At 35.8% G+C, this 144,179-nt stretch overlaps 2 protein-coding genes and 1 non-coding gene across 3 annotated transcripts; 1 reads left to right on the top strand and 2 right to left on the bottom strand.

Annotated features, from left to right (window-relative positions):
- Positions 1-25,693: 25,693 nt before the first annotated feature.
- LOC117086430 lies at positions 25,694-25,800 on the top strand. The gene has a single exon (XR_004438343.1). It is a non-coding gene; the product is annotated as a U6 spliceosomal RNA (small nuclear RNA).
- Positions 25,801-64,309: 38,509 nt separating this feature from the next.
- Positions 64,310-142,033, bottom strand: TMPRSS11F (transmembrane serine protease 11F). The gene is made up of 10 exons (XM_033214544.1): positions 141,833-142,033; positions 109,457-109,608; positions 101,933-102,051; positions 86,675-86,742; positions 84,757-84,920; positions 82,451-82,489; positions 81,116-81,317; positions 77,511-77,770; positions 72,621-72,763; positions 64,310-67,022 (listed from the first exon to the last, which is right to left on the bottom strand). Exons 1-10 carry the CDS (start codon positions 141,841-141,843, stop codon positions 66,864-66,866), a joined length of 1,317 nt encoding a protein of 438 aa, XP_033070435.1. The 5' UTR covers positions 141,844-142,033; the 3' UTR covers positions 64,310-66,863.
- On the bottom strand, positions 75,363-75,994 carry LOC117085547 (putative synaptotagmin-14-like protein). The gene has a single exon (XM_033214542.1). It carries the CDS (start codon positions 75,991-75,993, stop codon positions 75,424-75,426), a length of 570 nt encoding a protein of 189 aa, XP_033070433.1. The 5' UTR covers position 75,994; the 3' UTR covers positions 75,363-75,423.
- Positions 142,034-144,179: the final 2,146 nt, after the last annotated feature.

The raw sequence follows: 144,179 nt of genomic DNA, 5'->3' as shown, positions 1-144,179 counted from the left end.
AAATCACAAACATCCTTATACACCAATATCAGACAAACAGAGAGCAAAATCATGAGTGAACTCCCATTCACAATTGCTTCAAAGAGAATAAAATACCTAGGAATCCAACTTAAAAGGGATGTGAAGGACCGCTTCAAGGAGAACTGCAAACCACTGCTCAGTGAAATAAAAGAGGACACAAAGAAATGGAAGAACATTCCATACTCATGGATAGGAAGAATCAATATCATGAAAACGACCATACTGTCCAAAGTAATTTATAGATTCAATGTCATCAAGCTACCAATTACTTTCTTCACAGAATTGGAAAAAACTAATTTAAAGTTCATATGGAACCAAAAAAGAGCCCGCATTGCCAAGACAATCCCAAGCCAAAAGAACAAAGCTGGAGGCATCACGCTACCTGACTTCAAACTATACTACAAGGCTACAGTAACCAAAACAGCATGGTACTGGTACCAAAACAGAGACATAGACCAATGGAGCAGAACAGAGCCCTCAGAAATAATACCACACATCTACAACCATCTGATCTTTGACAAACCTGATGAAAACAAGAAATGGTGAAAGGATTCCCTCTTTAATAAATGGTGCTGGGAAAATTGGCTAGCCATATGTAGAAAGCTGAAACTGAATCCCTTCCCTACACCTTATACAAAAATTAATTCAAGATGGATTGAAGACGTAAATGTTAGACCTAAAACTATAAACACCCTAGAAGAAAACCTAGGCAATATCATTCAGGACATAGGCATGGGCAAGGACTTCATGTCTAAAACACCAAAAGTAATGGCAACAGAAGCCAAAATGGACAAATGAGATCTAATTAAACCAAAAAGCTTCTGCACAGCAAAAGAAACAACCATCAGAGTGAACAGGCAACCTACAGAATGGGAAAAATTGTTTTGCAATCTACTCATCTGACAAAGGGCTAATATCCGGAATCTACAAATAACTCAAACAAATTTACAAGAAAAAAACAAACAACCCCATCAAAATGTGGGCAAAGGATATGAACAGACACTTCTCAAAAGAAGACATTTATGCAGCCAACAGACATATGAAAAAGTGCTCATCATCACTGGCCATCGTAGAAATGCAAATCAAAATCAGAATGAGATACCATCTCACACCAGTTAGAATGGTGATCATTAAGTCAGGAAACACAGGTGCTGGAGAGGATGTGGAGAAATAGGAACACTTTTACACTGTTGGTGGGACTGTAAACTAGTTCAACCATCATGGAAGACAGTGTGGCGATTCCTCAAGTATCTGGAACTAGAAACAACATTTGACCCAGCCATTCCATTAGTGGATATATACCCAAAGGATTATCATGCTGCTATAAAGACACATGCACATGTATATTTATTGAGGCACTATTCACAATAATAAAGACTTGGAACCAACCCAAATGTCCATCAATGATAGATTGGATTAAGAAAATGTGGCACATATAAACCAGGGAATACTATGCAGCCATAAAAAAGGATGAGTTCATGACCTTTGTAGGGACATGGATGAAGCTGGAAACCATCATTTTCAGCAAACTACTGCAGGGACAAAAAAACAAACACCGCATTTTCTCACTCATAGGTGGGAATTGAACAATGAGAACATTTGGACACAGGAAGGGGAACATCACACACTGGGGCCTGTTGTGGAGTGCAGGGAGGGGAGAGGGATAGCATTAGGAGATATACCTAATGTAAATGACGAGTTAATGGGTGCAGCACACCAACATGGCACATGTATACATATGCAACAAACCTGTATGTTGTGCATATGTACCCTAGAACTTAAAGTATAATAATAAAAAAAAGACTGTATGTGTTTGTCAAAACTCATAGAACTATTCACTAAAAAGGTAAATTTTATTTAATGTAAATTATACCTCAATAAAATTTACATTCAAAATAGAAAAACAAATGATATCATAATTATTGCAAATAAACAGCACTCATCAAAGGCCGGTCATTGTCATCACTACTTTACATGCATTATCTTATTTAATACTTCACAACAGCCCTTTGGGGAAGAATTAACCTCATTTTACAGAAATAAAAACTGAGGCTCATAGATGCGAAATAATTTGACTAGTCTCACATGTCTGTAAATGATAGAGCCAGCATTTCCCTCCAGGTCTTTCTGACACCAAAGGCTCTCACTTTTATCATTTAGAATTACTATATGAATGGTGCTTGATACAAATCTAGCTCTAAAAAATAATAGTTTATTTTTTTCCCCATCACCAGCTGATTATGGAAGTTGGGGGTGGGGAATAGCAGCCCTTGTCTACTATTTAAATCTATCTTTTATGACGTACCCCCTCAACAACTACAACGTCCCAATATAACTTCCCTGATGTGATGGGAACAAAGATTTAAAGTAGTATGATTGTCAACAATCACATTTTTAGTGTGGAGGTAATTATTTTTTGTTTCTCTTTAGGCATCTACTTGAGTACCTCTCAATAATTCATAATATGTATATATCACCTGGACTAGTTTATGCCTAAACCTTACTTGTATAGTTGAAATGTATTGCAGAAAATCCTTCTTAAGGTTTTAAAAAATTGTTAATAATTTAAATAGGCATGGTATTGCTTTGCTATTATCTCATATTAATGTGCCATTATAATGAAAAAATACTACAATGCATAGGAATTATATCATGAGACAATAACAACATACTTTCCTTAAGGAAGATGTAAGATATTTCTCTGGCTGAGATTTTTCTTCAATGGATGTTATTCTCCTCCCTGCAAAGGAGAAATTACAAAACTGATACCAGGTAACAGGTAAGTATTGTCATGTTGTAAATGAAGCAGTGCGAAATAGAACATAGCTTATGAGTCATTGTACATGGTAGCTCAGAACCTATTGTGTTATGGTATTTCGGAGAAGCCTAATATGGTAAATGTCATGGCATTCCACAGGTAATTTGTTCAGTTCCTATGATATTCCTATGATGTACTTTAAGATTAGGACAGTAAAACAAACATCATTAAGATCTGCTCCTTACATGTATATCATCAACTCTTTTTTTCTTTGACTTTTATTTTATGTTCTAGGGTACATATGTGGGATGTGCAGATTTGTTATACAGGTAAATGTGTGCCATGGTGGTTTGATGAACAATCAGCCCGTCACCTAGATATTAAGTCCAGCATCCCTTAGCCATTCTTCCTGATGCTCTCCTTCCACCCACCACCCCTGACAGGCCCCAGTGTGTGTTGTTCCCCACTATATGTCCATGTGTTCTCATAGTTCCATTCCCACTTACAAGTGATAATATGCAGTGTTTGATTTTCTGTTCCTGCATTAGTTTGCTAAAGATAATGGCTTCCAGTTTCATTCATGTCCCTGCAAAGGAAATTATCTCATTCTTTTTTATGGCTGCATAGTATTCCACATTACATATGTACCACATTTTTTTAAAACAATCTACCATTAATGGGTATTTGAGTTGACTCTATGTCTTAGGGGTATTGTGGATAGTGCTGCAATGAACATACACATGCATGTATCTTTATAATTTAATTAAATCCTATTTGTCAATTTTTGCTTTTGGAGTTTTTATAATGAAATATTTGCCTGTGCCTATGACCTGAATGGTATTGTCTAGATTTTCTTCTAGGGTTTTTATGGTTTGGAGGTTAATATTTAAATCTTTAATCCATCTTGAGTTAATTTTTGTATAAAGTGCAAGGAAGGGGCTAGTTTCAATTTTCTGCATATGGTTAGCCAGTTCTCCCAGCACCACTTATTAAATAGGGAATCCTTTCCCCATTGCTTGTTTTTGTCAGGTTTGTCGAAAATCAGATCTTTGTAAGTATGCAGTCTTATTTCTGAGTTCTCTATTATGTTCCATTGGTGTATGTGTCTGTTTTTGTACCAATACCATGCTGTTTTGGTTACTGTAGCCACGTAGTATAGTTTGAAGTCACGTAGCATAATGCCTCCAGCTTTGCTCCTTTTGTTTGGGATTGTTTTGGCTATTTGGGCTCTTTTGTGGTTGCATGTGAATTTTTTTTTTTTTTTTGAGACAGGGTCTCATTCCATCCCCCAGGCTGGAGTACCGTGACATGATATCATCTCACCGCAGCCTCCACCTCCCAGGTTCAAGTGATTATTCTGCCTCAGCCTCTGAAGTATCTGGGATTATGGACAATCTAGTGGGTGTGATTGATGTCAAATTTTGTTGAACACTTTTCTGTGTCAATTGACATGATTATATATTTTTCCTTCTTTAGCCTATTAGTATGGTATATTACATTAATTGATTTTCAAATATTGAAACATACTTGCACACCTGGAATAAATTTCATTTCATCATGGTATATTCTTCTTTTTATATATTATTAGATTCAATTGGCTAAAGTTTTGTTTAGAATTTTGTGCCTAAATTAATGAGAGAGATTCGTCTGCTGCTTCCCATTTTTGTTTCTCTGGTTTTAGTATCAGAATAATACTGTCTTCATCAAATGAATTAGAATTAGAAAATGTTTCCCTTTCTTCTGTTTTGTGTGTGTGTGTGTGTGTGTGTGTGTGTGTGTGTGTGGAAGGGATCATGTAAAATTGGTGTTAATTGAATGTTTTTTGAAAAATTCTCCAGTGAAACCATTCATGCCTGAAGATTGTTTAACAGAATTTTAATTAAAAATTCAATTTATTTAGTAGTAGGAATATTTAAGTTATCTATATTATCTTTGCTGAGTTTTGGTAGTTTGTGGTTTTCAAGGAATTTGTCCATCTCTTCTAAGTTGTGAAATTTATTAATGTAAACTCATTTCTGGTATTCCTTAATTAACATTTGAGGGCTACTAGCTCTTTTGTAATATTCCATCATTTCATTCCTGATACTGGTGATTTTAATCTTCTCTATTTTAATCTTTGTCAATCTTTCCAGAGGGTTATCAATGTTATTAATTTTCTCTTAAACAGTTTTTTTTGTCACTAATTTTTCTCTGCTGTTTCTTTGTTCGCAAATTTATTGACTGAGATTTTTATCTTGATAAATTTTGCTCTTTATTATTTCCTGCCTACTCCTGCTTTACATTTATTTTGCTCTCATTTGCTTGTCTCTTGTAGTAGAAACTTAGAGTATTGATTTTACCCTTTATCTTTCTATAATGGGTTCCTGGTTTTACTCCGTTACAAACAGAGCACCTACTTTGTATGATTTTAATTCTTTTAAATATGTTGAGGATAATTATCCAGAATATGTCTATCTTGAAAACTGTTACATAGGTGCTTGAAAAAAAAAGTGTATCTTGCTGTTGAGTGAAGTGTTTTTATAAATGTCCATTGGACCCTATTGATTGATAGTGTTGTTTAAATCTGTATCCTTGCTGATTTTCTGCCTGGTAATTCATCAGTTGTTAAAATCAGAGGATGTTGAACTTGCCAACTACATTGTACATTTTTCTTTATCTCCTTTAACTTCTCTCAGTTTTTGCTTCATATATTTTGAAGCTCTGTTGTTTGGTGTATGAACATTTAGAACTGCTAAATATTATTGGTGGATTGATCCTTTTAGAAGTACATATGTGCCTCTTTGGCCCTAGTAAGTTTCTTTGCTTTGAAATTTACATGTTCTGATACCAATATAGCTATTACTTTTTAAATAGTTTTTAAGATTTATCTTTTTCCATCCTTTTATTTTCAACTTATCGATGTACCTATATTTGAAATGAATTTCCTTTTTGTCGATTAAAAAATAAAACAAAACATTTTTTTTTCTTCAATTTTTAAGTTCAGGGGTAGATGTGGGAGATATGCAGTTTTGTTACATAGGTAAACATGTGCGATAGTGGTTTGCTGCACAGAACAACCCATCACCTAGGTATTAAGCCCAGCATCCATTAGCTATTCTTTCCTCCTCCCATGCCCCACTCTCCAACAGACCCAAGTGTGTCGTTTCCCCTTGTGTGTGTCCATGTGTTCTCATCATTCAGCTCCCACTTATAAGTGGGAACATGCAGTGCTTGGTTTTGTGTTCCTGCATTAGTTTGCTGCGAATATGGCTTCCAACTCCATCATTGTTCCTGAAAAGGACATGATATTATTCCTTTTTGTGGCTGCATAGTATTTCATGGTGTATATGTACCACATTTTCATTTTCTGCTCTGTATTTAATAGGCATTTGGGTTGATTCTGTGTCTTCGCTATTGTGAATAGTGCTGCAATGAACATATATGTATGTGCATCTTTGTAACAGAATGATTTATGTTCCTTTGGGTATGTAACCAGTAATGGGATTGCTGGGTCAAATTGCATTTCTGCCTCTAGATCCTTGAGGAATTGCCACACTGTCTTTCACAATGGTTGAACCAATTCACACTCCAACCAACAGTGTAAAAACATTCCTTTTTCTCTGCAACCTTACCAGCATCTATTATTTCTTGACTTTTTAGTAATAGACATTCTGACTGACATGAGATAGTATCTCATTGTGGTTTTGATTTGCTTTTCTCTAATGATCAGTGATGTTGAGCTTTTTTTCATACGTTTGTTGGCTGTATGTATGTCTTCTTTTGAGAAGTGTCTGTTCATGTCCTTTACTCACTTTTTAAGGAGCTGTTTTTTTTTTTTTTTCTTTTAAATTTGTTTAAGTTCCCTGTAGACTCTGGATATTAGACCTTTGTTAACTGGATAGATTGCAAAAATTTTCTCCCATTCTGTAGGTTGTCTGTTAGCTCTGATAATAGTTTCTTTTGCTGTATAGAAGCTCTTTAGTTTAAGCAGATGCTATTTGTCAATTTTTGCTTTTGTTGCAATCACTTTTGGCATTTTCATCATGAAATCTTTGCCTGTGATTATGTCTTCAATGGTATTGCCTGGATTTTTCTTCTAGGATTTTTACAGTATTGGATCTTCCATTTAAGTCTTTAGACCATCTTGAGTTAATTTTTGTATATGGTGTAAGGAAGGGGTCTAGTTTCAATTTTTGTAGGTGGCTAGCCAGTTCTCCCAGCAAAATTTATTAAATAGAAAATCCTTTCCCCCTTGCTTGTTTTTGTCAGGTTTGTTGAAGATCAGATTGTTGTAGATGTGCAGTCTTATTTCTGAAATCTCTATTCTGTTCCATCAGTCTATGTGTCTGTTTTTGTACCAATACCATGCTGTTTTGGTTACTGTAGCCATGTGGTATAGTTTGAAGTCACGTAGCATAATACCTCCAACTTTGTTCCTTTCGCTTAGAGTAGTCTTGGCTATTTGGGCTTTTTTTGTTCCACATGAATTTTAAAATAGTTTTTTCTATTTCTGTGAGGAATATCAATGGTAGTTTAATGGGAATAGCATTGAATGTATAAATTACTTTGGGCAGTATGGCCATTTTCACGATATTGATTCTTCCTGTCCACAAGCATGGATTCTTTCTTTCCACAAGTTTTTCCATTTATTTGTGTCCTCTCTGATTTCTTCGAGTAGCAGTGTGTAGTTTTCCTTGAAGAGGTCCTTCAAGGAGAATTTCCCTTGTTAGCTGTATTCCTAGGTATTTTATTCTTTTTGAGCAATTGTGAATGAGAGTACATTCATGATTTGGCTCTCTGCTTGCCTGTTGTTGATGTATAGAGATTTTTGCACATTGATTTTGTATCCTGAGACTTTGCTGAAGTTGCTTATCAGCTGAAGAAGCTTTTGGGCTGAGACAATGGAGTTTTCTAAATATAGGGTCATGTCATCTGCACACAAAGATAATTTGACTTCCTCTCTTCCTATTTGAATATTCTTTATTTCTTTCTCTTGCCTGATTGCCCTGGCTGGAACTTCCATTACTATGTTGTTATTTGTGAATTTTATCCTGTCATGATGATGCTAGCTGTTTATTTTGCAGACTTGTGTATGTGGTTCCTTCCTAGTGTCACTGGTCTGTGTAATTCAGTGTGTTGTTGTAGTGGCTGGTAATGGTTTTTCCTTTCCATATTTAGGGCTGTCTTCTGGAGCTTTTGCCAGGAAGGCCTAATGGTGACGAATTCCCTCAGCATTTGCTTGTCTGAAAAGAATCCTATTTCTCCTTCGCTTATGAAGCTCAGTTTAGCAGTACTTGAAATTCTGGGTTGGAATTCTTTTTCTTTAATACTGTTGAATATTGGTCCCCAATCTCTCTCAGCTTACAGGGTTTCTGCTCAGAGGTCCACTGTTAGTCTGGTGGACTTCCCTTTTTAGGTGACCTGGCCTTTCTCTCTGGCTGCCCTTAACATTTTTTCTTTCATTTTGATCTTGGTGAATCTGAAGACTGTGTCTTGGGTTGATCTCCTCATAGAATATCTTACTGGGGTTCTCTGGCTTTCCTAAATTTGAATATTGGCCTGTCTTTCTAGGTTGGGGAGGTTCTCCTAGATGATATCCTGAAGTATGCTTTCCCACGTGGTTCTGTTCTCCCTGTCTCTTTCAGGTACCCCAATTAGTTGTAGGTTCAGTCCCTTGTTTTACATAATCCCATATTTTTGTAGCTTTTCTTTGTTTCTTTTCATTCTTTTTTCTCCATTCTTGTCTGCATGTCTTATCTCAGAAAGCTAGTCTTCAAGCTCTGAGATTCTTTCCTCAACTTGATCATTCTGCTACTGAAACTTGTGATTGCATAGTGTAGTTCATGTATTGCGTCCATCAGATTCATTATGTCCTCTTTAAACTGGTTATTTTTGTTATCACCTCCTGTATTGTTTTATCATTATTCTTAACTTCTTTGCATTGGGTTAGAACTTGCTCCTTTAGCTAAGTGAAGTTTGTTATTACCCGCCTTCTGAAAACTACTTCTGTCAATTTGGCCATCTTAGCCTCAGTCCAGTTCTGTGCCCTTGCTGTAGAAGTGTTGTGGTCATCTGGAGGAGAAGGAGCACGCTGGCTTTTTTAGTTTTCAGCATTTTTGTGTCATTTTTTTCTCATCTTTGTGGGCTTATCTACCTTTGATCTTTGAGTTTGCTGACCTTTGAGTAGAATTTTTGTGAGATCTTTTCTGTTGATATTTTTGCTGTTGCTTTCTGTTTGTTTGGTTTTGGGGTTTGGGTTTTCTTTCTTTCTTTCTTTCTTTCTTTTTTCTTTTTTGAAGGTGGAGTCTTACTCTCTTGCCAATCTGCAGTGCAGTGGCATAATCTCGACTCACTGCAACCTCTGCCTCCTTGGTTCAAGCTATTCTCCTACCTCAGCCTCCTGAGAAGCTGGGACTATAGGCACGCGCCACCATGCCCAGCTAATTATTGTATTTTTAGTACACTCCAGACCCTAGTTGCCTTGGTCCCTTCCACACCTGAAGGTATCACCAGTAAAGGCTGCAAAACAGCAAAGATGGAAGCCTATTCCTTCCTCTGGCAGCTCCATCCCAGGGGAACACCAACCTGATGCCGGCTGAATGCTCCTGTTGGAGGTGTCTGGAGACCCGTGTTGGGAGGTCTCACCCAGTCAGGAGGAAATAGATCAGAGACCTGCTTAAAGAAACAGTCTGACTGCTCCTTGGCAGAGCTGGTGTGCCACACTAACTGCCCAGTCTCTACAGAGCCAGCAGCCTAGAAAGGTGAAGTCAGCTGAACCACAGAGATGGCAACTGCCCTTCCCCTGGAGCTCCGTTTCAGCGAGACATCAGAGTTCTGTACATATAAACATGGCTGGAGTTGCTGAAATTCCCACAGGGAGGCCCCACACAGTGAGGAGGGATGGTTCCCGGTCCCACTTAAAGAATCAGTCTAGCCACAATCTGCAGGGTAACTTGGTCCATCTCAGGCAGTCTCCAGCCGGCTGCTGCTGGCCAGCTCGAATTCCAAGCCAGTGGGTCTTAACTTGTGAGATACCATGGCAGAACCATGCCACTTGGCTCCCTGTATCCACCCACTCCTAGGGGAATGCATGGATCTCTCACCTTGCCATAATTCCTGGATTTAGACTATGCAAAACTCCTGGATCTCTGTGAGTGATAGTTAGTGCAGTTAGTATTTATTATAAATATGGGATTTATTTACATTAAAAGTTTAATGTCCAAAACCTGTCTCTTTATATTGCCTGCAAATCTGAGAAATGAAATTATGTTGGATATTTTGGAAAGAATGCTAAGGTAATTCTTTACTCCCTACTCCAACAACCTTGAGATATTTATTCAGGGTGAGGAAACCTCTCTTCTTCCTTCAACAATTAAATACAAAGATAGATCATTGATCCTAATCTAATCTGAAGAAAATGTACTGGAATACAATCTAAAAGTGACTTAATACGTGATATTGGGTGTTGTGGAATTCCTGGGTCATAGAGCATATGTTTATGTAATTCGACTAAAATGTACTGCTACTACTAGCATTCTGTGAAGGTTTCACATCCTTGCCTACACTGGACTTACTCCATTGGTTTATTAGGTGTAAAGTGATGCCTTAGTTTTGTTTTAATTGTATTTATCTGAATACTAGTTATTTCAGCAATTTTATAGGCTTGCTAGCTTTTTGTTTTTGTAAATTTCCTTTTCATGTGCTTTACTCGTGTTTCTACTGAGATTACTGTTTTCCTAGTTGATTTGCAGGATTGTTTTGTATATTGTAGATATCAGTATATTGTCAGTTTTAGATATTTTGAGTATCTTCCTCAATTCTATCCATAATGTTAGTTTGTTAGTTGCATAGCAGAAATAGTCAAATGTATCTTATTTTTGCCTTACATTTAATACTTTCTATGCTTTGCTGTAACAATCTATTCCTTATCCTATGTTGCAAAGATATTCTTCCTTTTTTAGTATTAACATGATCAGTTTTTCCCTTCTTACTTAGGTCTCTAATCCATTTTTGTTGTCTACTTCTGTGCATAGTTTTAGGTAAGGTTCTATTGTCGTGGTGATCTTGAAAAATCTGTCTCTTAGAATATTATTGACAGATGACTCAAATTCTGTGCTTTGAGCCCAAAGCTGCACTCACACTGAGACCACATTTCCCATGAGCTCCTTCCAGCCTGTGACTAAGCACAGGAGGATTTTTAAGGTAAGCCCATTTCTAGGAGGTGTGGAATTCCCTTGATGAGTAACTGACTTGAGTACTCCCCAAAGGCTTGGCCAAATCTTCTTAAAACTGCAATGCAATGTGGAACTCTTCCTATTCAACTCTTTTTGCTTCCTTCCGTACTACACAAGAATCAGAACTGCATGGCATTCTGAAGTGTCTCTGTGACTCTTCCAACAAGCATACTATTTTCTTCACATATGTTGTCCTTAATAATTATCTTGCACCTCAGATTCCACCTTGAGGTCTGATAGAGTAGTCTTAGAAAATGTGGAACTGATTAGCTCACCTAAGTATGTGTTGGGCAGAGGATGCCATGCTGAATGGCTGCAGGGCACAGATAATCCCAGGCATAAGGTGGCAGGTGCATTGTTAAAGATTTCACCAGCAGTAGCCTGGGAAAATTTTCTGGTGCTTCCTGATAGAGGGGACACCGTTGCAGCTGATAGTTCAGGCAGCTGAAAGATAGGCAGGAAGAATGCCTCTTACAAAGATATTAGAGTTGGCTGGTTATGTTAAATTGCATCGTTGTCCTGCATAGAGGTAAGGAGAAACTGAAGGCCATTTAAAATATGTTAAAGGCTAAGCGTGAGAACCAGTTACTAAAACCTTTTATTTCATGCAGAGGAAGAGTAGACACAGCCAAGCAGCAGGCTAAAGATCTAATAGTTAGATTCCCAGAATGTGAATGCTTAGTCAAAGTTGATCTGCTGTGCTTTGGTCAGAGTCCTAATTGGAAGAACCCAGGAACTTGAAATATAAGATGGGACACCTGGATTGATGTCTTTCAGGACGTTGGTTCTGCAGACCCCCTGCAACCTCAGAGTTTACAGGAGTCATCACTGTCTCCTTAGTAAGAACCAGCCCTTATCCCCTGCTGAAAGATGCTAGAGAGCTGTTTCTACCACAAGACAACAGGTGCCTCCTCAAGAGGTATTCTTACCTCCTCAACTGACAACCAGGCCAGTGGCTCAGCTAGTAACATACTGTGGTTGATCAGATAGAAAAAGAGACTATGTACTAAAAGAATTGTAAGAACTGGTGTGTATCTATTGGCTCCTGACATTAAGTTTTGAGGGTGGTAGGTCATGGAGGGGTAAATGAAAAACTGGATAAGTAAGAATTCATAGACTTAGGAGCACTTTCTCAAGACATGGAATTTGACAACCTAGCAAAAACCCAAGGCGTAAACCTGCTAGGGTGGCTCTTAGCAACCTGGAAGAAGCCATATCCAGGATTAAATACAGATGAAATGTCTCAGTTGCTCTAGAAGATAGTGAAGAAAGAAATAAAGAGGCTGAGGGAAGTGGGTATATTGAAATGGATATATTATGTGAGGCCAGAAGATCTACTAAGGCATATGTTTCATGGGGAAGTCCAGAAAACATATCATTTATGAAAGTCACTACAAACGGGCTGGTGAGAGGAGCTTGAGAATAACTAAGAAGTTCAGTGATGGCTCTCTGTTGCAGAGGCTGCAATAAGGGAAGCACCTACAGTCCTGAGATTGTCCATAGGGATGATGGAGTCCTGAAGTAACAGAGGCCAAGTGTCAGTGCTTAACTGCCAAAGCCAGGAACTCACAGTGAGCTTTAACAAATGGCAAGGTTAGAGGGACAGCTGTGGAAGTTTTACCCACAAAGAATTGTGGCGACAGTTCAAAGAGTATGGTGTTTTTAGGGGAAAATAAACAGGCAGCTAACCAGGGTGCCGATTAACATCTACAACCAAAGAAGAAAAAAATGCAAAAATGGAAGATCAAGAGGCTCTGGGTGATCACCCCAATAGAAAGCCATGATTCCTTTCTTAGTTCTTAGACTTGAGGCAATTTTCAGATCCAGAATCCATTGGCTGAAGAGGTGGCTAAGTCCCTAGGAGAAAGAACCCTGTTACCCATCATAATTATATACAGTGATGATTCCCTAAGTGCTTCCCCAAAGGGACCTGAAACACTTTACTTACTGGTAACTATACAAAAGGCAAAGAGATTACCCAGATATTTCAAAAACGATTAGAAACAGGATCTGAGTTGATACCGGTACTGGAGACATAGAGCATCATTATAGCTCCTGTAAGTGTGGAGATTTATGGGACAATTATGTCCTGGAGATGAGATTCTAGGTATATAATTCCTTTCTTTTAATACTTTAAAAATATTACTTCGTTGACATCTCATTTCCAGTATTGCTGCTGAGAAAACTGATGTCATAGGCTTCTTGTTTCTTTATAGGTGAACTTCTCTTTCTCTCTGGTAGCTTCTATAATGTTTTTAATTTAAAATCCACTTTAACATATCAAGGCATGGGTTTTTCCTTATTTCTTCTATTTGGAACTCTATAAGCCTTTTTTATATACAGTTTTTAAGTTTTCTTTTATTACTAAAATCTTACCTTCATAAGTTTTTAAAATATTTCCTCATCTCAATTTTTACTTTTTTTCTGCATTTGAGAATCTTGTAATTGAGATATTGGCATCTCTACTTCTCTATCCTTCATGTCTCTAATTTTTTAAAATTTATTTTTATATTTTTGTCCTTCCCTTCTTCCTTTCTGAGAGTTCTTCAATTTGAACTTGCAATTCATCAATTTATTTTTCCATTGTAACTATCCTATTATTTATCTAATCAACTGTGCTTTTGTATTTCAACTCGTACATTTTCCATGTCTAATATTTTCATTCTCTTTTTATGCGTGCTTCTTCTTGTTTCAGATGATTAATGTGAGCAATGACAAATAGCTCATATCTTCCCTTATATCTTTAAGTATTGATATAATATGTGTTTTGCATCCTTTTTTTATACTAATGCTTCTGTTTCAGAGGTTATATGTTATCTTGTCTATTGTCTTTCTTCTGAAGCAGTTGTACAATTTGGAGTTTACTTATTTTAAACTATGATTTCATGTTTCTACAGGAGCATCAGCTGCTTTATCAGGCAGCATGGGCTGTGGAAGGGTCAAAGGGCAGGTGTTTACTTGTGTCAGTCAAAGTGAATTTAAGGAAAGATTGGGGATGAATCCTAGGGCAGAGAATCCCAGAGGCCACAATACCTATTATTGATCATTCTCACTCATTGACCTTCTGTCAGTTGACTTTTTCAGTGGGAATGTCACTGATAAATTCTCAAGAGTGAAGCAGCACTAGGAGGAAACAGGTTCAGGTTCTTTCAATTTTAATGCAACAGCCCTGGAGATCTGGAGGGGTAAAGGTGAGAAGACGGTACCTGAAAGCAGCTGATTGGTGCTACCTTTTCCAGAAACTTCTCAGCAGGCTTTTTCTCCCGTCCTTTCAAAATTGGTGGTCTGAATTGCTAAGACTAGTTTCTGGTATGATAAGAAGGTAAAGATTGTCTCAAGGCAATGTAGGGCATCACATGGTGTTAGGAGATGTAAGAGAAAAACTTAAAAAGCCTTTCTCTTAACTATCCTCTCATTCTACTCTAGGCTTCAGCCACCTAACTCCCTACACACTCTATCTAGTTCAAGATATCTCTAGTCTCCTAGTTCTGGCCTAGAATCCAGGTTCACTTCTTTCATCTGTAGTGTGTCTAGGGTTGATTTGGAGGAGGGAACAAGTGTCCTATGCTAGTACACCATTTTTATAGAAGCGAAAGCCTATGTGTGTGTATACATATACATACATATGCACACACATGTGTGTACTTACCAAATGATCTTATTTTTGAAATGAAAAGTGTATAAACCCTTTGTTAGTGAAGATATATATGTATTTATTTAATAGGCCTTTCGTTAGTGAATATATTTATTTATGTTTGTATAAACATAAATAATGTAAACAGATATACAAAACTTTGAACTTTGATTTGCTTAGCAGAAAATCAGGGAGAGATTGTTAGATTTGCCTTTGTATTACTCTATGTTGGGAAACAGCTCACATTACTTTGTAGCTTGAAATGAAATTACAGTTGACCCTTGAATAACATGGGTGTTAGGGTTGATTATCCCACATAGTCAAAAATTCATGTATAACTCTTGACTCTCTCAAAACTTAACTATGCATAGCCTACTGTTGACTGGAAGTCTTCTTGATAAGATAAAGAGTTGATTGACATATCTATTTTATGTTGTGTGTACTGTATACCAGTAAGAGAAAAGAAAATGTTATTAAAATCATAAGGAAGAAACAATATATTTACCATTCATTAGATGGACGTGGCTCATCATAAAGGTTTCATCCTCATTGTCTTCCCATTGAGCAGGATGAGGAGGAGGAAGAAGAGAAGGGATTGGTCTCACTGTCTCAGGAGTGCCAGAGGTGGAAACAAATCCACCTATAAGTAGATCGGATATGGTTTGGCTGTGTCGCCACCCAAATCTCACCTTAATTGTAGCTTCCATAATCCCCATGTGTCGTGGAGGGACCCAGTGGGAGGTAATTGAATCATGGGGGTGGTAGTGAATAAGTCTCATGAGACCTGATGGTTTTATAAAGGGCAGTTCCCTGCACAAGCTCTCTTGCTGGCCACCATGTAACACGTGCCTTTGTTCCTCCTTGCCTTCCACCATGATTGTGAGGCCTCCTCAACCATATGGAACTGTGAGTCCATTAAACTTCTTTCCTTTATAAATTACCCAGTCTAGGGTATGTCTTTATAGGAGCATGAGAACAGACTAATACAGGTCCTGTGCAGTTCAAATCCAGGTTGTTCAAGAGTAAAGTGTAAAATAAACTATATTTTTTAAATAACATAGACCAGCAGATGGCAACATACGATAACACATTTGGTCAAACTTTATTGCTTTTCCTGAACAATGTGGGTCCCAGTGACCTGCTATTTCCACATTTGCTGTATTTAACTACAATAAAATGACATTAATGGATTATGCAATCCAATTCTCATTGTATTTGGGTTGGCTGCTTGTTTAAATAGTCATGTGTGGTTTTTAATCTGTGTGACTAAGTCATTCTGATGCTCTTCCATTAGTTGTTACTCTTGCTTGGTTGCCATTAGCATATCTTCCTGGCTTAAAAGAAATATTCTCTTGATTTAAAAAAAACGACAAAAACTTTTTTGATTCTTTAATATCCTATTAATTAAAGAAGTTCTTTCATCTTTTTCTAAGGTCAGTTGAAAATCCAGTTTCTGACCATTTCGGCCTCAACCGTGAGTCTCTGGTGGCCCCTTTTCCACTAGTGGACTGGTGCCAATAGAAGAAAAAGGGTCTAAAAATAATGCTGTGCCTGGCCAAACACAGCCCCAAAAGAGTATGTTACTGTAGACAGTAGCTATCAAAAACACTTCACGTGATTTTGAGAATGGAGACTTCGTTTTATATACAAATGTATATTCAATGGCTAGAGTACTCAATACCTGACGCATAGAGGTTTAAGAAATGCTCGTTAGATGAATAAGTAATTATGTAAGTGGGTACTTAGAATATTTTAGGTCAGTGATGTCCAATAGAACTTTTTGTAAATGATGGAAATGTTCTGTATCTGTGCTGCCCAAAATAGTAACCATGACTATTTTGTGCTTAAAATGTGATTAGTATGACAGTAATGACTAAATGTGATTCGCAAGAGGAAATATATTTTTATTTTATTTCATTTGTCTAAATAGCTTCATCTGGTTAGTGACTTGCATATTGGATAGTGTAGCTTTTAGTGCTTAGTGACGTTATGCAATTTTGTATTCTCCACTGCTAAGTGTTAATGGATGATGAAGGGCTGAGCCCTTCTGTCTCAGCTGAATACACAAGCCTCCTTTTTGAATACTGCCTGTCTACACGTTCTGAAAATATTAAATAAAGTATACTTGGTGCAATTATTCAAGATTTAGACATTTAACAACTCACTATATATTCATGTATATTTGCCTGTAGGAGCCAGCCTTCAAACGGTCTTCTTTCTCTCACTTTCTCCAATCAGGAAGATCAGTTTCCAGATGATCCTAATTTAGCTAAGATGGTATAAATATGAATGTAGTCATACTAGGCTTTTTTCCCTAGCATTTTCAATGCATCAGCATTATAAAAGAGAGAGAAGAAAAACATTTCCAAACTCATGTAAGGAAATTGTGAGTGCATGATTTTTATTTTTTATTTATTTTTTATTCTACTTTATATTCTAGGGCACATGTGCACAACATGCAGGTTTGTTACATATGTATACATGTGCCATGTTGGTGTGCTGCACCCATTAACTCGGCATTTACATTAGGTATATCTCCTAATGCTATCCCTCCCCCTCCCCCAACCCCACAACAGGCCTCAGTGTGTGCAATGTTCGCCTTCCTGTGTCCAAGTGATCTCATTCTTCAATTTCCACCTAAGAGTGAGAACAGAATGCATGATTTTTAATAGTGATTTTTTTTTCCTATTACTATTGATCCCATAGCAGTATTTCTTAACTGGGGGTCATTTTGCTCCCCAAGGGACATTTGGCAATGTCTGCAGTAACTTTTGGTTGTTGGAACTTTGCAGGGGAGTACTACTGGAACCTAGTATGTAAAGTTTAGGAATGTTGATAATATCACAATGCATAGGACAGTCTCTCCCCCTCCCTCAATAAAGATTTAACTGTGACAAAATGTCAATAGCACTGAGATTGAGAAACCCTGCATTGTAGCGATGACTCAAACAGAATGAATTTGAGTTTGTTGCCACATATATATTTTAACATATACAATATCCTACTATGTGAGGCAAGAGAGACTCAATATAAAACTCCCCAAAAGATATTAGCACAGCAATTATCTCATTAACTAAATTAATTTTAAAAGGGATGTGGGAATAAAGGTTTAGACACACAGAATAAGCATGTTTTGTTAAATACTAGTCCACAGTCTTGTACAGTACTATAAAATATGCAATTAAATATATAAAAAAATGATGACTTCAACATAATAAGTAATTCCAAATATATTTTCTTGATTATCTATAAATACTAACATGCAAAAAAATGCTGGCCACTTTTAGTAATAAATGTAAATATTACACAATAAAGTCTTAACCAAAATCTTGTATCAAATTGTTTGTGAATGTCTAATTTTATAATGACTTATCATGTGAGGTGTTTATGAATATCTAATTTATATTGATTTCTCATTCTGCAGATCCCTTAATTGTTCTGGTTTGTTGAAAATTGTTTAAAGAAAATACATTGAGATAATTTTAAAAAGTGAAAAGTAAGTTTACACAAAGATTGAAACTTCTCTCATTTTAAAGATGAAACTGAAACTAGCTCTTTCTCACCGAATCATTGCCTCTTTTCCTTTCAACTTAAAAATGCCAAGAAAGGCTGCCTTTAATTTATGAGTACATAAAAGCATTTTTACATAGTTCAGAGCAGAATCCTGTACAAAGCAATATTGACAGTTCTCTTGCTGTCTGATCCAGGGATTTATTGATTGCTCCAAAATAAACATCAGTGTAATTGTTTAAAGAGACTAAAATCTACATCATTGAGTGTAAATATAAATATCAATCTTTTTCAAGTTTCTAAGGAAATTAAATGCACTTCTGAGGGCAAAGGGGAATGGATTCACAGTAGTGCCATCTCTTAAGCCCTAGTTTCATGCCTAGTGTCCCTTCTATCATTTGTGTTAACATTGGTGAAAATCAATAACCTTGACTTACCTAGTTCAGTGAACCCACACATTCTTAATGAGGAATATTTGATAAGAGAGACTAAAGCTGTGGAGCCATCAGGTATGGGAGGCATGCCGTTTCAGTGAAAAAGTAGAGCATGCTTAGCCAATTGGTACTTATCTGATTCAACTGCCGGCTCACTCTGAAAGGAATATTGTATGTCTTAGAAAAAGAAAAATGAACAAATCAGAGACACTTAGCAGCAATGGTAGATCTTTGTGTAGCTGAAATATCTTCTGTGCCCATAGGAGAAAAACACTTCAGACAATGTGAAGGAAAGCCTGTCTTCTTCGTGTTTAAGGGGAAAGTCATTAGATCACACTTTTTTGGATTTTGAACTCAAAGATAATACACATGGTGACGCACACTAAACACAATTTTCTAGAGACCACACATGACATTTATAGTTTGGATTTGAGATGATTGTTGCATTAGATGTTAGTTTTAGATTTAATCCAGTCTCGATAATGAGTCACTTTGGTATAAAGTCCCGGCTTGTTTTCTTTTCCACCGTCTATCCCCCAGCTTACTATTCCAACAAGGTACCAGGCGTTTCTATCACGTGCAATAACCAGAGGACCTCCAGAATCACCCTGGAAAAGAAGAAGAAAACAATATAATCAATTTGATAAATAAAGGGATGTCAGAAATGGGTTAATTGACATCTGAGTGTCTAATAAACTAACACCTTGGATCAAAATATGTAAAATCATTGCATTTTACTTACCATTAGTATTAATATGATAATTGAGCTTATTACTTACTCCCTGTTAATGCCTTCAGGTACAAGGTGATGTGAATAAAGCTAAGATTTCAGTTTTACCCTTGTAAAATTTTTAGTTTTGCTGTCTAAAATTTTTAGTTTTAGTTTAGACAGATCAAAACGAAATTCTATGACACTAGGCATGAGACTAGGAAGGCTTAACTAAGACACAGGACTATGTTCTTCTATGTCTTACATAAGTGATAACCTCAAGACTCAATAAACAAGACACCTTGTCCGTAAGCCTTTCCCAGGTTCATGCCTAGTGTCTCTTCCATCATTGTTTCTGTTAACTAGAAGGAGTCTCTGGCTGTGAATTTGAATCTCATCTTATTCCACTCACATTAATTGACAGGAAAATGTCCTGGATATCATATCATTATGTCTCAGTAGGTTTGAGAGGAGCAACATATGCAAAGGGCACTCCATGCAAATGTGAGCTACTTATTGCTGAAAGTATTCTGCTCCCAAAGTAAGAATACTTACTTGGAATCCCTAGCCCTAGTGGACTGGTCTAAAGTTATGAGGACTTCCCTCTTATCTTTAAACCTTGGTTTAGACAAATGATTTTAAATTAATCTTTTAACAATGTATCTATTCATTCAAAAGAACACTATGTGGAAGCCCATTATACAGTTTTTAAACAAGAGAAAAAATCCTGTTAGAAGAAGACATGGTCTTCTAGAGTCTTGTGCCTTTAGCTCCCTTCCCTTCCATTTTGTTCACATACTTCTTGACCTCCTTCAGAGTCAGTGGACAGAGTGTGAAAACCTTGGTCTACCAAAAGAACTCCTCCTTAGCTCCTTTTCCTTAGGCCCACATCTTAATTTAGGTCCTTGGTATTTCACTATGCTAGCAGTGAAAGGAAGCAAGGGTATATGAACCAGTGAAAAGAGAGATCTGCTTTTACATAGATTTATTTGGGTTTCTCTTTTAAGCCATGTGATCTAGTTATATCTCGGACCACCCACATTGCTTCTCCTTCCCCTCATGATGGAAAGTGAGTGGAGGGAGGCGCTGTATTCTAGAATATGTAGCCAAACCCTCGCCTTTCATTTACTTGTTTCAATTATTTGTGTGCTATATTATTAGATTGTAAATTCATTGTGGCTTCATTGTGATTTTAACAAATGCTTATGTTTCCTTCAGTAACTGCTACAGTATCTCGCAGTTGACAAAAAATGGAATGAATAAGTGAATATGTTTATTACCATCACATGACAGACAGCCAATGGCAGATCAACAGCGGCACCTTTGCATATAAGAAAAGTGCACATATGTATCAAATTCTCAAAGCCATTCTTAATTCTTCAAAAAAATCACTAAACTGTTCCCAGTTTCAAATGCTACAAATTAAAACTTTTATTATTTTATTTGCTTATTTTTATTCCTTTACATAGCCAGAATTTAAAACTTATATTCTCCTAAAATGTTTAATGATTATATTATTTATTTAATTAGTTTCTAAATGTGATCTGTGAGGTAACACTTTACCCTGAACAAATGTAGATAAATATGTATGAGAACAAATGTAGATAAATATGTACTTTTTTGTTTTGTTTCTAATAGTATAATTATGCCTGGAAGTATGTTGTTTAAAGTCATGGCTTAGGTACCTGTGGGACCTGTGCCACTTTACTGATCATAGATGTAGATGCAGGTCCCATCTTTTTTTTTTTGAGATGGAGGCTTGCTCTGTTGCCCAGGCTGGAGTGTACCCTAATAACATTTTTTGAGTGCCAAGTGTACACTATTTATTGCAGAAAATAACATATGTAATTTTTTTACAAATGTATGTCTAATATTACAACCAAAATATTACTATAGCATAAACATCAAAGTTTCTATATTAAAGGTTTTGGGTGTCATTTAACCACTAAGCAAAATTTACTACTTTAACAAAGGAGGTCAAATAAAAATAAATACAATGAAATAAAAGAAAACTGTTAAAGAAGACATTAGTGAAACTTTCTGTGAGGAAGAGCAAACATTTTCAAGGAATACATATAGATATTTTCAATTATGACTAGTAATTTTTCCCTTGAGGAGAATAAAATCACATGTCCATCTAGAGATATTATACACTTTTGAGAAAGAGTAAACATGGAAAAAGAGAAATGCTAAATGTTTTGAGTTTTGTTCTTTGATTTATAAACACCTCAGTGATATTCTTGAACTTACAGCTGTTAAGAATGTGTTCCGCTTGTGCTGCATTCATATCTGAAAAAAAACCAGAAGATGCTCAGTGATTAAATTATTATAATTTAAAATACTATTCCTACATGATATGACTTTTTCTGGTTGAGAGGAACTGCATCAGTCAGGAAATTTTTAATTCAAACACAATAGAATAAAATCCTACGTAAAGGAGAAGGCTAGATGTAAATTGAACTCTTTTGACTGTATGTAGACTCCAGGAAAATCCTGGTTTATGGTTACAAGATCATTGGCATAAATAAAGATACAGTTTGCCATAAAGGAAGGAGTCTTCTAGTTAATCAATGCCACACCATTTTTTCAAAATATAAGTTAAAACAGAAGAATCCAGGAATAGTCTTACATGCGCACTACTATATGTCAAGAAACCATTTCCTTCTGTCGCCATTAATGCATCTTAGAAGTCTGTAATCTATGCTTGGTCCAGGGATGCTCCCTGTGGAATCAAAATTCACCAATGTGCTAAGAAAACCTCAAAACATGCTATCTTGTTAGTCATTTTTTTCAAAACGTGAAACAAAGAAAACCATAATCAGTGACTGTCCTCCCAAATTATTTGAACTGTTCTGTATCCTAGTTAGTATAATGAGCAATCTAGACCCACATTTTGTTAAGATGAAAGCCAATGTGGAGTTTCGGTGAGCCTGAAAACTGATGAGTCTTTAATTTAGGTCAGACGCTAAAGTGGTACATTGAGTTCATCTGCAGGAAAGTGTGCTTAAGTTTATTAGAGTAAATCCCTTAGAATTAATTTTTACCAATAATGGCTTCCATGGCTTCTAGAATAAACCAAACTTCCTACCTGGACCTACATGATATGGTCCTTATTTATGTCTCTGATGGCAAGTGGCTCTGCTGTTGCTTTTAGTCATGATTCAATGGCCACCTTGGCCTTCCTGTTTCTTAACTGTGCAAAAGTATTTCTGCCTGCAATCTTTGTTCTAGTTGTACCTTTTGCCAGGAATGCTTATTTCCCTTGGCCTTTTTATGGTTGGTTTCCCTTTGCCACTCAGATCTCAGCTTTAAAATCCTCTCCTCAGAGAGAACTTCCATTACAACCAAATCTAAAGTAGCTTTTTACTCTCTCTGTTCTCTGCATGGAGTTTCAAATTATCTGATATTACTTTGCTTATTTTTTATCTAGTTATTATGTTCCTTGCCACAATTAGATTATTAGTTCCATGAAGCAGAGGCTTTAATTTTTGGCACAAATAGGTTCTCAATAAATACTTGCTGAGTGAATAAATAAACAGCAATCATAACTAATAGTTTACTAAGCCTTGTATATTAGGTTCTGTGACAAAATTTATTTGCTTATTATATCCTCATAATAATATTATGAGGCAAGTTTATTAAGAACATGATTTATTTTTATTTTTTTAGGGACAGAGTTTCACTCTGTTGCCCAAGGTGGAGTGCAGTGATACAATCATAGCTCACTGCAGCCTCAAACTCCTGGCCTCAAGCAATTCTCTCGCCTTGGCCTTCCAAAGTTCTGGGAATATAGGAGTGAGCTGCCATTCCCAGCTGGAACATGATTTAATAATTCGTGAGGCAAAAGCTCGCGCTGCATACATTTCACTGTAATATCAATTATAGTTTAGTGCCATTCTCTGTAGGTTATGGAGCGGTGGGAGAGGGGTAGAATTACAGTTAGTTCACAGTTAAGTTTAGCTCAATCCTAAACTCATCTCCATTTATGTAAAAACTATTGTTGAACTTCCATGATGGTGCTGTATATCAAATGTGAGCATTATGTAATACATGTGTTCCACCTGCAGGATAAAAGAGGTTGAATACCTCCAGTTCTAGAACAAGATTGTGTAGACTCACTTTTCCCTGCTTGTCTCTTGTAAAAACAACTAGGTAATCTAAAAATTATTCACCAAATAACAATAAAAGAACTCTGAAAGCTGGAAGGAAGAAGACAGAATGGCTAGAGACTTCAGAATTTAAGAAGGACAAGTGGTGCATGTTCCTGGATTTTCTTTTTATTTCACATATACGCTGGACTGGGGACCTAAGGCCTGCGATTTGTAATCATCAACAGGAATAGACAAAATGATCTCAATACAAGTCTGTTCTCTCTCTCCAAAGTACTGGGAAAGGGAAAGCACAACAGACAGCTAATGGGAAATTCAAACCTTCTGCTTCGCAGCCAAGTCCTGGCAGTCCATTCTGCCAGCAGCAGTGACAGCAGAAAGCCCTTGACCATCCCAATCCACACTTCAAAACCAGGAACTACCTGGCAGACTGATATACCCACAAAGACAGTGGCAGCAGAGACCTGCATCTACTCAGAAACATAAGGAGACTCAGGCCCAGCACCCCTCCACAAAGGGTGGCCCACTGATTCAAGGCAGCCCAGGGAAGCATGTTCTACTCCCACAAAAGGCACGGGAAACAGTAATCAAGAGGAAGTGCAGAATAGTATTGCAAGGATATGAAAACTGAATTGTCACTGAAACAACAAAAGTAAGTAAGAATCTGTACTCTAAACCTAAGCAGGTTGCCTATCTGTTAAAGTAGAAGAATTAAATAGAATCAGAAGTCTCCTAATGTAACTAAAATGTTCAGAATACAAAGAAAAATTGCTCATCATACCCCAAAACAGAAAACTATAATCTAAATAAGAAAAGACAACCAATGCCAATCCTGAGATGAATAAGATGTTGGATGAATAAGATGTTGATGTGTATTTTAAAGACCTGCCATAAAAGTGATTTAGAAATAAAGTACAAATTATCTTGAAACAAAAAAAAAAAAACCCTGGAAAATCTCAGCAAATAAATAGAAATTATAAAAAAGGACCAAACGAAAGATTATAGGACTGAATAATATAATAAGCAAAATAACAACAATAATAATAATGAACCAATCTGATGGATGGTGCTAATAGTGGAGTAGAAAAGATGAAGAATGAAGTTAGTAAACTTGAGTGTAAGTCAATAGAATTCACTCAGTCTGAAGACAGAGTATAAATGGATTGAAGAAAATGAACAAAGTCTCTGGGATCTGTGGGACAGTAGCAAAAGATCTAACATTGGTATCATTAGATTTTCAGAAGGAAAGGAAAACAAGTGTGAGGCTGAAAAATATTCAAATAATTAATTATTGAAAACTCCCCAAATTTGGCCAAAGATAGAGACCAACAGACTCAAGAAGATGGGTAAATCTCAAAGAGTATGAATTGCAAGAATCCATACCAAGACCCATTATAACTGAACTACTAAAATTGAAAGAAAAATATCTTAAAAGCATACAGAGAAAAACGATGCATTACCTGAAGCAGAACACCAATTCAGTAACAGTGGTTCTCATCTGAAACCATGAAGGCCAAATGAAAGTGGCACAGCATTTTTCAAGTTCTGAAAAAAAAAGAACTATCAACCCTGAATCCCATAACCTGTGAATTTCTTTGAGACATATAGAAGAAATAAGTATATTCTCAGATGAAGAGAAACAAAGAATTTATTTCTAACAAACCTTCCCTTAAATAATGACTAAACAACAGTATCCAAACAAAAAGCAAATAATTACAGGAGGCTAGAATGTGCAGAAAGAAAAGAAAGCTACAGAGTGGATAAAAATAAAAGTAAACAAAACACTATCTTTCACTTAATGAGTTTCTTAAATAAATATATTTTATGGTTGAAGGAAAAACTATGACACCAACTGATGTTGTGCTGAATGTATGTTGAAGAAATATTTAAGATAAGTATACTTTAAAAGTAGGTAGGTTAAAGAGACCCAAACTGAAGTACATTCGAATGAAATGTTACCACTACATTTCATTTGAAGTGGTAAAATGTCAGCACCACTAGGCTGTGATTAGTTATGTATATAATGAGAAAACTCACAATAGCCTCTAAGATGACTGCACAAATTGATGAATTTTAAAAAGCCATAAATAAATCAAAATAAAATTATAAAAAAATTCAAGTTGCTCGCAAAAGGATAAGAAAAAAGGAACAGAGAAATAAGACACATCCAACAGAAAACAAATTATAAAATGAAAGCCTTAAACCCTAATGTATGTACATGATTTAAACATAACAATTAAAAGACAAGGGTTGGTAGGATAGATTTTAAAAACATAACTCAACAATGTGGTTTATAAGAAACTCCGTGCTCACTTCAGCAGCACATATACTAAAATTGGAACAATACAGAGAAGATTAGCCTGGCCCTTACACAAGGATGACACAAAGATTTATGAAGCGTTCTATAATATTCCACTACAAACACATGGAAGTACACAGTCCAATGACACTAGGAAGCAACACATAAAGAAGTCTGCAGAATAACCAGCTAGCATCATGATGACAGGATCAAATTCATATATAACAATACTAACCCTAAATATAAATAGGCTAAATGCCCCAGTTAAAAGACACAGAATGGCCAGCTGAATAAAGAGTCAAGAGCCATCAGTATGCAGTCTTCAATGGACCCATCTCATGTGCAAAGACAGACATGGGCTCAAAATAAAGGGATGAAGGAAAATTTACCAAGCAAGTGGAAAACAGAAAAAAGCAGGGATCGCAATCCTAGTTTCTGACACAACGGATTTTAAACAAACAAAGATAAAAACAGACAAAGAAGGGCATTACATAAAGGTAAAGGGTTCAATTCAACAAGAAGAGCTAACTATCCTAAATATATATGCGCCCAATACAGAAGCAGATTCATAAAGCAAATTCTTAGGGACCTACAAAGAGACTTATATTCACACACAATAATAGTGAAAATACTTTATTATCTCACTGACAACGTTAGATCATCGAGACAGAAAAATTAACGAAGATATTCAGGACCTTAACTCAGCTCTGGATCAAGCAGACCTATCTCCAGCCAAAACAACAGAATATACATTCTTCACATCGCCACATGGCACTTACTCTAAAATTGATCACATAGTCGGAAGAACTGAAATTATAACAAGCAGTCTCTCAGACCACAGCACAATAAAATTAGAACTCAAGATTAAGAAACTCACTCAAAACCACACAACTACATGGAAATTGAACAATCTGCTCCTGAATGACTCCTGGGTAAATAATGAAATTAAGGCAGAAATCAATAACTTCTTTGAAATTAATGAGAACAAAAAGACAATTTACCAGCGTGTCTGGCATTCAGCTGAAGTAGTGGTAAGAGGGAAATGTATAACACTAAATGCCCACATCAGAAAACTAGAAAGATCTCAAATCAACAACCTAACATTACAACTAAAAGAATTAGAGAATCAACAGCAAATAAACCCCAAAGCTAGCAGATGACAAGAAATAACTAAGATCAGAGTAGAACTGAAGGAGACAGAGACATGAAAAACCCTTTAAATAATCAACAAATTCAGCAGCTGTTTGCTTTTAATTAATAAGATAGATAGACTGTCAGCTAGACTAATAAAGAAGAAAAGAGAGAAGACTCAAATAGACACAATCAGAAATGATAAGGGGAATATCACCACTGACCCCACAGAAATATAAACAACCATCAGAGAGTACTGTAAACACATCTATGCACATACACTAGAAAATCTAGAAGAAATGTATAAATTCCTGGACACATATGCCCAACCAAGACTGAAATAAAAATAAATTGAATCCCTGAACAGACTAGTAATGGATTCTGAAGTTAAGGCAGTAATAAATAGCCTATCAACCAAAAAAAAAAAAAAAAAAGCCCGAAACCAGACAGATTCAAAACTGAATTCTGCCAGAAGTACAAAGAAGACCTTCAAACAATACTACAAGGCTACAGTAACCAAAACAACATGGTACCAGTATAAAAACAGACACATAGTCCAATGGAACCAAATAGATATCTCAGAAATAAGACCACACATCTACAACCATCTGATCTTGGAAAAACCTGACAAAAACAAGCAATTGGGAAAGGATTCCTTATTCAATAAATGGTGCTGGGAGAACTGGCTAGCCATATGCAGAAAGTTGAAACTGGGCCCTTTCTTTACATCATATACAAAATTTAACTTTTGGGAGGCCGAGGCTGGCAGACCATGAGATCAAGAGATCGAGACCAGCCTGGCCAACATGGTGAAACCCTGTCTCTACTAAAAATACAAAAATTAGCTGGACATGGTGGCACATGCCTGTAGTCCCAGCTACTAGAGAGGTTGAGGCAGGAGAATCGCTTGAACCGGGAGGTGGAGGTTGCAGTGAGCTGAGATCCCACCACTTCACTCCAGCCTGGTGATAGAGCAAGACTCCATCTCAAAAATAAAATAAAATAAAATAAAATAAAATAAAATAACACAAGATGGATTAAAGACTTAAATGTAAAACCCACAACTATAAAAACCCTAGAAGAAAATTTAAGCAATACCATTCAAGATATAGAAATGGGCAAATATTTCATGACTAAAGTGCCAAAAGCGATTTCAACAAAAGCAAAAATTGACAAATGGGATTTAATTAAACTAAAGAGCTTCTGCACAGCAAAAGAAACTATCATCAGGGTGAACAGAAACCTACAGAATGGGAGAAAATTTTACAGTGTATCCATCTGATGAATGTCTAATATCCAGAGTCCACAAGGAACTTAAACAAATGTACAAGAAAAAAACAATTTCAGTAAAAAGTGAGCAAAGGACATGAACAGACACTTCTCAAAAGGAGACATATATGCAGCCAAGAAACATATGAAAAAGAGCTCAACATCACTGATCATTAGAGAAAAGCATATCAAAACCACAGTGAGACACCATCTCACACCAGTCAGAATGGCTACTATTAAAAAGTCACAAAACAACAGAGGCTGGCAAGGTTGTGGAGGAAAAGGAATGCTTTTACACTGGTGGTGGGAATGTAAATTAGTTCAACCATTGTGGAATACAGTGTGGCGATTCCTGAAAGACCTAGAGGCAGAAATATCATTTGACCCAGCAATCCCATTACTGGGTATATACCAAAGGAATAGAAACCATTCTATTACAAGGATACACACACATGTACATTCATTGCAACACTATTCACAATAGTAAAGACACAGAATCAACCCAAATGCCCATCAATAATAGCCTGGATAAAGAAAATGTGGTGCATATACACCATGGAATACTATGCAGCCATAAAAAGGACTGAAATAATGTCCTTTGCAGGGACATGGATGGAGTTGGAAGCCATTATCCTCAGCAAACTAACACAAGAACAGCAAACCAAACATCACATATTCTCATTTATAAGTGAGAACTGAATGATGAGAACACATAGACACATGAAGAGGAACAACACACACTGTGGCCTGTTGGAAAGCAGGTGGTGGGAGGTGGGAGAGCATCATGAAGAATAGCTAATGGATGCTGGGCTTAATACCTAGGTGATGGGTTGATCTGTGTAGTAAACCACCATAGCACATGTTTACCTGTGTAACAAACCTGCACATACTGCACATGTACCCCTCAGCTTAAAAGTTGAAGAAAAAAATTTTTAATATTTTATTTTTTAATTGACAAAAAAAGAAACTCATTTCAAACATAGCTACATAGATAAACTGAAAGTAAAAGAATGGAAAAGATAAATCATAAAAACAATTTTAAAGAGGATTATTGATATCAGATCATGTAAATTTCAAAGCATGGAAAATTACTAGGGCCAAAGAGGCACATTATGTAATGATAAAGGATCAACCCATCAAGAACTTTAGTAGCCAATACAATTTTGGTAGAGGAGAATAAAGTGGGATAAATCATTTTTACCAGTTAAGACTTAATATACTGTTGCAGTAATCAAGAAAGTATGGTACCAGTGAAAGGATAGACCTAAATCAATGGAAAAGAATGGAGAACCCAAAAGTATATTCATACAAGTATGCCCCATATACCTAATTAGTTTTTGACAAAGGAGTAAAAGTAACTCAATGGAAGATGAATAACGTTTTTACAAATGGTACTGGAATAATGGAACATCAATTAAAAAAATTTAAAAAGCCTCTACCTAAATCTCACAGCATAGAAAATTAACTCAAAATGGATTATAGACTTAAATGTAAAATATAATGTAATGTAAAACTATGAAACTTCCAGAAAAAATGTAACAGTAGAAAAAGTATAAGTTTAAAATGTAAAACTATAAAACTTACAGAAAAGAGCCTAGATATCTGAGAAAGTCCCATCAAATAATACATTAAATTCATTTATTCTTTCTTAGTAACTTTGAAAGCATTTTTACGCCCTCCTAAAGAGTAAGTTCTACATTTATTATCTTATTTTTGCAAAACAGGAACTAATGCACAGTTTCAGCAACTTTTGCAAGGCTGACTACTGTCATTATTGCTAGAATACAGGTCTTCTAAGTCCTAGACTAGCGTTCTCTCTACCATCATCTGCAGTCTCTCTGAATGCATTCCATGCATTTTTTCTTTATATTATTTATATTTAAATGATGTTTCTTATCCTATAAAATTCAACTCTAGTGTTAAAATTTTGAAATATGCAACCTCTCACTTTTTTTCCCCTATACGGTTCTAAAACTCTATGTGGAAAGAGACATGATTTTAAGGTCTTCAGTTTTCCGTTGTATTATTGCTTTTAAAAATTCCCTCTTTTTTCCTGCCCACTTTCAAGAGATTGAGTTGTTTTATAGAGTTAAAGATAAAACATCTCACAAATACCATGTTCCTGTCCTGTGTTGAGTTCTATGCTAACGCTGGAGATGTCCTTGTGACTACAGCAGGCATATTTCCTGTGTTCAGAAAGTTATATCTTTTGGAGAGAAACATGAAATAAAAAATATACAAATCAAAGCAACTCCCAAGCACCGTTGTGAAGTACGTAAGTATAAGGAATTACCATTGCATGGAAGCCTTTGGTTGGGAATAAGGATCATCTCAACAATAACATGCTTAGACAAGCAACTGAGTATCTGGTGATGAGTGATGCATCACCAGTAGATGCCTATATGAACCAATAATGAGACCTAAATCACCCCTTCCTCCCCACATCCAGCAACACTGTGAAAGGATGTAATTCCCTCTGGCACCATAAAGTAGATGCCAAGGTAAGAGTGAGGGATAGGTCCAGAAATAATGAGTTTAAGATTTTAACATTTGACTTAAAAGTAAAGTTACACTTGACAGATACCTGTACCTCCTCAACAAAACATTTCCTTCAGACAGTGTTGTCTCTGCTATCTATAGTCCAGTGCTTTGAATTCAGAGTCTATTCTGTCCTGTCTGCATAACTAATGGAACTGAATGTTGGGTATTACTCACAGGGACTACTCATTCTTATCTTCAAGCTATTTTTTCTTCTTTCTGACTTTGGTCAAATCTACAATATAATTTTATCTTCTGTTAACATACTACAATGCATATGCTCTAACCTCCCAGAATAGTTCTGGGAAAAGGTACTGAGTGAAGAATGACTGATAATTTGTAATTTTCGATCAGCCTTATAATCTCAATGCAAAAGTTAAACAAGTCTGGTAAAACATGACAACTTCAAAGCTAGAGGCAGCTAGTAGTTTTAGGATTATAATGAACTTTATTTAATTTCATATCCTGAACACATCAATCAGTTCTTTGTGTCTGTGTTGCAAATAAGATGGTGTCTTCATGCCTCAGACAGATACTATCCAAGTCTGATGTCTTTCTTGTCATTCTGCCCACTCCATGTCCCGGGCCGATCCTATCCTGTGTGCTGTAGAGAGGGTATGAGAGTGTATCTTACAATGCCAGGCCTCTTTCCTCCTTCCTCCCATATTTTGTTTGTGCCCCACATATTGTGGTTCGTGCATCCATACCACTTTCACATTCTGGATTCAGATTGGAAAGAGTATTTCAAGAGAGTCAGACACTATAGATTACTACTGTATATCAACAGCAGAGTGTTGGTTTTTGTCATATGTGTGCTGCATGAACACAAACAATTCCACTGAGATCTTGTTTAAAAAGGAAGAAATGTTATTATATTTGGGTTATCATACAATTCTTACTTATAATTATTTCCATACTAGCCAAAATAAGATAATCTTCCTTATCGCAATCAAAAGGTTTGTTCATTATCAAGTAAACAAGAGACTTAAAATGAAAAGTAGTTTTCTTTATGGTGAAATAAAGAAGCTCTCTCTGTATATGAGAAGGTTATTAAAATGAGTAACTATAATATGAAAGAAAAATAGTATTTCTTGCCTCTAAGGTAAGGTAATGAAGTGTCTATCTTCAAGAAGCTTTCATTTGATTTCAACTTCTGATGCAAAATGTTATCAGCTTGCATTTTTATTGCGTTCTCATTGTTAGGAATAAACTGAAATTTAAGCAATACATCTGCTTTCAAATTGTCATTACTTGGCCTGAAAAACAAAATAACCAGAATGAATGAGGCCACAGCCACAGCAATTATGATGTCATACTTTATTACTTAAATATTAGTTATATCTTCAAGAAAATACAACATAAATATTTTACACATTTTATTGTCATAGATTTTCACCCCTTGTGTCACACAGGTATTAATACCTAAATTATTCCCTGCTTGTAAAACTTGATCATATTTAGGGAGGAGAGAGTATCTGACAGTTCTAGAATTATTTTTTCTAAAACAGAAATCTAAAGCACTTGTTACATCCACCAACATTGTATATATATAATCATAAACTATATATGTGAATATATATTCAATGTATATTCCTGTGATTCAAAAATTCATAACTGTTTATTATTTCTTAAAGTCAGTAAAATTGAGAGCAGTAGTTAATAATTGAAAGAATCTTCCATAAGAAAAGCAAAAGACTTTAAAAGGACAACCCGTAGAACATATTTCATCACTACTGAAGAAACTCTCTCACTACAGGAACTCTATACAGGAGGAATAACAAATGTAATAACATTAAACTATTTTCGCTCTTGATATATCTAAGATCTTTAGACCTGCATACAAAGCAAATAACTGAAGAATAACTATATAATAAAAAGCTGCCTTTTATAATCATGCAAATTAATTAACTGTGATTACCTAAAGTTGACAACATGACACTTGATGAAATGATGGTTTACATTGGATCTCTGAAATATCTTATCTATCTGAGAAAAGAAAAAACACAACAAAATAGAGTTTTGTTAAATATGAATTTCACACATTTCAATATATCACAAAAATGCTTACATAAAGCCTGCCATGATGCAAATAACATTTACTTCAATGTTTATTTACGATTAGCCCCCCCAAACCTCATTTGAGCATAATCCTGCCATCATAAATATTATCTCTACAATCGGATGATGATACTTGAACAACTTGTCACATGGTCAAAGATGACTATCTGAAGGGTTGACTTAACAAGGCATTTCAACCTCTATTATAAAATATACATGGAGAAGGAGGCACAGAGATTTGAAAGCTCGATATATATGGATGCATCACTCACTCATCGCTCAATATCATTCCAGCTCAGTTATCATCCTCATGGATGTGATTGAAAGATCAGTTTTTTAGGCTCTAAATAAACTTTTTTGGCCAGATTTTGATGCTGTGGCAAATGGGAGAAAGGAGGAGGACACATATTATTGAACAGCTCTCTAGAAACATCATACTTACCAATAAAAATGTAGGAAAGGATTACTTAGAATAAGATAAGACTGTAAATGCCACTGTGTGTCATTTTAGACTTCCTACATAGGATAATTTGTCTGTGGTATGAATACCTAGGTCAAATTATTTCTTAATAAAACCACAGCTTGTTACAAAATATGTGGTCTCATAAGCCTGATTATAGACTCAACAAGCTGGCTTGTCAGAAAAAAGACTGACTATATACTTAAGTGAACCTGAGTCTGCATAGTGAGTTTCATAAACCAGAAGAGAAGAGCTGCTAAGTTGTGAAACCGGGTATATGTCAAAGAAGTGCTTTTCACTTATCTGACTTGATTTATGAAATTTTCTTTGGTGAAATGCCATGTAATATCATCTTGAATAGGCTGGTGAGTACAAGTTAATTAATAAATCAATAGTTACTCAAAACAAATGGTTATGTGTTTTTCTTCTAATTAACTATGAAGGGAAATTTGTTTTTGAAGAATGTATTTTTATATACACATGCACATTTATATGACAAAATTAATGCATATTTATTGTTAAAAAATTTTAAAGTAGGCCGGGCGCGGTGGCTCAAGCCTGTAATCCCAGCACTTTGGGAGGCCGAGACGGGCGGATCACGAGGTCAGGAGATCGAGACCATCCTGGCTAACACGGTGAAACCCCATCTCTACTAAAAATACAAAAACTAGCCGGGCGAAGTGGTGGGCGCCTGTAGTCCCAGCTACTCGGGAGGCTGAGGCAGGAGAATGGCGTAAACCCGGGAGGCGGAGCTTGCAGTGAGCTGAGATCCGGCCACTGCACTCCAGTCCGGGCGACAGAGAGAGACTCCGCCTCAAAAAAAAAAAAAAAAATTTAAGTAAGCAATATAGAAAATATATTGGAAAGCATTAAAGTCATTTTTAAATCACTGTCTAGAGAACTTTTTATTTACATTTTGGTATATATACTTCCACATTTTATATTTACATGTTTATATATACATAAAATATATTCTCTCTATATGTACAAATATAGATGTTTATATAATACTGTATGTTTTCTTTTTTTTTTTTTTTTTTTTTTTTTTTTTTTTTGAGACGGAGTCTTGCTCTGCCGCCAGGCTGGAGTGCAGTGGCCGGTCTCAGCTCACTGCAAGCTCCGCCTCCCGGGTTTACGCCATTCTCCTGCCTCAGCCTCCCGAGCAGCTGGGACACAGGCGCCCGCCACGTCGCCCGGCTAGTTTTTTTTGTATTTTTTAGTAGAGACGGGGTTTCACCATGTTAGCCAGGATGGTCTCGATCTCCTGACCTCGTGATCCGCCCGTCTCGGCCTCCCAAAGTGCTGGGATTACAGGCTTGAGCCACCGCGCCCGGCCAATATCTGTATGTTTTCTGCCTGCCTCATTCCATTCTCTTTCCCATTTAATAATTTTTTTCTAAGTAAATCTCAGCTTCATGAGTCACACATAAACAGTCTGGATTATTGAACTCCTCAGGAAAGTATAAAATTCATTTTAGGTACTGGTTTTAATCTTTTCTTTTAAGAATATGTTTGCTATAACTGTAACTCAACTCTACAAGGATTGGCAAACTATAGCCTATACACAAAATCGAACCTGCTACCCGTGTTTATATTGCTCACAATCTAAGGATGGTCTTCATATCTTTTTAATAGTTGAAAAAAAGAATGAGAAGGGTATTTTTGATATCCAAAAATTTTACAAAATTCAAGTTTCAGTGTTCATAATAAATTTTTATTGAAACATTGTCATACCTACTTGTTTATGTGTTGTCTGTGGCTCCTTTAACACTACAATAACAGCTGTGAGTAGTTGCACAGACACTGTGTGTCCTGCAAAGTTGAAAATATTTACTATCTTGCATTTTATGGAAAAAGTTTGCATTTACCTCTGGTCGAAATTACTGCATTGCCTTTCTTGATGTTATCTCCATTTATGCATTAAGGGACAGGACCAATATTAGTAAGTTGATCATTTATTTACTAGTCATCTCCTTGATGAGTATTTATATGGGCCTACCATGTACAAACACTGTGAAAGGAACAGGAAATATAAGAAGAAATGGAGTTAGCTCCAGCACAAATGAATTCACAAGTTAAAAGGGGACATAGACTTACAATGTTCTCATAACTTATGATCAGTGCTTTAGAAAAGGTATATAAAAAGTTCTGTGAGAGCACTAGAAACAGATGCTAACGTTTATTAGGATACTACCTTTCATGCTTTGTATTCACTACATTTGGTGATCCTTAAAATAACACTGGGAGTTGAGTGAAATTATCCCCATTTTGTAGTGCAAATTTTTAGGGGTCAAGCAACTTTTTGAAAGTTATTGGGATGACAAAGGATAAAACTGGGATATCCTTTGTGGCATCTAGATGCCTATGACTTCGAAGTTTGGGCTGTCTCTAATTCAGTATCTTAACTCCTGTAACAAAATATTCTTTACACTGGCCTGCTTTTTTCCTCCATCAATGAAAATTTCCTTAAGATGTATTTTTGAAAAGGCATATCCACTCCTCTCAGTAGCATTCTTCAAACCATTTCATCAGCTTCTGGTTTGAGTTGTGAAATGGCTGAAGAAATAAGTCTGAACGCATGGTAAGAGTGATCTGCCTTCTTTGATTGGTGAATGCTGGGTTCAGTAGTGGCTGCGAACACAATTGAAGTCTTCAGAGGAAGAGCTACTCTGTGTGTTTCTGTGGTATATTTTCAAGAGCAACCTAATGGGACATATATCAGGGTCATCCATAGAGTAGGTACTTAATAAATGGTATGTGGTAATGTTATTTGTGCCTGAATGATCGAGTTAAGATTTTAGATAACTCTAATCATTGGTTTTGTATTTGCCTTTTAGTTTTTCTGTTGTGGCCAGGTGCAGTGGTTCACACCTGTAATCCCAGCACTTTGGGAGCCCAAGGTGGGTAGATCACCTGAGGTCAGGAGTTCGAGACCAGCCTGGCCAACATGGTGAAACCCTGTCTCTACTAAAAATACAAAAATTAGCCAGGTGTGGTGGCAGGCACCTGTAATCCCAGCTACTCAGGAGGCTGAAGCAGGAGATTCGCTTGAACCTGGGAGGTGGAGGTTGCAGTGAGCCAAGATCACACCACTGCACTCCAGACTGGGAAACAAAGGCAAGGCTTGGTCTCAAAAAAAAAAAAAAAAAATCTGTTGGCTTATGTTGTTTAGTCTCTGATGCCATTATTGTTTGTCTAGTGTATTTTTCTAGGTGTCCTGAGATGATGTTGGTGATAGGTTTTAGCTGTGTCCCCACCCAAATCTCATCTTGAATTGTAGCTCCCACAATTCCCATGTGTCATGGGAAGAACCCAGTGGGAGGCAGTTGAATCATGGGGGCAGGTGTTTCCCATGCTGTTCTCGTGATAGTGAATAAGTCTCAGGAGATCTGATGGTTTTATAAAAGGGAATTCCCCTACACAAGCTCTCTTTTGTCTGCAGCCATGTAAGACACCCCTTGATCTTCCACCATGATTGAGAGGCCTCTCCAGCTATGTGGAACTGTGAATCAATTATCTTCCCTTTATAATCTTTAATAATCCTTAACAATCTTTCCTTTATAAATTACCCAGTCTCAGGTATGTCTTTATTACCAGTGTGAGAACAGACTAATACAGTGGTTACAGTTTCCAGAATTAACCAATAAAAACACAGTTAAACTTGAATTTCAGATAAACAATGAATTATTTTTTAGTACAAGCATGTTTCAAATACTGCATGAAGATATTTTCAGGACGATCTGAAATTAAAATTTAACTGGGCATTCTGTTTTTTTTCAGGAAATTATAATGTACATGCAAAAAGCAGCGCTTTCAACTCACCTTTTGCCTTAATTTTCACAAGAGTATTGTCAGGAGAGGAATGATGCCAGCAAAGATGTAGCTTACCTCATTACTGACCTTTTGTTTCAGGTCAGTGCTAAGTTTGGAATGTTCTACTGAAAAATCAGGATTATATTCAATACTGGGCATCTGGAAGGAGATCTGGTAATAGTAAAACTTCTGGCCTGAGAGGGAAATCAGACAGGGATGGTTTCTGTTTAGTAAATTTGAGTTGCATAATTATGAGAAGTAGAGGGGTTGAAAACAAAAAATGATACAATTGGTGAACTCCCGAGAGTTAAAAATTCTACAGCGGTAGTCTATACCTCCCTCTAACTCTGTTTTAGGATCACACATTTTCATAGTCACCATGCTTGTCAGTTATGTCATAACACAATCATCACCTGTTAGTGATCATTCATAAATTTAAGCTGTAAATTAAGTAATGGTAGAATGTAACATATTCTCAGAAATTGACCTCAAATTTAGAATTTCTACTAAAATAATTTACTCTTAGCATATTAACTAATATTATATCACAAAATTACATAGGATATATTGATTGCACTGTTCAAGAAATAATATTATACAAACCACATCAAAATTTAAACTCTAGACATAATTTTTATACATAAAAGATTATTTCCCCAACTGTATATAAATGTATTCAAATGGAAATTGCATTCTAAAATATTAGAAAACATTAAAGTTTTAAAACAAGTAAAGTGGGTTTTCAAATATTCAAAATAAAACAATGAATAGATACTTACCATATGCCAAAAAATAAACAAGGAGACCAATCGGTATCACCAGAATCAACACACAGCTATGACAATCAACCATGGTTTCAGTGAACTCACTCTTCTACCCAGTGTCAATGGCCTTTTGAGAAAGGAGAGTATGTTAAAAATGAATAGAATTTTAAGACTAAACATTCCTTTTTCTGTAGAATTTTTTTTCTGGAATTCATATTTAGCTCATATTGCATTTGGTAACACAAATATATTTTCCATGAAAATTTCTTAAATGCTATAAAAATATGATGGACATTTAACATTATATTTTCTTTTTTTAAAATCAGCAATATTTTGCCATTCACTACCTTTTCATATACTTCCTGGTCCATTATACTATATGTTCTAATTTTTTATTTGTAAATGAACTAATAATATATATTTGATTCATGTGTTTCAAATCACAATGAACCTAAGAAAACAAGAGTATTTGGGTCACTCTTCTCATTCTAACATGAAGAGACAGAGGTTCAGAGATTACCAAAACCTCAAAGTTGGATATTAGGGGAGCCAGAAATAGGACTTGGGTTGTTTGGGCTCCTTTGACACCTCTATACTTAAAAAATCCTACTACACCATTTACAGTTCATGCAACTCATAGTGCGGATTGAAAAAAATAAAATAGAAGAGAACTATAAGGAAAAAATAATTAGCCAAAGAAGAAGAAATCAGTCATATGATGAACAAGCAAATCAATTGTGGTACCTCAAGACTTTAGACCCAGGAACTCTGTGTTGTGATAAATATCTATTCCATAGGGTCATAAGAAGTCAAACCTGTGATTTCAATAGATGATATTGTTCATCATAAAGCCAAATTTATTTGAATAAATTAAAAGTAAATTTTAAGAAAATATCAAGGCAGTGATAGTGCCAGTATGCAAATAGGGCAAAAGCATAAAAGTGGTATGCAAATGACTGACATTTGGGAATCCCTAGTGCAAGCAGGAAAAGGTGACAAACTCTCTCCTCATCCCAGTGCCGGAGCCCACAGTCTAAAGACAAAATCTGAACAGTTACAGAGTTGAGGCAGGCTAAGATAACATCAACATGGATTGTTTAAAGAGATTTAATCCGTAAGGAGACTGGACAAGAATATCATTCTGAGAAAGGTGCTAGTTCTTGTCCTGTCTGTTAAAATCACACATGGAAAGGAAAAAGAGGGAATTACCTTTCCTGAGATTGATACCTGGTGAAGTGTATAGTAGGTCTCAGGTTATAACTGAAGACATCAGTTGAGTCTCCTCTTTGGGCATCACTGAACTGGAAGGAGTCAGGCTTCCCCTGATATTCCTGGGTCTGGGAAAGGAGTATATAGAGGCAATTTCTCCATCCCAGAATCATCAACCTGAGCTCTGCTAAGCATATCAAGTAGCACTAATTCTGAGTTCAGCTGATATTCTAGAAGGATCTTACATGACTCTGTCCTGTTACTCTTAGGTGGGTAGCAAAAGAAAAGCATTACAATCTGGAAATATCTGAAGTGTCTCTAGAATCACTGAGTTGGAGCTGGAACACAAGCAAGAGCTGATGAACATATCCGTCACCTTTCCTAATAGAAGACCATGGAGAATCACGAGCCTGTTGTCAACATTCACTGAGTTTCTTCTATGTGTCAGTGAGACACTTCTAAAGATTCAAAATGATTAAGATATAGTCTCTTCTCTTAAAGATGTGTAATCTAGAGACACACGAAATAACTAGCATAATACAAGTCTCAAAATTCTATTAGAGATGAGTGGATACGAATGGTTTTGCCTTAGAGAAAATGTTCTGAGAACTAGGTCCTAAACCTTGAGAAGGAATTGGCAAGGGTCATGTGTGCATCAGGCAGGGAACACCATAAGCAAAGACAAGAAAACATGAGAACCAAGGACATACTTGAGAAAACCGTACATTAATGAGAGTAGAGGTAAACTTAATTAATGTGTTTATGCATTAGTTAACTCAGCAGGTATTTTATTCAGGATTACTATGTACAAAACAGGGGAATGTAAAGACTCTTCAACAGATCTTTCTTTTAAGGAACTTATAGTCTGATAAAGGAGGAACACAATGGACACAAATTGCTATCAGAATTGCAGAAAATTTAAATGAGAATTTCAAAGAAGGGCTAACGATTCCTTCTTGGAGGAAATAATGGCTGAAATAAGGATACAGTTTTTTTTAAACTTAAAAAGGGTGGACATATCTTCTCACTATTTTCCTCTCCGAGCCAGCTACAGAAAACAATTCATAAAGGGGAGTTTCTTTTGCAACAGAATTCTCATCTTCAAAAAATGTGGTTACCTGTTGAATTATTCTACTTCTAACACCAGAACCATTATTGTGACTGAATTAAAGTCTTGTATGTCAAAGTGAGAAGTTGTTTCAGTTTTTTTCCTTCCAGACATTCCCTGAAATATTTATTCCTCAATGTTGTTTAAAAAATAACATTTTTCTATTTCTTTAAGTACTAACCTAATTTTAGCTTAAACATTGAAGAATTTCCATGGCTATTCTAGACTGCTGGGGAGCTTGCTTCATGGAAGTACTTGGTAATTATTTGTCTACTGAATGAAATAATGTGTCATAAAGTAGTAGACAGCTCTAAACCATTTGCAAAACAAACAACTATTTTTAGCAAAATGTATTGCTATATGTGCATTGCTTTTTCCATGGCAGGAATGGAAATTAGTTTGAGCATTTACTTGGAATCAAGATACAATTTAAAATTTTGTACAAAATTTGTACTTAATAATCACTAAAGGATAATTCTGTCTTCCTCTTTCTTTCTTGGCTTCTCCCTATCCCTAATACTTCCAATTCAAGGAGCTTAGCTTTAGTAAGACTATCCCAGAGAGACTACTAAGCAAGTTCACTACTGCACAGGAAAATCCAGCTTTGGAGAAACCTCTGACCAGCAAACCAAAGAAAAATATAAGTGACTTCACCCTTGAGGAATACCTGAGGCAGTGTTGATTTTTAAAGAAAAAAAGGTTTGTTTGACTCACTGTTCTGCAGGCTATATAAAAAACATGGTGCTGGAATCTGCTGGGCTTCTGATGAGGGCTAAAGGCTGCTTCCAGTCAGGGAAGAAGGCAAATTGGAGCCAGAGTTTGCACACAGCACACAACCAGAGAGGAGGAAGATGGGGTGCCAGGTTTTGCTTTGTTTTTTTTTTTGTTTGTTTGTTTGTTTAACAATTAGCTCTTGTGGGAACTAATAAAGTGAAAACTCACTCATCTTAGGAAGGGCATTAATCTATTCTTGAGGGATCTGCCCTGATGACCCAAACACCTCCCATGAGGCCCCACCTCCAACATTGGTGTCAAATTTCAGGATGAGGTTTGTTGGGTCAAATATCCAAACCCTAGCACCCACATTATGTGGGATCATAGCAATGCCTGAGTTAATATATATGTAATAGTACTTCAAACAGTAGTTGAAACATGGTAAGGATTTAGGAGGTGGGGTTATTTTATTACTATTATTATCCAGGCCATACTAAAAATAACATCAAGTTTTTCAAAAGCAGCTAGGAAAGGATACCGAGGAGTCTGTGAATAGATGGAGTGGAATGAGCTGGTAGATGATGAATGTGCTGCTCATGAAAGAAACAGAGGAGGTGCCCAGGATTTCAGAATTCGAGTGACAACACTGGACACTAACTACTCACTGATTGGGGAGCAGCTGAGTAGCCTAGCAAATCATGGTTTATCCCCTGAGAATGTTCCAGCAGGTAAGAGATTCTAAGCCTGGGGGATGGTGGGAACCTACAGGAGAAGCCACAGGTTCAACAGTAGGCATTATATGGTGAGCACATTTTGAAGTGTCCACAGGGAAAGAATTACTGGATGAAGATAATGAATATGGGAAATTTTAGAACAAGATGGGTGAATCATCAATTAGAATTTTACTTCATTTCCTAAGTAAAACACAGTAACTCTGGAATAAAGTTGTTGTCATTCAAATACCAGCAAGTGGTGGTGTTACTATTCATAATCATGATGGCTTAATAATAATGATGATGATCATTCTAATTATCCCACCAGATGCAATGAGACTGTCATAAAATTGGTAATGTGGACAGAAATACTGAAAGTTGTGTAAAAGATTAAATGAGGTTTGTGCTTTCTTTTACATTTCATGTTCTGACAAGCTGTGTGTCTTGTTTCCAAAATCCCACATTACACAAATAAGAAAATCACAATGTTTCATAACTGGAAAGTTGATTGATATCATAATTAAAATTATTAAAATAACTGATGCTTTAGTAGATAAAAGTTCAACAGGGGATAATCAATGTCAAGAGTGCTACCCTTCAAAGTTCTACTCATAAATGCAAATTTACATGGGGAAGTTCCATGAGAAATTATTCCTTGAAGGAATTGAGATAATTAAAACCTGGTAAGAATAAAAAAGAATGCATAGGCCATTGACCTGTGCTATCAAAAACAATGTGACTGGCCAGAGTAGTACTTTCCAACCATTTTTGTCAATATTGCTTCAGATCTGGAGGGGGTACATTTTTCTGCTTTCTCACTAATGTCTTCAATTAAGCATCATTCATCCTTAGTCATCTCTCCTCCTACTGTCACTCGATAAAATTTTGACCTCCACAGGAAAGATCAGGTCTTGTTTGGAAAGTTGTAATGTGCACAAAGACATTATTTGCAAATCTTTGCTAATGAACAAGTCTTACTGTCACTGTATCTGACCACTGGGAAATAGTTTTTCTTTAAAAAATAAAAGATGAGGCTGGGCACAGTGGCACATGCCTGTAGTCCCAGCTACTTAGGAGGTTGAGGCAGGAGAATCGCTTGAACCTGGGAGGCAGAGGTTACAGTGAGCTGAGATCATGTCATTGTACTCTAGCCTGGGCAACACAGTGAGACTCCATCTCAGGAAACAAACAAAAAAAAAAGGGATGAAGTTTGAAAGAAAATCAACTAAGGTCTTCCTTGAGTCAGAAAGAACAATTTAAAGAACTATTTGAGAAGTCATGTAAGTCACAGCTAAAGTCACATAAGTGCTAAAGAGGAGGGATAATGACAGAGTATGACTTTGGCACTTCAGTGAATAATAGCTGTGGGAGCTTCTATATTGAATGAAGACACACTTTTGAGTTTCCAGAGCCTTTTGATTTCTTCTTTCCTGTCTTTATTTTTCTTTCCTTTCCTCCCTTTTATTTCTTTTTTTTTCTAACAGCTTTATGGAGATATAATTCACATATCATACTGGTCACCAATTTAAAGTGTGCAACTTTTCAGTATATTCATAAAGTGCGATCGTCCTATTTTCTAACGTTCTATCATCCGAAATAGAACTCTGAAAATGAACAAATCAAAGAATAAGTTTTGGTTGTTAAACACATTAGAGAGTGATTGCAGGTTGTGGGACAGTGGTGACAATTACTTAATTAAACAGCAGGGATTTGTCACTGAAGAAAAGCTATTTGGGCTGAGAGGTGAATCACAAGGAAACAATTTCAGGATGTGGGGAGAGAGCAATGAGGTGGCAGCAAGTTCTAAGAACTGGAACAAGAGTGAACTTGTTGAGTCCCTGGAGGAACTGAGACCACTGTGATTGGATTGTGGTGAGTCCCAGGAAGGGTGGAGAAGGTTAGCCGGAGAGGCAGACAAGGATCACATCATGGGGTCTCTGCAGGCCATGGTGAGGTGTCACTAAATCTAAGGGTTATAGGAATCCACTGGACAATTTTAAAAGTGTGAAAAGCATGATATAATTTGCTTTTTCTTCATTGAGACAGTGTCTTGTTCTGTCACACAGGCTGCAGTGCAGGGTCATGATCTCAGCTCACTGCAGCCTCCACCTCCCATGCTCAAGTCATCCTCCCACCTCAGCCTCTCCAGTAGCTGGGACTACCAGCCTGCACCACCACATCTGGCTAATTTTTGCAGTTTTTGTAGAAATGGAGTTTTGCCATGTTGCCCACACTAGTCTGGAACTCCTGAGCTGAAGCGATCCACCTGCCTCACCCTCCCAAAATGCTGGAATTACAGTTGCGAGCCACTGCGCTTGGCTGATACGATATACATTAAAAAAAAAATAGCCTTCCATATATTGAGTCAATCTTACTTTTGCACTCTGAAGGTATAGTACTTTTCTTCACATGTGCTGTTCTGTTCCTTACATTCACCCTCTCCTTTGTTTTGCTAATAACACCTCCTCTACCTAAAACGTCCTCTCTATATCCCTTTTCCCAGCCACTAGCATTTCCATTTCTGTAAATCTTTCAGTGTGCTGCTCCATACCTTTTCCCTCCTTTAAGAACAAGTTCCTTACACAGCTATCCTCCACCGAGTTAGCAGCTCTCTTGAAATTTCCTATCCAGTTTTGTTGCTAACTACTTTATTGCACTGGCCATATTCTATCTTCTGTTCTATCTCTTTGCACCAATAACCTTGCCCTTCTCCCTACTTTTGCTGCCCTCTCCCATAATTCATGCTCTATAGCTTGTCATTACCAATAGCTGCAGTTTCTTTGTAATCTAAATTTTGATGTCCCAACTGTTTAACTACTACCACCCATTTTCCCAGCTCACTTCCTTGGTACCCTGACTTCCATCCCACTGGGCCCTATAACCTGCTGATCCTCACACTTCCTCACTGACTCCCATCACCCTCAGCTTGCACTCCTCTCCTTACTTAGCCTACATCCCATGATCCTTCATCATATTCGTTCCCTGGCATACACCCTCAGACCTGTAACTCTACCTCACTTCGTCCTACTCATTTAGGAAAACCCAATCCCTGATTACATACAACTTTTGGCCTATTTTGTGTTACACAAATGTGGCTGGGAAAAAAATAAAATCATTTTAAATCCAGGACCACTATCCTGAAGTTTACCCTCAGTGATTCCTGACCATCATACTATTTAGTTACTCTTTCTCCTAATGTGAGAAATAGTCAATTATTTTATATCTTCTCTTTTCAAAGCTGCAATACCTCCTCTGTAATCATCATTCTCAGCTGATGACATTGATTTCATTGCATAGAGAAAATATAAATAACCAGAACAGAACACACACAAGTTCTCACTAACAAATCTGCCACAGTGCTATGCTTTACTTACAACTCATTTCTGGGCCAGTGTTCTCTCAGTTTCCTCTTATCACTACACTAATGTTTAGCACAATGCTTGGCTCAAAGTGGGTAATACATTCTGTTTTCTCCAGAGACCATGCGATGTCAGTGGAGGGGATAAGAGATAGGGAGTGAAAAGAGAGATAGGGACTGGGTTCTAGTTTTCTCCTCCTACCATTGGTCAGAATCACTTTGAAAAGGGGAAAACAAAAATTAAGATAACTATCTAGATAATTAGTAGGAAAAACTCTCATGTTCTCTTAATATCCAAGATGGTTGTCTTGATATTCCACTGATCTGTACAATCTTGTCTGTATGTGACCTATCACATCTTTAGGTTACTGTTGGCTAATAAGCAAGAATGAGGTTGACAGTTGTCTATTTACTAGTTTGCATCTTTTTCCCCCTGAGCTTTATTTAGATATAATTGACAAATAAAAAAATGTCAGCTAGTAGTGGTGGACCATTCCTGTAATCACAACCCTTTGGGAGGCCGAGTCAGGAGGAACTCTTGAGTCCAGGAGTTTGAGACCAGCTGGGCAACACAGGGAGACCCTGTCTCTCTCTCTCTCTTTCTCTCTCTCACACACACACACACACACTCCCAGTCTACAGGCCTGGTGGTGTGTGCCTGTGGTTCTAGCTACTTGGGAAGCTGAGCTACATCCCTTGAGCCTGGGAGTTTGAGGCTGTAGTGAGCCATGATAACCCAACTGCACTCCAGCCTGGGTGGCAGAACAAGACCCTGACTCACAAAAAATGTATATATTTAAGGTGTTTAACATGATAATTGATATATGTATGCATTGTGAAATTACTACTACAACCAAACTAACATATCTATCACTTCACATATTTACCATTTTTGTGTGTGTATGGTGAGAACGTTTAAGAGCTACATTCTTAGCAAATTTCAAATATACAATAAAATATTATTAACTATAGTTACCATGCTGTACATTAGATTTACTCGGTTGCAGGATGGGTGCGGTGGCTCACGCCTATAATCCTAGCACTTTGGGATGCTGAGGCATGTGGATCTCCTGAGGTCAGGAGTTCGAGACCAGCCTGGTCAACATGGTGAAACCCCCGACTCTACTAAAATTACAAAAATTAGCTGGGCATGGTGGTGTGTGCCTGTAATCCCAGCTACTCGGGAGGCTGAGGCAGGAGAATGACTTGAACACAGGAGGCAGAAGTTACAGTGAGCTGAGATCACGCCATTGTACTCCAGCCTGGGCGACAAGAGCAAAACTCTATCTCAAAAAAAAAAATAATAAATAAAAATAATAAAAATAAAATATTTACTGGGTTGCATCTTCATGTGTACCTTGAACACTGTCATGAGTCAGGCGTATAAGAAAGATGCTTGAAGAAAATGCAGTGATATATTCTTTTATGCATCAATAGGATTTGGGAACAAGAAATGCAGTTTTACATGTTATTTCACCTCTTCCAGCCAATTCTGCACATCTCACATTATTGAACAGAAAATAAACAATATTTCTCCCATATTTACCTTTTAAGAGTTTGGTCATAGCACCCTCACCAACTCTCTGAATAGAGGTTGCATGTGAGGTAGAAAAAGCCTGGACTGTTTCAGACAGAATTCCTTGGCACTCACAAGTTATATGGCCTGGCATCACCTACTGGAGCCTGAGTTTATTAATCTGTAAAATAGATATGATATCTACAGTGGTACTATGAGAAAGAAAAGATTGGAAGTACTCATTCAATGCTAGCTCTTATCAAACTTGATTAAGGAAGTGGCTGTGAGTGATTGATCTGGCTGAACAAAACTAGATGGTTTGGAAAGTGTAAACAGTTGATAGCTGCTCTGACCAAAGCAGTTTAGCCACCACATAGAAGTCATGCTTATTGTGGAGGTTCCTGACAACACTGTAATGAAGGAATTTCTATCCAGATAGTTCTCATTTCCACTTTTCTTTTACTCACCCTCACATTTTAATGACAAAATACCTGCCACTGGGTGGCTTCAGCTAAAAATATATATATATAAAAATAAAATTTGCATATGTCTGATAAGCTATCTTAATTGTTGGAGTTATTTCTGCCTGTGTCTGATACATTTGCATAGTGTAAGCAGTCTTATGAGGGTGGTGTTAGAAAGTTGTAGGGCCCCTGAAAATGTAGGGCATGGTCCTTTACTTATGGTTGTCCCACCTTATTCCAAACACATTTGGGAGAACAAAGGGTGAGGTATAAGGATGAAGTACATGTCACTCTAATTATAATGATGATAATAACTTTTGTATATCACTTTACAGTTATAAAGATCTTTAACATATCCTATAATAGTTGATCCACCCAACATCTATATAAAGTGTATATGGTAAATATAATTATGCCCACTTTTCAGTTGAGGCAACTGAGGCTAAAACAATTTACCCCAAAATATAAAAGTAGTAATTAGTTTTGCCCACCTAACTTTCTTGTCTTCTATAAAATAACATTTTCCTCTGTACAGTCATTATAGGTTCTAATACAGAATTCACATCACAATGACCAATGTGGCATGTGAGAAAAATAGAAGCTTGAAAATAGAGAGCAGAAAATATTAAGAAATAATTTTATTATTTTCATCCAAGATCCAGGAATCTGAAAGAGCCCTCAAACTCATCAAAGTAGTGTGTAGCAGGGCAAATAGGAACTTCTAGTACTATGGAGAATAGCTATGGAGAAACGCCACTTGCAGTGGAGTCACCCAGCAGACCACAAGGGAGAGACATGCCTGAGTTACATGACACATGTCTCAAGATAGTGAGGCCACCAAGTACCTGGGCTGTGACTCAAGGTGCAGACCAGAAAATAATTATTCCTCTTGGAGAGACCTAAAACTCTTTGGTGAAAATAATCATTTGCTTACAAATAGGAGATAATAAACTATTCTATTGGATCTGTTCTCCGTTACCTGAATAGAAATTCAAGGAAAAAAAAGGACAGTAAACCCCTAAAAAGTAAATGGGCCATTTGTTCCACAGGTGCCTCTCACACAAGGGTTATGATCAAACCCTACATTAATATATGAAACTCTCTTTTCAATGGCACCTCCATTGGGTCCATTAGCAATGAAAACCTTTTATTGTTTTGTAGTTCTCATTGTATTTAACCTGGGTACTAATACAGAGATAGAAACAGGTTCACAGAAGTCTTTGGTCTGGTCTAATGACACATAGCTATTGACTAGAGAAGTTTTGATTTAAAATCAGGTGTTCTGACCCAACACCCAGTGTGTTCTTCCATATTGTCTGCTCAAAACTGCTATTTATTTCCTAGTGGGAGCATTTCAATAATCAGGATTGTAATGTATTAGTTGTAATAAATCAGGATTCTAATTTATTAGTTTATCATCAAATAGAGAATCTGAATTACAAGAATTATAGTGGATTTCATTTGTATAAACTGGAAAGGGTTAACAAATTCAGGCAGCTACACTCAAAGTAGTGTTTAATTGTAATAATTACAAAAACAACATAACTTAAAAATCAAGTCATTCATATAATTTTTTCTGCCTTATCTGTGATATATTTTTATGCGTGCTGAGGCATATAATATATTCTATAACAAATTTCTAAAATGAGCATTTATTTTAAAATGAAAATCTTATAATTTGCATTTTTCTTGAGGATGTCAATCTGGTACAAAACAAAATAAACAAAACACCTGTTATATTAATGAAAGTGGGCCCCTGATTTTAGATGTTGTTAGTCTGATAACCCATCTAAAATTGCCCCCCTGTACTTCTCTACTTATGAGAAGCATACCTTTAAGACTGCACCAAGTGCTATATTTGAAGTGCTCATTTTCTGTCCTGTTTAGAATTAATTTCTCTTTCTTATTTCTTCATTTACTTATTTTTAAATTGATAGATAACATTGTATGTTTTTTATTGTTTACACACATGATGGTCTCCTTTGCATATATAGCCAACAGTGGAATTGATGGATCATATGGTAGTTCTATTTAAAAATTTTTTTTTGAGAAATCTTCATACTCTTTTCCATAATGGCTGTAGATGTTTACATTCCCACCATGTGTATCAGTTCCCTTTTGGTCAACCCGCTTTAAAAGAAAAAAAAGTCTTTTTGACCTATTGGTTGTTTAGGAATGGCTGAAAAAACCAGAGAAAATGAGAAAATTAGAGGAGATAAGAAGAATAAGTGTGATACAATAACAAAGGATAAAGAGTAATATGATAAAAATGTAGAATACACACTGAATTAAGCAATAGAGAATCACTGGTGATTATGATAGGAAAAGGAACAGAGTAATGGAGTCATAAATCATCTATCTGTGGGTTGGTGAAAATACTGGAATTGAGTAAATGGGACAAGTGAGTTTCAACAATTTTTTCATGAGTTTATGTATGGGAAGAGAGAAACAAATCATCAAGGTTTATGGAGTTGATACAGGATTTTTGTTTTCTTGTGGATACGACAGTTTTCAGTATACTTAAAATGTTGTAACTAACCAGTAGATTGTCTGAGGTTAGGAGGGGAATTGGACTCACATAATATTTGAATAATCGTGGATTCTAAACTATTAGGTTCACCCACATGAAATTACCTTCCACATAGGGTCAAAAGTTGTCATATACTGACATTTTCATATGGTTTAATATAACAGACTGGGAAACTTGGACATAGTATAGGCATCCACTTGAGAACATGAATGGATGCAGGTAGGTTCGTTGGTTCAATATCAGGAAGTTGAAGGAAATATCATCTAATTCATCAATCACATGATCTCTTTGAAGTAGTAGAAAGATGAGATGACAGGTGATGAGAACTGGAAATTTGAGGAAGCTGAATAAACTGGGTCAATGTGGAAAATAGTTTAAGGGAATGTAGCAGGAATGGTGGGCAGAATTGAGGACTTAGATGAAGAGGCACCTCCTCAACATTTGTGTAGCATATGCTACACAAGTCATAGTTAAAATTTTTGTTTAAATCATTAACCTAAGGATCGCAAGTAAAGCAAATATGAGTGTGTGTGTATGTGTGTGTGCGCGCGCACACACACTGAGAGTGGCTGCTGATGGATATAAAGAATTCAAAGACTAGAAGAGCGAATTAGTAAAAAAATAAAAACAAAAAACCTTGATGCACTGTAAGTAACTAAGATTGCTGCTACAAAAGAAAGTTAGAATAGGGATAAAGTCCAAAGTTGTGATTCAGATAGAGTAATTCCAAATCATCACAAAGTCCAGGATGTGCACTGAAGAGTATTATTGGAAGAGAAAATTATAGAGATAAGAAGTTCAAGGAAATAAACGACTAAGATGTTGAACATCAACCACAAAAGCACTGATGCTATCTAGGGTAAGTGTAGAACTAGAAAAGGAAATAGAGAAGCAAGTGTCAGAGTCTCCAATAAATGGAAAGCATAACTTTGGGGTTCGTAAGGACGGCAATGAGTAAAGAAAGAGAGTGGATAGGAGAATTGTACGAACCTCAACAAAACAAGGCAGTTTTACAAGGGTGTGAAGAGTAATGGTCCAAGATGGCATGGAGGAGAAACACTAAGTCTTCAATTCTGAGGTATCTTGAAGCATGGGAGAGTGAGAAACCCTTACTCCAATTATCCAGGGGTATAGAGAATAGTCAGTGAAGAAATACATTTAGAATACAGTTTATTAACCAGGAATGGCATTTCAAGAATGGTAAAAGTATTTGTGTCAAAAAGAATTTATCCTAAGGGAGCAATTTTGAATATGTACAGAAATTAGCCAGAGGAATGGCCATTATTACAGACAAAAATGTTTGCAGAACATTCATAAGTGCAATACTGACTTCTATGTGTGTCAATTTTACCAAGATGCAAAAATTTAAAAACAACATATTTAAAGATTATCATAACATTTTCCTGTTAAGACACTTAACATTAGATTAATAGAGACCGGTTTATGTCTTGTTAAGTCTTATTCAATAATATATATGAAGAAAAAAGAAAATCTAAATTATGTATGTGTATATATGTACGTACGTATATGTTCTGATAAAACTTTCATTGCATTTTTAAACTTGGAATTGTGCTACTTCAGAGATACTAATTATTCTTATTCAGTTTTGGGACCATCTGTCTTTTCTCTCTTTTTTTTTTTTGGTATATAGTCCTAGTCCTACACTAACAGTGCTAAACTTCTAGAGTTCAAAATACTATTACAGAAGATGAAGGTAGTCTCTCATTTAAATGACAAATCTGGTTGCTAAATTACAATCAATAGACTCTGTTTTCTACATTTACATGTTTTCAATTGGCAGAGTTCTTTTATTCCCACTACCATGAAATCAAAACTTGACTTTAATAGTCAATGTGGGAAATAGCCTAAAATTTATTGATAGATGTTACTACATGAAAAGAGACTCTAATATATTTCTGTGTAAGGCAAAGAGAAATGTGAAATTACTCAGGACCTCATTATAGAACTTAATCTGAGGAATCTATTCCATAATTACTCATTTGTAGAAAAATGTAATGACTAAATACTATCTATTAAGTGGAATATAAATAAGGACTAAAGATTAAACACTATAAATGTATTTACATGTATATACATCACTATATTTAAATACAGAGTGCTTACTAGAAAAGTAAACAAAATATTTCTGTGTAAAAAAGAGTCTTTCAAGATGCTCTTGAAATCCATTTGAGTCAAGTGGAGAAGACGCAAACAACCAGGAGCAGATAAGTTGTTGGTTGAAAATTAAATGATACCAAATAAATTTGAAGAACAATTAAATGCTTCAATTAATACATATAGGCCAAGCATTCTGTTAAGTGCTGAAATGTACAAGAAAGAATAAAATTGTCTTTTTCACATTACTTAGAAATGACAAAACTAATAAATAAAGATGTTTATGGATTCCAAATGAGGAAAACCCTCTGAGAGCTATTACACTGAAGCACTGATTATCAATGGTAAGAGTAGAGATGGCTTTTCAACAAATGCTTCCTCTACCCATACCACCACTTTTACCCTTCACATTCCTCTGAGCCACAAAACCAAAGAAAACCAAACTCAGTGTTTCAAAAAAGATATAAAATAGTCATACTGATTTATCTGAATGGAGAACGGGAGTGTGGAGTTTTCAGGAAGATTTAGGGCCAGGAGAATATAACTTTAAAAATCTGGAGAGGTAACAGAAATGTAGAAGCTTAAATGGGTCCTTGGACTATTGACCAGATGTAGATCTTTTGCTTTTCCCAGATTTTTATTTCACTCGACTTTTCCTGTCTCTATTTATGTAATTTTCATTTGTTTCTTTACATTTCCAGTATGTCTCTTGCTCCTTTAACTAGCTATACTACAGAATTGACATTCACATAACCCTCAAAGAGCTGTATGTTTTTCACTCCTATGCTCCCCCACCCTGCCCATCACCACAGTGGCAAGAATGGTGCCTGGTACATAATAGAACTTGAATAAAGGCTTGCCTATTAAAGATATTAAAGAGTTAAAAGGGATTAAATTATTTTATCGGTATGATATAATCAGCTTTTTCCTTACAGATTAGAGATCATTTTAAGTAAAAATAAAAATAATAATAAATAAATAAAAATAATTGTTCCTATTACTGTCCATTTTAAAAGAAAATCTTAATGTGTTACATGTGGAAAGTGTGTTTTTTGGTTATTTGTTTTTAATAACCTAAATCTTAATTTGTGGCTTTAAGATGAGCAGGTGAAAAGAGGAACATTTTTAATGATAGTACAGAGTTAAATCTGTTAGGAGGACTGTGATCTAGAGATTCATACATTTAATTGAATTTTATATGTAGAAATATTATTAACAATGGAAAAAAAAAAGTGCAACTCTCATTAAACACCACTAGAAAAGATATTGGTAATTCCCTTATTATCTTAAGCAGTTTGTATTAATTAACCTCATATTTGTAGATGAAAAATTAATGTTCAATAATGTGTAATCCAAACACTTTGGAAGGTTGAGGCAGGAGGATCTCTTGAGCCCAGGAGTTCTGGGCAAAATAGGGAGAGGCCCGCCTCTACAAAAAATTAAAAAATTAGCCTGGTGTGGTGGCGCATGCCCATAGTCCCAGTTACTTGGAGGCTGAGGTGATAGCATTGCTGGAGCCTGGGAGGTCAAGGCTGCAGTGAGCGACGATCATGCCACTACACTCCAGTGCTGCACTCTGGGAAGAGAGCAAGACCGTGCCTCAAATAAGTAAACACATAAATAAAAGATTTATTTTCTATAAACTTCCTTCCAAATCTATTAAAATACAAAAAATCTTAAGATCCTTGGTTTGCTTTTCACTCTTTATATTCTTATGTACAAATTATTCTTATATTGCTCTTTAATTTTTTTTATTTTAAAGGCAAATAATTTCTCAGAGTATTAAAATTGGTATTTCTTTGAAGTTTTAGTTATATTTATCAATTGCAGAATGAGGGTTAAAATACAATACTTCCTATTCCTTGCTCCATTCTGTTCCTACTAATTTATACCAGTCACCTCAGGCTCTCTATTTTTCCTCCCTCTCTTTGTGATCATCTCATCCTTACAATAAACTTTGCAACTAAAATGCAATGTTGCTTTTCAAATCCTATATATACAATTATTAGCCTGGTTTCTCAAAATAAAGAGTAACATTACTTTTATGTTTTCCAAGGAAAAGTAAAGGGGAAAAAAAATAGATTCCCAATTTGAATAACTTCCAATTTGCATTGGGGAAACCACAAATATGAAACAAATCTTTCAAACATGAAATAAAACAACTTACCAATTCATCATACAGTTTTGAGAAGGCAAACCCTTCTATGTCTTGCTGCTTTGTGACGTATGGTCAAATGAATAGTACCTCAGGCATTCTTTCTGACTTGTAAGCTGACTAAAGTAAGAATGCTTAAGGATTTAAAAGAAACTAGTTTAACAGGTTGGGATGAATAACCTTTAACCAATATTGAGGTGAAGAATCACTTGATTAAGTCTTTGCTGCAGGAAGTAAGAATTTCCTTGTTCTAGCTAATTAAAATTAAGTGAGAAACAATATCGAAGTTTCAAACCTAAGCAACACCCTCGGGTACTTTGAGAAATTTTGTGCTTGTCTTTCAAGAGGTGGCGCTCTTCATTCTGAGTCAGTACAAGTCTGGTCTCAGGCCCTGACATTCATCTCTTTCAGAGGCAAGCTTTTAACCCACCAGAGGTTTTCATAAAACATTCTACGGCCCTTGATTCACTTTTCTTCAGGGAATGATACTTGTGCTTACGATCTCTGGCCCAGCAATTCATTTGTATCTATTCTTAAGAGGAGCTGGCTTCAAGGTAGAAAAATTAAAATATATTTTGAACCAACTACTTTTTCAAAGGGCTTCACCAGCTGATCATTGTCTGTCTGTATGCTTACAGTTTATTCGCCATTTTGATGGTGAAAACCGTAATTACTTTTGAAACAGCCTAATAGCTACACTACCATTGCATTCTTTGACTCACCCGAGTTTTTGTTGCTTTTGTTCTCAATCTAGGCTTTTTCACCCCCACTGAGACTTTGTCCCTTGTTCCTATAATGTTTTTCCCTCTTCTGTGTTAGTTTTCAGTTCAAAATCTCCCTCACTACAAGGTTCAAGTCATTTAGTTAGAACCTGTCTACACAGGGTCCATGGACTCTGAAAGCCTACACTCAAAGGTTAATTTCACAGGATTATTTCCACTAATTGCCCCAGTTCCCACACTATCTGAACAACCCTTTACCCACACTCTCCCCTCACATAGGCTTCTAGTTTTAGTTTTGCTTATTTTCGGATTTATAGACCCATTTCTCCTGTTTGGTATGAATGATTTGAGGTTCAAAACTGTGATGTCTTCATATGCACTTACCAGCACCTCTGCAAACACTGTGGCATTCAATATTTACTGAGGCTTTCTTTTCATCAGTGTGACAATTGATATTCTCATTTATTTTTCAGCCTCTCTTTGATTTTGAAAAAAAGCTTTTGGTAAAACAGAAACATATCTTAATTACAATTAATAAATGAGCATATAGAAAAATGTTCCAATGATTAAGTACATAATTCTAAACCTTTAGCAATTTTCTTTACTATGTAACAAATTACCATAAACTTAACCACTTAAAAACAACTGCCTCTTATTTTCCATTTCTATTCTATAGATCAGAAGTCCAGGCAAACTCAACTTTGCTCTCTGTTCAGGGTCAGAAATGATAAAAGTAAGATACATGTCCAGCTACGCTTTAATCTGGAGGCTATGGTGAAGAATTTTACTTCCTAGCTCATTCAGGCTGTTGACAGAATTCACTTCCTTGCAAAATGGACTAAGGTCCCTTTTTGCTTGGTCACTGTGAGTCAGGACTGCTCTCAGCTTCTGGAGGCTGGCCACACTCTTTGACAAATGGCTCCTTCCATCTTCAAGTCAGCAATAGTGCATATTTTGAAACTCGGAATCTCTGACTTTTCTGCTACTAGGAAGAGAAAATTATCTACTTCTAATGGCTTTCATGCTAATGTATTAGATTAGGCTCATCTGGGTAATATTCTTTTTGATTAACTCAAGGTCAACTGATTAATAACTGCTTTAGTCTGATTGTTTGTCTTCCCCTGCTCCCAAATTCATGTTGAAAATCAAATAACAAAAGTGATGTTCCTGGGAGATGGGCTTTTGGAGGTGAATAGATCATGAGGGTGGAGCCCGTCATAAAAGAGGCCTTAGAAATCTGTCTTACCACATCCACCATGTGAGGATACAGTAAGAAGGCGCTGACAATCCCATTGCTGGGTATATACCTAGAGGAAGAGAAAGCATTCTACCATAAAGACACATGCACACGAATGTTCACTGCAGCACTGTTCACAATAGCAAAGGCATAGAATTAACCTAAATTCCTATTGATGACAGACTGGATAAAGAAAATGCGTATAGGCACCATGGAATATTACATAGCCATAGAAAAGTGAGATCATGTTTTTTGTGGGAATATGGATGGAGCTAGAGGCCATCACCCTTAGCAAACTCATTCAGGAACAGATAACCAAATAGCACATGTTCTCACTTATAAGTGGGAGGTAAATGACAAGAACTTATGAACACAAAGAAGGAAACAACAGACACTGGAGTCTACTTGAAGGGAGCAGGTGGGAGGAGGGAGAGGAGCAGAAAAGATAACTATGGGTACTGAGTTTAATACCGGGGTGATGTAATATATGTACATCAAACCCCTGTGACACGTGTTTATCTGCCGGGTCTGACCCGCAGACCCTGGCAGAGTGACGGATGATGAAATGTACACAGACACAGTTTTTTTGCCTGGGTCCGCAGCTAGGGGACCGGGCTCACAGACACCAAGGAGGGTGCTGTAAAGAGTCACAGAAGCCGCAGCCCCGACAAGCTGGCACTGCGGGCATGTATTTAGTACAGATTGAATGACAAAGCCTTTGAGTTAACACAACTTGTGGATAATTAACATGTTCGCCCCCACCAACCCCGCAGAGAGCAGTCCTGCACATGGATTATTAAAGGCCAGGTTCCAAGGCCTAAGTAAACTAACTTATCTAGATCAATTCCTTACACTTTCTTGTTATCTACCCTGAAAGAATTCAGCTGCCTTTAGCCAAATCCTCTTTTGAAGCTTTTGCTAAAACCTCCCGGCCTTCCAAGAAGGTTTGCATCTTCTTCCCATAATTTCTCCCCCCACCACCCTGACCACCTGACCACCGTGACCATCCTATATCTATCTATGTAATAAACCTTCCCATGTACCCCCAAACCTAAAATCAACATTTTTTTAAATGAAGGTGCTGCCTCTGTCTATTCACCAGACGTTGAATCTGTTTGGCATCTTGATCTTGAACTCTTCAGTCTCTAAAACTGTAAGAAAAAATGGTGTATATAAGCTATTCAGTTTATGGTAGGTGTTTTTATTATAGCAGCCAGAACAGACTAAGATGTAACTTTAATCACATCTACACAATCTCTTTTGCTATGGAGCATAACATAATTATGGGCATGGTATCTTATCATATTAGGACAGAAGACTTTGGGGGACCATTTCAGAATTCTGTCTACCATAATGCCAAACAAAATATTATTTTTTATGTTTTAAACTATACATTTAAAGCATGCACACGTGCTTACACACACACACACACACTCACACACACACACACCTATAATTGAAAGACACCCCAAATTTCTGTTAAAAGTTAATGGAAATAAAGATAAAATGTTTCTATCTAAATTTTGGGGTGCTAGATTAAGTAACTCTGCTTTAGGAGGTGAGAAAATGAAAGGAATTTGAAAAGAGGTGCAGGAGAATGAACTAGAGCAGATCAACAATGCAAGAATGCAGAAGGAAGATCAATTTAATGTTCTTCCAACATGAGATGGTGGGAATTTGAACAGAGCACAAGCCGGCAGGAATAGAAAGAAAAGATTCAAATAGAAGATAATGACAGAAAATACTGATAGAGGTGAGAAATAGGACAGAATCAAAGCTAATTTCTAGGTTCTTAGTGTTGTGGGTCAAGGGCACAGGTTCTGAAAATGGACAGTCCATCTTTCCTACTTTCCTTCTTTTCTTACTTCTTTTTCTTTCTTGATAGAAGAATGTAGAAAATGTTTACAGCTTAATTGGAAGGAAACAACAGGAAGAGTGACAGAACAAGAGAGATGGAGACAGAGAAGGAGGGAGAGAGACATTTAAATACTAGAGAGAGGGTAAGTGATGAACCAAGATCTGGAGCAGAACAGGAGGCAATAATAACAGAACACAGTTTCTGGTCTTTCACTGAGAGGAAAACACTTTGGTAAGACAGAACAAAAGGAGGCAAACAATAATACAAACACTAGTGTGAAAGTGAGTTATTGAGTTGCAGAATTTTGGATAATCTCTTCTGTTCTTAGCATGGTTAGCACCAAAGTGAGTGGAGAGAGTGTGGGCTAAGTATTAGTGCTGGGGTGAGTGTTGTCTTGTTGGAACAACATGTCAGAAAATGTTTTTAAGAGAAAAAGAATTGGCCAGGCGCGGTGGCTCACGCCTGTAATCCCAGCACTTTGGGAGGCTGAGGCGGGCAGGTCGCCTGAGGTCAGGAGTTCAAGACCAGCCTGATCAACATGATGAAACCACATCTCTACTAAAAATACAAAAATTACCTGGGCGTGGTGGTACATTCCTGTAATGCCAGCTACTCAGGAGGCTGAGGCAGGAGAATCGCTTGAATCTAGGAGGTGGAAGTTGCAGTGAACTGAGATTGCACCATTGCACTGCAGCCTGGGTGACAGAGCAAGAACCTATCTCAAAAAAAAAAAAAAAAAGAAAAAAAAGAAAAAGAGTTATTTGGTGTCATCAATAGTAAAACTGAAATGAGTAGCCCCAATTACTAATGGTGTTAATACGTATGGTTGAATTATTTTTCTCTAACTTTGCTCACTTCTACCAGGCACAGAAGAAGAGCCACTGAATTTTGAGATTGACCTAGGGCTGAGAGTTTGTTGGATTAGTAGCCTGCAAGCTAAGGACTAGGAAACTTGACTATTATAGTGATAGAAAACCAGTTTATGACATCTAAAATGAAGTCCCACAGGCTTGTATGAAAGTGTGGTTTTTAAGAATTAGACGTACTATGATACTACGGAGACTCTGAGACATTTAATAAATCAGAACATCAGATACCTAAAGTGAAAAAGAAGTTAAAGTCATTTGAATTTATGAGCTCAAAGAATTAAGGATAGGTGTAGATCATCTACCTGGATTTTGAAATTGACCACAATGAAGAGATGAGTTGGGTGGAGAGGTTTGTGTTGAGTCAGGTGCCTAGTCCCTCAGTAAATGCAGGGAGTGAGCAAGAGGCTGACCGTAATTAGGAGTGGCAATGTGTGGTGTAGCCAGAGGCATGAATATCAGAGAAATACATTTTTATACTAGTGTGCAGCAAAATGTGTTGGAAGACTATACAAGTACTTGAAAGCTTGTAGTTGGGAGTTGGAAGAATTCTGACTTAGTATTAAAGCCAGGGAGAAGAAACAATCACTCGAGATGGCTAAAACAAAGTGATGTTTTAATAGTGACATCCAGACTTTAGTAAGATGATGTGGAAGCTTTCTGTGGAGAGGCTGAAGGTATAGGAGCATTTTAATGAAAGGGAGCAAGGAGGACTCAGGGAAACCAGCTGGGAAAGAAGATGCTAAAGAGATGTTAAACCAGTCGAGGAGAGAATGGTACGCGGTAAAGGGGGAAAAATCACACACATTATTGGCAAGGAACAAAATAGGGGAAATGACAAGTGGTCACAGGGTGTTTATTGGTGCATAGAATGGGGAAGGGCAGGATGCCATACTTATGATTCCTGATACTGGTATTAAATTTAATTGACAATAGACTAGCCTAATGTTCTGGGCTAGGTCTCTGTGGCTTAACTATTTGATGTATCGTAGACATCAAAACTGATTATATAAAAATATGGTCATAAAATATATAATTTAAGGTGGAGAAATACATAATTTTATAATGCTATTGTGTCAATTTGTGAAATATATGCATTCATATATACAAGAATTAGAAAATAAAAAGTAAAAATAATTGTGTTAAGTTGGTGCAATTGTATGCTCTCCCCCACCAGTATGTGTCATAATGTTCCTTTAATTTTTTTTCAAAAGTGGTGAATAATCCATTTTTTCTTTACTTCTTAAAAAGTAACCTTTGTTCTGAATTCCAGTTATTTTTTCTTCTATGAACCTTTTCGTCAAGTAACTGTGGTTTAGTATTTATCTTTCCAATAGTTTCTTCTTTATTCTTAGATTCTGTTTATTTTTCCTATCCACTTTTAAATTCCCCCTTTTCTCGTAGTGAATTCTAGCCTGTTCGTTTAACCTTTGAATCCACTTTTCCTAAAGATTATCAATGTAGGACAAACACTAATGGATTTAAAAATTATCCCAAGAATTTAGGAGTCACCACATGGATCTAAATAGAAAGATACATTTTTGAGGTTCAGCAGAAGGTATTTGCTTTGAATACAGACCAAGGGTAGTAATTAAAACCACTAAGATGGCAATCTTATGTGTACATGAAATTTCTCCTTCTGGAAATAATTAAAAGAGGGGCATATGAGCATCTTTTGTGGAGAGTACCGAAGTTTGGGAGTCAAAAGAGAAGGCAGATCAAATAAGATGATCTCTTTATCTCCAACGCTACATTTTAAAATAACAATTAGGGACACTGGTTCTGACAGAGGAAGAAAATATATAAAAACATAACTCCACAGGAATTATGTGACCTAAAGAAAGCTTAATAATTCAGAATACAAACTGCTATGGCTCAGATGTTTTATCCCCACCAAAACTCATGTTGAAATTTGATCCCCAATGAAGCAATGTTGGGAGATTGGTCCTAGTGGGAGATATTTGGGTCATGGAGGCTGATTCCTCAGGAGTGGCTTGGTGGTGTTCTCTCAGTAACAAAGGAGTTCTCACTCTTGAGAAACTAGATTAGCTCTTGCAGGAATGGACTAGTTCCCATGAGAGCAGGTTGTTAGAATGTGAGGTTCCTCCTCCTGTCTGGTATCTCTTTGCACATGTCAGCTTCCCGTTTGACTATCTACCATGTTTTGACTGAGGACAAAAACCCTCACCAGAAGTGAAGCAGATGCTGAAGTCATGCCCTTAAACGTTTCAGCATGCAGAATTGTGAGCTAAATAACTTATCTTCTTTGTAAATTACCCGCTCTCAAGTATTCTGTTAAAGCAACATAAAATGGACTAGGGTATAGACTAAAACATTACTTTGTAAAATGTTGACCCTAAGTAGCATTTTTTTTTTTGTATTTTCCATTGTCAGCTACATAATAGCATTAAAAATGTTCCAAGTAGATTGATGTAGAGTTCTCAGGCATGCTATACTAAAATATTAGTTAAATAAAATAAAGTTGGATTATATTTATTCTTAAAGCTGTCAAGTGAACAATAATTAATTTGATTCAGCTAGTTATTTCTTTTCCCAATAAATTAATATTAAATGCACAAGTTGTATGGTATGTTTCTCATCAGAAAATGCTAAATATAATTTAAAGGAACAGCAGTATTTGCCAAATAGCAAAACAACACTATAGATAAAAATGTTAACATTATATAAAAACTTCTTTACAATCTTAACAAATGTGTGGCATTGTCTGTGCTGAAATCAGTCTACAATAATATGCTTTACACTTTTTTTTTTTTTTTGAGATGGAGTCTCGCTCTGTCACCCACGCTGGAGTGCAGTGGCACGATCTCAGCTCACTGCAACCTCCGCCTTCTGGATTCCAGTGATTCTCCTGCCTCAGTCTCCTGAGTAGCTGGGCCTACAGGTGCACACCACCATGCCTGGCTAATTTTTATATTTTTGCAGAGACGGGGTTTTGCCCTGTTGGCCAGGCTGGTCTCGAACTCCTGACCTCAAATGATACAGCCACCTCAGCCTCCCAAAGTGCTAGCATTACAGGCCATCTTCCTCATTTCTCATTAGTCGTAGTTAAAACATTAAGGCAAGGAATATATTGAAACCTGTAAAAGAAGGTTAACTGTAAGCATTTACAAAAGTGACTTAATCAAAACTTGTTTATTATTTGCATTTTAGTGGGCTTCTATAGCTTTTTAATAAAACAGAATATTGTAAAAAAGTAAAGAGTAAAACAGATATTTGTTGTTTTAATAAGGCTTGAAATCTTTCGCTGCCTTATTTTAAAATATGGTATGGATTTTTTTTTCTATCATATTAAGGCTTTAAATTACTTCAAAATTTTAAAAATTATAACTGTGTGGAGAGTGAGAAAAGGATGGAATTAGGTATGAATTTGGGAGTAAACTTCCCTCAAAGTATTTTGATCTTCCTATTTAACTAGCTTAGTAGCTTTGCCTACACTCGATTCATCTTCTGTTTCCTTAGGTATGGTTGAATATAGCTGTAAGTGGCTTGTTGTCTTAATCACAAAACTGGTTTGGTCCAGCAATACACTTTGCAGAACACCATGTAAGTTTAGCTTACTTCACTTTTTTTTGTATCCAATTGATGTGAGATAAGATCTTGCAATTCTTATTATTGAATTACAGAAATTAAGTATAATTTACTTACTTAGGGCTTTGAGGATTCTTGGTCTGATTTAACCTAAGTTTCTAGTTTAATATTTAAAATATTGATGAGATTGGCAGGAATAGGGCTGTAGTAATAATGAATGGTGGTAGGAGGAGGATTTGTTTTATGTTTTGAAATTGCAATTTTAATGTTATTAGTTGGGAACTGTTATGCCCAGACCGTTTATTCCCCGAAGAAGACCACCAGAGTCCAGAGTCAAAGCCAAGTGGCAAGGATCTTTACTGCAAGTTCGAACTTGGTCCCTCCATTCCACAACATGCAAGAGGGCCCCGAACAATGCGTGCGCTTGCTTTTTATAGCCTAATGTAAACAGGACTTGTAAAGTTACAGAGGAACAAGGGAATTCTCTAGGTTACAGCATTACAATTGGTTAACGTTTTAAGTTTATACATTTAGCAGTTTTTTTATTGGTTCCCGCGCTTTCACAAACGGCTGTGTCCTTATCGGGGGCTTTCCAGGTGGTGTCTTTCTAAAGTTGAGATATATGGTAGTCTTTGAGTTGAAAGATATATGGTGGGGAGACATATGGTGGGATGTGCTCAGGAAGTTGAGAGATATATGGAGGGGAGACATATGGTGGGATGTGTTTATACTGGGCTCAGGAAGTTGAGAGATATATGGCAAGCACTGGTAATTAGAACAGAAAAAGAACAAGACAGGGACTTTCACAATGCTTGTCTATACAACGTCTGGAATCTATAGATAACATAATCAGTTAGGTCCGGGGTCAACTTTTAACTAGGCTCAAGGCACCGCCCGGGCTGTCTGCCTGTGGATTTCATTTGATCTCTTTCAGAACATCATTAGTGATGTGGAATACATTAGATGTATATAAAAGTACAGGTTGAGAAGAGCTATGATAGCCATGAATGTAGGTATAATGAGGCTACTGTTTTTTGTTATTTCTTGAATGATAGCTCATTTGGGTAAAAATCCTGTTAGCAGGGGCAGTTCTCCTAGGGATAGTAGAGTAACAAGGATTATAGATGTTAGTAATGGTCATTTATTTCACACATAGAATAGTGATAATGTTGTGTTACTTATATTTGCATTGAATAGTATAAATATGGTTACTGTTGATATTAGGTAAATTAGTAGATTTGAGAATGACAGTGGGGATGTAAATTAAAATTGCAATTACTCAACCTATGTGGATAACTGATGAATAGGCTAGAATTTTTTATTGTGTTTGAGTCCTCCTGAACTTCCTAGTAGAATGAATAGTACTGCAATTGCTAACAGTATATTTTGGTCTAGTGAGGAAAAGATTTAGAACATAATAGAAATTGGGGCTCGTTTTTGTCACATAAAAAGAATCACAGCTGATGTTGGGGAAATCCCCTGTGTTACTTCTGAAACTCAGAAGTGAAAGGGGGAAATCCCAGTTTCATTGCCAAAGTTACAATAATTATTGGAGATGCTGCTTGGTTTAGCATATTTATAACTACTAGGAGAAATTAGTTTGACAGTAGTCATTTAACTTTAATGACTTGTAGGTCTGCAATGATCCTGCCTTCTGAACCTGCATAACTCGGGTTAGAATAGAGGAGAAAAGACTGGACTGGATACTAGAGCTCCTAGATTCTCTTCCTACAGTCTAAAACCCACTGTATAACCTTGCAGAAATTCTCTTGGCCTTGACTTCACATCAGTCAAAAGAGGAGGCTGATGTGGATAATCTCTTAGGTTTCTCCCAGCTCTAATACCTGTGATTCTAGCTTTCAAGTTTGTTTTTCATTTTCATGATTGCATGAAGAGATTCCTTGCATACCTCCTTTGTCTGTCAAATAAATACATTAACAAAGAAATAAGTTTATTCAGTGGAAAGAGTAGATTCCTATTAAAATATTTTTGTTCTCCATATTGTTGTTGAATCATATAGATTTCACTGAGAGATGGTTAGCTATTGGCAACAATTTTGGTCTAATATTGTTCTAGCATTATAAACTAACTAGAGTTCTCATGCCACCCAAAATTCCATCAGGACTGCACAGAGATTATGAGCTGCCTTATTTATTGTCAGCTTAATGAATTTGACCTGTATTTTCAAAAGAGTCAGACAAATTATAAGTTTTTTTCTATGAAAAGATATGAATATTACTATAGGATCACCACACAGGAGGCAAAGTCTGTTTTTCTTTATGTTTTAGGGTGTTTTTTTTTTGTTTTTGACCACAAATATATTTTCAAAACTCACAGAGCATAAAAATGCCAATACTGTAGAAAAATCCAAACTTCTTTACAATCTTGATGGATTTTCAGCATCATCGGAAATGATATCAGTTTATAATGATATACTTTGCACGTTTGAGCAAGTTTCGAACATTCATAGAATTTTCAACTTTATTATTCATCTCAAAAGTCTCACAACAATGCCAGAAGGTAGACAGCTTAAGGTCCCATTGGAAGACAGAAAACATGAGGTAAAACACATTACATGATTTCTACAAAACCATTCAATAAGTCAGACACCTAACTAGAAATAGGACATAAAGATTCTGTTTAAAAAAATCCACTTTTCCATTCTTGGATTTTCGTATAACCTTGTGTATTTATTTCTCTCATTTGTGCTTAAATATCATTGAACTCAATTGAATCAAGCACAGAAATATTTAAATCAGTATACACAGTTTCACAGATATTTATACACAAAAAGGTATCACAGTCTTATTAAATATAAATAAGATTACACAAAACACATATTCATTGTTATAGAAATTACACAGAGGAAAGTGATTTGTTGGTAGACAGACTTGCTGTCCCGTATCTACTAAAGGAAGTGTTTAGCTTTAATATAAAATATGTTCATCATCAATCAAGCCCATCTTTAATATGCTAAACATTCTCAAAAACTTCAAATGTTTCTGTGCTATATGCAAACTGTAGAAGTTTAAGTGAAGGACGTGTAAGAATTTAAGTTTTTACTCTGCTTTCTCTGGTGGTATTTAGTTACACCTAGTCATTGACTCAAAAATTCGATGACATTTCGTTTTTAAAGAGGAAATGTGTATAATAAGCTTTTTGGGTTTATATCATATTGACATGTGAATAATAACTGGGAGATATTTTAGTTGTATTTCTCTCATTTGCATATATTACATATAAACACATGTACATGTAAACTAACAAAATTTTCTAACACTAGGGAAATTAATAGTCTAGATTTTTCTCTAATAAATCAGAGCAGCAAATCTAATCTCACATTTGAAGTCTATAGATGAATACAGATGCATCTCTGTAGTCAGAACCATGGTGACAAATGATTGTCACATCCTATGACTACTTGTCTATAAGCAGACATAGTTCAAAATATATTAATGAGGCATAAAAGTGATTTTGAAAAAATTCTAGTAGTTCACTGAGTTTGTTTTACAATGTAATTCAAAGTACTTTGAAATCAATTACATGGCTTTAAAGAAGCAAAGATCAATTTTTTAAAAGTATAGTAAGTTTTATTGAGGAGTCTAAAACACATTATTAACGATAAATAGAAGCTAATTCATATTGAGAGACTACTGTGTGCAGACACTATTGCAAGTGTTGTACTTGTTTTAATTCATTTAATTCTCAAAACAACTATATGAGGTAGTACTACTTTTATTCCCATTGTAGAGGTGAAAGAGTTAATGAAGAGAGATATTAAGTAACTTGAGCAAGGACACACAGCTCCTGTGAGGCAGAGACAATGTTTCAGCTTGAGGAGCCTGGTTCAAAGTCCATGCTATCACTATTGCCATCATTAGGATTTGGGCCGTATGTAACACTTATTTGAAAACATTGAGTTCATTTATCTTAAAGCTTGCCAAGGCATTCACTTCCATATAACAAAGATTTATTTAGTTCATAGTATATGCCAGGCACTGTCCTAAGTGCTTTACACAAAGCTTTACACAAATCAGCTCTGATATTCTGATAGACATCTGACCTGATACTCTGATGGACATCTGACTTATCAGAGAGCTGAAGACTTACAAAAGTACCAGTTGCCGTACACTGATATAAATATTTCTAAGTAAATAATTGGATAGTTCATTCCATCAAAAATTAGTGTGCTTGTCCTGTTACTAGTTATTTGAAACCAACTCTCCCAGCCTTCATCTGCTTCTTTTTATCCTCTTGTGCTCATGGAAAAATGCTCCCAAGAGTCTTTGTTTTGTTTTGTTTTGCTTTTTCCTTTCTGGGCCAACTACAACTAACATATAGATGGCAAGATGCTGTTAAAGAATAAACCAGAAATGCTTCTTAACAACACAACATGCTTCCTGAAGCTAGTGCTCGAGTGTGTAACACTGTGTTAACAGCAAGTTCAGATACATTTAAAAACTTTTACATTGTCAACTGTTGAAGTTAGTGATAGTGCTCTGTATTATTAGATATAAGCCCAGATTAGAGTTCAAGTCATATTGCAAATCCCTTGCTTCTCCGTTCTTGCACACTGAAGGTCCACTTATCAATTCTAAAATGTTGAAGCCCTGAGCTCAGGGAAGACGGCTCGCTCTTTTTCACTAGAAGAATCTCAGGTGCTCCAGATATTATATGAGGTACAATTTTGGCATTACTGGCAGCTCTTCATATCTTGTGGAAAACGATGTTCCTGTCTTCGATTGAGGGAAACCACTTATTTATCTTATTAGGAGGTATCACAAGCAGTTTCCCTTGTGAGTAAGGAATAGGTGCTATCTGTCATTTGCTGTGTCTTCTTCCCTCATGGTAGAGAAGTTTTGATCTTATGTACATAAAGACCACCTCACAATATTAGATTTGTCTGGATCTGAAGGGTTTCTTGACATCTAGCAAAAGCACTAATCCAAACTACATTAATTTAAACAATAGAAAATATTCAGGAGTATCAGCTCCTTGTGCCATGTGTATAACTCACGGACAATCCACACTACATACCAGTCTTTGAGGCAATCCAATCTCGATACTTAGTTACTCTGGTGTAGACCCCAGGTTTTTTGGGAAGAGCACATGATTGTCCCCAACTTACTATACCTACAATGTACCAGATGTCATGATTATCATAAACCAGAGGTCCACCAGAATCACCCTGAAATAAAAACATATTTTAAGTTGTTAACTCTACTTTAATTCAGTGGGAAGGTATTGTAATCTAATGTTCACAGAAAAAAAAAGGAAATTGTTACACAGACTACAGATTATGTAATGGGTCTCTCAATTGAATAAAAATTTTTGCTAGACTTTAAAGGGTATTGTTTTTCTTAGGAAGGCTAATGCTCATTCACAGGAAATGGTTACATTATTTCTGTTTCAGTATCCTTAGGTGTTGTTTTTTTTGTTTGTTTGTTTGTTTTCCTAGTTTGACCAGACCTGTTTAGCATGGTTAAGTAACTATGTATATAAAATGTTAAATGTGAGATTAGCATTTGTAAGCCTAGGTATACAATTTCAAGGATCTCTTCCAAATGCTGTATTTTATGGACCTATTCTTGGTCTTGATTGTATTTTATGGACCTATTCTTGGTCTCCTTTTCTTTAACTCATCTACTTCTAATTAGTTTTCTTGCTAAATTTTTATAAGCTCTTTTAAATCTCTTTTGAAAAACAAAAAGAAGAACAAAGAAGATTAAGTAAATAAACAAATAAGTAAATAAATATGTGGTTGTTAAAAGTGTGGTCTCAGCAGCTGAACTGCCGGTTTCAGGTCCAGCTCTATTAATTACTGGCTGTATGACCCTAGGTAAGATACTTAAGTTTTCTGTGCCTCTTCCTCACTTATTTATTTATCTGTTTCTTTAATTATTTATTGAGTTCCTACTCTATCTCTGAGGCAATCTGATGTTTATTAGGGATAAAATAATGACCAAAAATGACAGGCCCCTGTGCTCATAGAGTTTGAAGTTTAGGTTAAAAAAAAAAAAAAAAAAAAAAAAAATATATATATATATATAAAATAAGCCTAAAAACAAACACAAAATTACTATTATGATAATTACTATGGTAACATACAACAGGGAAATTTGACTGATGAGGAAAAACAGGAGTTTCCCCTGATGAGTATAATTGAGCTGATATCTGAAGGAAGAAGAGCTAACCACAAGGGAATTGGGGGTTAGGTGTGTTATAGACAGAGGGAACAGTATTGCAAATGCTCTGTGGCATGAAGGAGCCTGGCAAATGCAAGGGTCTAAAAAAGGAAGTGGGTGGAGAGAGGAGTGTAAGAGGGGCAAATAGTGTGTGATGAGTCTGGAAGATAAGGAAAGACAAGTCCTTGTAGAGCCTTGTAGGTCTTCTTTAGAAGTTTTTGTTTGTATCTTAAGACTAAAGGTAGGTCACTGAAGTGTTCTCAGAGAGAGATCTGACGTGATTAGCATTTCTTTAGAAATGGTTCTGGCTCTTATGCGACTAACACATGAGAGGAGCATAAGAGTAAAAATGAGGAAATTAGCAAGACAGCTAGTGTAGTTGTTTGGTCAAGGGAGGAAGGAAAGGAGCATGAAAGAGAGGCAAGGAAAGGCAATGGAGAAATGGTGATGCAGAAATATTTAAGAAGGTAAAACACCCTATTAAGACCGAATCATGAAGAAGTGGAAAACCTGAAGAAATGGAAAACCTGAACAGACCAATAATAAGTAAGCATATGGAATCAGTAATTAAAAAATCTCCCACCAAAGTCAAGTCTAGGACCAGATGGCTTAACAGTTCAATTCTACCAAACATCTAAAGAAGAACTAATACCAAGCCTTCTTAAACTCTTCCAAAAAACTTAAGAGGGAATACTCCCAAACTCATTTGACAACGTGAGGATTACCTTGATACTAAAGCCAGATAAGGACACTACAAGAAAATAAAATTATGGGTCAATATTCCTGATAAGCATAGGACATAAAAATCCCTACCAAAATACTCCTGAACCAAATTCAACTAGATTAAAAGAATCATTCACTATCATCAAGTGGGATTTATCCCTCAGATGCATGAACGGTTCAATATATTTGAATCAATAAGTGTGATTCATTACGTTAACAAAATGAAGGCTAAAAACCATGATCAATTCAACAGATGCAGGAAAACCATTTGACAAAAGTCAACACATTTTTGTAAGAAAAGTTCTCAACGTAATAGGTATATGTCAAACACAATAAAAGCCATATATTGGCTTTTATTATTAAAACCATAGTAAAATGTTTAAAGTGTTTCCTGTAAGACCAGGGACATCAAAAGGATGTCTACTCTGATTTCTTTTCAAGGCAGTTCTGGAAGTTGTCACTAGAGAAATTAGGCAAGAGAAAGAAATAGAAGACATTCTAATAGAAAAGGAAGAGATGAAATTGTCTTTGTGTGTTGACAACATGATCTTATAGATAGAAAACTCTAAAAGCAACAAAAAGTTGTTAGAAGAGATAAACAAATTCAGTAAGTTTGCAGAATACAAAATCAATATACCAAACTCACTAGTGTTTCCATATACTAACAGTGAGCTATCTGAAAAGGAAATGAAGAAAACAATCCATTTACGATAGCAACAAAATATAAAATACTTGGGTGTAAATTTAACTGAGGAGGTGAACACTTTGTATACTGAAAACTATAAAATATTGAAGAAAGAAGTGGAAGAAAACACACAAAAATGAAAACATATTCCATGTTTATGGATTGGAAGAATTATCATTGTTAAAATGTTCATTAAAATGTTAAAATTATCATTGTTAAAATGCAATCCCTACCAAAATTCCAATGCCATTTTTCAGAAAGAGAGAAAACAATCCTTAAATCCATATAGAAGCAAAAAAAAAACCTTGAATAGTCAAAATAATTTTGAGCAAAACGAACAGACCTAGAGGCATTAGACTACCTGGTTTGTATAATGTCTTATAAAGCAATTGTAGTCAACATAGCATATTACTGGCATAATAAAAGACTCATCAACTAATGGCATAGAAAAGAAAGCCAGGAAAAAAAAAACCCACATATTTATGGTCAATTGATTTTTTGACAAAGATGCCAAGAACACACACTGAGGAAAAGATAGTCTATACAATAAATGGTGCTGGGAAAATTGGTTATCTATATCAGAATAATAAAATTAGGCTGGGCGTGGTGGCTCATGCCTCTAATCCCAGCACTTTGGGAGGCTGAGGCAGGTGGATCACTTAAGGTCAGGAGTTCAAGACCAGCCTGGTCAACAGGGTGAAACCTCGTCTTTACTGAAAATATAAAAGTTAGCCAGGTGTGGTGGCGTGTGCCTGCAGTCCCAGCTACTCAGGAAGCTGAGACAGGAGAATAGCTTGAACCTGGAAGGCAGAGGTTGTAGTGATTTGAGATCGAGATCGTACCACTGCACTCCAGTCTGGGTGACAAAGCAAGACTCTGTCTCAAAAAAAAAAAAAAAAAAACTCAAAATGGATTAAAAACCTAAACTTAAGACCTGAAACTATAAAACTACTAGAAGAAAACAGAGGAAATACTCCATGACATTGGTTTGAGCAAGGATTTTTGAATATTACCTCAAAAACTCAGGCAACAAAAGCAAAAATAGGCAAATGAGATTTCATCAAACTGAAAAGCTTTTGCACAGCAAACAAACAAAACAAAACAAAAAAATAAAGTGAAGAGACAACTCACAGAATGTGAAAACATGTTTGCAAACCATATATTTGATAAGGGCTTATATCTAAAATATATAAAGAAGTTAATTACCACAATAGCAAAAAATAAAACAAAACAAAACTTAATTTTAAAAAATTGGCAAAGGACTTAGATACCTCTCAAAAGAAGACATACAAATGGCCATCACATTCATGAAAAAAAGCTCAGCATTACAAATCATTAGGGAAATGAATTTAAACCACAAGGAGATACATCTTTACTCCTGCTAGAATGGTTTTTATAAAAAAGATGAAAGTCAAGTATTGATGAGGATGAAGAGAAAAGGGAACCCTTATACACTCTTGGTGGAAATGTAAATTAGTACAGATATTATTGAAAACACTATGGAGGCTCCTTATAAAACTAAAACAGAACTATCATATGATCTAGCAACCCCACCTCTGGGAATATATTCAAAAAATTAAAATCAGTATGTCAAAGGAATATCTGTGCTCCCATGTTCACTGCAGCATTATTCACAATAGTCAAGATTTGGAATCAACCCAAGTGTTCATCAATGTGTGAAGAGATAAAGAAAATATGGTATATTTACAAAAAAAATATTATGCAGCCATAAAAAGAATAGATTCTGTCCTTTTGGGACAACATAAATGAATCTAGAGAACATTATGCTAAGTGAAATAGGCCAGGCACAGAAAGACATATACATCATTTCACCTATATGTGCAATCTAAAAAAGTTGGATTCATAGCAGTAGAGAGTAGACTGATGATTACCAGAGTCTGGGTGGGCCTAGCGGGGTGGAGAGTGAGGGAAGGGGGAGTTGCTAGTCAGAGGGTGCAAAGTTTCTGCAAGGAGGAATAAGTTTTGAGATCTACTGCAAAGCAGGGTGACTATGATCAATAATACTCTATTATAGACCTCAAAATAACTAAGAGAGTAAAATTTAGATGTCTATCACAAAAAAAGTTAAGTGAGGTGATGAATATGTTAATTAGTTTTACTTAACCATTCCACATTGTATACATGTATCAAATGTCACATTGTACTCCATAGATGTAATACAATTATGATTTATCAATAAAAAATAATAGTGAAATCTGAGCTGGAAAAGTAGAAGATGGAAGAAAGGAAAGGATTAATGAACTGTGAGAAAACAGAGGAATCAATGGACAATAGGTGTCTATGAAGTTGAAAAAAGACTGCTTTTCATTTAGTCAGTCAACACATATTTTCACCAGTCTATTTCAGGTGCAGTAAATAAAATAGATTAAAATATGTCTTCCTTCATGAAGCTTACATTTTAGTTAATGCAGAAATAGGCAATAAGCTAGATAAATAAAAATACTGCGTACTGCATGGTGACAAAGCCTAAGGAGAAAAATAGAACAAAGAAAGGACACAAGGAATGTCCGCGTAGGCTGTGCATGTTGGGAATGAGAGTTGGTAGACTAGGGTATAACATAGTAAGTGTATCTAGGCAAGCAGTAGTTAAAAAGCAAGGAGGAAACACTGGGGGATAGGAGTCAAAAAGGAAGATGTAAATAAGCATTTTTGGAGATGGAGCAGTTTTTGATAACAAGGCCCATAGTGTGACTCTAGGAGGAAGGTGTGAGGTGGCTGAAGAGTATAGAAGATCACTGGAGGAGAGGAGGTCTAGGAACTAAAAGTCCAGCATTTAAACAGGTCAGTGTTGCTAATGCAGGCTACTGCAGGCCTTTGCAGTAGATCTCAAGATCTACTGAAAAGAAAACCTGTTTCAGGTGTCGCTGTCATTAAAAAATGCAAGGGGCGAAGGGAAATGACTGGGAGGCTGGGGGATGAATAAGTATAATTATGATATTGCTTTTATCTCATTACATTAAATGAAATAATGTATACAAAGTGCTTAATTTTTGGCTTAGCATATATTAAACACTCAATACAATTATTATTATTGTTATGATTATTAAATAAACTCAGTTCTTGGTGTGAGAGATACCATTTTTTTTTTTTCTGCTAGGTAAAATATATGCCAAACTCAGAAATAGCTAATGGAAATTTTCCCCACAAACTTTTGGCTTTACTTTAAACATACCTTACATGCATCTATTTTTCCTTCCATGAATCCAGCACATAACATTCCTGGAGTTATCAGGCCATCATACACATCCTTTCTGTTACACAAATCAGTACTTATGGTTTCCACTCTGGCTTGCCGAAGTTTATTTTGTATCGGTCCTATTGCACAAATGGACAAACAAATAAATGATATTCCTCAAATACAATTGTATCTAAGACATAAAAGACACATAAATTGTACATTTTATATTCTCATTAGTGAAAACCAAGTATTATTTTATTAACATTAGGTATCATCTTATTTTCTATGCCATAAATGTCTACATGCAAGGAGCCATAAATATACATGTCCCAGTATTACATCACATTTGTAGATCTCTCAAGGATATTAGGAGCCTTAAAACTACATGTGAAATATTACATATGCATGCATTTTTTTCATGAGGAAAGGGTCCGTAGTCCTCATTAGATTCTCATAGAGGTTCATAACATTGGTCTTGCCCAGCTGCCACATTTTCCGTATAAGGAAACCATGGCCCCTGGAAGTTCATTGACATTCCTAAAGCTATTCAAGTAGAAACCAGGACACAGCTGCACAGATCTCTTCACCCTACTCTCCTCTGTCATGTATTATTTAGGGGTGTCTCACAGCATGGGAAACAAAATGAATGCCCAATATGTGCTAGTGATCTGATGACAACACAGAACGGGGCTGGATGTTAGGAGGAGAGGATACTGCCTAGTTGAATACAGAAAATAAGTAGCTTAGGGCTCTGGGTTGAAGCTATTGGTGAGTAGCCCTGTGCTAGCTGTAAGAGACTTTTAAGAACCTCTCACAAAGCCAAGTTGGATATGCATGGAGCATTTGGAAAACTTTTCATATAATAAAATTTGTCAAAAAAAAAAAAAAAAACTAGATTAAGATATATTAGCACTAGTTGACTGGGCGCGGTGGCCCACGCCTGTAATCCCAGCACTTTGGGAGGCCGAGGTGGGCGGGTCACGAGGTCAGGAGATCGAGACTATCCTGGCTAACATGGTGAAACCCTTCTCTACTAAAAACACACACATTAAAAAAATTAGCTGAGCGTGGTGGCGGGCGCCTGTAGTCCCAGCTACTCAGGAGGCTGAGGCAGGAGAATGGCGTAAAGCTGGGAGGCGGAGCTTGCAGTGAGCCTAGATCAGGCCACTGCCCTCCGGCCTGGGCGACAGAGCGAGACTCTGTCTCAAAAAAAAAAAAAAAAAGATATATAAAAGATATAGTAGCACTAGTTTTTGTTTGTTTGTTTGTTTTCAGGATATCCTTGAAAGAAACTTGTCTCTCTCTCTCTCTTTTTTTTTTTTTTCCAGGTTCTAACTCTTACTAGTTTATTTGAAAAATATCCTAGAAGAAAAATTAAAAAGAAAACAGCTTATAATATTCTTGATTAATTAGAGTTCCTAAATATAAAAACAAATGAAAGCACCTTGTCATTTAAAAAATCAGCACATTATACAACTTTTACATATCTCAGAGGAAATAAAGATCTTGCAACACTGTTCTGAGGAATCGTTACCTTTATAAAAATCGAAGGCTTAATTTTGCAAATACAACTTTCAAGCTGTATGAGCAAATTTAACTTACGTGAAAGGCACAAGATAACATCACGTTGAAGAACTTTATCTGTAAATTTCTTAAAGTCTAGTTACAAGTTACTGGAAACTTTACAAGGAATCACAGAACTGTTTTTAACACGATATTCCGATTCATACTGAGAACTGCATACTCTTTATATCAGAAATATAAATTGAAGTAAGAGTGAAAATTTAGAGAGAGGACAGTTTCTTATTTTGGATGCTACCCGCTTTACGCAGTGTTGGTTACTCAGAGCAGAAAATTAAAATTGAATTATTTTTCATTTTCTACAGCTTATCTGCTGCATTTTCAGTTTGTAAAAAAAAAAGTCTTTTCACGTTACTGCAATTTTTGAAGAGTCAATCACTGAAAGAAATTTTAAAGTAAAGTCCTGCTCTACTAGCTTCCTACATTGGAATACGAGAATACAGGAAGTGCTTTCAACAGGAAGTTACATAGTTCTATAGTACAACCTGTCTAAAAGACTTGCAAGGGACCAATACAGTGACTTTATCTCTTCGGATCAGGCAGAAGCAGAGGCTAATGAAAAATGATCTTTAAAAAAAATAACATATTGAAAACATTCCTGTATGAAAATGAATATTTGTTTGCACTTAGATTTAGTGTTATAGAGAGGAACTGAGGCACAATGAAACTAAGTGCACAAAGGGAACATGTCTGAAATAAAACAATTTTCAATGTGACTGAAACTCTTTGCCATTAGATATGACTTATGATAGGGTTGGAGAGCTACTTTTTCATATTAAAGAACATTACAAACACCAGAGACTGGCCAAGCTATGTTTTATAAATAATATGTAGGGTGATATTAAAATTATATTGCAACTAAAATTCTGCTTTTTAAAATCACTTATAATTTTGATTTTTCATAAAAGTACTGGCTCTTTTGCTAAATTAAAATTACCTTCAAATCAATAACATCTTATTAAATTTCTGGAGGACTGTTAGTTTAGCAATGATAATGTACATTTCTCAGTTTCCCAAACAAGCTCTACCAGATACACATATTTTCTTCATTTATGTCAGTATGAGATGTTCTTTCCATAGAATTTAAAGCATTTTACGAAAAGGTTGAATATGATTCTTCAAAGAACAGCTCTTCTAATGGCGACTTGGTAGAAACAGTAATGTTGTAATTGGAAATATATTGCCTTGGATGATAATTGTTTGCTTATTCTATTCATCATGACTCTAGCAATGCATGCCATCTACGTACTTGCGGTCCTTTTGACTCTTTCATTTCAGTCCAGTGATTGAGTTCTTCTTCTCCAGAGCTGTTGAGACCTAAAGAAATCCAGCCTATCATCTCTTTACTTCTCATGCTGCATTTGTTATACACAGACAGTATGAGTGTCACATCAGAAAGCTGAAATAGGGCCCCTTGAAAAACAAAAGTTTCCTTGTACACTGGATTTGGCTGCCCTTTGCAGATGGGTATCTTGCATTTGGACATCTCTTGATCCATGGATTTCAGCAGAGTTAACTTAATATATGCATTGGGTGGTCTATTTGCTGCCAAATTTTTGAAGTGGCTGCCTTTTATCACTTCTGCTGATAGTCTTCCAGTTGTGGCATTACAAAGCAGGCTAATGAGGATTTCTGGAACTGAGCCGTGTTCAAGAGACTGACATGAGGATGTACTTTCACTACATGACATTTCTGACATTCTCATTTGGGAGTCATGGCCAAATTTTATCTTGTGAATTATTCCTTGTACTCTATTCTGAACCAAGATCTGGAAGCCCTCCAACATTTTCAAAATAGAATTGCTTATTAATATAGAGAAAAAGAAGCAGCATCAAGATAATACCCCAACAGCTGACAAAAATCCAATTGCCTCTGGAGATATTTTTCTAAAACAGGTAAGTTCATGAACTCTACATGTTCTCTCTCCACCTTCAATTGCCATGATGTGCTCGCCATGGAACGCACCAATTGATGGTGAAACTTAAGTATTTCTTATTTCTCATTAAAACATTCAGTTAATCTCTATTTCTTTCTTTCTTTCTTTCTTTCTTTGTTTTGTTTTGAGATGGAGTCTTGCTCTGTCACCAGGCTGGAGTGCAATGGCACAGTCTCGGCTTACTGTAACCTCCACCTCCCAGGTTCAAGCAATTTTCCTGCCTCAGCCTCCCAAGTAGCTAGGACTACAGGCATCCACCACCATGCCTGGTTAATTTTTTTTTTTTTATTTTTAGTAGAGAAGGAGTTTCACCATCTTGGCCAGGATGGTCTTGATCTCTTGACCTCGTGATCCCCGACTCAGCCTCCCAAAGTGTTGAGCTATCACATCTGGCCTAATCTTTCTCTTTAAAATAGAGTGAACTAGTACCTAGAAATCTTAAGTTCTGGTATTTAATTTATACAATTACTAGACTTGATGTCTTTTAACACCCCTAGCAGGTTGGACACAGGAAAAAGACACAGATTTTATTAACTAACCAAAAAAAAATGCTCAAAATATTTACAACCCATTTTAATGTTTATGATCATCATAAATTCTCATATAATGAGAAAGAATTAAAATAAAGGAAAAAGCTATCATTACATTTGTGATTTAAAGTACATGCTGATTAAAATAAAATACATGTGACTTAAAGTATATGTAACGTATTTATATCCAGGAAAGACAAAATTTGTGATTACTTACCGCCTTGAACTCCCGTAGTGTTCTGTCCCTTCTTATATTACCTGATGTAGTTGTTTTTTTCCTTCTATATTAGTCTCTTTCCCTGACTTTTTTTTTTTTTCCACTGCTCCAATTGTGGAGATTTCTTTCTTCTTTTTTTTGGAGACAGAGTTTAGCTCTGTCACCCAGGTATGAGTGCAGTGGTCCTATCTTGGCTCATTGCAACCTCCACCTCCCAGGCTCAAGCAATTCTCCTAACTCAGCCTCCCAAGTAGCTGGGATTACAGGCGCACACCACCATGCCCAGCTAATTTTTTTTGTGTTTTAGTAGAGATGCGGTTTTCACCATGTTGGCCAGGCGTGTCTGGAACTCCAGACCTCAGGTGATCCACCTGCCTCGGCCTCCCAAAGTGCTGGGATTACAGGTGTGAGCCACCATACCTGGCCACCACTGCTCCAACTGTAAACTCAAAGACAGGACCTGATTTTTACTTTTTAACCCCCAGTCCCCTGTTCTGCCCAAGCCCACACACATTGAAAAGACCATTACTTTTATTAAAAGCTTAAGAAGGATTCCTTTAGATAGCTCGTTTGATCTTAAGACATTTTTGTGATAAGAAAATTACTTTGAAACTACTCACCATCATCTACAATGGATCCAAATCCTGTGACAAACACGCTTGTTTTAGGTGGCAACTTTATAGACGAATCTGGGAGGCAAACTCTCTGGACTGTATTTGAAAACTCAACTCCAGTAGTGAGCTGAGCCAAAGCAATGTCATTTTCATTTGTTTCTCTATGGTAATTCTCATGAAGAATAATTTTCCTCAAATTTCGTTTCACTGTGGGTGGTGTTATAGTTGTACCAAAAGTAGCAATCCATTGAGTTGGGTCTTTATTTCTGCAAAATATTAAAAAGTAATACTTGTGATGCTTGTCTTAATTCTGTAAAAAAGAATGAGACTGTATTACTTCCCAACTATCAGTATTATGCTCCTGAAACATCCTCTTGGTGAGAAAATTTGTAGTTGATAACATAATAGGAAAAAAATAGTTCTTAAAATTACTACAATTAATTATGTAAAATAATTAATAAGTATGATTAATTTCCAATTTTTAAAGTTCTTGCTGGGAACTCGTCAGGTTCTCTTTTTTCCCTAATTTCAACAAACTGTGTAGAAATTAATTTTGATTTGTTTTGGATAATATACATACTAAGAGGCATTTTCTCTCCATGTCACATCTTCCACTCATTCTTATTTTATGACTCACTTGTTGGTTCTTATTTTACTGGGTTTTACTGTGATCTTTGAAGTGAAGTGTAATTTGTCTGCTTTGCAAACCTTCATGTATACACAGGGTTTTTTCTCCACCCTACACCCATATTCCTCCCTGATATACAAGGACGAAGTAATCCTAACTCAAATTCAGCTCCCACCACCCATGGATCTGGCCTAGTCAGTCCCTCTTACTAGACTTTGAGTTCTCCTTTCACATAGATGCTTTTCTCTCCCACAAGGTTTATATCACCAGCAAATTCTACCTAGTACTATCATCTCTTTACCTCCTTATGGTCCTCCAAAGCCCAGTTCCTTCTTTTTAAAGTTATCCTCATCCTGAGTGACCGGAAATATAGAGTAACTTAAAATTCTATGGGTAAAGAAGAATTACTATGTTGGCAAATCATCAACCTTTAAATGTAATTTAAAAACCTGAAAGATCAGTGTTTTCCTAAGTGCTGCCCTTCTCTAAAAATGAGCAGGCAGAGGCCGGGTGTGGTGGCTCATGCATGTAATCTCAGCACTTTGGGAGGCTGAGGTGGGTGGATCATGAGGTCTGGAGTTCAAGACCAGCCTGACCAATATGGTGAAATCCCATCTCTACTAAAAATACAAAAATTAGCCAGGCGTGGTGGTGCACACCTGTAGTACCAGCTACTCAGGAGGCTGAGGCAGGAGAATTGCTTGTTGAACCCTGGAGGTGGAGGTGGCAGTGAGCCAAGATCGCGCCACTGCACCCCAGCCTGGGTGACAGAGCGAGACTCTGTCTCAAAAAAAAAAAAAAAAAAGCAGGCAGAGCCCAGGGAGATGTGAGGGGTTCTGCTCTCATCTATTTTACTTCTTTACAGATTAAGATAAGATTTTATTCAAACCAGAAATCTTAGGACTGACTAAAAACTAGGCACTAGATACTAGAAATCTCAGAGATACAAAGACATAATATGACTTCAGGTCTTAAGGATTTCACAAATCAATCAGATAGAGAATAAAAATTATACCATCCCTTTATGTACTGCCAATGAGAGAGGAAGCCTCACATGATGGGCCAATTCAACATGTTTTATGAATAAGAAAATCAAGGCCCAGAAGTTCAATGACTTGTGCAGGTGAGTGACACTCCACTGTTTAGTGTCAAAAGGAGATGATCCAGGTCTCTTTCCATCTTTTCAAGAGTGTTTTCCCCACCCACACTGTTACACAAAGACTGGAATCATTTTTCATAGATATAAGGGTGCTAAGATTTGTCTTAAATATGATTTTGAAAATACGTTATTTCTGCAGAAAAAATAAATTTATAAAAATTTAAAGATGTGAATAATGCAATATTGTCTTCAAAGTACCACGTAGTTTTCCTTCACAACAGTATACCACATTGTGCGATTACATGAAATTATTAATATATCACTTCTAGATTGCACTCTTTTTTCTCTAGGATCATCACTTTACCCAACTCTCTTGGATTCTTATTATCAGCATAAAATATGCTATTGTGTGTCTCCCACATTTTTAAAAATCTTTCCTTTAACTTCACAACTGCCATCAACTGTCAAATTTGGTCTGATCCCTTTCATTTAAAAACTTCTTAAAAGTGGTTTTAAAACTTACTGCATCTAATCCTCCTTCCGTTCTCTATTGAATCCATTCCCATCCCTATCACACTAGAAAAACTTCTTTTATCAAGGTCACCAGTAATCTCTACTTCATCAAGCTCAATGGCCAATTCCCATGTAGGTCTGTGAGTACCCAGAGCCTGCACTGGACCTGCTGAAACAAGTATTTCAATTGCCACAGCTTATAATCTTCACTAAATATTAAGTTGGAATTCTGGATTTGTTTATTTTTAATTTACATAAAGAGAGATCAATTATAAACTAAAATGGAAGACACTCTCACAAAAACAGAAGTGCGAAGATTGGAGGACTGTGTGAATATGAAAAAATTAGAAAATCTTCACAAGTGAGTGGGACTCAAATTTACCCATAAGTCATAATGCCAGTTATTCCAGGAGCTGTAAATACACATGTAGGAGTGAGTCCCTTTTCTCTTCTCTTCTGTGAGGAAGCAACAGATAATCAACTTAGTATCTTGGAACCATCTGGGATGTTACCCTTAGAAGGATGATAAAGTGCCTCCCAGAATCACCAAGGATAGGCTCCTTTAATAAGGTGTAGAGTGCAAAAGTAGTGTCACCGGCCAGGCAAAGGGTCTCTATTTAGAGTTTTGTCTTTGAGAGTTTAAAAGGAAAAACTTTCTGTACCATGATGGTAAAACTTCAGGGAACAAAAACTGTGTGTTCCTGACCTCCTTGGGCACTAGGGTGCTGTGTATGTCTGTGTACATGAAATGACACAGCTGAGTTTTAAGGGGTACAACCATGAAAGCCCAGAGAGATTTTGCTGGGCTGTACTTAACCAGTCTTGAATACTGTGAAGGGAGTAAGACAAAGTGGCAGGTCTCTCCCACCTTCCACACCCCTTTCTGGACCATACAGGCCTGCAGGGTTCCTAGAGAATGCCATGAGAAGAGAGAACTTCAAGAGGGATACCTATGACTCTTTTCTTATTCGTAAAGTGATGGCAATGCTGACAGTGGGAAGTTAGAGGGATTCATTGGAAAAAAAAACAAAACAAAAGTAGCTGACTTTCTTCTTGAGTATGTAAGACATGAAACTTGTTACATGTGTAATAGTCTTTACACTACAATAATCTACTTATTATTTTATATAATACATGGTAGGAAAGACAGCACTAGGGTCACGAGAGAGGAAAATATATGAGAACTCTAAGTGACAAAACCCAAGCATCATACATAGGGCATAGGGGAAGCATAATCCGTTTAGGGGACAGCAGGGTCTACGCTGAATGGAGCAAAGGATAAACTGGCAAGACTGGACTCTTCTGATGCACTCAATCAATGGCAGATGAGGACTGTGAAAAGAAGGTTCACAGCAGCCTTGGTTAACTTACCTCCGAAAGCAGTGAGCAGCTGTGAGCAGCCATGTGTTACTGATGAGGCTGGCTCCACACTGATGGCCTGACCCTGTGAGCTGGAGGCTGGCCTGCCACGGCCATTCCCCTTCCATAGCTGTTTCCCTTCCTTGGACAATTCTTTGAGTAGAAGAGGATGCTGGTAATGGCATGTTTGAAGATGTCATCCTTATTCCACAGCCTGCCACAGAAATACACGATCATTCGTATTCATAAAAAGGAAGAAAAAAGTATATTCTGATTTGCTTTGGTTATAGACAATCCTTTGTCCCTGCTACCTTGTGAACCATTCATAGCACTCAGCCTTTGGTCTTATGTGATACAGGTCTTGCTGATCCTATTGAGATTCAGAAGAAATGTTCACTAACATTTCAAGGCATTCAGACCAGGAATTAACTTCTGTCTCTCCTTATAAAGCATATATAGATAATTCATCTAGCACCAAAAATGTATAGATCCTCTGCTATGTGTTTTAGATGTGTTTATAGCAACATACCTTTCAGATGAGAAAGTTAAGCCTTGAAGAGGGAACACTGCTGGCGGTCACCCAGCTGGTAAGTGACAGAGTGGGATACAAAATTAGGAGGACCCACATCAAAACTAGTAGCAGTATCCTTATTACTGAGAGACAGCCCAATACTAAATGTGGGTCATGATTTTCCCTTAACTAATGACTAAGGAGAATCAATTTATTGTGTTTGCAAATCCCTGTATTTTAACAGATTCAAACAATATTGACCTTTTTGGTTTTTTAAAACTTGAAAAACTAGTTTAAAAAAAAAAATTCTTCTTCCCTGATATCAAACCCTCAATTGACTAGATTTCAAGTCAATCTTAAAAGAGACCTTAAAGTGTTACAACATTTTTAATGGGCATGTTTGTCCACAATAGACCTTAATTGTGTACCAATGCTGGAATGTGGGGCGCAGGGCAGGAAGAGGAAGATAATTTACATAACAGATATTTCAATAAAAATGCAAGCAAATTAAAAAAAAATTAAAGCCTAAATGTTACCAGTTTAAAACACTCTCTTGAATTGTCAGATAATATTAAAAGAGCTATTTATAATGAATATTATATAATATCTAGAATATTATGTAAGGTGTTTTTAATCACATCTCATAGGTCATATAAACTTAAAATTGTATTTGGTATAAATTTATAAATTTAAATACTAAAAATAATAAAAAGACTTACAAAAATATAAAATGAGTCTTAAAAAGCTTGGTAAACCTTACCGCTAACTTTTCTATAACTTTTTTTCATGATCTTTCACTGTGAAATAAACAGTTAATTGTGGGTTTTGGAACTTACGACTGTTGAGAAGATTCCTCATCTTTCTGCTGTCAATCGCTGGAATAAGCAAAATATGAATTAGCTGGCAGAATAATATATTCCCATTTTCATTAATAGAAATGTGAATTATCCAAAGCATACATATTTCAAGAGAGCATGAGATTTTTCATAATCAAGTAATATATAAATAACTCTTTAGTCTGATTTTATTTTTGGTCCAAATTGTATAATTTACTTTAAAATTAAATCAGAGAGCATTTTATTTCCTGATTTTGCTCAGGAAAAAGAAATAGAAATTAGGAAATTAGGAAATAATAAATAAGGATAAATGTCTCTGATTGCTTTCTTTGGGAGCTTCAGTATAATCTGAGGGAGCAACCTCCAATTCCTATCACAATTGGTGTTTACCAACCTATGTGGTTTAGGCATATTCCTAATGGCCAGTCTGAAATGGTAGCTCTATGGAGCTAAATGCATCACAGATCCCCGAGGGCCCAATTTCAAGGCCCTGATCTAACAGAGTAGGAATTTAGTCAGTGCAGGTTGATAACCTTGTCTCCCTGAGGATTCTCTCTTGTGAATGGCTTGGATGGTTGTGGCTCAGGCAGCAGGCACTAGAATCACGAAGTTCTTTCACATACAACCAGTCCAGAGTCCCCAGTCACACACAAATTTTACTTCATTTTATGTTTCCCTTCCGTGACATCTTTTATCCCTTCAAATTTATTCATTCATGTTCATTATAACTCAGCTACATTAGATGTTTGTTGGGTGATTGGTTTTCTGTTTGTCAGTGAGAAAATGAGAATTACAGTAATTTTATCAGGAACATTGACTTCTCCCCAGAAAGGGATGCAAGCCCCAATTCCTACTAGAGGTTTCATGGATATGTCTCTTTATTTAACAGAATACATGTATGTGGCAGAAGAAAACATATACAGTTAAATATTCATTATTGAGCATGGTCAGAGAATTTAATTATTTTGGTATTAAAACAACTTGTATCATAAAAAATCATTGTATGTAACCAACAATGACAAAATTTTTAAATAAATTGTACAAATAAGAAAGTCTACAACAGTAACAACTCAGTAAACATAGCATAATGTCACTTTTATAATGGATATTTTACTTTAGGATATATGATTGTGGCTTAGGGACATTTATATTATCAGGAATTGAGATTTCCATGTATAGAATGCTGGAAAATACTTATATTTTGGAATACAATTGATTAACAATCAAGGTGGATACTATATTCTCCATTATTTCTAATTACTTTATGAGAACGTAACAATATTTGTGGGGATTCTATCTCAAAATATATTTAAAGAACTTTCCTGATTTCTAACAACAAAAGAATTAACTTTAGATCACTTGTTTCCTAAATAAATATATGGCTATTGGGAAGGGAGAAGTCTTTTGGGTCCAAAACACAAGCCTCTCTCCCATCTTTTTTGTATTAAATTAGAAGTAACTAAACTTGGAAATACATAACAAGAAGCAATGAATAGAGCTGGAACACCTATCACATGTGAGTTGTATGCTAGTGTTTGAGGGAGGGGTAAGAAAATAAAAAGACACAGTTCCTGCCCTTGACATTTAAAATTTTATTTAAAACACGTTATTTTACTACCTTCAATTACATATTGGCATAGAAATGAGCTTGGATTCCAACTAGCTGTAACGTAGTTTGAATTTCAGTTTCCTAATTTGAACTTCCTTTCCTTCCACTTTGGGAGGAAAACAAAACAAGAACTTTCCTATTTCGTTTCATGAGGAATAAATAAGGAACGGATGAAAAATAGTTTTAAGTTGGAAACAAGCTAGAGAACCTCTTTACAGTTCATGTCACTGGCTCTTCCTACAGGGGTAAACCTTCATAAGTGTGTCTTTCTTTGATACTATAAAAAATAAGCCCCAGAACTGATCTGTAAAGACCTCTGTGAGTCACAATACCTGTGTCTAATTCTAGCCCCAAGGTTTGCTAATCCCATGTCTCACATCTTCCTTGAGTCTCAGCTTCTTTACCTGTAAATGGTGAAAGTAATACTTACCCTTTGGAACTTTTGTAAGGACACAATAATATATGATATGGAAAAAAGTTTAGAAACCTTATAAAAAGCCCTAGTAAAATATGAAATAAAACATGTTTTAATACTACATTTTGCCTCATAGTGGAAATTTATTTTAGTTTTATTCTGTGCTGATATTTTATATATATATATATATATATCTTACTATATATATGTTGCTTATAAAAATTAAAGAGGATCATAAGAGGAGGGAATCACAAAAGTGGCAAATAAAAGTAAAAGACTTACGTGTGAGTCTAAATGATGATTTGTTTATGGTCAAAGACAACTGTTTGGTCTTCAAACTTTGATATAAAGCCTTTTCAATTTTTTTCTTGATTTGTTCAACACTATCAGTAGATGGGTATCGAAACATGAGCACTGTAAGAATGTCCACACCTTGTTCATCTGGACTGAAGAACAAAAAAGCAGATAAAAAATGCCATTTATCTAATCATTAATGACTTTAACCTATTAGGACTCACATTAAACTTTAAAAACATAATGCATGATATATGTGCATACCAGATTTTTAAATTATCTCTAGATACAGAGATTAAAAATGAGTGTGTAATAACCAGGAAATGTTGGAAGCACTGTAGAAGAACTCAAGACAATATGCTAGAAATATTGGATAAAATACATACCTGAAAACAGTTGTTCACTGTCTTTACTTAGCTCATAGTTTAGAGGGGCTTGTGGGAGGAGATGTTTGTGAAATCATGCTTTATACATACTTAAATGGCTTGCTTTTTAAGGCAATTTTAGCAAAAGCTGTAACTAATGTCATTATTCTTTAGAAATGGTGTGGCAAGGAGGATCCTTTTGTTTACCAAACCCAGTTTCCTTTGTCTCCTGAGCACAGAGGTAGATTCCATTTCCTGGACATTCCTGAGGTTTATTGAAACTTTCTAATGAATCTGGTCAATGAGATATGGAAAGAAATAATGTCCCCCACTTCCAGGTCTGGCTTCTAATAAAACCTCTCATAGCATTTTCCTGCTCTCACTCTTCCCTTGTCTGCCACCAGATGCAGAAGATCCAGTGGGCAGTTTCATTTCATAATCTTAATTGGCACCCACACCCTTGCCCCAACTTCTGATTCTTTGGACTGTACCATAAAAATGAAATAAACCTTCACTATATTAAAGCACTGACCTGTTGGGGTCTGGTGGTCTGTTAATAGATAAATGATTAAAGAGAGCAGTTATAAAAGAGAATCATTTGATAAACAGTTCAAACGCATAAATTTACATTGTGATGTGCGGGGTTAGAAAGCCTCAAGAAATCTTTTGAGAATGAATTTAATTTGAGAGATAAAAGAAAAGAAGAAAGGAAGAAGAGGAGAAGGGGAAAGAAGGAGAGAAAAGTGGAAAGGAAAAAGGAAAAAAGGTAAGAAGGTATGAAAGATAGAAGTGCAAGAGAAAAAGGAAAGACATGGGTTCCTTAATCATTTAACCATATTTATATTTACTTTATCACCAAGAAGTGAAGCAAACAAATATTACAAATATATATACACACATGTTATAAATATATACACATATATAAATATATAATACATGTTACAAATATATATACATATATACAAATGTATGAAGACATATATACATATATATGAAGACATATATCACTATGGAATCTAAGCTTTTTAGACAACATGTAGAAACATTCAGGATGGATTCTGTAATTTTAGTCTTTTGATAACTTTATGATTCATTTTTGTATATTAGTTTTCACCAAAGCATCAAAATGAAAAGCCACTTTAACAATAAACATGCACTGTCATGAAAGAAAAACTTTACTGAGGAGAAAGTCATTGTCTGATGGTGGGGTAGGCTTAAAATGAGGAAAATCAAAAAGACATTAAATTCTACTTAGCCCCTAACTTAAGAGGCCGGGGGAAGAGGGAATGTCAGCTGTGTCATTCCCCTGTTTCTTGTATTTGTTTCCTCTTTTTCTATCCAATAGCTGAGATTTTCTTGTCACAAAGCACCTTACGACTTTCTATTGTGATTGAGGAATAGGTAGGAAACCTTGGGCTGCTCAGGATTTATGAAATCTGTGTGTTGCTGTAAAGACTTGCTCAGGGCAGCTAAGCAATTAGGTTCATCAAATACCTCATCTTAACAGTATTAACTTGAAATTACAAACCAAGTTTACATACCTTAATTTGATAACATGAGATTTGATAAATCGACCGTCTACAGAGGAATGTCGAAATATCCTAGACATCTGATTTTTAAAAAATAAGTATTAGTCTTCAGAACTTAAAGGTAAAATAAAAAATAATAATAATTTTAAGAAAGAAGTATTAGTCTTAAGAAAAGTGTTATTCCTTGTCTTAGGTAGAGACTTAGGCAAAAAAAAAAAAAAAAAAAAAAGGTTTCCAGCTTATTCCCAGTTGTAAGACTAAACCTGGGGCCTAATCTTTGTGGAACCAAATAACCACAACGAAATTGTTCAACTTTGCTAAGCCTCTGTAAAATGGGATAACAACAGTATCTGCCTTATACAGTTGATTTGAGAATTAAGTGAAATTACATCACACATTTTACACCTTGTCTGGTATCTATTAAGCTATTGATGATAGTTTTAAATACTATGAAGTAAATTAAAAGTACATGCTATTTTTAAGACAGCATCCTCATTTCTAAGAAAGCCTACCTTGTTTGCTGCACTCATCCCAAATATGGTATCTCATCAGTATTGATAGAATTTGTTGATTTCTTAAATGATTATGTCATCACTAGACCATTTGACATGACTTGAAATGACTTCTGCCATGTGACTCTGACACCCTCACTTGTTAGTCATCTCTATGAGAGACAGGATTTCAAAACTGGTACTATGCTTGGGAGTAAGTTTCACCACACTCTTACATCATCAGCATTTCATTACTTAGCTTTTCCAGTCTAAGCCATTGGAAATTTTTCAATATTCAAGAAACTGATTTCCTAAAGGGTTCTGATTCCAGCTGGCTATTGAGACTCTGCCTTTTTGTCAAAAAAACACTGGGCTAGTTGGGTGTGGTGGCTCACGCCTGTAATCCAAGCACTTTGGAAGGCCAAGGTGGAGAGATTGCTTTAACCCAGGAGTTCCGGATGAGCCTGGGAAACATGGCAAAACTCCGCCTCTACTAAAAATACAGAAATTAGCCAGAGTCATAATCTGTTCTCAAAATAAATAATAAATAGATAAAAAAAAAATTTGAAAAGCACTGGGCTGAGAGTTATAAGTCAGAATAACAGGTCGATGTAAGTTTACATAAGATCTATTTCCATGGTAAATTTTGCCCCCAATTTCTACATCTTGTCAGGAGAAGGAAAGTCTCCCTCCCCACAAGATTCCTTCCTCTCCCTGACTCTTCTAATGTGGTAATAATGCCCAGTAGACTTTACCTCCTAAATGTTAAATCCACTTCCCTTGATTCAATCCCATTGCTATGCTCTCAAATCAGCTCCTTAGAAACTTGTATCTGGGCCTTTGCAGCAGCCTCCTCATGGCATGTTGATGTGGTTCTACCCTATCTTCTGTCCCCTCAGTTGTTCCCTCCGAATGCTGCAACCAGGATGATATCTTTAAAATGCAAACCTGAGTATATTAGACCCCTGCCTCAAGCTCAATATTTCCCTCAACACAATCTTACCCCTTCATTGGCCCCTACTTTGCCCCATCCCTACCTTCAAAGTCTTCTCTCTCTCTCTCTTCTCTCTCTCTCTCTCTCTCTCTCTCTCTCATTTTAAGGTGTTTATTTTGTAAAAGCTTATATGGCAATATCCTAGACAGGATTTGAACAGGTACTTAATATATATTCAGTGGCAAGACTAAGCACATTAAGAGAAATAAAAGAAAACTAGGTCACCAATAACAGTTTATAGGACAATGAACCACTTTCCTGGAAGAAGAAAGATATTCAACATAAGAAAGAATAGGCCGGGCGTGGTGGCTCACCCCTGTAATCCCAGCACTTTGGGAGGCCGAGGTGGGTGGATCACGAGGTCAGGAGGTCGAGATCATCCTGGCTAACAAGGTGAAATTAGGTCTGTACTAAAAATACAAAAATTAGCCAGGCATGGTGGCGGGCACCTGTAGTCCTAGCTACTTGGGAGGCTGAGGCAGAAGAATGGCATGAACCTGGGAGGTGGAGCTTGCAGTGAGCCGAGCTTGCACCACTGCACTCCAGCGTGGGCAACAGAGTGACACTCCATCTCAGGAAAAAAAAAAAAAAAAAAAAGTAAAGAAAAGAAAAAAGAAAGAACAAGGAACACTTACAGAAGGAAAAACCAAATTTACATACTTAAAAATCATGATACAGTTAACAGAGAAAATTTTGCTTAAAGTTATACCTCCTTTCTTGATTTCCATTAGGGTACCACAGTTTCTCAGAATAACCATGGAGACATCACCTTTCCACCCAGAGTCGAGAGTAAAACCACTGTCCAAATAACAAGGTCGCCTTCCATGCTTAATATAAGGCATATAATTATCATTTCTAGCTGAAGGCTGGTGATAATTTTTCTACTTTAACTAAAGTCATTGAAAACTGTTATTAAAATTCCTGCTGAAAGGATAGCAATAGCAACAGCTAAAGTCATTCCACAATAAAAATCAACTGTCTCGTCAAAACATCCCCAACAGAGGGCACTGCATATGAGGAGTTTTCTTCCATCAGTCATATGGTCTGGTGCTCTGGTCTGACGATATCAGGCAAAATCGCTCCATTGGTTACTTCTCTTTCTGGGATAGGTAGCTCTGTTGGGGTAGCTATGGTCTCTCTGCACCTTTTTAAACTTGCTCAAACTTGTGCCTGCTCTGCAACTCTATTCTAGTTTATTCTCAAAATTTACGCTAAATAGAAGAGGTTTGAAAGACATGCTCAATCCAGACCAGAGTCCTATTCTCCCGTTTAGCAGCAAACATCAGAGATACTCCCATGGGAAAACAAAAAAGGTTTTCCCATAACCAATGGCAGTCAAGATAGCACCAGTCTTCCATTTTCCTGTGCCTCTCACGACTCTACCAAAGGTACCTACAAGTGCATCAAGTAGATGAAGAGGAGCAAAAACAGACATCATTTGGCTCATAAAGGGAAATAATATCTTTGTCAATGGTAAATATATAGGCAACTGCACTCTTCAAAACTACAAGTAAAAACACTTGCTGCAAGTGTACACACACTGGCACACAGAAGAACAGTAAAGTGGGAGCATCAAGCCTGCTCATGATTCCTTGTTGCCACAGCATTGGCCACTTGTACACTGGCTGCCATGCCAAAATCAGAGGGCAACCATCTTGACTACAAAGGCCAGTTCACAGATGATGCCCTGAGCTTCCAACTTTGTCACATTAATCAGTCCTGCAAGAAGCGTTCCAATCTCAAGCTTGTCACTCAGTCTACACCATGAGCATAATTGGATAGCCAGCTGGATGTAGGAGCCCCACTCCTGGGAAAAGTCCCTAGTCGAACCTCCCCAAGTATTGATAATTTTTTTTTTTTCCTCATGTAGAGGAAAAGAAGTGCAGACAGGAAGAACCAGGAAGTGGTGTTGGCCCAAGGAGATTCTAACCCTCTAATGTCCACAGTCTACAAGCAAGAGTACATTAAGGCCCACACAGACTGCATTCCCTGTGATTCCAGTGATAACTTAAGGCAAGATCATGCCCTGACTTTTGTAAATATCTCCTCTGCAGTCAGAACAGAAATGCTGCTAGAAGAGCAAGAATGAAAATCATCACATTAATTTGGGCCATCCTGGTGATGTCAGGATCCCCTTAAGAGCAGGAAGATGCTGTCAGTATTGAGAAAGATGGCCCAGCAAGGAAAACAACACAGCATCAAGATAAGGATTCCTCTTTGAAGTATGCTCCCCACACATTTCAGGTTCTTGCCTACAAAGGATTGAGACATTAGCTTGTCACAAGGGGAGGCTAATCCAGTTTTAACTGAAATCCCAGTATCATTCACAAGTGTAACACTACCCAGCTTGACTGCCCAGATGTCCACAGAATATGAGACAGATGATGCAAATAAGAAAGACCATCAACTGTGCAAGGAACACCAGGCTTTGAGCAAGCACTGCCAGCTCCTGCAGCCTAGCACCTTAGGTAGTGGGTGGTTTGCCGGCAGGCTCCACACCATCCTAGATGTTAGCCAGGGCTCAATGTCATTGAGGGGAGAGGGTTCTGTGGCAGCCAGGATGAGCGCATTGGGAAATAGAAGATGGAAGCAGAGACAGGAGGCTGGGCTGCCCTGCCCTGTCCTGGCCACTAACAAACCCAACGGAGGCACAGCCCTCCCGGGAAGCGGTGGATGGCCCCCTGGCCTCTGGCCGCCCCCATCCCACCCTTACTCCCACCCGCTTACCTCTTTTGTACCCCCCTCCCCTCCCCTGAGCCTAGTCCAGCTGGAGAGGGGCCAAAACCTCTTATCTACTGATTTAATTTCTCTTTCCTAATCACAGTAGGCTGGTTCACACCTCTGTGACTGTGCACATTCATTTTCCTCTTCCTACACCATTTTTTTTTCCCCCTGGCAAATTTCTTCAATTACAACTTTACCTTACTTGAGAAACTCCAATGACAATTAAGTTAGCTCTAACAAGCCCTCCTCAAAGTTGAACACTCCTTTATTTGGGCCACCTTGTCATCCTGAATATGATTTTATTATATTAATAACAATTATCACAGTGGTTTACAGTAGTGTCTCTCTCACTCTAGACTGTGAACTGTGTAAGGCAGGGAGTGTGATTTATGTTTGTATATCCAATGTTCCACACATTGTCTGGCCCATGGTGAACACACAAGCCATGTTTGATAAATAAATGAGTGCATGAATAAATGAATTAATGAATTAAGAATCAACAAGACGGTAAAGGGAAGAAGATGGTAACACATTGTTTTATCTGCAAATCGTGTTGCCAAGTGAAAGTAGAAATCTGTGGTCATCTGCAGAAAGGTGGGACCCAGGAGACCCCAGTGGTGACCTCACATGTTTGGGTCATTCCTCAGGTTTGGATCAGTTCTGAGTCATGACACTTACGATTTCACTAAGTTTCTCTGAGTTCATTTTGTTTTCATCATTCAGGAAACAGGGAGAAAAGATGACTTTTATGTCTCTAGCACTTCTGATAAACGTCCTCTGAAATTCTGAACTTTGTACCTATGACACTTTGGGGAAGGATTAGGAGTCTTATTATATTAGAGTATAAGAAAATATCAAGATTCAATTCAAACTAAAATGTGATATTAACAAACCATGATCCCCCAACACATCAACCTCTATTTTAAAAATGGCATATGCTGGTATAGTATAATACTGGTGTGAACTTTACTAAAAGCTTACAAGTATTAATTCCATACTACATGGCAGGCATTGGAGTGATTATTTTGTTTAAAATTCAAACCATCTTAGGAGGAAAAGTATCATTCTCAACAGCTCCATTTGATAGATGAAGAAACCGAGACTCAGGATATATAATCTTGTCTGAGGTGACAGAGGAAATGGTGGCTCTGTAATATGAACCCAGGGAAGCCATCTTTAGATCTTGTGTTAAGCGCATTAAGTGACTTTGACAACCTTGAATTAATTACATATTTGAAGACAGATGTTAAAGTTGGTGGGAGACAGGCAGGTAGAAAGGTCATGGTGAACGAAACCCTTAAAGAAGACCTCAAAGTCATCTTTTATTCCCTGAATATAAATCTCCTAAGAGATAATCTCTTCAGAGGTTGTTTCCTGCTTCTAAGTTTAACAGGGGTAGGGGAACTATTCTTCCTCAGATACCTATTCATTGTTATAACTAGTTTCTGGAAAGTTTAACTCGTATTTACATTGTTCTGTTGGGAATTCAGTACTATGATGCTTGTAATATGATCCGAACTACAAAAACTAATTGTATCCTGTCCCTTTTTATAGTTCAAACCTAAGAATAGATCATTTTACTAGAGATGATTCTGTTTGAAACAAGATAGTGTGCTCGTGGTAAAATGGGGGAAAAAACTTCACCTTAAAATCAGATACCAATTGTAGTCTTTGGTTTGAACTCCAGTATTCAAAAACAAAATAACATATTTGAAATGATACCTATGGCTCTGACTAATTAGCTTCATACCCATCCAGCTACTGTTTTTGACAAGTTTGAGCTTGTATCTTTCCTTTGGTTGTGAACTAAATGCAGATTAAGTCCTCAAGGAAGATCAGCAGTTACTGCATGCCAGGTAGGGAATCCCTTTTGAGGTCCACCCATGAAAATATTCAGGCAGTTTATGCAAATTTCCTGCTACTGTCAAGGGAATATGTGCCAGCAGAGCGCAAAAACACCAACAAAACTGATTCTTTTCCTCTTTCCTCTCCAGGAAAGCTTCCTGCTGACTCAGGGGGATTTTTCTTCTTCTGAACTCCTATTATGGGAATGGATGAAATCACTTACAGAGCCACAGAAGGAAACGAAGCAAAGCCAGGATCATGAGTTGGATTATCTGGAGGCCTAGGTCAATGGGGAGTTATTGCTTGCAGTCACTTATCAAGCAAATAAATTTTTTCTTCTTTGTTATGAAATTTATTTAAGAAGCTGAAGTTATGATAATGAGTTGCGAGAAAAGAATCGTAGCAGATATTTGTTCTCTATTCAAATTGCACTGAGTGGGGAGGTGTACCCATATACCCCAGCTTCGAGAATTGACTGATAACAGTTCACACCTGCACTTCTGCAGAGGATTGTCCTTGTCTGACCTGAGCACCTTGTTTAGTAACGTCTGGTAGGCTATGCTCCACCTTCCCTGGGCAGCTCTACTGGTGTAAGACAAACAACCCAACCCTCTAATTTCTGGGAAGAATCACCTCCGTGATTAATCTAGGCTCCAGATCTCCCAGAGAAATCATGCTGAGGCTACATTTTTGAAACTACATCTTTATCTAGCTTCTTCCTTTGGCCTTTCCTGCTGTCCTCACTTCCTTATGAATTTTTCCTGAAAGATCTTGATTAATAAGTTATTTAATTAAAATTTAAATAAATTTTATTATTTAAATAAAATCAAAATAAATTAGTTATAAAATAAATTATTAATGATTTATTAATAAATTAATAAATATATTATTAATGATTTATTAATAAATCAATAAATATTTTATTAATGATTTATTAATGGATTAATAAATTAATCAAGATCACCAGTCATAAGTTCTGTGTTTTGGAATATAACCTATGCAGAAAGAAATTAATCGGTACTAGATAATGCTCTGCTATGCATCTATTTCAGTGTCTCTATTCTTTGGAAGTTCTGTCATCACACATCCCCAATTTTAGAGAAAGATTTTAGCTTACAGCCAGGAAAAGATTCAATAAACTTAAATGAAAAAGTGTTTTTAAAGGTAATATTTTTTGTCTCTAAAGAAGTTTTTGTATTGCAAATGTTAATCTCTTAAAATGGAACAAAGAATGAAAAAAGAAATCTCTTTAAGATGTCCTTTTAAGAGATCCTCAAGCTAGTTGTTGTAGTTTTAGAATATAAGGAGCCCAATAAAGATGGTTTCAGTGAGAAGCTATTATTAAGAAATGAAATTAGAAAGTGATGGAGTCAACATCTGTAGCCTTTTGATACTGAAAATTCTGCATAGTGGATGGGAGTCATGGGAATTTTCCAGTCTTTATTTTGGAAATCATTTACCTATCCAACTATAATATACTATAATTATAATACTATAATTTTATTTATAGTATTATCTTTTTGGATTGTCCTGAACATTCAGTTCCAAAGTGAAGTCAATGTATCATAGAGCATATGGAAAAATTCCAGAACTCATGTTTATCTTTATTTTTATCTACACAAACAGTTTTTTACAGCATTGGCTTTGAGGTGGGGAATCCTAGCATAAGTACAATAATTACTGGATGCTCCCAAGGGGAAAATGGAAACCAGTCTGTTAGAATGATTCCTTGTCCTAGGATACGTACTTGATAAATCATTCCTGCATGCCATTTAGTTAAGTAATGATACTAACATGTTAATTTTAAGTAATCAATATTAATTTAATCACACTAGCAATTCTCAGTGTGTAAACAATTAGTATCTTGTTTTAATTACCAGACTAGTCATTTTTTTTAACTTTGGCAAAAAAACAATGGAGTACTGTCAAAATATAAATTCAGTTTTTAAACAAAACAGTTCTATGCAAACTCTACATATGCATGGCTTTCATATGGCTTTTGGGCATAGAAAGATGATAGAGACAATCTTCAACATTTTTGCCGAAGAACTATGATTTAAAGTATAAATTTATCATTAAAGTGGATATGTTTCACTCACTTCCTCTCTTTGCCACCAGTGAAAAATAACTGAGAACTTGTTGGGGGAGTGGCAAGATGGCTGTCCAGATACAGCCAGAAAGGAACCTTCCCACTGAGAGAGACCAAAACATTGAGTAAGCCAACATATATCAGACAGATTTCTGGGAGAGAAAACACTCAGAGTTGATAGAGAGGCAATGCAGACACAGAGGCTGAAGAGGAGGAAGCTGGCAACTCTACGTGGTCTTGCTGGATGTTAGGACTAGCTCCTGGCCCTGAATAGCTCCTAGAGAAGGGGTGAATGAAGTGAATGCGGGGCAATTCACTCTTGCTGGGGATCTCTAGGATCATACCTACAAGAGATCCCATGACCTCCATAGATACTTGAATTGGCAGGAGGATGTGCCTTGAGAGTAGGCAGAGAGCTCCTGCCTGCATGGAGCTCAGAAGGTTTTGCATGTGGGGGAGCTGCAGCAAAACAGCCATAGGAACCCATCCTCCAAGGCTCTCTCCCTTCCTCCAAATAGCTCTGACGTCTGCTGACTGCAGGGCCAGGAGAGAGCAGGGCTGCCTTTCTCATGAGACTAAGGTATGTCTCTTCTGCACAGGCTGCTGTCCACCGGCCCCTCCCAAGGATGCTACCTGGCTGCTCCCACAAGAACACGCACACAGCAGAGCCTCCACTGCCCAGTACGAGTGCTTTACTGGTTTGCGAACATATCCGCTCCCCCAGCAGAGACAGTCTCCAACCCCAAGAGGCCAGAAGACAAAGCTGCAGGCTCAATCTCAACCCCGTCGGGTTAGAGCACATAGTTCAGGAGTGCCAAGCTAAGATCTGTGGCTGGTGCTTGAACAGGGGAAGAGCCCCCACTCTCAGAACACTGAGAAGACTGAGACATGGATTCATGGGCTGGTGCAGAAGCTGGTGTGCCTCCCTCTACAGGGATAATCCAGAAAGAGTGTGCCCTATCTGACAGTCACTGCCTCTGACCAAAGAAGCACCATAGCCCCGGACACCTAACAGCCCAGTGATCTGGATACAGAAGGCTTGGGACAAAACCAGCTGCTTGGGCCAAATACTCAGGCAGTAAAGAGAAGGTGACTTGGTTGAGGGACAACAAGCTGGGCAGGCCCCACAGCTGTTTGCTGGGCAAAAAAACTGTGAGCCACAAGCACTACATAAGCTGCTTACGCATGACAACACCACCCTGCCCAGAGATCCCTCACCCTTGACCAGTAGGCCAAGGCATCAACAGACCACCTTCAGATATACCGCACAACCTGCTTTGACTCCACCAAGCAGAGAGGACCAGTGAGCTTCCACAACATTGCAGGTCTCTTGGCAACCTAATCTTTGCCTTGGACTGTCACTACTGCAGGCAGAAACACAGCCTGCCAGGGCACCTCTTGAGGCTAAGGAAATGAGGGCATGGTGCCAGTGACTAAAGGGAGCCCCCTAGGGCACAGGGATGGACCTGGTAAGAGCATCATCTCTCTTCAATCCCACAACCACAGAGCACTGTTGCAAACATGCTGAAATACACAAGAGCAGGGCAGCTAAGAGCCTATCTGCCAGCCATTACTCTTAAGCACCATCTACTGGATCACAGTCTGAATTATAACACCAACAAAATTCTCCCAGAACACATGCCTATGAAACCCATGCAAGAATCTAGCCACAAATAAAGACCCAGTACAGAACTCTGATCCTCTGAAAGCACGAAGAAATGAAGACGACAGACTATACTCAATTTATACAATAGCCAAAATCTCAAGGGAAATAAAGAATGAAAAAAAAAAAAAACCATTCAAATGACAGCAAATTCAAAAAGATAAAGGAACATGAGACCTCTCATATGAAAAAGAATAGGTGCAAGAACTCTGGCAATTCAAAAAGTCAGACTGTCTCCTTGCCTGCAAACAATCACTTTACCTCCCCTACAATGTTTCTGAACCAGATTGAAATGACTAAAACTACAGATATAGAATTTAGAATCTGGATAGCAAGGATACTCATTGAGATTCAGGAGAAAGTTGAAATCCAATCCCACAAGCCCAGTAATATGATCCAAGAGGTGAAAGATGACATAGCCACTTGCCAAGAAAGGACCAAACTAAATTCCTAGAATTGAAAAATTTACGACAGGAATTTTATAATACAGTTGGAAGCATTAACAACAGAATAGATCAAGCTAAGGAAAGACTCTCAGAGCTCGAAGACCAGTTCTTTAACTCAACTTAGGCAAAAGTAAAGAAAATAGAATTTTTAAAAAAGAACAAAACCTCTAAGAAATATGAGATTATGTAAAGAGACTAAAGCTATGACCCACTGTCATTCTAGATAGACAAGAAGAGAGAAGAACAACTTAGAAAACATATTTAAGCATAGGATCCACCAAAACTTCCCCAATCTCACTAGAGAAGTTGACATGCAAATTCAAGAAATTCAAAGAACCCCTACAAGAGGCAATATAAGACAACTATCCTCAAGGCATACAGTCATCAGATTCACCAAGATCACTGCAAAAGAAAAAAAAAATGTAAAAGTAGCTACAGACACAGGTCAGGTCACTTACAAATGGAACCTCATCAGGGCATCTCAGCAGAAACTTTATAAGCCAGAAGAGACTGGGGACCCATTTTCAGCATGCTTAAAGAAAAGAAATTCTAACCAAGAACTTCATTCCCCGCCAAACTAAGCTTCATAAGTAAAGGAGAAATAAAATCATTTTCAGATAAACAAAAGCTAAGGGATTTCGTTGCCACTACTAGTCTTACAAGAGGTCCTTAAGAGTATGTTAAATGTCAAAATGAAGGAACAATACCAGCTACCACAGAAACACATTTAAGTACATAGCCCACAGACACCATAAAGCCACTATACAATCATCTACAAAACAATCAGCTAACAACATGACAGGAACAAAATATCACATATCAATAGTAACTTAAATGTCAATGGTCTAAATGTCCCACTTAAAAGGCATAGAGTGGCAAGGTGGATAAAAATACAAGATTCTACAATCTGTTGCCTTCAAAAGAACCATCTCACATGTAGTGACACCCATAGGCTCAAAGTAAAGGGATGGAGAAAGATCTGTCATGCAAACAGAAAACAAAAAGGAGCAAAAATGGTAAAGAAGGAAAAAGAAGGCCATTACATAATGATAAAAGGATCAATTCAACAAGAAGACTCAGCCATCCAAAATAAATATGCACCCAACATTGGAACACTCGGATTCATAAAACAAGTTCTTCTAGACCTACGAAGACTTGGACAGCTACACAATTAGGGTGGGAAACATCAACAGTCCCACTGATAGCATTATACAGATCACTGAGGCAGAACACTAACAAAAAAATTGTGGACATAAACTTGACACTTGACCAACTTGACCTAACAAACATCTACAGAATAATATACCTAACAACCACAGAATACATACTCGTCTTATCTGCATGTGGAATATACTACAAGACAAATCAAATATTTGCCCATAAAGCAAGCCTCAATAAATTTAAAAAAATCACAACAAGCACACTCTCATACTACAGTGCAATAAGAATAGAAATCATTACCAAGAAGGTATCTCAAAACCACACAACTACATGGAAATTAAACAACTTGCTCCTGAATTACCTTTGGGTAAACAACAAATTTAAGGCAAAAATCAAACATTTCTTTGAAATTAGGGACAGTAAAGGCACAAGACATCAACATCTTTATGATGCAGCTAAAGCAGTGTTAAGAGGAATGTCTATAGCACTAAACACCTACATCAATAAGTTAGAAAGATCTAAATGCACATAGAGAAACTAGAAAAACAACAACAACAAGCCAACACTGAAGCTAGCAAAATAAAAGACAAAATCAGAGCAGAATGAAACTAAATTGAGACACAAAAGTCTGTTAAAAAAAAAGTCAGGCCGGGCGCGGTGGCTCAAGCCTGTAATCCCAGCACTTTGGGAGGCCGAGACGGGCGGATCACGAGGTCAGGAGATCGAGGCCATCCTGACTAACACAGTGAAACCCCGTCTCTACTAAAAAATACAAAAAAACTAGCCGGGCGAGGTGGCGGGCGCCTGTAGTCCCAGCTACTCGGGAGGCTGAGGCAGGAGAATGGCGTGAACCCGGGAGGCGGAGCTTGCAGTGAGCTGAGATCCGGCCACTGCACTCCAGCCTGGGCGACAGAGCGAGACTCCGTCTCAAAAAAAAAAAAAAAAAAAAAAAAGTCAAAAGAAAATCAACAACACCAAATTTTTGGTTTATTGAAAGAATAAACAAGACTGATAGCTATCTAAATTAGAAAAAAAGAAAGACAATCCGTATAAGTACAATCGGAAATGACAAAGTTGACATTACAACCAAACCCACAGAAATACAAAAGATAGTCTATTATGAACACTTATCCATGTAAATTAGAAAATCTAGAGGAAATAGATAAATTATTGGTAACATATAACCTCCCTGACTGAACCAAGTAGAAATTGAAAACCTGAGCAGACCAATAACGAGTTCTGAAACTAAATCAGTAATAAAAAAACTACAAACCAACAAAATCCCTGGACCAGATGAATTCACAGCCAAATTCTACCAGACATACACAGAATAATGGCTACCAGCCCTACTAAAACTATTCCCAAAAAATCAGGAAGAAAGGAGTCCTCCCTAACTCATTCTACAAAGCTAGCATCATCCTGATACCAAAATTTGCCAAGACACATGAAAAAAAGAAAATATCAGGTCAATACGCCTTATAATCATAGATGCAAAAATCCTCAACCAAATACCAGCAAACCAAATCTAGCTACACAAAAAGTTAATTTGTCACAATCAAGTAGCCTTTATTCCTGTAATGCAAGTGGCTCAACATACTCAAACCAGTAATGTGATTCGCCATATGAACAGAATTAAAAACAGAATGATCATCCCAATAGATGCAGAAAAAGCTTTTGATAAAATCCAACATCCTTTCATGATAAAAACCCTCAACAAACTAGGCATTGAAGGAACATATGTCAAAATAATAAGATCCATCTATGACAAACCCACAGCCAACATCACACTGAATGGGCAAAAGCTGGAACCATTCCCCTTGAGAACTGGAACACAACAAGGATGCCCACCCTCTCCACTTCTATTCAACATAGTACTAGAAGTCCTACGCAGAGTAATGAGGCAAGAGAAAAAAGTAAAAGGCATCCAAATAGAAAAAGAAGTAGTTAAACAATCTCTCTTCACAAATGATATGATTCTATGTATAGAAAACAAAGACTTCACAAATAAAGCTCCCAGAATTGATAAACTTCATTAAAGTTTCAGGATACAAAAAATCAACAGAAAACAATTACTAGCATTGGAAAACACCAATAATGTTCAAGCTGACAGCAAAATCAAGATGCAATCCCATCTACAATAGCCACAAAAAGAATAAAATACCTCGGAATACGTCTAATTGAAGAAGTAAATGATCTCTACAAGGAGTAATACAAAACACTGCTGAAAGAAATCAGAGACAAAACAAATGTCTCATAGACATGATCATAGATTGGAAGAATCAATCCCATTAAAATGACCATACTGCCAAAAGCAATTTAGAGATTTAATACTATTTCTATCAAAGTACCAAGAACACTTTTTACAGAATTAGAAAAAAAAGATTCTGAAACTTATAGAGAACCAAAAAGGGCCCAAATCACCAAAGTAATCATAAGCAAAAAGAAAAAAGGCAGAGGCATCACATTGAATGCACTTTTAGGGAAATGATTTTCAATTTAAAGTTGTGCATCCAAACTTTCAACTGAGTGAAATATAGAATACAGGATTTTTTTCAGCATAAAATAATTCATAAATTTTACATCCCATGAACTTTTTCTTAGAAAAGGTACTTGAGGACATATCTTACTATATCAATGAAAACATGGGATGCAAGAAGCAATGGATCTCACAAAAGGGTGCAGTCCTGTCCTGGTTAGGTTTACCTTTGTGAAGTGGACCTACAGCACAACTAGTTGAAATTGAGGAGGAAACACAAAGTTTTAGAAAAGAAGATTTAAAGAAATACCAAGACCTTGGAAATGTCTGATAATACAGTAAAATGGTAGAGGGGTTACACACACATGAAAGAGAGAGAAAATATATTCATACTTAATTCTGGGAACATTATTTGAATGGCATAAGAACTGTGGTAATAATTGTAAAAAACAAAAATGCTATTTAAAAAGCTATGGAAAGGGAAATGCTCTTATTTCTTTTCAACATTTAGAATCAACTTATGTAAATAACAGGATAAACTGTAAATATTTTCTCACATTATGAGTAATACAGAGAGAGGATAGTATAGTGAGGGAAGAATGGGAATGCCAAAGTTCTCATCTTTTATTAAAGGAGATTAGTGTCTAAAGCTAATAATCATAAAGAATCATATTAACATAGTGCTCTTCCTATTTGGCCATTAATTCTTGGTTCTAGAATAACTCTTATAAGTTTAAAAGACTACAGTCCAAGCTAATATACTGAATTTTGCTAAACAAATCTATGGTCTCCATAACCATACTTTTCATGGGACAAAAAATGGAAGACTATTCTCTTTGACTTTCTGCTACGACAGTTAAGGAGATGGCTCACCCAATATACTTAAAAAATTAGAAATAACTTGATAAATATATAAGCTATAATAAAACAAAATATGTGAGTCATAACCAGATTTAAGATTAATATCAAAAATTATATAATTAAAAAATATTATATAATTTTTTAAGTGCTTTCAAAATAAACAAATTGGTAAGCTGATTGTGGCAACTCTATATTCTTATGTTAAAAAAGAATAAAGAAAACAAATCGAAAAATATAAAATCAAGAGTTAAAAACAGGGAAACATTTGTTTCAACCAACAATTTCTCAGGAGTTAATTAGTTGCCTACTCTAATCTACTATATACATTTGATGGTGCACACAGTATACTGAATATTTTACACATATTAAGTAATTTAATCTTTACAACTGCATGACTTACATACTATATTATCTCCATTTTACAAAAGAAGAAATTGGGACTAAGTTCCTATATAACACTCACATTCAAAGTGATGCAAAAGACACATTAATAAACATTTAAAATTTCTATTGAGCTTACCATCCTTTCAATCTGATGACTCCTTTCTATAAACTCTCTTGAAGATCTCATGCCATAATTTTCTTTGTATTTGATATTTGTGACTTTAAAAGAGGCAAGGTAATAGAAAGACTTATCATCTAAAAGATAAAACAAGTAAAAGTCTCATGGTTAAAGGTAGTAAGTTGTTTTGTCCCCTATGGCTTGCCCACATCTGATAGATAGGCTACTATAATATATATTATTTCTACTTAGTGCAAAAATTCTTGCAGACACTTCTCAAATATTTTGTAATTTCACAACTGCCGCTGGTTAAAATGAACAATTCTGATCCCAAAGTACTCATACAGAACACTCCATTTATAGATATTTATGCATATCAAAATATTCATAAAATTGGACATGCAACATACAGTGGAAAGACAATAGTGAAAGCAATTGCTGAAAGTCATGTAAATGTCCTCAGTTCCCTCAAGGAATTGCTAACAGGTATAACAGACATAAGCTGTATTATGAAGATACACTGAACAAGCTGTCAAAATTTTTTTATGCTGTTGCTAAGCTTACTTAAGTAGAAGTCCATATTTATTGTTTTCACCTTCTTTTTTTCCCATTCACTCCCTAATTCTCTGCAATCTGTTCCTACCACATCACTAAAGCTGTCTTTGTCAAGGACAACCGTTTAATGTCTTTCATGGTTTTGTTTGTTTTACTCCTTCATTTCCTTGTAGCCTTCATCATGTTCCCTGAAAACCTATCTTTGGTTTTATGAAGCCATCTTATAGTTTTCTTCCTTCCTCCCTGGCCACACATCTCAGTTATCTTGGTGAGCTCTTTATTTCCACCCTTCTCGTTGGCATTCAAAGATTCTATCTTTGACCTGGTCATATTAAGTACTTTTTGGTAATCTTAACTGGGATGGCCTTACCCACCAACTAATTATTGATGACTCAAATTCTTTATCTTCAGACCAAATCTTTGTCATGAGTTTCAATTCGCTATCAACTGACTTTAGGAGACTGTGTACTGCACATTAAATAGGCACTTCTAATATATTTCCAAAGTGAAATAATCATTTACTTCCTTATTTACTTAAACCTCCTCTACTTCCCATATTTTATATCTTTGTGAACAGCTCTAACATACATATGGTTACCCAAGGCTTGGTTTCATCCTGATTTCCAATATCCAATTAATTTTTCAGTCTTTAAATCCTGTAGCTATAACCCATTTAATATCTAATCTCTCTCTCTCTCTCTCTTTTTTTTTCTTTTTGGAGATGGAGTCTCACACTGTTGCTCAGGCTGGAGTGCAGTGGCACAATTCCAGCTCACTGCAACCTCCACCTCCTAGGTTCAAGTGATTCTCTTGCCTCAGCTTCCTGAGTAGCTGGGATTACAGGGGCATGCCACCACGCCCAGCTAATTTTTGTATTTTTAGTAGAGAACGATTTCACTATGTTGGCCAGGCTGGTCTCGAACTCCTGACCTCAAGTGATCCACCAGCCTCAGCCTTCCAAAGTGCTGGGAATACAGGTGTGAGCCACCACACCTGGTCAAATCTCCAATTTCTTACTGCATTTTAAACGTTCATTTTAAAACATTTTTTAAACGTTTAAAACATTTAAATATTCATTTAAAGTTTTTTAAATGTCAAAAACAAACATTCATCTAAAAACATTTTTTAGATCATAAATGCTATATCAGAAAATCTGGAATGACCAGAAAATTATATACAAGAGAATAAAAATCTGTAACTGTAATATCTAGAAGTAACTGATGTTATAATTTTGGCTTTTATTTATTCTGTTAAAATAATTGTTTTACTTGACTGAGATAGCTTATCACCGCAATTTTGTATCTTTTTTGTTCCACTTACAAAATTTATTCTAAGCATTATCTTCTTTAAAAAAGTACATTTTATTCATTCAAAATGAGATGTCAAGAAATATGAATCAGGGTGACATTTTACCACAACAGTTTACAATCTATTTTGCTGACAATTTTTACTTCTTTATTTTTACTGATGGATGAGTGGATGAATTAATCAATATTTACCAAGTTCCTAACATACACTAAACTCTGTCTAATCAGCTCTCACATATATTATCTTATTAAATTTAATGAATTTAAGCTACCTCTCAAGGCACTTCTTGAAAAGATTTCACAATTAAAGTTTTATAACAAAAAAAAGATTAAAATGAAGATTGATCTCAGAGTGACAGAGCTATTTTACTCATTATCATACACATATCCCTATATTGTCTTTAAGAATTTCCCTGTTAGGCAAAAGCATATTCTGGAATCACGTAGAAGTAAAAGTGATTTTAATATATACTTTAAGTGCTTTTAAAAGTGCTAAAAATATGTTATATGTGAAGCATAACTATATTAGTCACTATACTATAGCTTTTATGTTAATGTTGAACTTTTGCATCAATAAATAATAATACCTTTCCTTTACTGAATTGTCATTATATGCAGAGAACACGATATTTGCCATTTATTGAATATTATATGCTCAGCTCATTTCACCAGTGAAGAAATTCAACATTAAATAAGTTTTATAAAAGATCAATTAGGAAGCCACTGTAGAAATCCAATTTAATAATGGCAAATATTTGTGAGAAATTACTATATACCATGCATTGTGTGACAACACAAATCTAGTTTAATCATCACAATTTTCTGAATTAAAAATAATAGTAAACCGCTTTACATAAGAGTACTGAAGCTTAGTGAAGTAGAAAAAAAGTTTGCTAAAGATCACCTAACTAATTTATGGTGAACCTGAGATTAAAACCAAGGTGTGCTTGGCTCTTGGGATTTCATGGGAGAATAACATTTTATGGGAAAACAAAATCCCTACATTCCTGGAAGTGGATCCAGTTCTACAGAACAGGAAGACAAGTGATGCTATCTCAATGCAAATCTTATCCTTTAGGTTTTCAAGAAACCAAACTTAAAAAACAGCTTTAGATAATTGGGTTTCCGGATTTTGTTAAAACATAATTCTAAATACTAAAATCTTTAAAATATTTCATGCACCTCTATAAAGCATATTTGTTTTTACCCCATAACAAGTGGTATAATAATTGATTCTAAAAAATCCTGAAAAAATGTATCTGGGACATGAAAATGCTTGTTGAAAATATAATTTACTATATAATTCCAGTAACTAAATAACAAAATAACAACAAACACAGAAAATCCTGAGACAACTGGCAAATTCAGTGTTTGAATTTTTTTAGTTAGTGTCATATTTCATGTGAATGGTAGTGAATGTTATTCATTAATCTCAAAAGAGCTTTACACAGTTATGAAGGCAGTATTATATATATACATCTTTATAATACATAAAAATATATGTATATAATATGTGTAACACATAATATGTATTATATATAAGATTTGTGTATATACATGTGTGTGTATAATTTTTTCACTGGCAAAGGATATTTCTAATACATACAACTGACAATGAATATATACATCCAGAGAGAGCTATTTGAAATCAATAAGAAAAAACAGATGATTCAACACAAAATGGGAAAACGACTTAAAAAGGCACTTCACAATAGCAAAAAATCCAAATGACCGACTGAGACAGAGACAGATCCTCAACATCACTGTAGAACAGACAAATGCAAATTAAGATTATGATGATAATGCTATAACCTACACCAAATTAGCAAATATAAAAAGCTATGGCAACAGTAAATGTTGGTGAGGATATGGAGCAATGGGAACTGAGATGCAGTGCTGTTAGAAAACAGTTTGGTATTATCCATGATGATAAAAAAACACGTGCCCTGGCCAGGAGCGGTGGCTCACTCTTGTAATCCCAGCAATTTGGGAGGCCAAGGCGGGCAGATCATGAGGTCAGGAGTTTGAGACCAGCCTCACCAACATGGTGAAACCCTGTCTGTACTAAAAACACAAAAATTATCTGGGCATAGTAGAGGGTGCCTGTAATCCCAGCTACTCAGGAGACTGAGGCAGAAGAATTGTTTGAACCTGGGAGGCAGAGGTTGTGGTGAGCCAAGACTGCGCCACTGCAGGACAGCCTGGGTGACAGAGCACAATTCCATTTCAAAAAAAAAAAAAAAAGCATATATCCAATGATCCAGTGATTCTGTATCTGCATAGTTCCTAGACAAACTCTTGGATGTGTAACAAGATCTATGTATAAAAAGATTTACAGCAGTATTGCTTTAATGACTAAAACCTGGAACAACCCAAATGTCTAAGTATTTGAATGGCAAGTAAATTATGGAATATTTAAGATAATGAATATCAGTCAGTAATTAAAAAAGAAAACAGACTAAAGCTACCTTCAACAAGGCAGATGATGCTTGCAACAATGTTGAGGAGATGCAAGTCTCAAAAAAATATGTACAATGCTGTTATATTCATTTAATATTCAAATAGGATTTGATTTTAAGACATTTTCTTTCCCTGAGGAAATAACCAATAAGAATACAAATGGAAATCCTGAGGATAATAAGCACACATTAATCTAAAAGTCTTTTCATAATGTCAAGTAATAAATAGAGACATGAATTCTATCAAGCATTTAATAGTGAATTAATAACACAGTAATTGTTTTTTAAAATGATACTCAAGTAGCATTGAAAAATTGTATGGAGTTGTAAATATAAAAGCTGAGAAGGAAAACGTAGTTCCTGATATCCATGAGCTGAGTTTTAGTATTTCCTTTGAACATCAACATCAGACAAAGCCATTCTGTGACCATAATCAATGAAGACCAAAAAAAAAAACCATTCCATATTATGTCTGAACTCAGACAAAGACAAGAACAATATCTAAAACAATAAAACAAAACAAAAATGGAACATCTCCCTATTTTAGCCAATAGGAGTGACTACTGTTTTCTCTACCAAATTACAGCTTTAGCCTCACTTCACTGTTAACCTTCTAAATAGGAGTTAGTAAGATACTCAATCATAGCATTATTTCAGGTTTCTGACAGCAATCAGATAAAATCCAGTTCAGAGAAAAGATCCAGTTCCTTCAACCCTCCCCCTGAATCACCTAAGATAAGCCAAAATCTTATAGTGCATTTGTTTAAGCAATCTTTTACTATGCAGTCTGTGGTTCTCCATGGCATACGTTCTTTTTCCCCTGTATATATCTGAAGATGTATTCCTATGATCTCTGGCTGAAGGGCACTGATAAATCAACCATATTTAAAAGTCACTGATTTTATTAATTCTTATTTTAAAATTGCCCATTTTTAAAAACAGTGGATAATTGGTCAGAATTATAATACGGTGAAAGCCGATCATTCGTAATTACTGAGATCTTTAGAATAAAAATAACTCCATCAAATACACTTCCATCCTGGTGATGTGACTTTTACCACTATGTCTGCTAAAATCCTTATTTCTATTGTGATTATTTCACAATTATTGATAATTTTTACTCCACTGTCTTTCAGATCTATTAATGTAGAATCTATAAAAGTAGTATTTTAGAAATAATTTGTCTTCTGTTGTTACCCTGGTTACTAGAATGTAATTTCCTTCACTGAATTCCTTCTGTTATAAAAATAGGTATGTTCCTTTTAAAAACCGCATCATCTTATGTACCTCTATTTTATCCCATTCTACTTGTTTAACTTTTGTCATGGTCTACCTTCTCCCCTCTTTTCCTAAATGTCCATCTGCAGTCAGGCAACTTTTCAATTATCTGTAGTCAGGAAAGTCTTGGAGATAGAACACTCAAATCCTTGGGTGTTAGCCTCTGTATTAGTTGTCTACTGCTGCTATAACAAATTACTGTAGGTTTGGTGACTTAAAACAACACAAAATTATACTCTTACAGTTCTGGAGGTCGTGTATCATATGTGAGTTTTACAAAGCTAAAATCAAAAAGTTGGCAGAGCTGGTTCCTTCTAGAGGCTGTAAGGGGAGAATTTAATTTTTGCCTTTTTCTAGAGTCTACCCTCATTCCTTTGCTGATGGTCCCATTTTACATCATCCCATCCTCCTCTTGCTTTTGTCATTCTTCCTCCTTTGACCTTCTTTCCGCCCTTTTATTAGGACCCTTGCAGTTATATTTAGGACCTATCCAAAATAACCAGGATAATGTCCCATCTCAAAATTATTAGTTTAATGACATCTGGAAAGGCCTTTTTGCTACATAAGGTAAAATTCACAGATTCTAACAATTAGGACATGGACATCTTTGCATGGGAATGGGGCATTATTCAGCCTATGACAACCTCTAAGATTTTTTAATGGCTAAATGCTTTTTTTGTCATTATTTTTACTATCCCTTAATTTTTTTCTCTTTTAAGCATTGGGAGTGAAAGGCATTTTAAAAACAAAACTATTTCATTACCTCTTAACCCAAAGAAAATACTAACAAAAGATAAAACTGTATAGGGTAACTTGGCTTATGCTTTCATTTTATGAGAGTCTAAGGAATGGATATTATCAATCCCCCAATAATGAGGGTAGGAAGGTAAACTGGGCATGTTGGACAATATTTCATTTCTTCTTCGGATCATTCAAATGTGGTTTTATTGCCATGACTGATATGAGTGCCTAAAATTTTAAGTCTCAGTCACCCGTGATTAAAAATGCAGAAATTGGCAGGGCATGGTAGCCGATTTCTGCATTTTTTTGCATTACAAAAATACAAAAAATACAATTTTTTGCATTACAGCCAAAGTGCTGCCTGTAATCCCAGCACTTTTAGAGGCCAAGTCAAGCAGATTTCCTAAGGTTGCAAGTTCAAGACCAGCCTGGCCAACATGGTGAAACCCCAACTCTACTAAAAATACAAAAATTAACCGAGTGTAGTGGCAGGCACCTATAATCCCAGCTACTCAGGAGGCTGAGGTATGAGAATTTCTTGAACCTGGGAGGTGGAGGTTGCAATGAGCCAGGATCGTGGGACTGTACTCCAGCCTGGGTGATAACGCAAGAATCTGTCTCAAAAAAAAAAATAGAGAGGAAAATACAGAATCCAAAGAGCAAGGTAAATGAATCTTAGTTGGTTGTCATTTGGCTCAACTATGATACTGACTCTCCATTTTTGCATATATAATTAGGAATTAATTCTGAGATTTTCCTTCTTCCCAGTCATAAAAAGGTTTTTTTTTTTTCAAAAATAATGCTTGATCTTTAGCCCTTTAAAAGTATTTTTCAGATAACTCTTCTTATATCCTGAGCTTTTCTTGAGGCGACTCATTAATATACTGATTCTGAGAAGAGTATACTAAACTCTCAGCATATTGTGTAATTTATCTTTATGCTAAAGATGATCTTTTAATTCTTTCTCTTTTTTGTGTGTTTCTTTTAGATATGTCTATCAATGCAATGCTTATTACAAAGTTAACTGGGTGGAAATATGTAACACAGAGCTCAATACAGAGGCAAACTATAATTTAACATCAGTAAAAGACTGGTAATTAAAATGTTAATATCATGCAAATGTCACTTTTTATACAATAGAAAATTTCAAGATACGAAGTCATGGAGTACTTAGGCAATGGAACTATGACCTGGATACTTACCCTCAACAACAAAATGAGTAACAATACCAATTGCAATTCCTATGATTGCTACAATTGCCAATGTGAAAAGAGCTAGACGTACTGAGTCCCAAAATTGCTGTTTTCTTTGATATTCAAGTTGTGAGAATTCAGCTTCTGAGAATTCAACAGGTCTGTGATAATAGAAAGAAAATAGAGACAATAAAAATTCATTATAGTTCAACTTTATGTTTACTTACTATGTTCCTCTACGAAAATAGTTTATACTGCTAAATAACGGTGAGCAACTTAGACCCTGAAAAGAACAGTAGGTTTTAATTTGTATATCCCCCTAAAACCCTAATCACAGAATAAGTTTTAGATAAAGTTCTGCTGATGTTGACATTCAAGTGAGCATATCTTCCCACTGTGTTTTATCGGCTTATTGGCAATTTAAAACTTTGGTAGTGAAACACAAAGGCTGGCTTTTAGACTTTAATATAACTACTTTTTAAGTAACCTTAACAATTTCTTAATGGCACGTTGTAAAAGTAGCAACATTACTTTTGAAGACCTGATTGTGGCTCCTTTCATTTACTAGCACCTCCCAATGAAATCAAAAACGGTGAATTGCACTTAGTAAGATTCCACCACCCATGAGCATCCTTCACTTACATTTGATTCACATGACCCTACTGGTGCATTACTTCCATTACTCAAAAATATCTTACACCATTTATCTTTTTCCAACTTGAAAGTTGCTGTTTATTTACTTTACTGTCTGAATTCTTAAATAAGATTCAATATTGTGATATCTTTCAAGTGAAATTTTTCTGTAAATGTCTTTATGCTTTTAACTTTAATCAATATTTATTGTGAATTTATTTTGTTAAATGAGATCATGAAAAAGTCCTTAGAATAGTACCTACCACATTAAAATTATGTTTCAGAAACTGTTCTAGATCCCTAAATGTATACAGATTTTAAGACAAACTATTTGTCTTTGGGATGCCCACACTTTAAAAGGGGAGACAGACATGGAAACAAGTAGTTATTATATAGTGTGAACTGTGCCAAAATAGAGTTGTACAAGAAGAGAGAACACTACACTTTTTAAAGGGTTGTGTCAGGAGATTTTATTAAGAAAGTGACATGATTACAATTTTGAGGAATAAAAGTTCACCAGTTCAAAAAAAAAAAACGGACAGAGAAAATACCATGTGGGTGGTGCGGGGGGGAAGGTAGAAATGTGAAACAGCATTCATTACTAATAGGGGATAAAAATATAAATAAAACATGATTTTTGTCCTCTAAGAATTTATTGTCTCAATATATGTTCAAGATTGCAAGTCTTTCACAAGACTGCAATTCTGGGAAGAGGATATGGTAGAGCTGGTGGGCTGGGAGTCTCATAACCCAAAGTAAACACCTGGAAATTTACTTTGAAGGAGGTGGAAAGCCAATAAAAAATTTTAATTAGATTGAAGAATTCTGAAGATTTAGAAAAGTCACACAGATGTGAATGAGGATGGGGATTAGGGCAAGAGTGCAGACAGGTAGACCAGTTTAGAGGTCATATTGAAGGTCCAGGAAGGAGATTGTGAGGACCCGAACTGAGGCTATGGAACGGGGTGGAGAGGAAGAGATGGATTTAGCTGTAGTTCTTGAACTTCATCTGTGAGACAAGAAAAGGATTAATGGCCCACTTGTTTGGATGTCCAGGTAAATGACTGTGATTCCAGGCAAGATGAGGAATATTAAAGGAGAATAGTGTTTCCAATAAAGACATCAATATAGTTAACAAAGAGCAATTTGCTGTCCTTAGACTTGGGTCTGGGTCTGAATCAAATGAAAAGTATCTGTTTTATGGTCTTTCTCTTTGACTCACTTTATTTTAGTTGTATCACTAATATCTGTTTATATGATTCTAATAAAGTAAATGTTAAGGTTAGAATTATATAACCTAGAGAAAAAATGAAAAAGTTACTGTGTACTCATGTGAAATACCATTCTTCTAACCCATAATCGAAGCCTGCACTTCCAAAATCTATGGCAATAGATATTTTGAGTATGTAGCTTGTGAATATTATAGCTGCTGTAATTATTTTATTATTCCCATTCCTTTCCCCCCCCTTAGTTTTGTGGGTTTCATTACTGTACTCTGTTCCCTTCAAGAAGCACGAAATAACAAGAATCAAGTTTAATAAAATGTAAGGGGTTGATAGCCAAATATCACATCATGGTAACACTGCATCATTGTAAAGGAACTTTTTAAAAAATCATAGTCACATTTGATTTTAAAATAAGTTTCTTCTGCCTAGTGATTAGCTATTTTCAGTCTGATGTAACTGGAATGTTGCCTTCTGTCTAATGTGGAAGTTGAAATAAGTTTTACCAAATGCCATTTATGTGTTTTGAAGTGTAGCTGGCAGGTACAGTACGCAGACACCAGCCAAGTGCAAAGGAAGGGATGTTTACCCTAATTGCAGAAAATAAGGTCGTAATAAAATAACAAAGCGTTCAGAAAATTGTTAAGAAATGTGTTGGTTAGGCTGTTGTGAAAAGCTTGTAATAAGCATAATAAATAAAACAAAATATATTCAGGGCATTCTTAATTATGCAAGAAACTTTGAGGTTTTGACTGTAGTTTAGATATATTTGTTAGATGTACAAATGGTTTAAGCTTTGAAAAAGATTATTTAGATGACATTTAAATTCCCTAATGCCTTTAAAATTCCTGTATGTTTCTCCTGATTTGTACATCACAATTTTTTGTTCATTTAAACCTGAATGAGTTGGATGCTAAATCGAACATTTCAACAGCATTTTTTTTAGAAAAATAAATTTTATTGTGTATATTTAAAGTATATAACATGATGTTAAGGGATACATATAGATAGTAAAAAGGTTATGAAAGAACACATTCCTCCATACATCACAGCCTTGAGCCCGACACATCACATCCCCCCATATGCCTCCACTTCCTGGGCCCGACACAAACACATTCCTCCATATATCTCAACTTTAGAAGAAAAACAACACCTGGAGAAGCTCCGATAAGGTTACAACCGTTTGTAAAAGCGCAGGAACCAATAAGAAGGCTGCTAAAAGTATAACTTAAAATGTAAACCAATTGTAATGCTGTAACCTAGAGAAATGCCTTGTTCCTCTGTAACCTGACAAGTCCTGTTTACCTCTAGCTATAAAAAGCAAGCGCATGCATTGTTCGAGGCCCTCTTGTACGCTGTGGAATGGAGGGACCAAGTTCGAACTTGCAGTAAAGACCCTTGCCGCTTGGCTTTGACTCCGGACTCTGGTGGTCTTCTTTGGGGGAATAAACGGTCTGGGCATAACAGTTATTATAGTGAAACAAATTCACTTATCCTTTATCTCACCTAGTAACTGTTTTTTGTTTGGGGGGCAACAACAACTAAAATCTACTCATTTAGCATGAATCCTACATAGAATACAATTTTATTACCTATAGTCCTCATGTTGTACATTAGATCTCCAGACTTTCCATCCTACATATCTGCTACTTTGTATCCTCTGGCTGACATCTCCCCCATTTAATTGCCCCTGTAACCACCATTATGTTTGCATCTCTGTATTTTGTATTTTTTAAAAAATATTACACATCTGAGAGAAAATGCAATATTTTTCTCTCTGTTTCTGGCTTATGTCACTTAGCTAATATCCTCCAGGCTCATCCATGCATGGCAAATGGCAGGATCTTGTTTTTTTTCTGGGCTCAGGAAAATTCCATTGTATGTATTTACCACAGCTTCCTTATCCATCCATCTGGCAATGGGCACTTAGGTTGTTTCCGTATCTCAGCTATTGTGAATAATGCAGCAATGGACGTGGGAGTGCAGATATCCTCACCAGATGAAGATTTCATTTCCTTTGGGTATAAGCCCAGAAGAGAGATTGCTGGGTCGTATGGTAGCTATATTTTTAATTTTTTAGAAATCTCCATACTGTTTTTTATAATGTCTATACCAATCCACATTCTCAGCAACATTGTCCTAGGTTCCCTTTTCTCCATACCGTGGTCAACATTTGTTACCTTTTGACTTTTTGGTAATGGCCACCCTAAGGAGTGTGAGGTGGTATCTCATGTTAGTTTTAATTTACATTTTTTGGTGATTAATGATGTCGAGAACCTTTTCATATACTGTTGACCATTTTTATGTCTTCTTTAGATAAATGTCTATTCAGGTCTTCTGCACATTTTTTTTTTTTTTTTTTTTTTTTTGAGACGGAGTCTTGCTCTTTCACCCGGGCTGGAGTGCAGTGGCCGGATCTCAGCTCACTGCAAGCTCCGCCTCCCGGGTTTACGCCATTCTCCTGCCTCAGCCTCCGGAGTAGCTGGGACTACAGGCGCCCGCCACCTCGCCCGGCTAGTTTTTTTGTATTTTTAGTAGAGACGGGGTTTCACCGTGTTAGCCAGGATGGTCTCGATCTCCTGACCTCGTGATCCGCCCGTCTCGGCCTCCCAAAGTGCTGGGATTACAGGCTTGAGCCACCGCGCCCGGCCTTCTGCACATTTTTAAATCAGTTTATTTTTTCCCCACTCTTGGGTTGTATGAGTTGTTTATAAGTCGTAGATATTAACCCTTTATCAGATATATGGTTGCAAATACTTTTTCCAATCTGTGAGCTGCCTTTTCATTTTATCAATTGTTTCCTTCGCTGTGTAGAAGTTTTTAAGTTTAATGCTGTTCTGTTTATTTTTGCTTTTGTGGGTTGAGCTTTTGGTGTAATACCCAAAAAATCATTGCCAAGGCCAATGCCCAGGAGCTTTTACCCTATGTTCTCTTCTGAAAGTTTTGTAGTTTCTGGTCTTCTATTTAGGTCTTTTATCCAATTTTGGGTTGACTTTTTTTGTAAGGTGTAAGATAAAGTTTTAATTGCATTCTTTTGCATGTGGAAATCTTGTTTAATTTACCATACCAGTACCATTTATTGGTACAGGTACCACTTATTCAGAGACTATCCTTTCCTTATTGTGCCCTTGTCAAAAATTAGTTGACCACGGTCAGGCACAGTGACTCATGCCTACAATCCCAACAGTTTGAAAGGCCAAGGTGGGTGGATCACTTGAGTCCAGGAGATTCAGGCCAGCCTGGGCAACATGGCAAAACTCTCTCTACAAAAAAATATATTTAAAAAAATAGTCAGGTGTGGTGGCACACGCCTGTAGTCCCAGCTACTCAAGAGGCTGAGGTGGGAGGATCACCTGAGCCCGGGAGGTCAAAGGAGCAATGAGCTGTGATCATGCCACTGCACTTCAGCTTGGGTGACAGAATGAGACCGTGTTTCAAAATAAAAACATTAGTTGATCATATGTGTTTGAATCAATTTCTAATCTCTCTACTATGTTTCACCGGCCTAAGTGTTTGTCTTTATGCCAGCACCACACTGTTTTGATTAACATAGCTTTGTAATACAATTTTGAATCAGAAAGTGCGATGTCTCAAACTTTTTCTTTCTCAGAATTATTTTGGCTAGTCAAGGTCTTTTATGGCTCCATACAAACTTTGGGAGATTTTTTTTCTATTTCTATGAAGAATATCATTGAGATTTTGAGAGGGATTGTGTTAGATCTATATATTTCTTTGACTAGTATGGACGTTTTAACAATAGTAATTCTTCTGATTCAGAACATAGGATATCTTTCCATTTATTGGTATTGTCTGTATTTCTTTCATATTTTATAGTTTTGGCATACAGATCTTTCACTTCCTTGGTTAAATTTGTCCTAGGTATATTACTTTTTAAATTTTTGATACTATTGGAAATATAATTGTTTTCTTCATTTATTTTTCAATTAGGTTATTTGTGTATTGAAATAATACTGATTTGTATGTTGATTTTGTATCTTGCAACTTTATAAAATTCACTTATTAGTTCTGATAGTGTTTTGTGGCATCTTTGGGATTTATACATTTAAGATCATGTCAAAATAATTTTACTTCTTCCTTTCTGATTCAGATACCATTTATTTCTTTTCCTTATCTGACTGCTCTTACCAGTAGTTCCAGTACTATGGTGAACAGAAGTGGCAAGAGTGGGAATTCTTGCTTTTTACAGATGTTGGTGGAAATACATTCAGTTTTTCCCCACTGATTACAATATTGGTTGTAGGTTTTTCATATATGGCATTTATTGGGTTGAAGAATTTCCCTTCTGATGTGGTTTGGCTGTGTCCCCATCCAAATCTCATCTTGAATTGTAGTTGTCATTATCCCTACATGTCATGGGAGGGACCTGGTGGGAGGTAACTGAATCATGGGGGTGGTTACCCTGTGCTGTTCTCATGAAAGTCAGTGAGTTCTTACAAGATCTAATGGTTTTATAAGGGGCTTTTCCCTGCCTTCACGCTGCACTTCTCCTTGCCATTGCCATGCGAAGAAGGACGAGTTTGCTTCAGCTTCCGCCATGATTGTAAGCTTGTTTCCTGAGGGCTCCCCAGCCCTGCAGAACTGTGAGTCAATTATACCTCTTTCCTTTATTAATTACTCAGTCTCAGGTATTTCTTCATAGCAGTGTGAGTATGGACTAATACACCTTCTATTCCGAAACTGTTGAGAATTTTCATCAAGAAATAATGTTGAACTTTGTCAGAGATATTTTATATTAAGATAATCATGAGGCTTTTATCTATCATTCTACCAATGTGATGCATCACATTGATTGACGTATATATGTTAAATCAGTCTTGCATGTCAAAGTTAAATCCCACTCGATCATGATGTATAATATTTTTGATGTGTTTCTGTATTCAATATATTTTATTGAGCATTTTTGCATCAATGTTTATCTAAGAAAGTTGCCTGTAGCTTTTTTTTTTTTCTTGTGATGTCTTTGTCTTCTTAGGTATCAAGGTGATGCTGGCCTCATAAAATGTGTTGGAAATCATTCCCTCTAGGTTTTTTTTTTTTTTTTTTTTTTGCAAGAGTTTAGGAAGTACTGGTATCAATTCTTCTTTAAATATTTGGCAGAATTCAGCTGTGAAGCCATCTGGTCCTGGGCTTTTCTTTGTTGGAAAGTAACAACCTTTATCATACTTTGTATTGCATCTATTATAAAAGATAAAATTATGTTTGTTCTTTAGTTCTTTTGAAGGTGGAAATGTTTGTTTTGCTGTATTTTCTTTCTTCATGTTAAAGTAAAATGGGAATAAAAACGAGAAATACATAACTCAAACCTAATCTTCCATGTAAGTAAATTTTTTAAAAGTTAAACAGAAATGTCTGCATATCCTCTAAACTAGTGATGGGTTTTTATGATTGACATAAATACAAGTTGACTGGGTTTAATTCTGGTTTTGCTACTATCAGCAAGCTAGTTAAATTCTGTACTTCCATCTCCTCATCTGTAAAATGAAGAATCAAAGTCTTTCATGGCTTTGTCAGAATCCAAAATAATACAAATAAAAAATACCAGTAAATAATTGGTGGATAGTCCTGTTTCTTTCAATCCCTAAAGCAAAGGGCCTTGTTTTGTTCTGTTTTTGGTCTTTTCTTTAAATATAATTCTTCAGATGACCTGACAGTTTATAGTTAATAACATTTCTGTATTTTCTCCAGAGTAATCTCTATAATTACTGTTAAAGTTACTCATTAATATTTTTTTCTTTAAAATTTATAAAAATAAATGTTTCTGAATTTCTTGCAAACTGAACAAAATGATGTCTAGAAGCATAAACATAAAGAATATAAACCTGTCAATATTTACTGCCAAAATTCTCTATTTTAACTGCTTTAAGATATTAACCACTCAGCAGAATTAAATAAAATCTTGATCTACAGACTGAAGGTAACAAACACAGAATATTTAAAATAAAACTGATACATCTGTTAAAAAAAACTAGTGGGATAATGCTTTATCCATTAATAATTCAATGTGGACACCAAATAAAATGACATTGTTGTGACGTCACATTAATGTTGTAATGAGACATAAAATAACTAGCATCTTTGTCCATATCATTTAAAAAATCTATTCAAATAAACAGAACACAGTAACTAAAGCCTTTTGGTAATTTAAATAGAAATAAAACTTGAACAGTCACAGGAATGGAGTACACGTCAAAACAGTCCAATTTAGTTCTGTGGATGGCAGTGGGATTCCCTTTGGGAGATCTCTTTCTGTGGTAGGTCTATTGGCAATACTGGAAAGCATGAGTCAGAAACACTGGCAACGGGAGACAGATAGTAAAAAGGAGGAGCTAATTGTGTTGTTGCAGCACTTAAAATGATACAGCCATCTAAGTTGTGATGACACTGGTATTTTCATGATGAGGCAAAATTTGCTTTGGACTCAATAAAAATTCCAAAGATAAGAAACACTAATCAGAGGACTGCAAAAAAATGTCATTGGTTTTCTCAAAAGACATACAAGGGCATATTCTATAAATGTCATTATGATAAGTGACTTAAGAACCATCAAGAACTGGCAAAGTGGGGAGAAACTGGGGTGGTGGGGCAGTTACAACTATGAGTTAGTTATCAAAATCAGTTTCCTATCAGCTAGAAATGACTGGTTTGACAAAAGAGTCAATGAAGAAGAATGAAATTGTGGAGTGTGGGCAGAAATTGCATAGCACCCTGCTCCTTTATTGGACTGTGTAATAGTTCTGTACATGGGGGAAAATATTAAATCGTATTTACATAATAGAATATAATGTAAAACATATAAGACATTTAAAGAAACGGGTTATAATAATTTCATGAGTTTTCTGAAATTTTCTTTGAAAACATTTTTTAGACCTTTGAGTTCTAGATTCAGTAAAAGATCTATCTCTCTTTATAGCTGACTTTCAAAATCATTATTACCATCTTGGAAGCACTACTCTCATGCTACAGTATCAGCAAGGTCATATATACCTCTGATAGCGGCTACACAAGTAACAATACTTAGTCACTTAATTTCATTCATACAAATACAAGGAGCATTTATGCAATTCTTATATTAGAATGGTCACATTTTCTACCTCAAGAAGACTTTATAGTTTAACTGTTAAGTATAATATTAATAAAAATAAATTTCATTCATTCATTTAGCTCATGTTCAATTAGTACATGTTCATTGGATATCTACTATGTTCCAGACACTAATTTAGTTATATGGTTATGGCCGTACTAAGGATATAGACTGCCTTTATGTGTCCCAATGGAAAAGACAGTTTGTGCAATAAGCAAATCTATACATAAATGTCAGGTATCAAGTAAGAGGACAGAGAATAATGAGGGTACAGTGAGGGAGGTGGTAGGATTAATGTGATCAGGGGAGATCACTCTGCAAAGGTGATATCTAACTGGAGACATGAACAAGGTGAAAGACGGAGCTGTGCAACTACCTGAGGGGAAAATGCTACAGCAAAAGAAATAGTCATTACAAGGGCCCTGAGGTAGGAGCAGACTTGGTAAATTTGCAGAAGAGCAGAAAGTCAGTGTGGCCAGTAGGCAGTGTGCAAGTGGAAGAGGAAAGATGATGGGATCAGAGATCATTATAGATCACATCATAACCCAGCAGGCCACAATAACAACCATTTTGGTCCCAGCACTTTAAAAGGCCAAGGTGGGCGGATCATGAGGTCAAGAGATCGAGACCATCCTGGCCAACATGGTGAAGCCTCATCTCTACTAAAAATACAAAAATTAGCTGGGTGTGGTAGCACTTGCCTGTAGTCCCAACTACTTAGGAGGTTGAGGCAGAAGAATCGCTTGAACCTGAGAGGCAGAGGCTGCAGTGAACTGAGATTGTGCCACTGCACTCCAGTCTGGAGACAAAGTGAGACTCTATCTCAAAGAAAAAAAAAAAAAAAGAATGATTTTGGAGTTTTCATCCCTGTGGATGGGACTGATCTTTTTAAAAGGATCACCCTGTGGAGAATACACTGGGTGGAAGGCAGCAGCGAAGGTGTGAAAAGTGGAAGCAGTGAAACTGATTAGGGAACCCTTGAAATAGTTCTGGTCTGAGATGATGGCTGCTTGGAGTAGGATGCTAGCAACAAGGAAATCAGAACATATAACTGGATTCAGAATACATTGTGAAGTTATAGCTGACAGAATTTGCTGATGAATTGGTTGTAGAACATGAGAGAAAGAGAGGAGTTACAGAGGATGTCAAGGTCTTTCGTCTGTGCAGAGAAAAATGATAATCCAGTGGATATGAAACATTTGAAAGTAGTGACATTGTTCTCAAATTAATGCTTATATGGAACTCTAGTGTATAACACAGACTTAAAGCAAAGATGTTCTGGGATGGAGAAGGTGTACAGAAGTCTGCCAGTATGTAATCTCCCCACAGGAAGGGACCCCTGAGACATATTTGCAAGAATTAATTGCTGAATTTCACACTGACTACAATCGCTTCAGCAAAATCCTGAAGACCCTCCACGATGGAGCCCTGGGCAGTATGGTGTCACCCAGTCCCTACTGATGTCTCTTGCATTCCGTTCTCCAGCCTTTACCTGCCATGTACCCAATGAGCACACCTTCATTTTTCTAACGTCACCTCTATAAAACCTTTGCAACATATAAAACTCCTGGGTAGGCTTTGACTTGTAAATAAGGAACCAGCAGGCCTTTTATTTCCTCTCTGTCCTCAGAAGAGATTATTGCTTCAGAAGAGGTACAAAAGGCTGTGATCTAGAGAGGTTAGTCTTCAATAAAGGGACCTGCTTCCTCTGAGACTAGCTGTAGTACAAATGTATTTGTAAGTATGGGGGTAGGGATTTGAAGGATTTCTTTTTTTATTTTACCCAGGACCTGACAGAATCACAGAATTTACAGTTAACTTACAATTATTCCACTTCATTCACCAATACTAACATCCACTTTATCAGAACCCTACCATAATGTTGTCTAGCCTATTCTTAAAACCTTTCCTTCTAACTTCCTGAGAAAACTCCCCTCACCTTTACTTAGTCTGAAGATGCTTTTTAGGCATGCATTCCCAAAGTTTTCATCTCCTACACTAACTATTTTCTTTTTTTTTTTTTTTTTTTGAGACGGAGTCTTGCTCTGTCGCCCAGGCTGGAGTGCAGTGGCCGGATCTCAGCTCACTGCAAGCTCCGCCTCCTGGGTTCCCGCCATTCTCCTGCCTCAGCCTCCCGAGTAGCTGGGACTACAGGCGCCCGCCACCTCGCCCGCTAGTTTTTTTTTTTTTTTTTTTGTATTTTTTAGTAGAGATGGGGTTTCACCATGTTAGCCAGAATGGTCTCGATCTCCTGACCTTGTGATCCGCCCGTCTCGGCCTCCCAAAGTGCTGGGATTACAGGCTTGCGATTTTCTTAAGAACATTCAAAATGAATATAATCCGTATGTCACATCTAATTCAGTCAACAAGTTCTAATTGAGCACCTACTATGTAACCTAACACTATTCTAGGCTCTGGGTATTCTCTAGTGAACAAAAGAAGGTCCAGTACTCCAGTAACAGAAGTAAAATCACTTATACATTTACAGTTCCTCCCACCTATTGGCCAAACCAGAGGGTTAAACCCCCTTATTGCCTTGGTGAAAAATTAGGGTCATGCTGAGAAAGCATTTGCCACATATTTTTTATAAATTAAGAAATATGAATAGGAATTATTATTATTATTATTATTATTATTATTTTTTTTTTTTGAGGCGGAGTCTCGCTCTGTCACCCGGACTGGAGTGCAGTGGCCGGATCTCAGCTCACTGCAAGCTCCGCCTCCCGGGTTTACGCCATTCTCCTGCCTCAGCCTCCCGAGTAGCTGGGACTACAGGCGCCCGCCACCTCGCCCGGCTAGCTTTTGTATTTTTAGTAGAGATGGGGTTTCACTGTGTTAGCCAGGATGGTCTCGATCTCCTGACCTCGTGATCCGCCCGTCTCGGCCTCCCAAAGTGCTGGGATTACAGGCTTGAGCCACCGCGCCCGGCCCATGAATAGGAATTATATACCAGGTGGATATAATGATGAAAGTACAGCTCCCTAAAAATTTTATAAGTCTGCTTTTTTCATTCAGACTTTAATGCTTAGCTTTGTTCTAAATCAACCACCTAAATAATGTGTCTCAAAATTTGAAACAAAGAGCCAATAGTTTATGTTGAATAAGTTTATATATTCAACTTAGTAACACAAAGAAAAGAAGGATGAGTTGGCCAAGGGTTTAAGTACAAAAGAGAAGTTATTTGTGAGGACTATATAAACATTCTTTAATAACATATGACCAGTATTATTCAAATGTTTATGATCATCCTACATGACCCTCCATTGGGCTTATTTCTGTGATTGTTTTTAACATCATTAAAACAGGAAAACACTAGGCAATTAATTTGAAGTTGGTGAAGTGAATCCATAAGATAACTGATGACATCAAGATGAAGATTTAAAAATCTGATTATACTTGCTACTAAAGAAATGTAAACAACAAAACATTAAATTAAATGCAGTACACTCTTCTATGTGCAGCATAAATATTTATGCACTCATCAAGTATTCTCACAGCAGTAGCCTTGGGGGGAAATTCTTTTTATGTCTTACACATGTCTTAACATATTTGTATTCAACCTGAAGCATAGATACATACTAGATATTCTGTTTGGGCACAGTCTTCTCTACTTCTTGCCAAAAAGCCTTCATTTCTGGGAATACTTGTGGTTGATAACATCTCCTTAATGACATGGGTTAACTAAGGTTAATGACCTTCCTCACTATACATATATACACACAGATACACAGAATGAGACTCACATGTCAATGGTGAGAAGTAGGAATAGAGAACAAATACAATATTTATTTTAAATGCTATTTTAGATGCACAAAGGAAACTGTGAACCTCAGCAAAATTCACAGACTCAGACCTCTTCCTCTCCAGTGTTTAGCCATGGATATGTGGCAGAGTAAAATTAAATCACCAAAACTGGACTGCCTTTAATTATGGCCTGCTCCATGGGCAGTTAAAAGGTATAAAGTTTGTTTTGAGAAATTTAAGTTGAGAGATAGTATAACATACTAGTTAGAAGCACAGATTCTGGAGTCCAGCTGTTCTATTTTAAGTTCCAACTCTGACATTTATGAGCTGTATGATTTTAGGCAAGATACTGAACCTTTTTGTATCTCAGTTTTTTCATCTGCAAAATGGGTATAATGGTATCTACTTGATACATTTCTTGTGAAAATAAAATGAGATCATATATTTAACATGTCAAAAGTGCTATAAATGTTATTGCTATTATTAAAATGCTATCTGCTCACTGATTTTTATTTTAAAACACTAAATGCCTAGGAATACTCAAATCCAAATGTCTTTGTTCCTCTTCAGTGTGACCACTTTATTTTTGTTCTCACTTTAGTGAAATGTTTCTCTGCTTTCTTAACTTTCCAGTCTTTAAAAATAAAATTTCAAGAATGGGAACGGACAGTACAACTCTTAACCATTCTTCAAAACCATGGTACTAAGTACTTTCAAAATAAACAAGGCCATGGTAAATTTCAATCTCATTTTCTTTTATGCCTTATTTGGACTGAAGTCCACCAATTAAAGGCTGTTTTTATACAGATTCCGTATAGCATTAAGCATGATGATGTAACATAACTAAATCTCAGTACTGTTCCCTTTTTTATGTGACTTGTCTAGTCTACTATTCCCAGTTGGAGCTTATACATCTACTTTCACAATCTTAACCCATCTCAGTTTTATATTTCCAAAATGATTCTTTCTCATGCACTGAATCTCTTAATAAACAGTCTTTCTAAAACTTTTGACTACTCCTATGACAACTCAGACATCTTAGCCTGCTGTATTAAAAAAAAAAAAAAAAAAAAAAACATGAAACAGATGGCCCAATACTTGTAGACAGCAGCTGATTTTACCACTTACTAACTGTATATGCTCTTTATACCCTTCAGTGTCTTCATCTGAAAAATGGTGATAACGGCCTTAAATTTCTGGACTGTAGTGAGGTTTAGGGATAATATAAATTAAGTGCTTAGCACTATGTCTGACAGGTAATAGGCTATGAAAGGAAACTATTATAATTATTACTATTCATCAACTTGAAACTATAATTATTTCAATGAAATTCCCCAAATGCCACCTTGAGGAGGAAATGGAATTTGTGTTATTTCAATATTTTTCTGCCAGCAGAAAAACTGGTGGGCAGTTGATACATTTTATCTCAAATTTACCCAATTCTTTTTAGTAGTTATTTAATAGCCTCATTTAATGATTAGTTAAGTAAGGCTTAGAGAGACTAATTTAGGCAAGATAAATTTGGCAAGTAATGGAACCAAGATTTTGACTCAGTACTATGATTCCCAATTCTCAATTATTTCTGTACTCTATAAATCTTCCTTTGATATTTAACCCATAGATAACTAAAACCAACGATTTGGCTAAGTTCTATCTCATTATGTACTTACTTAATTATCACAATGGAGTCTTAGCCCTTCTTCCTTTTTCCACACTTCACAGCAATCCGTCAGACACTCTGTGATTTCAAATATTTTGGAAAGCCTTTGATACTGTCTCTTCTGCTCAAATGTCTTCTTCTACCTACTGTCTACTGAATCAAGCCCACACTCCATAGCATGAACTCATACCTTTTCAGTTAAGCATTTATTATTTTCATTGGCGTTTCAAGCTCAGTGAATCTAGCTTCCCTACTGAACTTTCTTGAGCCTTTGAACGTGCCTCCACACTTAACTGATCCTGCTCAAGCTGTGGCCCCCCATCGGCACTGTTTTTTTCCTACTTCCCTACACTCAAATCCTATTCACCCTTCAAGATCCAGCTTAATTGTTACATCTCCATGGACCCTTTCTGAATCCCTAGTTAAAAGTGATGTCATTTTACTAATGCCAAACCTATTTGGGGCTAATATTTTTCTGTTATTTGTTGTGCTGTCTCTGCTAAGCTTATATTCCTATTGTGCCCAATACTTTTCCAACCTTAAATTAATAATAAAAATACAATTTGATTGAGCCCAGGAGTTATGGTACAGCCTATGTAGTGAGACTCCTGCTCTAAAAAAATACTACTAACAATATATCAATCAATAATCAAATATTATTTGTATTGATTCTAATATCTTTTTTACCCAGGTAGACAGTAAACTCCATAGAGTATGAATAGTACTTATTTTGTTTGTTGCTGTAACTCCAGTGTCTAGCATAGTACCTGAGCCTTAGTAGTGTTTAATAAACATTATTGAGTTAATAATATAGACATTACAATCTACCTCATTCAATATTCTTTTATGCTAATAATTATACTTTCTCTTAGTTTATAATTTCCTAAAGGGCAGAATATATAGCATTCTTCTCTATATCTTTTCCAGAGTTCCTAAATATGTGATTAAAAATATTAATAAATCTTTCCTCTGCAAAATTTGCTCCATAGAAAGTAAAATTCTAAAATATTTATTTTTCTAATATTATACAATATTGACCTAGGTGACATTTGTAGAACACTCCACCCAGCAACAATATAATACACATTCTCTTACACTGCATATGCAAAATTCATCAAAAAAGGGCATAATCTGGTTCATAAACATGCCTCAGCAAATTAAAACAAACTAAATCTTATAAAGTATGTTCTTTGATTATAGAAAAATTAAATCGCCCCATAAAAGGTGATTCTGGTGAAGTCTCAGATAGAAATGAGGGACATGTTATTGGACAATGAAGAAAAGTCTATTCTTGTAATAAAGTGGCAAAGAATTTGGCTGAATTGTTTTTGTGTCCTAGTGTTTTGTGGAAGGTAGAACCTGAGTGATGAAATTGGATATTGGCCAAGGAAATATCTGTGTGAACTGCTGAAGATATGGCTTAGCTTTTGTTGACTGCCTACTGTAAAATGAAAAATGTAAAGAAAAAAATGCAATATCCGTGAAGTGCAGCAAAGTGAATCACAATAAAAAGAAGTATGTCTGTATTAATATCACACAAAATCAACTTTAATCAAAGGTTTTGCCAAGAACTAAAGAAAGATGATACGTAATTAAAAAGGGGTCAATTCATCAACATAACAAATGTTAAAACAATCCGTAAATGTGTATGCAACTAACCACAGAGCTGCAAAGTACTTGAAGCAAATACTGTTATAATGAAGAGGAAAAGTACACAAATCCACATTACGGTTTAAGACATCAACACTCTTCTCTCAGTAACTGACAAAGTAGACAAAAATTGATAAGGAAATATATCTATTAGCAACATTATCAATCATCTTGACCTACTTGATATTTATAGAACACTCCACCCAACAACAGCATAATACACATTATCTGCCACTGCATATACAAAATTAATCAAAAAAAGAGCACAATTTGGTTCATAAACACACCTCAACAAATTTCTAAAAATAAATCTTATAAAGTATGTTCTTCGATTTTAAAAGAACTGAACCACAAGTTGATAACAGAAAGATATCTGGAAAATCCCCAAATATTATGAAATTAAACAACAAGCTTCTAAATGACCTAGGAATTAAAAAGAAGTACAAAAAACTTAAAAATATTTTTTTTTTAAATGAAAACATTAAAAAATTGGTGAGATGCACATAAGGCAATAATTGGGAAAAATTTATAGATTTAAATTCTTAATTAGAAAATAAGAAAACAAGAAAACGATAATCAGCCCTACCTTAAGACATTGGGAAAAAGCTAAGTAAAGTAAACCAAATAAAAGCAGAAAAAAGGAAATAATAAAGAAACTAATGAAATTGCAAACAGTAGAGAAGTCAATAGAAACAAGTCAGTTCATTATAAAGATATGTAAAAATTGGTAAGCCCTATAGAATTATTCAGAAAAAAGAAAGCACAAAGTTGCAACACTAGGAATGAGAAGGAAGATATTACCACAGACCTATTAAACATAAAAAAAGATAAATAAATGCTATGAATAACATTATGCCAATAAATTTGCTCATGTAGATAAAATGGATAAATCTTTTTGAAATACAAAAACTTTCAAAGCTCATTCAAGAAGATACAAATGTCTGAAAAGTACATATCTAAAAATAATAACATCAATTTAAACAGATTTTGCCAGAAAATAACAGATTCTGCTAGAAAATAGAAAAAAAGGAAATGTTCCCAAATTTTTTGTAATGAATCCAGCATATGCTGATAACAAAACCAAAGACATTATTTTTAAAAACTGGACAAGTTAGAGTTTCCTAAAGTGAACTGGAAAAAAAAAAAAATCAGACGAAAGTCCCTCAAAACAAGAATTAAAAATCTTTCAAAAATGGAATTCAAGAGTACCTAAAACCGATATTATATAAAAACAAGTGAGGTTTATCTTAGAACTACAAAGTTAGCTAAAAATTTGGAAACCAATCAGTATAACTCATAGTATTTACAGACCAAAAAACAAAACAGAAACAAAAACACTCCTATATGATCATCTCAATATATTCAGAGAAAGCATCTGAAAAAAACTTAATCTTATTTCATTATTTAAAAAAAGAAGAAGGAGGAGGAGGAGAAGGAGGAGAAGAAGGAGAAGAAGAAGAGGAGGAGGAGGAGGAAGAAGAAGAAGAAGAGGAGGAGGAGGAGGAGGAAGAAGAAGAAGAGGAAGAGGAAGAAAGAAGAAGAGGAAGAAGAAGAAGAAGGAGAGGAAGAAGAAGAAGAAGGAGAAGAAGGAGAAGAGGAGGAGGAGAAGAAGGAGAGGAGAAGAAGGAGAAGAAGGAGGAGGAGGAGGAAGAAGAAGAGGAAGAGGAAGAAGAAGAAGAAGAGAAGAAGAAGAGAGAAGAAGAAGAAGAAGGAGGAGGAGGAGGAGGAGGAGGAGGAGGAGGAGAGGAGGAGGAGGAGGAGGAAAGCTTTCAACAAGCTAGGGATAGAAGAAAAGTTTCCCAAGTATATAAAGCTCTTCTAAGGAAATCCTATAGCTAATATATACAGTGGTGAGACTGAATGCTTTCTTTTAAAGCTCGCAACAGAGCAAGGATGTCTGCTCTTATTACTCCTATTTGTATTGGAAGTCCTAACCACTGCAATAAAGCAAATAAAAAAAAAAAAAAGAAGAAATATAAAACACACAAAATGGCAAGGAATAAATTGCTTTTATTAACATACTATAAAGAAAATTCTTGAGAATCTGCCATAAAGAGACTAAGATGTACATTTACAAAAATCACAGAGTGAAAGGTCATACATAAAAATCAAACGATTTCCATATATAAGCACCGAACAAATAGGTACTGAAATTGTAAAAGCAGTAACATATACAATAGCACTGAAAATTATGAAATAATTATCTGTGAATCTAACAAAATTTGTAAAATATTTAAATGGAAAAAAATTTAAAGCATTTATGAAAAATCAAATAAAACCTTAAAAATTGATAAAGATATATTATGCCTAATTAGAAAAGTTAATCTTGTTAATTTGACAATTCTTTCCAAGTTTAACTATATATTCTCAGCAAGAATCAACTATCAATCATAAAATGTGAGTCCTTCAGCTTTTTATTGTTTCTCAAAATTATTTTGGCTTTTCTAGGTCATTTGTTCTTAAATATCAACTTTAGAATTTTTTCTCAAAAAAAGAAAAAATCCTACAGTTATAAAACTTAGAAAATAGAAAAGAAAATACTTTTGTTCTCAAAGTAGAAAACATTTTGTAGATAGGAAATACACACCTATTAGAATGGCTAAAGTTTTTGTTTTTTTCCTAAGGGAAAATAACTAGAATATTCATATGTTGGTATTGGGAATGCAAAATGGTACCTCCACTTTAGAAACTGGTTTGGGAGAAATGAAGTTAAACATTAAAAAATGCACAGATAAATGGAAGGACATTCCATGTTCATAGATTGAAAAAACGAGTATTGTTAAAATGCCCATACTACCCAAAGGAATCTACAGATTCGATGCAATCCTGTGAAAATCTCAATGGCGTTTTTCACAGAAAAAAAAAAAAAAAAAGTCCTAAAATTCATCTGGACTCACGAAAGACCCCAAATAGGCAATGTAATTCTGAACAAGAACAACAATGCTAGAGGTACCACTCTCCCTGATTTCATAGTATACTACAAAGGTATAGTAATCAAAACAATATGGTATTGGCATAAAATCAGACATATAGACCAATGCAACAGAAGAGAGAACCCAGAAATAAACTGATGCATCTATGCCAACTGATATTTTCCAAGGGTACCAAGAATACACAGTGGATAAAAGATAGTGTCCTCAATAAAGAGTATTAGGGAAACTAAACATCCACATGCAGAAAAATAAAATTGGGCCCTATTTCACTCCATTCATAAAAATCAACTTGAAATGGATTGAAAACTTAAATATAAAACTGAAACATTAAAACTCTTAGAAGAAAACACAGGGACCAAGCTTCTAAATATTAGACTTGGCAATGATTTATTGGATATGACATGACAACAAAAGCAAAGGCAGCAAAAGCAAAAACAGACAAGGGGATTACATCAAACTAAAAAGCTTCTGCACAGTCAAGGAATCAATTAAAAAATTAAAAGGTGGTCTACGAAATGGGAGAAAATATTTGCAAACCAGGTATCTGATAAAAAGTTAATATCCAAAGTTTGTAAGGAACTCCAAAAACTCAATAGCAAAAGACCAAATAATCTAGTTTAAAAATGGACAAATGACTTGAATAGACATTCCATCAAAGAAGACATACAAATGGACAACAGGTTTATGAGAAGGTGAACAACATTCCTAATCATCAGGAAAATTCAAGTCAAAACAACAATGAGATATCACCTCACATCTGTTAGGATGGTTGTTAGGTTGAATAGAAAGTTGGGTGTCTCCACTGAGAAACCCTTTGGGCTAGGGTTGACTCCAAGTTCTCAACTGTCAACTCACCGAATTATAAAAATAACTATTAATTACCAGTGATTCTTTGGCAAAATCCCCTTAAAACACATTCCTGCATATATTTCACACCCAGGTAGTTAGTCTCAATCATGATAATTGCATCTCTGTGGCTAAGGTCTGTTCAAAAATGGACATGCAATTCAACTCTAGCCAGTGATATGTGAGGGACAGTTGGGAAATTGTTGAGAAAGACTTCTTTTCTTCTAAAATAAGTCAAACTGAGAGATAACTCCTTATTGTTTTCTCTGAATATTGTTGTGTCCTGATGTGACATCTGAGACTGCTATAACTCTATGAGAAGCAAACGATAAGAGAAACTAACCTGAGGAGAATGTGGACTCACAAATAATACCAAAGTAGAAAGACAGAAGTAACCAGGGTCTCATATCACACATTTGAGGGGTTGGATCAAATGTCACTGAGAACAGCCCAGCTTTTGGTATTACTAGTATATTAAATAATAATTTTTCATATTGTTAACACCAACCAGCGTGGGGCTGAAGTTTTAATTAATTGCAATTGAAAACACCCAAATGAATACACATACTTAAACATTAATTCCCATAGCCTCAAGAATCTTCCAAAAATATGGAAGGCTTTTTATCTGAAACTTCAATAAAGGTTTTAATTCAAACTCTATTATAACACAATTTTTGATAGTTCAAACAAGGACTTCTATTATACGTATACAAAAACATTTTTTAAAAAATACTATAACCCACCAAAGAGAGACACTTCCTGTATATTTTATGCAATTTAAAGCACCCATTACATATGCTTGATATACTAATTACAATACGTTTCTAGCAATTCTTTGAAAACAGGTCTTTAGTCATATGCTTGGTAAGTAATTCTGAGATTTCTTAATTCATTCAAAAAATGCTTACTGAAATTTTTTGCTGGCTGAAGGTGAAATGGTTAATCATAGATACTCAAGGAGTTTATAGGCTGGGGGAAATACAAATATTAAAAAATGTATATGTAAACAATTAACATAATAAAAATGGTAACAGAAATGGAAGGTGCTCTTATATGTCTGTAACAAGGAAATATTATCTAGAGTGAGGGGTCAGGGAAGGTTTTTCTGATAACATTTAAATGAATACCTGAAGGATCATCTAATTAGGGTGAAAGTAAAAGGATGAGTTGCACATCTCACACTTTAAATCAAAAGCTAAAAATAATTAAGCTTAATGAAAAAGTCACATTGAAAGGTAAGAAAGGCTGAAATCTAGGCCTCTTGTACCAAACAGCCAAGTTATGCAAAGAAACAGTTTTGAGTAAATGAAAAGTGTTATTTCAGCAAATAAACAAATGATAAGAAAGTAGAACAGGCTTATTATTGATACGGAGTAAGTTTTGTGGGCTAGATAGAAGATCAAACCAGCCACACATAACATGTGTTAAGACCAAAGTCTAATCCAAAGCAAGGCCCTAACTCTAATTCTTTCATTCTATAAAGGCTGAGAGAGGTGAGGAAGCTGCAGACAAAAATTCTGAAGCAAGCAGAAGTTAGTTCATGAGACTTAAGGAAAGAAACCATTTTCATAACGTAAGAGTGCAAGGCAAAGCAGTAAGTGTTGATGTAGCATCTTCAGCAAGTTATCCAAAAGATTACTTAAGATCCCTGATAAAGGTGGGTAAACTAAATAATAGATTTTCAATGTAGGCAACTTTCATAGCTAGAGGGGAGAAGTCAATGCCTAGCTTCAAATACAGGCTGACTCTCTTGTTAGGAGCTAATACAGTTATTGACTTGAGGTTGAAGCCGACACTCATTTCCATTCCAAAAATTCTAGGGCCCTTAAAAATTATGATAAATCCACTTTGCCTGTGCTCTATAGATGGAAGAACAAAGCCTGATGACAGAACATCTGTTTACAGCATGGTTTACCAAATATTTTAAGCTCACTGTTGAGACCTATTGCTCCAAAAACAGAGAGATTCCTTTCAAAATATTACTGATCATAGACGATGCATATCTGGTCATCCCAGAGCTCTGAAGGAGATCAATGTTGTTTTCATGCCTGCTAACAGCAGTCTATTCTGCAGCCCATGGATCAAGGAGGAATTATGACTTTCAAGTATTGTTATTTAAGAAATACATTGATAAGACTATAGCTCTCACAGCAGTAACTGAAAGCTTTCTGGAAAGGATTTACCATTCTAGATGCCACTAAGAACATCTGTGATTCATGGAGGGAAGGTCAAAATACCAAAATTAACAGGAATTTGGAAGAAATTGATTCCAACCCTCATGGATAATTTTGAGGGGTTCAAAACTTTAGTGGAGGAAGTAACTGCAGATGTAATGGATAAAGCAAGATAACTAGATTTAGAAGTGGAACCCGAAGACATGACTCAAATGCTGCAATCTCATGATAAAACTTGAACAGACGAAGAGTTGCTTCTTATGGATGAACAAAGAAAGTGGTTTTTTGAGATAGAATCTATTGCTGGTGAAATGTTGTGAACACTGTTGATATGAAAAGAAAGAAGTTAGAATAATACATATGCTTAGTTGATAAAGCAGTGGCAGAATTTCAGAGAACTGACTCCAGCTTTGAAAAAAGTTCTACTCTGAGCAAAATGCTATCAAACAGCATCACATGCTACAGAGACATTTTTATGGAAATAAAGAGTCAATTGATGAAACAAGTTTCATTGTCTTATTTTAAGAAATTGTCACAGCATATCAACTTTCAGCAATCACCACCATGACTAGTTAGCAGCCATGAATGCTAAGGCAAGATCCTCACCTGCATAAAGATTACGACTCACTGAAGGCTCCAATGATTGTTAGCATTTTTTTCATCAATAAAGTATTTTTCATTAAGGTATGTGCTTCTTTTAGATATAATGTTTTTGCACATTTAATAGACCACAGTATAGTGTAAACATAACTTTTACATGCACTGGGATATGTAAAAAATTTGTGGCACTCACTATTTTTTTGTGATATTTATTGCAGTGATCTGGAACAGAAACTGCAATATCTTCAGGGTGTGCATGTATTAAGTCTCACCTCCCCTTCTATATGCTCCACCCAGTTGGCTGGATCCATACTTCTTAGGTCTATTCTTTTTTTTAGCTCTATGAGATATTTCAATGGCTTCTCAATTAATTGTGTTTTTTAAAACTCAATTTGAATTCTTTCAACCAAGATAATTTTAACCACCCACATCTAACAGCCCGTAAAATGTTTCTTGAGGAATCAAATTCTGTTACTTGTGACTGAGTATGGGAAAACATTTAAGGAGACAAAAGCAGAATTAAAACTGTGACTGAAAAAGAACGGGCGGATCACGAGGTCAGGAGATCAAGACCATCCTGGCTAACACGGTGAAACCCCATCTCTATTAAAAATACAAAAAAAAATTAGCCGGGCTTGGTGGTGGGCTCCTGTAGTCCCAGCTACATGGGAGACTGAGGCAGGAGAATGGCGTGAACCCTGCGGGCGGAGCTTGCAGTGAGCCGAGATGACGCCACTGTACTCCAGCCTGGGCGACAGAGCGAGACTCCGTCTCAAAAAAATAAAAAATAAAAAATAAAAAAACAAAAAAAAGAATTCATAAATCGTCCAGTACACTCTCTTCTGAAAAATATGTTATATTACTTGTTGATGTTGAATATTTTTGGTAAGCTATTCCTAGAAATAATTCAATATTTTGTTTCCTATTCAAAGTTATATTAATAATACATTTCAATTTATAATAAACACCAGTTTTATTTTATCTTATATATATATATTATGGAGGCTAAACATAATGTGCTATGGCTATGCATTTTCTGGCAAAATAAGTAACTAAATACATAAAAATAAATTTTAAAACACAGTTGTTTTAAATAAGCAGCCAGTGTTCTTCACTTAGCTTCCTGTATGATTGATTTAAATATTTGTATTTCAGTGGTATTTTGCAATCCAGTTCAGGGGGAGGAGCTATGATTAAGATATAATTGTCCTAGAGAGATGTGATCAGCAATGTTCACAGCTAATATAATCTGCATATTAAATAAACAAAATTAACATGTCCCAGAATTTGCCTGTCACATTTCTAAAGGGCCATGTGTGAAAGAGGTAATGAGTATGTTAGAGTGCTGCATACGAAGACCTTTGAGAGCTTCTCATTCTTGGAATGCTCCCCTCTAATGCCAAGTGGCCTTATCATTGCCCAATTAACTTAAAAAACAACCCAAATGCTATTTCTTAAGATTTATAATTTTTAAATAACCACTTTTTTTATTTTTGAAAATTTGAGTATATATTAAATGATTCGTTAAGACCTAATTGTTATTATAAAGTCACCTAATTCTCAAGATGTTTTAAAAGATGTAAGATATAGTATAGGATAACACAGAATAATTATATTTTAACTGTTGAGCTTTAAACAAAAAATACCTTACAAACCGTGTGTATAGTTAAAACAATGTAAGTATTAAGCTTTGTCTGTGTAAGAATACCTAAAATTCTATTATTGAATTTCATATTCTGATAGACCTTACTTTTATTTTCATAAGTAGATCAATAGAAATTTACTTCTCTATTTGCATGAAAATCCATTAATTTATTATAGTACTGTATCTGGCTATAGATAAAATACTGAAAAATAATTACAGCCAGAAAAAAAAAAGCTTATTTCATAGCTGTATGAATGATAATACCAATATTTCATTAAGTATACAGAGGGATTTGGAATCTAGCTTTCATGTATTTTCTCCTAAGCAGTTAAACATTATAAATGAAAAAAGTTTTCTCAATATTAGCATATGAATCAAAGAAAATGCAATTCTAATAGGTAGATTCCATTCTAAATAATGTTTATGTCATTTATTCTAATGCACAGATAACACATAACTCAAGCAGATAAACCACTACCAGGCATCTATCTAGAACAACTCCTAATACATGCCTGTTAAATGAAAAACTTCATCTTACCTAACATTTATTAAATTACTTCCAGAAAGGCAATCATGGATATAAAACACTTTATTTTTATTGGTTTAGACATATGCACATTAATGCTACCTGAATTCCTAATCCACTTTAAAAAAATGTTTTTGAGGGAATGTTAGAATGACGCTTTAGTCTGAACTCTGACTTACCATTATCAGAAATAATACCTACTTCAGTTTGTTCAAGTTGGGTAGTGAGATAAGAACATAGTCACAGTTGCCTTTACTATGTTTCTTGATAATGAGCTGCAAGCCTTTCTTAGCCATTCAGATTTCCAGATAATGCCCTAAGAGAGTCAGGGTAAATAAATCCCCACAATACAAAAGAAGAGAGCAGCTAATAATCCATTATCTTCTGTGTTGCCACAGTTTCGTTGTAAGTAATGTTTCGCGTTCTTCTAAAAGGTGTTGTCAGTAGGAGAAATATGGTAACTAAACAGCTAAATGAATTAAAATGAGAAGAAATTAATGGTTTTGGCAATATTTAAGAAGTAGTACACACTGACTAAATTCTTGCTGCTCTTACTAGATCAAAAAGTAAAGAACACAAGAGCAGTCCTAAGCAAGAATTAGTTGCCCAAAAAGAATAAATCATGAAAGTCAAGAAATCTAAGTCTATGTCATCTAAAGAGGACACATTTCTTGAGTTAACTTTACTGAAAAAGATTCTGCTCATTGTGTGAAAAAGTGAAAGTACTTGTCTCAACCATTTTTACTCGATAATATCCCAAGAGCCCAACCACAACATCCCATGAGTTAATATTTTTTAAAGTGATATGATATACAAGCCATGAAACAAAATACATTGATCTTTCCTTTACCCAGCAGAAATCATGGCCAAAGCAACTGAAGTTTGAGATTGGAAATTAAAGCATAATCTGGGCCTACTAACCACCACAAAGCAAGATTATGGAAGAATGAATGATAAAAGGGAGGGGAAGGTAGGCAGTAGGGCCGCAATAGGACAGGAAATGTCTCACTGATTTGCCAGAGAGGAGAGATAGATGATACTGTTGACGTGGTTTCAAGGTGGTGTCTATGCTAATACGGCAAACTCAATCCTTAACAAGCCTCTACAATCTATTCAAGTCTATACATATGACTGAAATGAATTCAGTGTTAAAGATAGGAGTATCATAAATAACTTATATTTAATCTATTTTTTAAAACCTTTATCAAGGTCAGGCATGGTGGCTCATCCCTGTAATCCTAGCACTTTGGGAGGCCGAGGCAGGTAGATAACCTGAGGTCAGGAGTTCGAGACCAGCATGGCCAATATGTCGAAACTTCATCTTTACTAAAAATACAAAAACTAGCCAGGTGTGGTGGCGCACGCCTGTAATCCCAGCTATTCAAGAGTCTAAAGCAGGAGAATCACTTGAACTCAAGTGGCGGAGGTTGCAATGAGCTGAGATTGCACCACTGCATTCCAGCCTGGGTGACAGTGAGACTCTGTCTAAAAAAAAAAAAAAAAAAAAAAAAAAACCTTTATCAAGATAAAACTGTAGGGGTCAAGGGCATGGTGCCTCACACCTATGATCCCAGCACTTTTGAGCTCAGGAGATCGAGAAAACCCCATCTCTACCAAAAATACAAAAAATTAGCTGTGCGTGGTGGTGTGCGCCTGTGGTCCCAGCTACTCCGGAAGCTGAAGTGGGAGAATTATCGTTTGAGCCTGGGAGGCAGAGGTTGCAGTGAGCAGCGATCATGACAGAACAAAACTCGGGCAACTGAGTGGAAACTGCAGTCTTAAAGAAAAATATGAAGCTGTAGGTTATTTTAGTTTGTATTGATTCATTGATTCTCTTGTTATTTGACATCAATGTATTACACTAAAGGCTTCATTCATTTGAGCCCTTCTGCCTGTTCAGGTTTATTTGCCTAATTATAAAAAGAAGCAGTGCAAAGCAAATACAACAGTCTGTCAGTGGGCATAAGAGTAGTAGATATAAGAGTTAAGGCAGTTGTTTGGCACCTTGTAGATCAAACGATTAACTAGATTTTGTTTTTTTCTTTTTGCTTACAATAGTATCTAGACACACCCTACACTGTTTTGCACTGAGTTGTTTTTTTTCTATTTTCAGAAGTGAATGCTTGCCAACTTGCTTCCATGTTATCTCACCTGTTGGAATGTATTTCAAAGTAGTTTGACATTCTAAGTATCTAAACCAGCTTTTTTTTTTTTAACCTAGTACAAAAGACTTTTCAATCCTTGATACTTAGTTTGAAAATCATGCATTCTGAATGCTGCATTGATCATTCCATATATTATATTCTACAAAAAATAAAACAAGACCAGGAAAAGACTTCATAAATGTGAACCATATGAAATTACCTGTATTCAATGGTTTTTTTTAACCTACAAATGGGGCAATTTCATATGGTTCCCACTTGTAGATTATACTGTATATTTTTATAGTTATATTTTATTTTTATTTTATATAAAGTACTGAGTATGTGGGCTGCTCCCATCACCTGATAATAATGCTATATAAATTGTTGAATTCTTCAAAATACTCTACATTAAAATTTTAAGCAGTAATCAATTAATTATAAAATTTTCTAAACTTTGCAAAAAAATTAAAGACAAGTCAATAATACGTTTTAAATAATGGCCAACTACAGAAAATTAGTTAAGAGTCAAAGTTGAGTCATACATGATACTGGAAGAAAATATAATACACAGAATCTGAAATAGCACATGCAAATATCTCTGATTAGTCTTTGAATCGAGTTTTGCACCTGGATTTTGAATATGAATGTTCCTTGAATTTAGTTTTGAACCTGGATTTTGAATATGAATGTTCCTGAAATGCTAAGTTGACAATGCTTCATAATAAATATTGAACCCTTATAATGTTTGTTTGATCCAAGCGTATAAAAACTTTCTTGCTATTTGTCCCTAAATATCCATTCACTACCCTAACACACCCAGTCCCACACTCCAAAGACCCAATATCCTTTTTTAAAGACTACTGCAAACAACTGCTTAAAGCAACACAGACTTATCTTCTTGGTCAAGATCTGGTTTCGATGCTGTTTTCCTACATTTGTTTTATAGTGTTAAGAGGTCCTACTTAGATCTTCCCAAGACTTCTTTAAGTGCAATGGGAAGCTATGCCAGTATTTAATGTTTTCAAAATGGATCTCAGAAATTTAGCTTTCATTCTCCTGCAGATAAACAAAAATAAGCAGTAAAATATTATATAAACTGGAGATCGACTTTTTAAAAAGCTAGCCATTAAAGAAATAAAGTGAATTAGCAACATTTTTTGGAAAAAGTACAAAATGTTTACCTCATACTTATCAAAGTCATAATTCATATATATTTGCTTAATTATTTATCGTGTTTCCTCCTCTTCCTCCTATGGTGTTATAACATCATAAAAGTAGATTCTGTTTGTTTTATTCATATATGTGTGTATGTGTGTATTTGTTTAAATGCATCTTATATGTGTATATACACACAGGATATACACACAACACATATGTCTACATATAATATATATAGATATATACATATGTGTATAATGTGCTACTAGTATACTATAAGCTAAATTAAGTATTTGTTGTATTAATGAATAAATGAAACCTTAAAATCTAGTCTATAAGTATCTATCTGATGTTTTTATCTCTTCAACAATAAATCTCCATCAGCACCACAACTTAAGTTTACTTAAAGTACACTCTCTCTAATTTTCAGCTTTGTACTTACTTTCTGAATTACTGAATCTCAAATATCTCACAGGCCTTCTTTGAGAAAATATGCAAGATATGTGCATACATAGACACATAATAAACAGTAAAACTTGAAATTTTCGTTTACTCCTAACCTTTCTTCTTTCCTCAGTATCTGTTCTTTGGTTTTAGTCATATGTAATCATTAGTCAATGTACAAATGTTGAGAGTCTACAGTGTGACAGGCAATGTGTTTGGCACTAGCAATAAAGTGATGGAGCTCTCTGTTTAAGCAGAGACATATAAATGAAAACAAATTAGCATACAAATAGAGGAGTGCCAATAGAAGTATACACAATGTGTTACACATGTTTGAAGAGAGGGCAGCTGTACTTCAGGAACAATTAAGATGTGAAGGTAGGAGAAAAATTTCACAGTAACTTTGTTATATCTTGGAGGAAGACCATGGGGTCTCACTAAATGTCAGGAGGAACATTCATTTTAGGCAGAGGAAACAACAAATACATAGGCAGTCTCTCTGCCACGCCCTTCCTTTAGTTCTGCAAAAAGTGACAATGGCACCACCAAGCTGCACTGGTACACTCCAACGGTTCTAAATTGCGTTATCATTTTTTCCTCTTGCTTAAATCAACTTTTATTATGTAGTATGGAAATTTAACCTGGTGCAAAAGGCCCTTCATAGTCAGAATGATCACTTCAGCTTTATCTGACAACTTCCAACATCTGTTTGTGAGTGTATCTCAAGTCTCATGACCCTTGCAAGGGCTATGTTCTCTCAACCCAGAAAACCGTCTTTCTCCTACTACTAATTCTGCTTGCTTTTAAAAACTAAACACAGTTATTATGTATTCAAAGAAGCTTTTATGAAATTGAAAGTGCACCCCTATAGTAGCATGTCAGTATTTGTTTTTTCCCATTGATCACAATGTGCCATCAGAATGTGGCTTATTGATTTGCCTCATCACAAAGATAAGCATCTCTCTTATCTCTGCCTCACTTGCAGAGGGCACCAAATACAGGGACCCATGAAAAAAACTTGAATAACCTACAATGTGGGATAATTTAAACAGTTCTCTAGTGCCTTAAGAATGCTAATTTGTTCTCCATATTAACTAGCTATTAACTCTTTGAAATCACGGAATTAAGCATTCAAAAAGACTTCAGGGCTATCTAACGCAGTGTTTTAAAAAATATTTTTGATGATAACCCACAGTTAGAAATCTTCAACATCATGGTGTGGTGCACATACTCATATATCTGAATCTGAATCTGAATGTGAATCATATCCATAATGTAATATTTATACTAATACTTAAGAATAGAAAAAAATAAAATTAATACAAATCTTATTTTATTACAGTTTAAATATATCAACAACAAATGAATAATACCAAAATAAACCAAAGAATAAACCAATAAACCAAAAATTGCTTTTAGCTATCCACAAATATTACTTCAAGTCCCATTAATGGTGACAACCTCTCCCCTCATTCATTTACTTATAAACCTTCCCCACATTTCGCAGATAAAAGTGAAGTCTTCAGAAGTACCAGACAAGTGAGTCCAAAGGTGGATCTTGAACACGTCTAAACGCTGGTACTCTTTCTACTTCACCAAAATGAGAAAGACAGGGCTTTTGCTAAGAAGCTATAGTCTATCTGACTAATTAATTCTTTGAGACTAGATCCCTTGGGCAAAATACCTTTACTAATGAATTCAATAAACCCACTGTCTAAGCTTCTTATCTTTATACACAATCTATATTTTTTGACAGAATATTTGTTTTAAAAGCAGATCTGATTTGAAATCTAATTTAGCAAGAATATTTTAAAGCCTCAGAATAATAAATGTTTGAGATGATGAATATGCTAATTACTCTGATCTGATTACTATGTATTACAGGTATTGAAATAGCGCTATGTAGCCCACAAATATGTAGAATTATTATATGTCAACTTAAAAATAAAACAAAAAAATCCTCAGAACTCTAATAAACTCTGGATCAAAGCTGATGAGGCTTCAATATAGAAATTTCATGTTGTAATGATCTTTTCAGGGTGGAAAAGTGAGTGTTTAGAGATGATGCCATAAGTTGGGAAGAGGAGAACCAGGCTGATAGAAAACACATACTGAAGAATTCTGAAATAAATTAGAATAAGAGAACTTCAAAATGTTTGCTAATTTTTTACAGAAATTTTGAGCATATCATATTTATATGAATGATAGTTAAATATAAAAGTTTTTCTTTTTTTATAGAGAATCTTGCATTTATATTGAAAGAGCTTCATAACAATCCTACAAACAAACAGGAACTAACCTCCGCATATTAAAGAAGAAAAAGCAGACGGTGAGTTACTTGCCCAAGATTTTACGACCAACAGGTAACAATCAGGGCAATTACTTTAACTAAATTATAAGGTTTCTCAGAACAGAGACCACACATAATTCCGATTTTGTATCATTTACAGTACCTGGCACAAAATTATAAACAGGTATGAGGAGGGTGTGATGTTTATATTGCTTACTGCTCTATGCCATACATATAACAAACGCTCAATAAACATCTGTGAAACAAATGGATGGAAAGATGTATAAAAGAATAGGAAATGGGAAGAGATTCTAAATGAACTAAGATGCTTATCAAACCATCATTTGTTTTAATTTGGCCAATAAATAACAAATACGTGTAGCAGCTCACCCACTCTGTAAGCATAATACAACACGATAACCAATATCATTGATATCAATATCAAAATGATATCAATTGAATATACTCTAGATAAGAGTGACATAAGCAATTACTGATTTCCAAAAGTTTTTACTGTACATTTTATCTTATTCTGTCTTTATCTTGATAAATAAGAAATATACTTTGTTGTATTTAGTAAGAAGTACAGATAACATGCTATATCATGCTATCATGACGGGGTCTATATGGGAGATTTATGCATGAAATGGACAATCTTCCTCAGGCTCATGCTGTCATTTGAAAGTAAATTAGGGAGGGCAGGAACACTCATCATTTGAGACTGCCAGAGCCTACAGGCTTTAAGTATTTAGGTTAATTGAAGACAAAATCAAATGACTGAACAATTAAAATTATCACAAAATCATGATTAAGTTGGAAACGTCAGTCAGTGCAGAACATGCAGGAAATTTGTGTCTGTAGAAAGATCAAGAACCTTTTTAAGAAACAAGACTAGACTTAGCACAGTTTGAATGAAATCCTTCATCAAATATCAATTATTCCTTTTGAAGTCGATAAAACTATAGCCTGAATATTACCTAACATAAATATATAATACAAATTTATTTACCTTAAATTCAATAATTGATCAATTATTTTGGAGTTCAATTATGACACAGAGTCTAGATTTTGTTAATTTGATAATTTTTACATGAGTATTTTAATTTTAATCATTTCACTCATGATATATACAATAACCTCACTGCTATCATACTTCTATTAGAGTTAAACAAATAAAAATTTTAATAGACTCTCCTCTTAAATTTGTATTTAATTTTCCCAGAATATACTTCAATAAGCAACATATGATAAAAATGTATATCATGCTATGGAACATGGAAAAGTAACTAAATGGGCTATATTAAACACTTTATTCTTTGAAGTATAGGTTTTTCTAAATGTTTTAAATATTAATATAATTAACTTATTACCTCATATCACTTCTATTTCTTTTATTTAGAAACAAAAAAACACCACACTGGCCTCTGTTGTTCAAAAAAATTCTGATATTTAAAAACAACAACAATAGAACTTTAATATGAAATACAATAATACACATTAAAACTCTAATGTTTAAATCAATCTCCACCAGCCAGCATTTGTACTACCTGTCTCAGGAATTGTAAACCTCTGTCCCCACTGATAACCTTTACTGAGAAAAGCTGAATACTTACGCGTACATCATGAACCCAGGACTGGGGCAGCTGCTATTCAGTCACCATCTGATCTGTATCAGCAGGTTAGGACTAGGAGGCTGCAAAATAATGACAGTCACTGGCAACAAGAAAGGAAACAAGTTTGACAGGTTTACTGAGTGAGGTATGCAGTCTTCTAGCCTGATAAGAACATGATCAATTTTGTGCCAACTGGCTCCACACAGGGAAGTAATTGTCAATATCCGCATAGAGAAGCTCCAAGTAGTAGAGGGCTCAGAATGTGCAACTTGTGATGCTTCAGAAGGCCACACTTTTCCAGTTGGGGAAGTATGATAAGCATTGAGGTGTGGCCCCAGTTTGCTTTCAAAAAAAAAACAAAAAAACAAAAAAAACCGACAAAACAAAGCACACTAGAGCACACTGATAGCACTAATTTGTTCGTTAGAAATGTTCCGTCTCTTCCCTTTGAGGGAATAATAAGGTGTAGTGGAGCAGAGAAGACCTAAGTTACAAACCAGGGCACCTGTCTCAGCCATTATTCAGCTTATTGGGATTTACTTTCCTCCTGAGGAAAATGGCAGGGACTAATTCAGCTTTTCTTAATATTGTCCATTTTAGCTCTAAATATAATAAAATGTATTGAAACAATTCATTTACCCAAAAGGAAGGTAAATAACAAAAGCAAAAATGTATTTTCTTTTCTTCTTTCTTATTATTAGGAATAACTTTGTCCATCTTAGTGGTATGAATTCCCCAGTATTTACAAACCATCCCTTTAAATACTTTCATGTATCTGTAGAGAATTCAGTATAAATACATGAACTTCTTATAAAGATTAGAAAAGTTACAAAATAGAAATTACAATTTTAAGAGCTACTAAGGCTCAGAGTCAAAAGATATTAAAGAAAAATGATAAATTTGTATTTTCACTGTATGGAATATCTTCATCTAAAATGCTAAAAATGCAATGTGCATCTAATTGTAACACTTTCATTATAATGCTCTGCAAAGGTATTAAAAGGACAATAGGAGAAAAAGAGAGGAATAAAAAATACACAAAACAACCTGAAAACAACACTATGACTTAAACAAAAGCAGACATATCAATGATAGCCTTGAATGTAAATAAATAAATTAAATTTTCAAAGATACAGGCAACAGATAAAAAACCATGACCCAAATACATGCTGCTTATAAGAAACACATTCTACCTCTGACAAACTGATGAAGTGCTAAATCCAGGGAGAGGATTTAGCAATTCTAAATATATATGTGCCCAACACTGGCGCACCCATATTCATAAAGTGGGATTTATCCAAGGGATGCAAGAATGGTTTAAAATACATAAATTAATAAATATAATATATCACATCAACAGAAAATAAACAGATTCATCACATCAACAGAAGAACAAAAACCAAAACCATATTATCAGTCTCAATAGACACAGTAAAAGCATTTGATACAATTCAACACCCCTTCATCATAAAAGCTCTCAACAAACTAGGCTTAAAAGGAACATACCTCAAAATAATAAAGGCCATATATGACAAGCTGACAGCTAACATTATATTGAATGGAAAAAAAGTTGAAAGTCTTTCCTCTGAGAACTCAAACAAGACAAGAGGGTCCACTTTTACTGCTCCTATTCAGCACCGTAATGGAAGTCCTAGCCAGAGCAATCAGAAAAAAGAAAGAAAGAAAACATATTCAAATTGGAAAAGAGGAAGTCAAATTGTCCCTCATTGCAGATGACATGATCTTATATTTAGAAAAAACAAAAGTCTTTACCAAAAAGCTCTTAGATCTGACATGCAAATTCAATGAAGTTGCAGAATACAAAGTCAACATACCAAAATCAGAAGTGTTTCTATACACCAATAATGAAAGAGCCAAAAAGAAAAGAAGAACACAATCCAATTTACAGTAACTACAAGAAAATAGAATACGTAGAAATAAATTTAGCTGAGGAATGGAAAGATCTTTATAAGAAAAACTACAAAATACCGATGAGAGAACTCAAAGAGGACACAAACAAACTGAAAGACATTCTATTCTCATGGACTGGAAGAATTAATATCTTTAAAATGACCATACTGCCTAAAGCAAGCTACAGATTCAATATGATCTCTGTCAAAATACTAACATCATTTTTCACAGAAATAGAAAAAAGAATCCTAAAACATTATGGAACAAATAAGAACCTGAATAGACAAAGCAATCCTGAATATAAAGAGCAAACTGGAGGAATGACACAACCTGACATGAAAACATATTACAAGGCTATATTAACTAAAATAGCATAACATTGGTATGAAAACAGACACTTACGCCAATGGAACAGAATAGAGCACACAGAAATCAA

Source organism: Trachypithecus francoisi, unplaced genomic scaffold (assembly GCF_009764315.1).
Source record: "Trachypithecus francoisi isolate TF-2019V2 unplaced genomic scaffold, Tfra_2.0 Lachesis_group1, whole genome shotgun sequence".
Taxonomy (NCBI): Eukaryota; Metazoa; Chordata; class Mammalia; order Primates; family Cercopithecidae; genus Trachypithecus; species Trachypithecus francoisi.
This window is presented reverse-complemented; position numbering and strand designations above follow the sequence as displayed.

Coding starts and splice junctions, on each gene's coding strand:
- LOC117085547 (XM_033214542.1), bottom strand. CDS start 75,993: ATGTTGGAGGGCTTCCAGATCTTGGTTCAGAATAGAGTACAAGGAATA.
- TMPRSS11F (XM_033214544.1), bottom strand. Junction 86,743..101,932: donor GTCATCAGATTGAAAGGATG/GTAAGCTCAATA, acceptor TTTAAAAATCAG/ATGTCTAGGATATTTCGACA. Junction 77,771..81,115: donor GCTGCTCACTGCTTTCGGAG/GTAAGTTAACCA, acceptor AATATTTTGCAG/AAATAAAGACCCAACTCAAT.